This window comes from Ranitomeya imitator, chromosome 2, assembly GCF_032444005.1.
Source record: "Ranitomeya imitator isolate aRanImi1 chromosome 2, aRanImi1.pri, whole genome shotgun sequence".
In the NCBI taxonomy this organism is placed as follows: domain Eukaryota; kingdom Metazoa; phylum Chordata; class Amphibia; order Anura; family Dendrobatidae; genus Ranitomeya; species Ranitomeya imitator.
The window spans coordinates 266,421,120-266,565,298 of NC_091283.1; the positions used below are offsets into that span (position 1 = coordinate 266,421,120).

Consider the following 144,179-nt stretch of genomic DNA (forward strand, 5'->3'; position numbering starts at 1 on the left):
GGCCTGGATCTTAACAGGGTCCATCTCGATAGTAGAAGGGGAAAAAATGAACCCCAAAAATGAAACCTTCTGAACACCAAAGAGACACTTTGATCCCTTCACAAACAAAGAATTAGCACGCAGGACCTGGAACACCATTCTGACCTGCTTCACATGAGACTCCCAATCATCCGAGAAGACCAAGATATCATCCAAGTATACAATCAGGAATTTATCCAGGTACTCTCGGAAGATGTCATGCATAAAGGACTGAAACACCGATGGAGCATTGGCAAGTCCGAAAGGCATAACTAGGTACTCAAAATGGCCCTCGGGCGTATTAAATGCAGTTTTCCATTCATCGCCCCGCTTAATACGCACAAGATTATATGCACCATGAAGATCTATCTTGGTGAACCAACTAGCCCCCTTGATCCGAGCAAACAAATCAGATAGCAGCGGCAAGGGGTACTGAAATTTGACCATGATCTTATTTAGAAGGCGGTAATCTATACAAGGTCTCAGCGAACCATCCTTCTTGGCCACAAAAATGAACCCCGCTCCCAATGGCGACGATGACGGGCGAATATGACCCTTCTCCAAGGACTCCTTCACGTAACTCTGCATAGCGGCGTGCTCAGGTATAGATAAATTAAACAGTCGACCTTTAGGAAACTTACTACCAGGAATCAAATCGATAGCACAATCACAATCCCTATGCGGAGGTAGGGCATTGGACTTGGGCTCATCAAATACATCCCGGTAATCAGGCAAGAACTCTGGGATCTCAGAAGGGGTGGATGACGAAATAGACAGAAATGGGACATCACCATGTACCCCCTGACAACCCCAGCTGGACACAGACATTGATTTCCAATCTAATACTGGGTTATGGACTTGTAGCCATGGCAACCCCAACACGACCACATCATGCAGATTATGCAACACCAAAAAGCAAATATCCTCCTGATGTGCAGGAGCCATGCACATGGTCAGCTGGGTCCAGTATTGAGGCTTATTCTTGGCCAAAGGCGTAGCATCAATTCCTCTCAATGGAATAGGACACTGCAAGGGCTCCAAGAAAAACCCACAACGCCTAGCATACTCCAAGTCCATCAAATTCAGAGCAGCGCCTGAATCCACAAATGCCATGACAGAATAAGATGACAAAGAGCAGATCAAAGTAACGGACAAAAGAAATTTTGACTGTACCGTACCAATGGTGGCAGACCTAGCGAACCGCTTAGTGCGCTTAGGACAATCGGAGATAGCATGAGTGGAATCCCCACAGTAGAAACACAGCCCATTCTGACGTCTGTATTCTTGACGTTCAACTCTGGTCAAAGTCCTATCGCACTGCATAGGCTCAGGTTTATGCTCGGATAATACCGCCAAATGGTGCACAGATCCTTAAGGGCTTCAGAGAGACCCTTTCTGAAAATAGCTGCCAGCGCACCTTCATTCCATTGAGTGAGCACGGACCACTTTCTAAACTTCTGACAATAAATCTCTATCTCATCCTGACCCTGACACAGAGCCAGCAAATTTTTCTCTGCCTGATCCACCGAATTAGGTTCATCGTACAGCAATCCGAGCGCCAGGAAAAACGCATCAATATTACATAATGCAGGATCTCCTGGCGCAAGGGAAAATGCCCAGTCTTGAGGGTCGCCACGTAATAAAGAAATAATGATCCTAACTTGTTGAACTGGGTCACCAGAGGAGCGAGGTTTCAAAGCCAGAAACAGTTTACAATTATTTTTGAAACTCAGAAATTTAGCTCTATCTCCAGAAAACAAATCAGGAATAGGAATTCTTGGTTCTAACATAGAATTCTGAACCACAAAGTCTTGAATATTTTGTACTCTTGCAGTGAGATGATCCACACATGAAGACAGACCTTTAATGTCCATCACTACACCTGTGTCCTGAACCACCCAAATGTCTAGAGGGAAAAAAAAATGGTCTCAGAACTTCTTTTTTCCCTCTATTGAGAAGCATTAGTACTTTGGGCCTCCAGTACTGTTATGAATAGGTAATTCAGAACCACATTGGACCTTGAGGTTCAGAGCACACACAGTGACCTGACAATAACCAAAAAACATAGGACGAGCTCTGAGACGTGGAAACTCTGCTGACCGCAATCCCTAATCCTATCCAACCACACTAGAGGCAGCCGTGGATTGCGCCTAACGCTCCCTATGCAACTCGGCACAGCCTGAGAAACTAGCTAGGCCTAAGATAGAAAAATAAGCCTACCTTGCCTCAGAGAAATACCCCAAAGGAAAAGGCAGCCCCCCCACATATAATGACTGTGAGTAGAGATGAAATTACAAACGCAGAGATGAAATAGATTTAGCAAAGTGAGGCCCAACTTACTGAACAGACCGAAGATAGGAAAGATTGCTTTGCGGTCAACACAAAACCCTACAAACAACCACGCAGAGGGGCAAAAAGACCCTCCGCACCGACTAACGGTACGGAGGTGCTCCCTCTGCGTCCCAGAGCTTCCAGCAAGCAAGAAAAACCAATATATCAAGCTGGACAGAAAAAATAGCAAACAAAAATAACACAAGCAAAACTTAGCTTATGCAGGAAGACAGGCCACAGGAACGATCCAGGAGGAAGCAAGACCAATACTAGAACATTGACTGGAGGCCAGGAGCAAAGCACTACGTGGAGTTAAATAGAGCAGCACCTAACGACTTCACCACATCACCTGAGGAAGGAAACTCAGAAGCCGCAGTACCACTCACATCCACCAACGGAAGCTCATAGACAGAATCAGCCGAAGTACCACTTGTGACCACAGGAGGGAGCTCTGCCACAGAATTCACAACACAAGCCCTCCCCCCTAGCAGTATATATTAGCTCACACATACACATAATAGACAGGTCATGTGACTGACAGCTGCCGTATTTCCTATATGGTACATTTGTTGCTCTTGTAGTTTGTGTGATTATTAATCAGATTTTTATTTTTCAAGGATAATACCAGACTTGTGTGTGTTTTAGGGCGAGTTTCATGTGTCAAGTTGTGTGTGTTGAGTTGCATGTGGCGACATGCATGTAGCAACTTTTGTGAGATGAGTTTTGTGTGGCGACATGCGTGTAGCAACTTTTTGTGTGTCGAGCTGCATGTGACAGTTTAGTGTAGCAAGTTGTGTGCAGCAAGTTTTGCGCATGGCGAGTTTTGCGTGTGACGAGTTTTATGTGTGGTGCGTTTTGAGTATGTGCAAGTTTTGTGTGAGGCAACTTTTGCATGTGTTGCAACTTTTGTGCATGTGGCAATTTTTCCGCGTGTGCAAGTTTTGCGTGTGGCGAGTTTTCCATGAGGTGAGTTTTGCACGTGTGGCGAGTTTTGCGTGAGCCTAGTTTTGCATGTGGCGAGTTTTGCGCGTGGCGAGTTTTGAGCGGTGACTTTTGTGTTTCGACTTTTATGTGGCGAGGTTGGTGTATGTGTGGTGAAATGTGTGCTGAGGGTGGTATATGTGTTCAAGCACGTGGTAGTGTGTGGTGCATTTTGTGTGTGTGTTCATATCCCCATGTGTGGCGAGTATCCCATGTCGGGGCCACACCTTAGCAACTGTACGGTATATATTCTTTGGCGCCATCGCTCTAACTCTTTAAGTCCCCCTTGTTCACATCTGGTAGCTGTCAATTTGCCTCCAACACTTGTCTTTTCATTTTTCCCCCATTATGTAGATAGGGGCAAAATTGTTTGGTGAATTGGAAAGTGCTGGGTTAAAATTTCACCTCACAACATAGCCTATGACGCTCTCGGGGTCCAGACGTGTGACTGCAAAATTTTGTGGCTGTAGCTGCGACGCCTCCAACACTTTTCCTTTCACTTTTTCCCCATTATGTAGATAGGGGCAAAATTGTTTGGTGAATTGGAACGCGCGGGATTAAAATTTCGCCTCACAACATAGCCTATGATGCTCTCGGGGTCCAGACGTGTGACTGTGCAAAATTTTGTGGCTGTAGCTGCGACGGTGCAGATGCCAATCCCGGACATACACACACACATACACACACACACATTCAGCTTTATACTGTATATTAGATATATGTCAGTGAGACACATATGTATATACAGTGGGGCAAAAAAGTATTTAGTCAGTCAGCAATAGTGCAAGTTCCACCACTTAAAAAGATGAGAGGCGTCTGTAATTTACATCATAGGTAGACCTCAACTATGGGAGACAAACTGAGAAAAAAAAATCCAGAAAATCACATTGTCTGTTTTTTTTAACAATTTATTTGCATATTATGGTGGAAAATAAGTATTTGGTCAGAAACAATCAATCAAGATTTCTGGCTCTCACAGACCTGTAACTTCTTCTTTAAGAGTCTCCTCTTTCCTCCACTTATTACCTGTAGTAATGGCACCTGTTTAAACTTGTTATCAGTATAAAAAGACACCTGTGCACACCCTCAAACAGTCTGACTCCAAACTCCACTATGGTGAAGACCAAAGAGCTGTCAAAGGACACCAGAAACAAAATTGTAGCCCTGCACCAGGCTGGGAAGACTGAATCTGCAATAGCCAACCAGCTTGGAGTGAAGAAATCAACAGTGGGAGCAAAAATTAGAAAATGGAAGACATACAAGACCACTGATAATCTCCCTCGATCTGGGGCTCCACGCAAAATCCCACCCCGTGGGGTCAGAATGATCACAAGAACGGTGACCAAAAATCCCAGAACCACGCGGGGGGACCTAGTGAATGAACTGCAGAGAGCTGGGACCAATGTAACAAGGCCTACCATAAGTAACACACTACGCCACCATGGACTCAGATCCTGCAGTGCCAGACGTGTCCCACTGCTTAAGCCAGTACATGTCCGGGCCCGTCTGAAGTTTGCTAGAGAGCATTTGGATGATCCAGAGGAGTTTTGGGAGAATGTCCTATGGTCTGATGAAACCAAACTGGAACTGTTTGGTAGAAACACAACTTGTCGTGTTTGGAGGAAAAAGAATACTGAGTTGCATCCATCAAACACCATACCTACTGTAAAGCATGGTGGTGGAAACATCATGCTTTGGGGCTGTTTCTCTGCAAAGGGGCCAGGACAACTGATCCGGGTACATGAAAGAATGAATGGGGCCATGTATCGTGAGATTTTGAGTGCAAACCTCCTTCCATCAGCAAGGGCATTGAAGATGAAACGTGGCTGGGTCTTTCAACATGACAATGATCCAAAGCACACCGCCAGGGCAACGAAGGAGTGGCTTCGTAAGAAGCATTTCAAGGTCCTGGAGTGGCCTAGGCAGTCTCCAGATCTCAACCCTATAGAAAACCTTTGGAGGGAGTTGAAAGTCCGTGTTGCCAAGCGAAAAGCCAAAAACATCACTGCTCTAGAGGAGATCTGCATGGAGGAATGGGCCAACATACCAACAACAGTGTGTGGCAACCTTGTGAAGACTTACAGAAAACGTTTGACCTCTGTCATTGCCAACAAAGGATATATTACAAAGTATTGAGATGAAATTTTGTTTCTGACCAAATACTTATTTTCCACCATAATATGCAAATAAAATGTTAAAAAAAACAGACAATGTGATTTTCTGGATTTTTTTTTCTCAGTTTGTCTCCCATAGTTGAGGTCTACCTATGATGTAAATTACAGACGCCTCTCATCTTTTTAAGTGGTGGAACTTGCACTATCGCTGACTGACTAAATACTTTTTTGCCCCACTGTATATTAATATATCATACAGCGCTAGATTATTATTATAATTATTTATTGCTATAGCGCCATTCATTCCATGGCGCTTTACATGTGAGGAGGGGTATACATAATAAAAACAAGTACAATAATCTTGAACAAGTCATAACTAGTACAAGGGGAGAGGACCCTGCCCGCGAAGGCTCACAATCTACAAGGGATGGGTGAGAATACAGTAGGTGAGGATAGAGCTGGTCGTGCAGCGGTTTGGTCGATCGGTGGTTACTGCAGGTTGTAGGCTTGTCGGAAGAGGTAGGTCTTCAGGTTCTTTTTGAAGGTTTCGATGGTAGGCGAGAGTCTGATGTGTTGTGGTAGAGGGTTCCAGAGTAGGGGTGATACGCGAGAGAAATCTTGTATACGATTGTGGGAAGAGGAGATAAGAGGGGAATATAGAAGGAGATCTTGTGAGGATCGGAGGTTGCGTGTAGGTAAGGTAAGCTAGATAGCTTAAAAGCCGGTAATTCAATTGCCGGCTTTTGCTATCTCCTTCTCAAACCCGACATGATATGAGACATAGTTTACATACGGTAAACCATCTCATATCCCTTTTTTTTTTTTGCATATTCCACACTACTAATCTTAGTAGTGTGTATGTGCAAAATTTGGGTGCTCTAGCTATTAACTTAAAGGGTTAAATCGCGGAAAAAATTGGCGTGGGCTCCCGCGCAATTTTCTCCGCCAGAATGGTAAAGCCAGTGACTGAGGGCAGATATTAATAGCCTGGCGAGGGTCCATGGTTATTGGCCCCCCCTGGCTAAAAACATCTGCCCCCAGCCACCCCAGAAAAGGCACATCTGGAAGATGCGCCTATTCTGGCACTTGGCCACTCTCTTCCCATTCCCGTGTAGCCGTGGGATATGGGGTAATGAAGGGTTAATGTCACCTTACTATTGTAAGGTGACATTAAGCCAGATTAGTAATGGAGAGGTGTCAATTATGACACCTATCCATTATTAATCCAATAGTATGAAATGGTTAAAAAACACACACACATTATTGCAAAGTATTTTAATGAAATAAATACACAGGTTTTTGTAATATTTTATTAGACTGGTAATCCACCTGAAGACCCTCGTTCTGTAAAAAAGGTAAAATAAAAAAACAACAATATCCCATACCTTCTGTCGTTCTGTCACGTCTAATTATGTAAATCCATCTGAAGGGGTTAACTAATTTTACAAGCAGGAGCCTGCTAATGCAGCTGTGCTCCTGCCAGTAAAACCCCAGGGAATTAATGGAATGTAGGTCAATGACCTGTAGTTACCTTTGGTCGCGGAGATGCGCCCTCTGCTGGATGTCCTCATATGAACTCGAGCGTGGGAAAATATTCTGAAAAGTTCCCAGGCTCGAGTTCATATGAGGACATCCAGCAGAGGGCGCATCACCGCGACTGAAGGTAACTACAGGTCATTGACCTACATTCCATTTATTCGCTGGGGTATGTGCCTTTTCTGGGGTGGCTGGGGGCAGATGTTTTTAGACGGGGGGGCAATAAGCATGGACCCTCTCCAGGCTATTAATATCTGCTCTCAGTCACTGGCTTTACCATTCTGGCGGAGAAAATTGCGCGGGAGCCCACGCCAATTTTTTCCGCGATTTAACCCTTTAATAGCTAGAGCGCCCATATTTTGCAAATACACACTACTAACATTAGTAGTGTGGAATATGCAAAAAAAAAAAAAAAATGGATATGAGATGGTTTACTGTATGTAAACCATGTCTCATATCATGTTGGGTTTGGAAAGGAGATAGCAAAGCCGGCAATTGAATTACCGGCTTTTAAGCTATCTAGCGCTGTATGAAATCCATAATATAACACTGGGAGCGTCACTCTGTCCGAAGCCTTTATAGACTGCGCAGGTGCGACGCTCCTAGCGTTACATTATAGAGTGTCAGGAAAAAAAATGGCGCCGGAAGGCGCGGACTGCCGGGAGCAGGGGTCGGGAGCAGGGGGTCGGGAGCAGGGGGACACCGTGCACATATTTGAGCCCTGATTATGCTGTGGCATGAAGTATGTGTCTTCAAGAAAATGGCGCCGGAAAGCGCGGACTGCGCAGGCGCCGATTCCGGCAGCAGGAGGACGAAGAAAATGGACGGAAAGGAATGGCGTAAGTAACAAATTGCTGCGGCATGAAGCTGTGGCACTTCATGCCACAGCAATTTGTTACTTACGCCACCTAATTCCTTTCCGCCGCCATTTTCTTGATCCTGCTGCCGGAATCGGCACCTGCGCAGTCCGCGCTTTCCGGCGCCATTTTCTTGAAGACACACTGCAGTGTGTCTTCAAGAAAATGGCGCCCGAAAGCGCGGACTGCGCAGGCACCGATTCCGCCAGCAGGAGGACCAAGAAAATGGCGGCGGAAAGGAATCAGGTGGCGCAAGTAACAAATTGCTGTGGCATGAGGCTGTGGCACTTCATGCCACAGCTATTTGTTACTTACGCCACCTGATACGGGACATATATTAGCAGCGTATGGGGCATATGGATGGGAGCAGCAAATTAAAGCACGGTGGCGCAGGATGGGAGCAGCACATGACAGAATAGGGCAGCACATGACAGAACGGGGGTGCAGGATGGCAGCAGCACATGACAGAACGGGGGTGCAAGATGGAAGCAGCACATGACAGAACGGGGGCGCAGGATGGGAGCAGCACATGACAGAACGGGGGCGCAGGATGGGAGCAGCACATCACAGAATCGGTGCGCAGGATGGGAGCAGCACATGACAGGATGGAGGCGCAGGATGGGAGCAGTACATGACAGAAAGGGGGCGCAGGATGGGAACAGCACATGACAGAATGGGGGCGCAGGATGGAGCAGCACATGACAGAACGGGGGTGCAGGATGACAGCAGCACATGACAGAACGGGGGTGCAAGATGGAAGCAGCACATGACAGAACGGGGGTGCAGGATGGCAGCAGCACATGACAGAACGGGGGTGCAGGATGGAAGCAGCACATGACAGAACGGGGGCGCAGGATGGGAGCAGCACATGACAGAACGGGGGCGCAGGATGGGAACAGCACATGACAGAATGGGGGTGCAGGATGGAGCAGCACATGACAGAAAGGGGGTGCAGGATGACAGCAGCACATGACAGAACGGGGGCGCAGCATGGAAGCAGCACATGACAGAAGGGGGGCGCAGGATGGGAGCAGCACATGACAGAACGGTGGCGCAGGATGGGAGCAGCACATGACAGAACCAGGGCGCAGGATGGGAGCAGCACATGACAGGATGGGAGCAGCAAATGACAGAACCGGGGCGCAGGATGGGAGCAGCACATGACAGGATGGGAGCAGCAAATGACAGAATGGAGGCGCACGATGGGAACAGCACATGACAGAATGGGGGCGCAGGATGGAGCAGCACATGTCAGAATGGGGGCGCAGGATGGGAACAGCACATGACAGAACGGGGGCGCAGGATGGGAACAGCACATGACAGAATGGGGGCGCAGGATGGAGCAGCACATGTCAGAATGGGGGCGCAGGATGGCAGCAGCACATGACAGGATGGGGACGCAGGATGGAGCAGCACATACCAGGATGGAGACCATATACCAATATAAATGCTCGCCACCCGGGCGTAGAACGGGTTCAATAGCTAGTAGTAATATATATATACATATATGTGTCTCACTGATATATATATATATATATATATATATATATATATATACCTATTCTATGTGTACACATTTATTCTACCTATTCTATTGTAAGCTGTCAGTGTGATTTTACTGTACACCTCACTGAATTACCGGCTTTTCTATAGAACACCGTTGCGTATTTCTCGCAAGTCACACTGCTGGTCCATGTGTAATCCGTATTTTTCTCGCCCCCATAGACTTTCATTGGCGTATTTTTTGCGCAATACGGTGACAAATGCAGCATGCTGAGATTTTCTATGGCCGTACAAGACCGTATAATACGGATCAGTAAAATACGGCTGATAGGAGCTGGGTCATAGAGAATCATTGTACAGTATGCAATCCGTATTTTCAGCACCTCTCTTACGTCCGTAAAACACGGTAGTGTGACGGCAGCCTAAGTCTGTAAAACCATTTATCTACAGGTAATTGGCTAAACAGGTCAGGTGTAAGGGGTAAAGGATCGGGAAGGTGAGCTGTGATTTTATTAATCTCTCTGAAGTCCAAGCATGGACGCCGCCCTCCATCCTATTAACAAAACCCCACAGCGACTGGAGAGGAGCATGGCCGTATATGACCCTTAGGGCTTGTTTCCATTTGCGAGATATACGTCCGTGTCTCGCATGTGGAAATGAAGCTCTGGTGTTGGCACTTGGGAGCGGAGCGTGCAGCCGCATAGCAACACATGGAGCCGCACGCTCCGCTGCGGAGTGCCGGCACCAGAGCTTCATTTCCAAATGCGAGACACGGACGTATATCTCGCAAATGGAAACAAGCCCTTAGCCGGACACTGGAGGGGTTAAATAAGCGAGATTTCGGCATTTTAGCTCCTGGTGTGGAGGCGATAGCACAGTCATATGCCGCCATATACTAGACGTCCGGTAACCGGTAATAATTCCCTCATGTGTGGGGTCTATTTGTCTCCAGAGAAATCACACGTTACATTCCACACAGAACATTGTGTAGAAAAGGCGGCGCGAGGTAATTGTGCCAGTAGTGAGGGCGAATAATGGCGGAAATGTCACTGACTGAGGAGAAGTCTCCATGTAGCGTCTTCACTGCAGATCACGTGACCCCTGACTCCTCCCCCCTGTGACCTCATCACAGGTCCTGTGCGCACAGAGCAGCCATATATGTGGAGTGCGGCTCTGCAGGTGGAGGTATGTGGAGATTCCCCATTACTGAGCGCGGGGACTCTTTATAAGAATCATAACGTTGTTGTTCTGTTTCCTGTAATAGATACATACGAGCCAACTATGGAGGACAGGAAGTGAGGGAGCGGATTGTTCTCCTAGTACAGGCCCCTTTCTTGGCCCCACACAGTGTAATGCCCCCATTATGCCCTGTAAGCAGGTTCTGCCCCACACCCAGCTGCCTCGGGCACTTTACCATGAGCTGGTACCTCAGATTCTTCCCCGCACCCCTTTCCTTTGCTTGGCGCCAAATCTGTTCTGCCTTTGGGGCTCCGGCCTTTATAATATCAGTAACTGCGTCATCAAGGTCTCCTGACCAGGTGCACCCTCTAGACTCTTCCCTCCGGAAACCCTCCCTCTTCCCATTGATGTCACATGGTCCCGTCTGGACAGCAGATAGCAGTCTGTACAAATGCAGCACAGCCCTGAGGAGTCTTTTTTATGATTCTCCTTATTACACCCCTTATGTAATATATATGATGGTGCTCACACAGTATAATGTTTCCACAGTACTGGCATCTCTCGTAAAAAAGGTATTTTCACACTACCGCCATACCCCCCCCCACACAGTATAATGTTCTCATAGTACCGCCATACCCCCACACACAATATAATGTTCTCATACTACCACCATACCCCCACACACAGTATAATGTTACTACAGTACCGCCATACCACCACACACAGTATAATGTTCTCATAGTACCGCCATACCCCCACACACAGTATAATGTTCTCATAGTACCGCTATACCCCCCCACACACAGTATAATGTTCTCATAGTACCGCCATACCCCCCACACAGTATAATGTTAATACAGTACCGCCATACCCCCCCACACACAGTATAATGTTCCTACAGTACCTCATCCCACCACACAGTATAATCTTGTCATAGTACCGCCTTACCCCCACACCCAGTATAATGTTCCTACAGTACCATCATCCACCACTCACAGTATTTTGTTCCCACAATAGTGGCTTCCCACAGACACAGGATAATGTTTTCCACAGGACTGGCATCCACCTCACACACAGTATAATGTCCTCACCTCAATAAACGAGAGTGTCAAGAGCAAAGAGTCATGCCGGCTCGGACGTTGCTTGGATTAACAAGGTCTCCGATGATACACTACAGTAGTACAGGGCATCATCACTGCCTGTCAGTGTAATACTACTGGCCCCATACCATAGCTCCCAACCATCCCAGATCCAGCGGGGCAGTCCCGACTTTGACAGTCTACCCCGCTGTCACAGGCGGGATATCACTTTTCCCGCACTGCAATGTGAGCCTCATCCCTCCACCCACAGAGCAGAACACCACATATATGGCTGCTCTGTGCGCACAGGACCTGTGATGAAGTCACAGGAGGGGAGGAGTCAGTGGCCACATCATTGAGGAATCCGTGTATGCATGCAGTACTCTGCTGGGTGTCATGGTGCTGGATGAGGGCAAGTTTCTGTGTGGGGTCAGGAGGTGTTTACAGTTTGGACCTAGCAGAGCCGTGTGTGTACAGAGCAGAGTCGTGTGTGTACAAGGTGGAAGTAGTGGAGCCGCATGTGAATGGCGCAGAGCAGTGGTGTCCGGAGGTGGAGCCATGTGTGTATGAAGTGTACGGAGCGGAGCCACGTGTGCAAAGTATATGGAGCGGAGATGTTTGTGTGTACGGAGCAGAGCCGCGTGTGTATGAGGTGTACGGAGCGGAGCCACGTGTGTACGAGGTGTACGGAGCGGAGCCGCATGTGTGCGAGGTGTACGGAGCGGAGTCACGTGTGTGCGAGGTGTACGGAGCGGAGTCGTGTATACGAAGCAGAGCTGCGTGTGTATGAGGTGTACGCAGCGGACGTTAGCTGTGTCGGAGCAGATATTGCTCCTCGCTTTGACACTGACTGGCACAGGAGACACGGAGAGGTCTTTATCAGTGGCATATCGGAGATTCAGCGACGTGAGCAGTCAGTGGTGCGGCGTGGCTGGATGATATCATTTAGCGCAGCGGGAGTGGAAGCTGCCAGCTGCTGCTAGGGAGCGCGTTGAAAGGTGTGTGTGTAGTGATGGACAAGGCAATTATGAGGGTGAGGTAACCATGTGTGGCTATCATACTGTACGCATTATCATGTGGGTCCATTATACTGTACCCAGCATCATGTGGGGCCATTATACAGTATGGAGCATCATGTGGGGCCATTATACAGTATGGAGCATCATGTGTGGCCATTATAATATACACAGCATCATGTGTGGCCATTATACAGTATGGATCACTGTGTGGCCATTGTACAGTATGGAGCACTATGTGGGGCCATTATACAGAATAGAGCATCATGTGGGGCTATTATACAGTATGGAGCATCATGTGGGTCCATTATATAGTATGGAGCACTGTGTGGCCATTATACAGTATGGAGCACTGTGTGGCCATATTTTTTTTTGTTTATAATTATTGTTTATGAAACAGTGTGATCAGCAGTGATAAATGGGTGTGTTGAGGCGTGGATAGGGGTGTGACTAGTTGTGAAATGGGTGTGGTTAGAGGCATGGCCTAAAATTTGCTGCTGCGCGTGCCGCAAACTTTGTCCCTCTTTTATACATTATATAGTCGCTGAAACTCCCAAAATCAGTGATTTCATGTAACTTTAGTCTAATGTGTGTGGGGGCGATGAAAGGTAACTTATTAGCCACCGCCTCTGACCCGGCCTAATAGATCTTCATACATTGCAGGCCCAGACCCCATTATTAGGCATGTAAGTATCCTAATAACTAGGCCGCCCCCATACTATCGAGTACTTGGGGGCGGGGGGCATTCAGCCAAACTCTGTCACCTTCTTAGATGCCATGTTTGCTTTTCACAGCAGCAAGTGGATAAACTGCCAGGGTTTTTGTTGAAGCCTCATCTGTGCCGTCCCTGCGGTGCACATCTATGTTCTGGGGCACAAAAAGATTAATTTCTTTTTAATAAATGTTTAACATGTTAAAAATTATAAATTGTGTCTTCTGCTTTTTCCATGTTTTTTTTTCTTTTTACAAGATTTGTTGGAGCCAATTTTCTTTAGAAACATTTTAATATCTGCTTTTTTCTGGTGTTTTTCCTGTAATATAGGAAAGCCTAAGGCTAGAAATAAACCCCATAAATCACTGTACATGGAGACTTTGGGATCAGATAATTTCTGTCCGCGTTGATTGTGGAAACAAAAAATCTTTTCTCTAGTCACCTTCCACGACAGCCACTTCGGAGGATGTCTTCCCCGCCCTAATAGGGGACAGGAACACAAGAGGTTAAATACCCCTCCCCTTCCTGCACCGCCAGTGTTTTCCTGTCCCCTATGGGGCATGAAGAGATTCTGAAGGGGCTGCCGTGGCCGGCGACGGAGCTCCACTTACCGAAAAGCCGGGCGGCATAGAGGTCGGGCTTCCCTCCTCTGGTATTGCTGCTCCCGTCTCCTCTCTTCGGAGGGACTCGGGACCTTCCCGCCCCTCCGGCGCTCCCTTTGGGAGTAATGCGGGGCGGTGATGTGCTTGCCGGGGGCCTCCTGCAGCCCCCCGGTTCCCTGCTCCCATGGCTGCAGCGCTGGAGGTGGCGTGCGTCCCGGGTTGTGGCTGGAGTCCCGGCCGGCAATGGCGTCCAGGCAGCGAAAACACGCCATACAGCAGCGTTTCGGGGGCGTTCCAGGCTACCCGAATCGGGCTACATGTGGGGGGAGGAGCACTACACGCTGGGACCACCGATCCTTATAAAAAGATCCGGGTAGCAAGGTAAGCTGTCTGACTGTTACAAACTGACGGACATGGACGGTGACAGACCCCCTTGCTCTGCATCTGCAGATGCCAGCGTTCCCCCTCCTACCAAAGTAAGTAGCAGGTGTCGGGCCCAGCTATCCCTTATATACGTATGTGCATTCATGTATATACGTATATATAGCTATATACCCCTATGTGGCTTAGCAAACCCTCTCTCTCTCTCTCTTAGGGAGAAAAGGTTTCTGATCCTAAAAAGTCAAGCCGCAAATGTAAAGTGTGTATGGCCAAACTCCCATCAACATACGGGAAAAAGCTCTGCCAATCCTGTACGGATGAGGTCCTATGCGCTGAACAACCCTCGCTGCTGGATAGCATTAGATCTCTCATTAAAGATGAGGTCCATTCTTCTATGGCTACCTTCTCTCAGATGTCGGTGCCTCAGCCACCCCCTCAAAAAAAGAGGAAAAAAGCCCCAGTAGAATCCGACCCGGACTCGGGAGAGATCCAGTCCTCAGGTTCAGAAGATAACTGGGAAAACGAAGGCTCCACTTCTACCCCCACCTGTAAATCAGAAAGCAAAAAATATTATTTTAGTTCTGAGGACATGAGTGACCTAATTGGTTTAGTAAGAGGCACCATGGGGGTAGAGGATGAAGAAGTTACACTCACAGTACATGATGAGATGTTTGAGGGTCTAAAACCCAAAGATCAAAAAGGGTTTCCAGTACATAAGAATTTACGAGATCTAATTCTGCATGAATGGGACCTCCCTGAAAAAGGTCTGACTGTACCATCGGAACTAAAAAACCGGTACCCATTGGATGGGGATAACTCCTTATGGGAGACCCCGAAAGTGGATGTACAGGTGTCCAGGGTAACTAAAAAAACTGCCCTTCCTTTTGAGGACTCTTCGCAACTCAAAGATCCGATGGATCGTAAAATAGAGAGTTTATAAAAAAAAAGTCCTGGGACACCTCCACAAATCTGCTAAAGTCTAATATAGCCTCCACTTGCGTGGCCAGATCTCTATTTATCTGGTTACGCAAACTTGAGGATCACTTGACTCAAGGCACCCCAAGAGAGGAGATTTTAGACTCCCTACCCTTGCTACAAAAAGCAACGGGGTTCCTAGCCGATGCTTCTGCTGAATCGGTTCGAGTAGCCGCGAAAGCTGCCGTTCTCTCTAACTCGTCCAGGAGAGCACTTTGGATAAAATCCTGGGGAGGCGATTTTGTCTCCAAGTCCAAATTATGTAGCATACCCTTTCAGGGTCATAATGTATTTGGACCCGTCCTGGACGATATTTTGGATAAGGCGGCAGATAAAAAGAAATCTCTCCCTGAGCAGAAGATCCCCAAAAAACGCTTTTTTCGTCCCTCCCGTGACCAATCTTCGCAGAGAGGAAAAGGCAAAACGGGAAGGTGGAGTTATCCTAAGGGAGGCAGGGGCAAAAATATCCTGGCCCCTCAGGCCCAGCAAACCCCAGATAAGCAATGACTGTGCTCCGGTCGGGGGTCGACTCACACGATTTTTCACCGAGTGGCAAACCATCTCCACAAATCAGTGGGTCCTTCGTACCATTCAAGAGGGATTAAAGATAGAATTCGTGAGACCACCCCCACAATGCTTAAAGATAACCTCCCTTCAAAAACCAAGATCTCCAAAACTCCTTGTTACAAGATCTACAAAAACTAATGCAATCAAATGTGATTTCTCAGGTGCCGAAGTTAGAGGAAGGACGTGGTCATTATTCACGCCTTTTTCTAATAACCAAGCCGTCGGGGAAAAACAGAATTATCATAAATTTGAAACCCTTAAACGAATCAGTCCGATACAGGAGATTCAAAATGAAGACAGTTAAATCAGTAATCCCCCTCATCGGTCAAAATTGGATGATGGCGACTGTGGACCTGAGGGATGCGTATTACCATGTGCCAATCCATCCAGAGCACAGGAAATTCCTCAGGTTCGCAGTCTCCAAGGGTCACCAAATCAAACATTTTCAGTTCAATGTTCTCCCCTTCGGCATATCTTCGGCCCCACGGGTTTTCACAAAGATTATGGCGGAAGCGATAATCTTCATCCGTCAACAGGGAATATGCATAGTCCCGTATCTAGACGACCTGCTTATCATGGCTCCATCTGCCTCCCGTCTGGAAACAGACGTATCAAAGTCCCTAGAGATATTACAAACCCTGGGTTGGATCCCAAATCTGGAGAAATCGGAGGTCCATCCCTCCACAAGAAGGAAATTTCTGGGGGTGCTACTGGACTCTGATGTAAGAACATCTTTTCTACCCAAAGATCATCAAATCAACCTTGTCCGCAAGGTAACCAAGTTCAGAGGCCAGCATGCACCGACCCTCAGAGAATCGATGTCTGTACTAGGGTCCCTGACTGCATGTATACAATCGGTGTCCTGAGCCCAGGCTCATACACGAACTCTCCAAATTTATGTTCTCCTACAATCCAGGAGATGACAGACTCCATTGAGTCAGAAGATACTTCTCCCTGGCCATGTGAAATCAGCTCAAATCATGACTCAAATTTGGCCAATCACCGCTGGATCAAGCGATTTATGACAGCCGCATCCAGAATTCGTCCTACACTCCATAATAGGGTACCCTCCTGGGACCTCAATACTGTACTTAACGCACTAACCCAGGATCCATTTGAACCCCTGGATGCTATAACCATAAAAAACTTAACTTTGAAAACAGTCTTTCTAGTCGCAATCACTACGGCTAGACGTATTGGTGAATTACAGGCCCTGTCAATACAGGAACCCTATTTAACGGTCACTGCGGATAGCATTGTACTAAAACTAGACCGGTCCTTTTTACCCAAGGTGGTCTCGAATTTCCACAGAGATCAGGACATTCTACTACCTTCATTTTGCCCAAACCCCTCCAACCCTAAAGAACGGACCTTCCACACCTTGGATGTTCGCAGGGTGGTCTTATTTTACTTACAACAAACTGAAACCTGGCGAATTGATCAAAATTTATTCATTCAGTTCTCGGGACGAAACAAGGGAAAGAAGGCGGCAAAAAACACCATCGCAAACTGGATCAAACAGTCTATTTGCTTGGCTTATTCATCGCAGGGACTGGATCCACCTGCCTCTCTGAAAGCACACTCTACCCGAGCAATGGCAACATCGTGGGCAGAGAGGGGGAATGCCTCATCAGAGCAGATATGCAGAGCCGCCACCTGGTCGTCCATCCATACGTTCACCAGACATTACCGGCTAAATTTCAATAGGGATTTAACGTTTGGCAGACGTGTTCTGCAGGCTGTAGTCCCTCCCTAGAGAAATTAGCTGTTGGTACTACTCCGAAGTGGCTGTCGTGGAAGGTGACTAGAGAAAATAGAATTATTCTTACCGTTAATTCGGTTTCTAGGAACCTTCCACGACAGCACTAATTTCCCTCCCTACCTGATATTCTTATTGGATGATTCCTGCACTTTTGTAGTAACCATACATACTACTGTGTCCAGGAAAACACTGGCGGTGCAGGAAGGGGAGGGGTATTTAACCTCTTGTGTTCCTGTCCCCTATTAGGGCGGGGAAGACATCCTCCGAAGTGGCTGTCGTGGAAGGTTCCTAGAAACCGAATTAACGGTAAGAATAATTCTATTTTCTGATAGCCTCAAACTTGTGTGTGTGAATCAGAGCTGAGATCTAACGTGATAGAAGATTACAGTGCGGGGAAGATGGGAAACCTTCATATAGAGGCCGGTGGTGATGGAGTCAGTGACCGACTCTGGCCTAATATGTCTCTAGAGCCGTAGTAGAAGATGAAGATGTCGTCCTCATCATGAAGTAGTTATTTCTCATGTCGCGTGTAATGAATATCTCCTGCAGTATTGCTAATGCCGATTCCAGGGTCGGTAAATGAGACGAGAAATAGCGTTATGGAAGATGAGTCTATGAGAAACGTATTCAGCTGCCGACTCCGAGGAAGAAACTGCTTGTTGTCTGTGGCCTAAATATATAGGTTTTATTAGTAGATGTAAAGAAGGAAACTAAATTCTGTAAAATAATAAATCTCCTCATATGTTTCCCTTATTATCTCCAGTAATTGTATTATTACAGGATTCTTATGGTGTTACATCGGCTCATCTTCTCATTCAGGTCTCTACAATATCGGATCCTCTCAGTGAAGATCTACAAAAGAACATTGTCCTGATTTACCCATCAAAGATGGATATGGGCAGAGACAAGATGGCGGAGAGGATATTACACCTCACCCTAGAGATCCTATTCCGGCTTACTGGAGAGGTGAGAGATTCTGATGACGTTACATTACATCATTCTTATCTATGGGAATAACAGATGGACAGAACTGGAGAGGTGAGGACTCTGGAAATGTCTGTAGTGAGATTTATTAATGTGTCTCTCCATTACCAGGATTACACAGTGGTGAAGAAGACCTCTAGTGATCGCTGTCAGGACCCTGTGTCTGAGGGATGGGGAAGACCCCTGTGCCCAATCACAGGGCTTCCACCTCACCCCCTGATGCATGAGGACATCAATGACCAGAAGATCCTAGAACTCATCTACAAGATGATTGAGCTGCTGACTGGAGAGGTGACAGTGCTGGGAATGCTGGGACATTATACAGTAACACTATGAAGGGATCGGGGGATGACGGTATCATTGTATGTGTCAGGTTCCTATAAGGTGTCAGGATGTCGCCGTCTATTTCTCCATGGAGGAGTGGGAGTATTTAGAAGGACACAGAGATCTGTACAAGAACGTCATAATGGAGGTTCCCCAGCCCCTCACATCTCCAGGTACTAGACAGGACTAAATACACATAATATAATTATCTGTATGTAAAGAATGAATTCAGTCCCTGTATGTGTTTCCTCCAGATCTATCCAGTAAGAGGACAACACCAGAGAGATGTCCCCATCCTCTTCTTCCACAGGACTGCAAGCAAGAAGACCCCAATGCTCCTCAGGATCATCAGGTAGATGGAGAGAAGGTGTCAGGAGATCTCCCCTATGATGTGTAGACGCCGGTGAAGGTCTTGTGCTCAGTCTTGTTTTACCCACCAGTATTATATGTTTTATACTTGTGTAATGAGAATGGTGGAGATGGCAGGATTAGAGCTGATCATAGATGTGACTTCTCCATCTGTCGGTGACTTTTACAATATTTGTTTCAGGGTGAAGATTTGACCCATATTAATACTACAGAGACATATGTGAGAGATGAGCGGTGTAAAGAGGAGATTCATACATATGGCTACCCAGGTGAGTAGTGACCACTAAATGCGGAGAGGTCACAGATTCTTCTCATATCCGGCGGTGGCTCTTTTATAGGTGGTGTAATCCGGCCGTATTACCATGATTGCTATGGATTCTGGCTGATGAATTGGGACACACAAATTTGTCTGTAGGACAATATGCTCTAGCACGGTATCCGTCAAACAAATTAAAAAAAGTTGATTGGTCCAAAATTTTCCACCTCCACATTTATACCAGGAATAGCAATAAAATTAGGGATGAATGGAGTAGCCGAATCCGAATCCTCCCATCTGGGAAATGCTACATCGAGAGGCAAAGCCCCTTGGACATTGGTGTGCGCCAATTCACGAGCACTAGGGACAGCGCTAGTACTGGGCATTGTTCCCTGAGTTGCAGACATTTCTCCAGAAGCGCTATTTGTCCGTGTTGTACTGGTCCTTCTGTGTGAGGATGGACCAGAAAAACTGCTCATTTCTGAGCTATTACTGTCGCTGCTCCTAAAGTCCTCGAAATCCACATCCCCATCCGGCACTGCGCTATCCTCGCTGTCAGAACATAAAAGTGCATAAGCCTCCCCTGCACTATAATATTGACGGGCCATTTTATTTGTTTATTTATTTTTTCGGAAATAGAAAACACTGACGTGACCAAATTATTAGGGAGACAATTGAGAAAAGCTTAATTCTTTAGCCTAACCCTAACTTAAGAATTAACCCTAACTTTAGCCCCAACACTAACCCTAACTATAGCACTAACCCTAACCTGCCTTATCTGTTTTTTTACTTTATAACCATATCACTGACTGACACAGCTATTACCAGCAGCACTTGTAACACTGTTTCTCCTCTAATCTCTTACTGAATGGACATCTGAGGAGAAACAGCGTTTTTATGAGGCAGATCGCCCGGGAAAGTTAATTGCTACAACAAACATTCTTAGTGATTTGTCTCATTGGCTGGTGTGACGCTGACGTCATCACGACCTGAACCAATCAAGTCTCAATGAGGTCGGGGGTCACAGTAAGTGTTGTGCGCCAGAATCCCCGCGTTATAAGGTACGTGGGGGTCCTGATGAGCACAAAACCGCCGACCGTAGACAAATGGTAGATAAACGTCGGCGCAAGCAGGACTTTTTGCAGCTCTGACCTTTATTTACCGTTAGCAGTCATGAAGCGGTTAAGTTAAGGGTATCATCATTTCTGTCCAGGCCTATTTCCTGAGTTTTTTTTTTTTTTGTTTTTTTTAATTCTGTGGAAGCATGGTTGAAAAGCAATGTCTGACTTTTATTTGTTCATTTTCATAGATTTTTGATTTATTACTTTTGTCAGATTCAAGTTATTTCTGTGACCATTGTGGGGTTTTCTGTAATTAAATGAGGGGTACCAACAATTTTGACCACGTGTGTAGGAGGAATAAATATTTTGAATCCACATCCACTTTCTGGATGTCAAAATTACACATTTGCCATTTTATTACCCAGCACATAGTGCCCAGATTGTGCTCCAGGAGACACACTCCGCAGAGTAAGTGGATTCTTCTCACTATAATATTGCTAAATACAGGGATCCTAAATGTTCTTGAAGCACACTGCAAGATTCAGAAGTGAGAGCGGATTTTGCTGGATTGGATTATAGAAACTCTGTTGCTTTTCAACAGCCTTTGAGCCACTAAGGCTGGAGTCACACTCAGCGTAAGACAATACGGTCCGTATATTACGGCCGTAATGCGCTGAAAAGTCCCCAAAATAGTGGTCCGTAGCTCCTCCGTAGGAAGGGTGCTTCAGCGTTTTTTGCGCATGGCATCCTCCGTATGTAATCCGTATGGCATCCGTACTGCGTGTTTTTCTCGCAGGCTTGCAAAACCGACATACGGCTATACAAGGGATCCATGTGTAAAAAAACAAACATATATGTGTATATATATATATATATATATATATATATATATATATATATATATATATATATATATATAATCAGTAGACACATATATGTATGTATATTATTACTTCATCCAGCGCTAGATAGCTTTAAAGCCGGTAATTCAATTGCCGGCTTTTGCTATCTCCTTCCTAAACCCGACATGATATGACACATGGTTACATACAGTAAACCATGTCATATCACCATTTTTTTTTGCATATTCCACACTACTAATGTTAGTAGTGTGTATATGCAAAATTTGGTCGTTCTAGCTATTAAATTAACCCCTTCATGACCCAGCCTATTTTGACCTTAAAGACCTTGCCGTTTTTTGCAATTCTGACCAGTGTCCCTTTATGAGGTAATAACTCAGGAACGCTTCAACGGATCCTAGCGGTTCTGAGATTGTTTTTTCGTGACATATTGGGCTTCATGTTAGTGGTAAATTTAGGTCAATAAATTATGCGTTTATTTGTGATAAAAACGGAAATTTGGCGAAAATTTTGAAAATTTCGCAATTTTCACATTTTGAATTTTTATTCTGTTAAACCAGAGAGTTATGTGACACAAAATAGTTAATAAATAACATTTCCCACATGTTTACTTTACATCAGCACAATTTTGGAAACAAAATTTTTTTTTGCTAGGAAGTTATAAGGGTTAAAATTTGACCAGCGATTTCTCATTTTTACAACGAAATTTACAAAACCATTTTTTTAGGGACCACCTCACATTTGAAGTCAGTTTGAGGGGTCTATATGGCTGAAAATACCCAAAAGTGACACCATTCTAAAAACTGCACCCCTCAAGGTACTCAAAACCACATTCCAGAAGTTTATTAACCCTTCAGGTGCTTCACAGCAGCAGAAGCAACATGGAAGGAAAAAATGAACATTTAACTTATTAATCACAAAAATTATTTTTTAGCAACAATTTTTTTATTTTCCCAATGGTAAAAGGAGAAACTGAACCACGTAAGTTGTTGTCCAATTTGTCCTGAGTACGCTGATACCTCATATGTGGGGGTAAACCACTGTTTGGGCGCACGGCAGGGCTTGGAAGGGAAGGAGCGCCATTTGACTTTTTGAATCAAAAATTGGCTCCACTCTTTAGCGGGCACCATGTCACGTTTGGAGAGCCCCCATGTGCCTAAAAATTGGAGCTCCCCCACAAGTGACCCCATTTTGGAAACTAGACGCCCCAGGGAACTTCTCTAGATGCATAGTGACCACTTTGAACCCCCAGGTGCTTCACAAATTGATCCGTAAAAATGAAAAAGTACTTTTTTTTCACACAAAAATTCTTTTAGCCTCAATTTTTTCATTTTCACATGGGCAACAGGATAAAAAGGATCCTAAAATTTGTTGGGCAATTTCTCCTGAGTACACTGATACCTCATGTGTGGGGGTAAACCACTGTTTGGGCACATGGTAAGGCTCTGAAGGGAAGGAGCGCCATTTGACTTTTTGAATGAAAAATTATCTCCATCGTTAGCGGACACCATGTCGCGTTTGGAAAGCTCCTGTGTGCCTAAACATTGGCGCTCCCCCACAAGTGACCCCATTTTGGAAACTAGACCCCCCAAGGAACTTATCTAGATGCATATTGAGCACTTTAAACCCCCAGGTGCTTCACAGAAGTTTATAACGCAGAGCCATGAAAATAAAAAAATAATTTTTCTTTCCTCAAAAATGATTTTTTAGCCTGGAATTTCCTATTTTGCCAAGGGTAATAGGAGAAATTGGACCCCAAATGTTGTTGTCCAGTTTGTCCTGAGTACGCTGATACCCCATATGTGGGGGTAAACCACTGTTTGGGCGCACGGCAGGGCTCGGAAGGGAAGGCACGCCATTTGGCTTTTTAAATGGAAAATTAGCTCCAATCATTAGCGGACACCATGTCACGTTTGGAGAGCCCCTGTGTGCCTAAACATTGGAGATCCCCCAGAAATGACCCCATTTTGGAAACTAGTCCACCAAAGGAACTAATCTAGATGTGTGGTGAGGACTTTGAACCCCCAAGTGCTTCACAGAAGTTTATAATGCAGAGCCATGAAAATAAAAAAAAAAAAATTATTTTCTCAAAAATGATCTTTTAGCCTGCAATTTTTTATTTTCCCAAGGGTATCAGGAGAAATTTGACCCCAAAATTTGTTGTCCAGTTTCTCCTGAGTACGCTGATACCCCATATGTGGGGGTAAACCACTGTTTGGGCACATGCCGGGGCTCGGAAGTGAAGTAGTGACGTTTTGAAATGCAGACTTTGATGGAATGCTCTGTGGGCGTCACGTTGCGTTTGCAGAGCCCCTGATGTGGCTTAACAGTAGAAACCCCCCACAAGTGACCCCATTTTGGAAACTAGACCCCGAAAGGAACTTATCTAGATGTGTGGTGAGCACTTTGAACCCCCAAGTGCTTCACAGATGTTTATAATGCAGAGCCGTGAAAATAATAAATACGTTTTCTTTCCTCAAAAATAATTATTTAGCCCAGAATTTTTTATTTTCCCAAGGGTTACAGGAGAAATTGGACCCCAAAAGTTGTTGTTCAGTTTCTCCTGAGTACGCTGATACCCCATGTGTGGAGGTAAACCACTGTTTGGACACACGTCGGGGCTCAGAAGTGAAGTAGTGACTTTTGAAATGCAGACTTTGATGGAATGGTCTGCGGGCGTCACGTTGCGTTTGCAGAGCCCCTGGTGTGCCTAAACAGTAGAAACCCCCCACAAGTGACCCCATTTTAGAAACTAGACCCCCCAAGGAACTTATCTAGATATGTGGTGAGCACTTTGAACCCCCAAGTGCTTCACAGACGTTTACAACGTAGAGCCGTGAAAATAATAAATAATTTTTCTTTCCTCAAAAATGATGTTTTAGCAAGCATTTTTTTATTTTCACAAGGGTAACAGGATAAATTGGACCCCAGTAATTGTTGCGCAGTTTATCCTGAGTATGCTGGTACCCCATATGTGGGGGTAAACCACTGTTTGGGCACACGTCAGGGCTCGGAATTGAGGGAGCACCATTTGACTTTTTGAATACGAGATTGGCTGGAATCAATGTTGGTGCCATGTTGCGTTTGGAGACCCCTGATGTGCCTAAACAGTGGTAACCCCTCAATTCTACCTCCAACACTAACCCCAACACACCCCTAACCCTAATCCCAACTGTAGCCATAACCCTAATCACAACCCTAACCCCAACACACCCCTAACCCTAACCACAACCCTAATTCCAACCCTAACCCTAACCCTAATTCCAACTGTAGCCATAACCCTAATCACAGCCCTAACCCTAACCCCAACACACCCCTAACCCTAATCCCAACTGTAGCCATAACCCTAATCACAACCCTAACCACAACACACCCCTAACCACAACCCTAATTCCAACCCTAGCCCTAAGGTTATGTGCCCACGTTGCGGATTCGTGTGAGATTTTTCAGCATCATTTTTTAAAAATCCGCAGGTAAAAGGCACTGCGTTTTACCTGCGGATTTTCCGCGGATTTCCAGTGTTTTTTGTGCGGATTTCACCTGCGGATTCCTATTGAGGAACAGGTGTAAAACGCTGTGGAATCCGCACAAAGAATTGACATGCTGCGGAAAATACAACGCAGCGTTTCCGCGCGGTATTTTCCGCACCATGGGCACAGCGGATTTGGTTTCCATATGTTTACATGGTACTGTACACCTGATGGAACACTGCTGCGAATCCGCAGCGGACAATCCGCTGCGGATCCGCAGCCAAATCCGCACCGTGTGCACATAGCCTAATTCTAAAGGTATGTGCACACGCTGCGGAAAACGCTGCGGATCCGCAGCAGTTTCCCATGAGTTTACAGTTCAATGTAAACCTATGGGAAACAAAAATCGCTGTACACACGCTGCGGAAAAACTGCACGGAAACGCAGCGGTTTACATTCCGCAGCATGTCACTTCTTTGTGCGGATTCCGCAGCGGTTTTACAACTGCTCAAATAGAAAATCGCAGTTGTAAAACCGCAGTGAAATGCGCAGAAAAAACGCGTTAAATCCGCCATAAATCCGCCGCGGTTTAGCACTGCGGATTTATCAAATCCGCAGCGGAAAAATCCGCAGAGGACCAGAATACGTGTGCACATACCGAAACCCTAACCCTAGCCCTAACCCTAGCCCTAACCCTAGCCCTAACCCTAGCCCTAACCCTACCCCTAACCCTAGCCCTAACCCTAACCCTACCCCTAACCCTACCCCTAACCCTAACCCTATTCTAACATTAGTGGAAAAAAAAAAATTCTTTATTTTTTTTATTGTCCCTACCTATGGGGGTGACAAGGGGGGGGGGTCATTTATTATTTTTTTTATTTTGATCACTGAGAGAGATTATATCTCAGTGATCAAAATGCACTTTGGAACGAATCTGCCAGCCGGCAGATTCGGCGGGCGCACTGCGTATGCGCCCGCCATTTTGGAAGATGGCGGCGCCCGGGGAGAAGACGGACGGACCCCGGCAGGATCGGTAAGTATGATAGGGTGGGGGGGGGAAGCACGGGGGGGGGGAAATCGGAGCATGGGGGGGTGAATCGGAGCGCGGGAGGGGTGGAACGGAGCACCGGGGGGGTGGAACGGAGCACGGAGGGGGTGGAACGGAGAACGGGGGGGTGGAACGGAGCACGGAGGGGGTGGAACGGAGAACGGGGGGGTGGAACGGAGCACGGAGGGGGGTGGATCGGAGTGCAGGGGGAATGATCAGAGCACGGGGGGGTGATTGAAGCACGGGGGGAGCAGACAAGAGCACGGGGGGGAGCGGAGCACAGGACAGAGGGGAGCCGGAGCAGTGTACCGGCCAGATCGGAGGGCTGGGGGGGGCGATCGGTGGGGTGGGCTGGGGGCACATTAGTATTTCCAGCCATGGCCGATGATATTGCAGCATCGGCCATGGCTGGATTGTAATATTTCACCCGTTATAATAGGTGAAATATTACAAATCGCTCTGATTGGCAGTTTCACTTTCAACAGCCAATCAGAGCGATCGTAGCCACGAGGGGGTGAAGCCACCCCCCCCTGGGCTAAACTTCCACTCCCCCTGTCCCTGCAGATCGGGTGAAATGGGAGTTAACCCTTTCACCCGATCTGCAGGGACGCGATCTTTCCATGACGCCACATAGGCGTCATGGGTCGGATTGGCACCGACTTTCATGACGCCTACGTGGCGTCAAAGGTCAGGAAGGGGTTAAAGGGTTAAATGGCGGAAAAAGTTGGCGTGGGCTCCCGCGCAATTTTCTCCGCCAGAGTAGTAAAGCCAGTGACTGGAGGCAGATATTAATAGCCTGGAGAGGGTCCATGGTTATTGGCCCCCCCTGGCTAAAAACATCTGCCCCCAGCCACCCCAGAAAAGGCACATCTGTAAGATGCGCCTATTCTGGCACTTCTCCACTCTCTTCCCACTCCCGTGTAGTGGTGGGGTATGGGGTAATGAAGGGTTAATGTCACCTTGCTATTGGAAGGTGACATTAAGCCAGATTAATAATGGAGAGGCTTCAATTATGACACCTATCCATTATTAATCCAAAACTAGTAAAGGGTTAAAAAAACACATTATTAAAAATTATTTTAATGAAATAAAAACAAAGGTTGTTGTAATAATTTATTCTTCGCTCAATCCTTCTGAAGACCCTCGCTCTGTAACAAAGTAAAAATAATAAACCAACAATATACATACCTTCCAAAGATCTGTAAGGTCCCACGATGTAAATCCATCTGAAGGGGTTAAAATATTTTGCAGCCAGGAGCTTTGCTAATGCATCGCTGCTCCTTGCTGCAAAACCCCGGAGAATGAAGGTAAAGTAGGTCAATGACCTATATTTACCTTCATTCGCGGTGAGGCGCCCTCTGCTGGCTGTTCCTGGAGCGTGGGAACTTTCCTAGAAAGCTCCCAGGCTCGAGTTCATATGAGGGCGCCTTCTGCTGGTTGTCCTCATATGAACTCGAGCCTGGGAGCTTTCTAGGAAAGTTCCCACGCTCCAGGAACAGCCAGCAGAGGGCGCCTCACCGCAAATGAAGGTAAATATAGGTCATTGACCTACTTTACCTTCATTCTCCGGGGTTTTGCAGCTAGGAGCAGCGCTGCATTAGCAGAGCTCCTGGCTGCAAAATGTTTTAAAGGGACTCTGTCACCTGAATTTGGCGGGACTGGTTTTGGGTCATATGGGCAGAGTTTTCGGGTGTTTGATTCACCCTTTCCTTACCTGCTGGCTGCATGCTGGCTGCAATATTGGATTGAAGTTCATTCTCTGTCCTCCGTAGTACACGCCTGCGCAAGGCAAGATTGCTTTGCGCAGGCGTGTACTATGGAGGACAGAGAATGAACTTCAATCCAATATTGCAGCCAGCATGCAGCCAGCAGGTAAGGAAAGGGTGAATCAAACACCCGTGAACTCCACCCATATGACCCAAAACCAGTCCGCCAAATTCAGGTGACAGGTTCCCTTTAACCCCTTCAGATGGAATTACATCGTGGGACCTTACAGATCTTCGGAAGGTATGTATATTGTTAGTTTATTATTTTTACTTTGTTACAGAGCGAGGGTCTTCAGAAGGATTGAGCGAAGAATAAATTATTACAACAACCTTTGTTTTTATTTCATTAAAATAATTTTTAATAATGTGTGTTTTTTTTTAACCCTTTACTAGTTTTGGATTAATAATGGATAGGTGTCATAATTGACGCCTCTCCATTATTAATTTGGCTTAATGTCACCTTACAATAGCAAGGTGACATTGACCCTTCATTACCCCATATCCCACCACTACACGGGAATGGGAAGAGAGTGGCCAAGTGCCAGAATAGGCGCATCTTCCAGATGTGCCTTTTCTGGGGTGGCTGGAGGCAGGTGTTTTTAGCCGGGGGGGGGGCAATAACCATGGACCCTCTCCAGGCTATTAATATCTGCCCTCAGTCACTGGCTTTACTACTCTGGCGGAGAAAATTGCGCGGGAGCCCACGCCAATTTTTTCCGCCATTTAACCCTTTAATAGCTAGAACGATCAAATTTTGCATATACACACTACTAACATTAGTAGTGTGGAATATGCAAAAAAAATGGTGATATGAGATGGTTTACTGTATGTAAACCAGGTTTCATATCATGTCGGGTTTAGGAAGGAGATAGCAAAAGCCGGTAATTGAATTACCGGCTTTTAAGCTATCTAGCGCTATATGAAGTAATAATATATATACATATATGTGTCTCACCGACGTGTGTGTGTGTATGTATATATATATATATATATATATATATATATCTATCTATACTATGTGTACACATTTATTCTACCTATTCTATTGTAAGCTGGCAGTGTGATTTTACTGTACACCACACTGAATTGCCGGCTTTTCTCTCTAACAGCGCTGCGTATTTCTCGCAAGTCACACTGCTGGTCCGTGTGTAATCCGTATTTTTGGGGCTTCCATAGACTTTCATTGGCTTTTTTTTGCGCAATACGGTGACAAACGCAGCATGCTGCAATTTTCTACGGCCGTAGAAAGCCGTATAATACTGATCAGTAAAATACGGCAGATAGGAGCAGGGGCATAGAGAATAATTGGGACGTTTGTTAGGCGAGTTTTACGGACGTATTTTATGCGCTCATACGTCCGTAAAACTCGCTAGTGTGACGCCGGCCTAATAGTGTGGGAACCTGTTTTTCAAAGCTAGCAAAAGTGTGAGATGGGTCACACCTATACAATACCTTCAGGCATATCAGTAGAATATAGCACGAAGAGTCTCCCAATAATTAAAACGTAACTTTTAATCACTAAGATAAAATGGACAAACTAACATGACACAATTAACCCATGTGAATAAGATGCTCGTGCAAGCCAGTGCTCAAGATAAAAATTGGTTTGATCTCACCAATGGGAACAGACAAATGTCCACAGCAGATTCCTCCTGTTGCCTTCTTTAGATAAACGCTCTGTCGTGCCCCTTGTATCTCGCGTATGTGTGATCCCGGCCTTAGACTAAACAGTTATTGTTTGGTAAATAATTAAAGCTGCTTGCCATTTTTATGGATGGTTTAAGTTGAAATGTTCAAAAATATAAAACTCAAGGATATTTTATTAAAAAAAAGTTTTTTTTTTTATCTTAGCAGATGACTGTACCAGGAGATCAGAGGGACAGTTGACCTCTTCAGTTTTTAAATCTGATGATCTTGAGATCCTACAAGATACAACTGAAGGGAATGCCGTTACTCCAGATATAGCATCATCAATTCACAGCAAAGATCTGTCTTCTGGTCCTATGAAACAGGTCTCATCTTCTGATTCATTGGTAACTAAGGAAAATCAAAGTCATAAACGAGGCATTAAAAGACAAACTGCTTCTAAAGCAAATAAGTCATTTTCCTGTTCAGAATGTGGGAAATGTTTTAACCAGAAATGGCATCTTGTTAGTCACCAGAGAAATCACACAGGAGAGAAGCCTTTTTCCTGTTCAGAATGTGGGAAATGTTTTATCCATAAATCTGGTTTGATTAGGCACTATATAACTCACACAGGGGAGAAGCCTTTTTCCTGCTCAGAATGTGGGAAATGTTTTAACCAGAAAGGGAATCTTGCTGAACACAAAAGAACTCACACAGGGGAGAAGCCATATTCATGTTCAGAATGTGGGAAATATTTTGCATTTAAAACAACTCGTGATAGCCATCAAAGAACCCACACAGGGGAGAAGCCTTTTTCCTGTTCAGACTGTGGGAAATGTTTTACACGTAAATCACTACTTGTTACTCACCATAGAACTCACACAGGGGAGAAGCCTTTTTCCTGTTCAGAATGTGGGAAATGTTTTAACCAGAAATCAGATTTGGTTAGGCACCATAGAACTCACACAGGGGAAAAGCCTTTTTCCTGTTCAGAATGTGGGAAATGTTTTAACCTGAAATCAGATTTGGTTAGGCACCATAGAACGCACACAAGGGAGAAATCTTTCCTGTTCAGAATGTGGGAAATGTTTTAACCTGAAATCAGAATTGGTTTTTCACCATAGAACTCACACAGGAGAGAAGCCTTTTTCCTGTTCAGAATGTGGGATATGTTTTAACAGGAAAGCGCTTCTTGTTAGGCATCAGAGCAGTCACACAGAGAAGCCTTTTTCATTTTCCTAATGTGGGAAATACTTTACTTGGAAATCAACTGTTAATAAACATCAGAGACATCACATAGGGGAGAAGCCTTTATGTTCATAATGTTAGCATAGTTTTTACCAAAATTGAATCTTCTTAAATGGGTTGTCTCTTGTCATTCCTCATGTTTGTTGACAAAAAGGATAAAACTGAACTTTATTAATTCCAAATGTAAAACTATACCCATAATTTACCCCCTGAAGGTTAGTCAGTAGGTGACTAATGGAAAAAACATGTACCCCACATTTCATTATATAGAGTGAGGTGACGTATACACACTCGCTCACCAAGCCTCTCATTTCTACGGGCTTCAGCGTGTTAGGGGTCGAGTTCCCGCCTCTGCACAGTTGGAATCTCGGACCGTCTCTGCTGCGTTCTCCCATTCTTCTCCTGCCGCAGTGGAGTCTGCTCAACGGAGACGTCGGTCCCAGCGTCTTGCTCAGTTCCACTTTGTACAAAGAGTTACTGCTGCTTTTCCTGCTTCTGCCATTGAAGCCAGTGTTGGGCAGCGGCGAGCAGATGCTTTTGGGACTAAGTCCTGCTTTTCTCTTTCTGAGCATGCCCAGGGCAAGATCTCCCATTGGAGATCGAGGGTCGCATGCTCAGGTACTGCAGCAAATCCCATTGGTCCTCCAGGAAGGTCCTGAAAGTGCAAAACTTCGGTAGCAGCTTCCCACTGGTCCTTTATTGGAAGGTCCTGAACGTGCTGCAACTATATAAGCTGCGCATGACCGCACGGCCATGGGCTAGTATTGACTTGTTACAATCTGTGTGTGTAGATGGATGTATGTCAATGGATGAAAGCTCCTAAATCATTCCCATTCCTAGTGTTGTTGACTGTTCGCGAATGATGGTAGCTATCTAGCGCCCGACTAAGCCATCAGCATGAAACATACATTACAGCGTCTAGTTGCTGTGACCGCCAGTGCGGCACCGTGCACTTTCTCAGCACCGCAGCGGCACCGCACGCACTCAAGTGCATGTTTAATACATTTATTTCTGTCACTCTGACACCCCAGTAGCGGTGTCGAGCGCATGAGGTTTTTATGAACTCTATTCCTGTGTCTTGGGATTGAGTTCTGAGACTCCTTGCTTGTGCTCTTGGTGTGGTACCGCGGCCCTGTGACGCAACAGGGTTCGCTTCCTTGACACAGGGTGAAGTAAACCCGTGTGTGTATTCACATTCTACCGCCATATCGTCCGTCATCACTAGCAGCAGGTTTTCACCTGCACGGTGGACCCCGGACTGCGAACGCACCTGATATTATTCCATCTTAAACTTGGTGCGTTCCGCCAGTCCTAACAAAGCATCCTCACCAAAGGCGACTCATCAGGAGACTATTTAATATTGACCTATATTTAAGGAATGCTAGACAAAATACTAAAACCATGTATCATGTTATCCGAAACAGTCAGAAAACCAGCCACATATTGGCAGATCCCAGACCTCAAACTATATACTTCATAAGTTTATAATTATAAGCCACTCCAGTGTCAGGAATAGATAGTATGTGGAAAATACAGTATAATTCTTGTGTTTTTCTCCTATAGTGACTGCCCTAGTTTGGTATTGTAACAGCTGTTAATTAGTAGTGCAAAGTGTCCTAGGCTAAACTCCGTTTTCAGATGGCCCAATATGTACCACTCAGGGAAATCTTACCTGCTCCAAAGATCAATAGCAGCTTCTAATGGCCATGCTGCGTGTTATGGCTGGCAATCAGGCAACACAGCGTGCAGTAATCAGCGCACATACAGAGATCTGGCAATAACCCAAAACAATAGGACGAGCTCTGAGACGTGGAATCTCTGTAGACTGCAGTACCTGATCTATCCTCACACAACTGGAAGCAGCAGTGGATTGCGCCTATCAACTACCTATGCAACTCGGCACTGCCTGAGGAGCTGACTAGCCTGAAGATAGAAATACAAGCCTGACTTACCTCAGAGAAATACCCCAAAGGAATAGGCAGCCCCCACATATAATGACTGTTAGCAAGATGAAAAGACAAACGTAGGAATGAAATAGATTCAGCAAAGTGAGGCCCGATATTCTAGACAGAGCGAGGATAGCAAAGAGAACTATGCAGTCTACAAAAAACCCTAAAACGAAAACCACGCAAAGGGGCAAAAAGACCCACCGTGCCGAACTAACAGCACGGCGGTGCACCCCTTGCTTCTCAGAGCTTCCAGCAAAAGATAATAACAAGCTGGACAGAAAAAACAGAAAATAAACTAGAAGCACTTATCTAGCAGAGCAGCAGGCCCAAGGAAAGATGCAGTAGCTCAGATCCAACACTGGAACATTGACAAGGAGCAAGGAAGACAGACTCAGGTGGAGCTAAATAGCAAGGCAGCCAACGAGCTCACCAAAACACCTGAGGGAGGAAGCCCAGAGACTGCAATACCACTTGTGACCACAGAAGTGAACTCAGCCACAGAATTCACAACAGTACCCCCCCCTTGAGGAGGGGTCACCGAACCCTCACCAGAACCCCCAGGCCGACCAGGATGAGCCACATGAAAGGCACGAACAAGATCTGGGGCATGGACATCAGAGGCAAAAACCCAGGAATTATCTTCCTGAGCATAACCCTTCCATTTGACCAGATACTGGAGTTTCCGTCTAGAGACACGAGAATCCAAAATCTTCTCCACAATATACTCCAATTCCCCCTCCACCAAAACAGGGGCAGGAGGCTCCACAGATGGAACCATAGGTGCCACGTATCTCCTCAACAACGACCTATGGAATACATTATGTATGGAAAAGGAGTCTGGGAGGGTCAGACGAAAAGACACCGGATTGAGAATCTCAGAAATCCTATACGGACCAATAAAACGAGGTTTAAATTTAGGAGAGGAAACCTTCATAGGTATATGACGAGAAGATAACCAAACCAGATCCCCAACACGAAGTCGGGGTCCCACACGGCGTCTGCGATTAGCGAAAAGCTGAGCCTTCTCCTGGGACAAGGTCAAATTGTCCACTACCTGAGTCCAGATCTGCTGCAACCTGTCCACCACATAATCCACACCAGGACAGTCCGAAGACTCAACCTGTCCTGAAGAGAAACGAGGATGGAACCCAGAATTGCAGAAAAATGGAGAGACCAAGGTAGCCGAGCTGGCCCGATTATTAAGGGCGAACTCAGCCAACGGCAAAAATGACACCCAATCATCCTGGTCAGCGGAAACAAAACATCTCAGATATGTTTCCAAGGTCTGATTGGTTCGTTCGGTCTGGCCATTAGTCTGAGGATGGAAGGCCGAGGAAAAAGATAGGTCAATGCCCATCCTACCACAAAAGGCTCGCCAGAACCTCGAGACAAACTGGGAACCTCTGTCAGAAACAATATTCTCAGGAATGCCATGTAAACGAACCACATGCTGGAAGAACAAAGGCACCAAATCAGAGGAGGAAGGCAATTTAACCAAGGGCACCAGATGGACCATTTTAGAAAAGCGATCACAGACCACCCAAATGACAGACATCTTTTGAGAAACGGGAAGGTCAGAAATGAAATCCATCGAAATATGTGTCCAAGGCCTCTTCGGGACCGGCAAGGGCAAAAGCAACCCACTGGCACGTGAACAGCAGGGCTTAGCCCTAGCACAAATTCCACAGGACTGCACAAAAGCACGCACATCCCGTGACAGAGATGGCCACCAGAAGGATCTAGCAACCAACTCCCTGGTACCAAAGATTCCTGGATGACCGGCCAGCACCGAACAATGAAGTTCAGAGATAACTTTACTAGTCCACCTATCAGGGACGAACAGTTTCTCGGCCGGACAACGATCAGGTTTATTAGCCTGAAATTTCTGCAACACTCTCCGCAAATCAGGGGAGATGGCAGACACAATGACTCCTTCCTTGAGGATACTCGCCGGCTCAGATAACCCCGGAGAGTCGGGCACAAAACTCCTAGACAGAGCATCCGCCTTCACATTTTTAGAGCCCGGAAGGTATGAAATCACAAAATCAAAACGAGCAAAAAATAACGACCAACGGGCCTGTCTAGGATTCAAGCGCTTGGCAGACTCAAGATAAGTAAGGTTCTTATGATCAGTCAAAACCACCACGCGATGCTTAGCACCCTCAAGCCAATGACGCCACTCCTCGAATGCCCACTTCATGGCCAGCAACTCTCGGTTGCCCACATCATAATTACGCTCAGCAGCAGAAAATTTCCTGGAAAAGAAAGCACATGGTTTGAACACTGAGCAACCAGAACCTCTCTGTGACAAAAGCGCCCCTGCACCAATCTCAGAAGCATCAACCTCGACCTGGAACGGAAGATAAACATCAGGTTGACACAACACAGGGGCACAGCAAAAACGACGCTTCAACTCCTGAAAAGCTTCCACGGCAGCAGAAGACAAATTAACCAAATCAGCACCCTTCTTGGTCAAATCGGTCAATGGTCTGGCAATGCTAGAAAAATTACAGATGAAGCGACGATAAAAATTAGCAAAGCCCAGGAATTTCTGCAAACTTTTTAGAGATGTCGGCTGAGTCCAATCCTGGATGGCCTGAACCTTAACCGGATCCATCTCGATAGTAGAAGGGGAAAAGATGAACCCCAAAAATGAAACTTTCTGCACACCGAAGAGACACTTTGATCCCTTCACGAACAAGGAATTAGCACGCAGTACCTGGAAAACCATTCTGACTTGCTTCACATGAGACTCCCAATCATCTGAGAAGATCAAAATGTCATCCAAGTAAACAATCAAGAATTTATCCAGATACTCACGGAAAATGTCATGCATAAAAGACTGAAAAACAGATGGAGCATTGGCAAGTCCGAACGGCATCACCAGATACTCAAAATGACCCTCGGGCGTATTAAATGCCGTTTTCCATTCATCTCCCTGCCTGATTCTCACCAGATTATACGCACCACGAAGATCAATCTTAGTAAACCAACTAGCCCCCTTAATCCGAGCAAACAAGTCAGAAATCAATGGCAAGGGATACTGAAACTTAACAGTGATCTTATTAAGAAGGCGGTAATCAATACACGGTCTTAACGAACCATCCTTCTTGGCTACAAAAAAGAACCCTGCTCCCAATGGTGACGACGATGGGCGAATATGTCCCTTCTCCAGGGACTCCTTCACATAACTGCGCATAGCGGTGTGTTCAGGTACGGACAAATTAAATAAACGACCCTTAGGGAATTTACTACCAGGAATCAAATCGATAGCACAATCACAATTCCTATGCGGAGGAAGGGCATCAGACTTGGACTCTTCAAATACATCCTGAAAGTCCGACAAGAACTCTGGGATGTCAGAAGGAATGGATGACGAAATAGACAAAAATGGAACATCACCATGTACTCCCTGACAACCCCAGCTGGTTACCGACATAGAGTTCCAATCCAATACTGGATTATGGGTTTGTAGCCATGGCAACCCCAACACGACCACATCATGCAAATTATGCAGTACCAAAAAGCGAATAACTTCCTGATGTGCAGGAGCCATGCACATGGTCAGCTGGGCCCAGTACTGAGGCTTATTCTTGGCCAGAGGTGTAGCATCAATTCCTCTCAACGGAATAGGACACCGCAAAGGCTCCAAGAAAAATCCACAACGTTTAGCATAATCCAAATCCATCAGATTCAGGGCAGCGCCTGAATCCACAAACGCCATGACAGAATATGATGACAAAGAGCACATTAAGGTAATGGACAAAAGGAATTTGGACTGTACAGTACCAATAACGGCAGAGCTATCGAACCGCCTAGTGCGTTTAGGACAATTAGAAATAGCATGAGTAGAATCACCACAATAGAAACACAGTCTGTTCAGACGTCTGTGTTCGTGCCGTTCTACTTTAGTCATAGTCCTGTCGCACTGCATAGGCTCAGGCTTACTCTCAGACAATACCGCCAGATGGTGCACAGATTTACGCTCGCGCAAGCGACGACCGATCTGAATGGCCAAGGACATAGACTCATTCAAACCAGCAGGCATAGGAAATCCCACCATTACATCCTTAAGAGCTTCAGAGAGACCCTTTCTGAACAAAGCCGCTAGTGCAGATTCATTCCACAGAGTGAGTACTGACCATTTTCTAAATTTCTGACAATATACTTCTACATCATCCTGACCCTGGCATAAAGCCAGCAGATTTTTCTCAGCTTGATCCACTGAATTAGGCTCATCGTAAAGCAATCCCAGCGCCTGGAAAAATGCATCAACATTACTCAATGCAGAATCTCCTGGTGCAAGAGAAAACGCCCAGTCCTGTGGGTCGCCGCGCAAAAAAGAAATAATAATCAAAACCTGTTGAATAGGATTACCAGAAGAATGAGGTTTCAAGGCCAAAAATAGCTTACAATTATTTCTGAAGCTCAGGAACTTAGTTCTGTCACCAAAAAACAAATCAGGAATCGGAATTCTTGGTTCTAGCATCGATTTCTGATCAATAGTATCTTGAATCTTTTGTACATTTACAACGAGATTATCCATTGAGGAGCACAGAGCCTGAATATCCATGTCCACAGCTGTGTCCTGAAGCACTCTAATGTCTAGGGGAAAAAAAAGACTGAAGACAGAGCTAAGAAAAAAAAATGCTGTCAGGATTTCTTTTTTCCCTCTATTGGAAATCATTGAATGGCTCCTTGTACTGTTATGGCTGGCAATCAGGCAACACAGCGTGCAGTAATCAGCGCACATACAGAGATCTGGCAATAACCCAAAACAATAGGACGAGCTCTGAGACGTGGAATCTCTGTAGACTGCAGTACCTGATCTATCCTCACACAACTGGAAGCAGCAGTGGATTGCGCCTATCAACTACCTATGCAACTCGGCACTGCCTGAGGAGCTGACTAGCCTGAAGATAGAAATACAAGCCTGACTTACCTCAGAGAAATACCCCAAAGGAATAGGCAGCCCCCACATATAATGACTGTTAGCAAGATGAAAAGACAAACGTAGGAATGAAATAGATTCAGCAAAGTGAGGCCCGATATTCTAGACAGAGCGAGGATAGCAAAGAGAACTATGCAGTCTACAAAAAACCCTAAAACGAAAACCACGCAAAGGGGCAAAAAGACCCACCGTGCCGAACTAACAGCACGGCGGTGCACCCCTTGCTTCTCAGAGCTTCCAGCAAAAGATAATAACAAGCTGGACAGAAAAAACAGAAAATAAACTAGAAGCACTTATCTAGCAGAGCAGCAGGCCCAAGGAAAGATGCAGTAGCTCAGATCCAACACTGGAACATTGACAAGGAGCAAGGAAGACAGACTCAGGTGGAGCTAAATAGCAAGGCAGCCAACGAGCTCACCAAAACACCTGAGGGAGGAAGCCCAGAGACTGCAATACCACTTGTGACCACAGAAGTGAACTCAGCCACAGAATTCACAACAGCTGCGGATGTCAAGGAATGAGTGCAATATTCTTATAAAGACTACGGATATGTGCAACCATAATGTATGGATGATCTGCAGGGCCGCCATCAGGGCATTACAGACGTGACTGGCGTAAGGGGCCCGGTGAGCAGAGGGGGCCCGCATCGGGCCCCCTCTTACCTGCTCACCGGGCTCCTACCGGCAGCCGCAGGCTGAACCGGGCCCTTAGCGGCGGCCGGCGCTGCAGCTGTACGCTATTGACATGCGGGCCCGCACGTCAATAGTTAACAGCCGCCAGCCGCAGCGTGCAGGTCGCCGGCGTCTGACGTCATTGTCAGTCGCCGGCGAGTGCACAGTGCAGCTGCGTGGAGAGATCAGCAGCGCGGCAGGTAAGTAGAACTTTTTTTTTTTCTATTAAGAGCGGCGATCGGGGGGGGGAGGTTTGGGCAGAAGGCAGCTGGACACAGAGGGGGCAGAAGGCAGCTGGACACAGAGGGGGCAGAAGGCAGCTGGACACAGAGGGGGCAGAAGGCAGCTGGACACAGAGGGGGCAGAAGGCAGCTGGACACAGGGGGGCAGAAGGCAGCTGGACACAGGGGGGCAGAAGGCAGCTGGACACAGAGGGGGCAGAAGGCAGCTGGACACAGGGGGGCAGTAAAGCTGGACACAGAGGGGGCAGAAGGCAGCTGGACACAGAGGGGGCAGAAGGCAGCTGGACACGGGGGCAGAAGGCAGCTGGACACAGGGGGGCAGAAGGCAGCTGGACACGGGGGCAGAAGGCAGCTGGACACAGAGGGGGCAGAAGGCAGCTGGACACAGGGGGGCAGTAAAGCTGGACACAGAGGGGGCAGAAGGCAGCTGGACACAGGGGGGCAGTAAAGCTGGACACAGAGGGGGCAGAAGGCAGCTGGACACAGGGGGGCAGAAGGCAGCTGGACACAGAGGGGGCAGAAGGCAGCTGGACACAGAGGGGGCAGAAGGCAGCTGGACACAGGGGGGCAGAAGGCAGCTGGACACAGGGGGGCAGAAGGCAGCTGGACACAGAGGGGGCAGAAGGCAGCTGGACACAGGGGGGCAGAAGGCAGCTGGACACAGAGGGGGCAGAAGGCAGCTGGACACAGGGGGGCAGAAGGCAGCTGGACACAGAGGGGGCAGAAGGCAGCTGGACACGGGGGGCAGAAGGCTGGACACGGGGGCAGTAAAGCTGGACACAGGGGGGCAGAAGGCAGCTGGACACAGAGGGGGCAGAAGGCAGCTGGACACAGAGGGGGCAGAAGGCAGCTGGACACAGAGGGGGCAGAAGGCAGCTGGACACGGGGGCAGAAGGCAGCTGGACACAGAGGGGGCAGAAGGCAGCTGGACACAGGGGGGCAGAAGGCAGCTGGACACGGGGGCAGAAGGCAGCTGGACACGGGGGGCAGAAGGCTGGACACAGGGGGGCAGTAAAGCTGGACACGGGGGGCAGAAGGCTGGACACAGAGGGGGCAGTAAAGCTGGACACGGGGCAGTAAAGCTGGACACAGAGGGGGCAGTAAATCTGGACACAGAGGGGGCAGTAAATCTGGACACAGAGGGGGCAGTAAATCTGGACACAGAGGGGGCAGTAAATCTGGACACAGAGGGGGCAGTAAATCTGGACACAGAGGGGGCAGTAAATCTGGACACAGAGGGGGCAGTAAAGCTGGACACGGGGGGGGGGGGCAGAAAGCTGGACACGGGGGGGGGCAGAAAGCTGGACACGGGGGGGGGGCAGAAAGCTGGACGGGGGGGCGGGGCAGAAAGCTGGACATGGGGGGGGCAGAGAGCTGGACACATGGGGGGCAGAAAGCTGGACACATGGGGGGCAGAAAGCTGGACAGAGATGGGGCAGAGTGCTGGACAGAGATGGGGCAGAGTGCTGGACAGAGATGGGGCAGAGTGCTGGACAGAGATGGGGCAGAGTGCTGGACAGAGATGGGGCAGAGTGCTGGGCAGAGTGCTGGACAGAGATGGGGCAGAGTGCTGGACAGAGATGGGGCAGAGTGCTGGACAGAGATGGGGCAGAGTGCTGGACAGAGATGGGGCAGAGTGCTGGACAGAGATGGGGCAGAGTGCTGGACAGAGATGGGGCAGAGTGCTGGACAGAGATGGTGCAGGATTGGAAACAGATGGGGCAGGATGGATACGATGGAGACAGATGGGGCAGGATGGGGAGATCATATGGGGTAGAATGGATACTCATGAGGGCAGGATGAGAGAACATATGGCTGGAGCCTGAAATGAGACACACGGTGGCCAGGATGGCGAATATTACCATAGGGGCTAATTAAGGGATATTATTATTGCAGTGATGTATTTATTTTATTTTTTGAGTATACTGTTTTAAATGGGGGGGCGGTCCTGTTACTGTAGAGTGATACTATGTTGCCTTCTTCATGTGGTGTAATGTAGAAGTTGGGAAAATTAAGTAATGTGTTCTACAAGCGGAACTCGAGATAACTGTTTTATTTCCTGCAGAGACGAGTCCTGGCTGGATAAAGTGATGGCGGTCTGTGCTGGATGAAAGATGAAGGACTTCACCTAGAGACGTCACTGGTGAGTCAGTGTTACCTATACACTTACACTATACACTGTATACTATATACAGAGGTCCTGTGTACAATGTCACCAGTGATCACTGTATTATCTATACATTATATACAGAGCTCCTGTGTGTAATGTCACCAGTGATCACTGTATTACCTGTACACAGACACTGCTTACTAATTACAGATCTCCTGTGCATAATGGCACTGATGGTGATAGTATTGTGGGGTTTTTTTGTATTACTGATCAGTATTGTAGTATTCAGTCATTGTTGGTAATATGTGGTCTGGTCATGATGTGGAGGTAATATGTGGTCTGGTCATGGTGTAGCGGTATTTGTTCCTTGTATTTTATATTATTCGATCACTGTGGTGGTAATATGTCATCTGGTCATAGTGCTGTGGTATTTGTTCCTTGTATGTAGTATTATAGGTCATTTTAAAAATTGAAAAATAAATAAAAATATACCTAAATTGTATTGCATATTTTAACAAATATTTAGTAGGTTACAGTAGAGTAGGGCCCGGCCAAAAGTGTCTACCTTGTTGTGGTGGCGGCTTAAAAAATCTTTTGGCCAAAACAAAAGCTGCCGGCTATATGTGTGATCTGGTGATGGGAACTGTTAATGTGTGATAGGTGAGAAGTGGAGATTTTCCAAGAGAGAGTGGTGGGACTGTGGACAGTTCGTGGGGTGGAGCCTGGAGGCGGGGCTGGGGTGGAGCCTGGGCGGAGTTTCAAGGGGGCCCCGAAAATTTTGCCAGTATGGGGCCCCGAAATTTCTAGTGGCAGCCCTGATGATCTGTGCCATTATTTAGTATGAAAATGTCACGAAGTGACTGGCCCAGTGTGACACGACCCAGCAACATACAGCATTGTATCTTAATTAACCAGAAAACTATTTTTAGCAAATTAAAAATAGTAGAATGTTATCTGTATTTTTGTTTTCAAATTTAAGTGTTGATTTCTGGTTGGTCAAGAAAACAGACTTTTGTTAGTGTAAGCCTGGAATATTGACTTTTATTGTGGCTTATCCTTGATCACTAGTGATGTTTGCTGTTATGCTAATTATGCATTTTTTTATTGAGCCAGTTTGTTGGCTTCTAAAGCAGAGAGGGAAAAGCTTTTGCAGATAGTTTAAATAATCAATTAATGCTATTTGATCTCGTCTGCATTCTTACCCTTTATGTAAATACTGAATGAGGGCCACTTGTTAAGTCTAAAAATAGGTTAGATGCCTCTGTATAAGGATACTGAGAGAAACAGCCAGAGAGATTCTGCCAAGACATCCATATATCTCAAAAAGACCAGAGAAAGAACAGCAGCCATTTTACATCATGGCTCAATTACGAGGGACAAGGAGCTATCATTCTATAGGTAACAACCTAGGGGTTTTCAGCCTTAGTTGGAAGAATACAGATCTGTTCCATAGACCATCACTGAACCATGTATACGTTTGGAGAAGCCAGGTCGTGATCCTCAGATCAACTGGCCTTGTACCTTGTGTGGACTCGGTGGACTGTCATCTTCCTACACTTGTTGTTACCTCCTCTCTGTGTGTGTGCCACAGGTGGAGTAACCGACCATGGAATATGAAGCCAGGTTGTGATCCTCAGATCCACTGGCCTTGTAGCTTATATGGACTCAGTGGACTGTCCTCTTCCTACGCTTGTAGTTACCTCCTCTCTGTGCATGCCACAGGGTACTGTTTTTACAGAGACAGAAGTTGTAATCAATCATGTATACATACATATATGTATGTGTGTATGAAGCCCCGCCCATTCCACATAGCCCCGCCCACTCCACATAGCCACACTCACTCCATACGCAAAGCCCCGTATAATATCTAATATAACTATTTCAGAGGCACATCTTCTTGACCACAATAGCTTACACTGCCTGTGTTGCCCATAGCAACCAATCACTAAGCATCTTTCATTTCACCAGAGCCGTCTAGAAGATGAAAGCTGAGCTGTGATTGGCTGCTATGAGCAACAGTTTTCCTTGTAGACAGTTGTGGTAACTGACGCCTATTATTCTTCTCATTTCTATGGTGTTATCGTCCTTCTGTAAAGCTGGAAATAACACAATTTATGACCGTGCCGACACAGAGCCCCCTCTGCCACAGACTGCATGGGGCCCAGAATCAGGAACTTCTTTGTTTGGCATGAAGCATCTCATTAACTTCAACCACAGATTAAAGAAAGAAACACAAGACGGATTTCCCCAACCCATGAACCATTTTACTTGGTGTAACAACGTCACCCTGACAATGCCGGGTTCACTGTATACCTATTTATACAGCTACAACTAATGCCGCTCTAAATGACTCCTTCTATACAATATCTTAACTAAATGGTATTACTAAAATGCTCTGTGCTGCGGGGACACTGCGCCTCCACCGTGTACAGACAGGGGCAACCTCGAGACGACACACAGGTATATACTGTATACAGGGGAGAGGACACAGATATATACTATATACAAGGGAGATGACACAAAGGTGTATACTATATACAGGAGGAGATGACACACAGGTACAGTACAGACCAAAAGTTTGGACACACCTCATTTAAAGATTTTTCTGTATTTTCATTACTATGAAAATTGTACATTCACACTGAAGGCATCAAAACTATGAATTAACATATGTGGAATTATATACTTAACAAAAAAGTGTGAAACAACTGAAAACATGTCTTATATTCTAGGTTCTTCAAAGTAGCCACCTTTTGTTTTGATGACTGCTTTGCACACTCTTGGCATTCTCTTGATGAGCTTCAAGAGGTAGTCACCGGGAATGGTCTTCCAACAATCTTGAAGGAGTTCCCAGAGATGCTTAGCACTTGTTGGCCCTTTTGCCTTCACTCTGCGGTCCAGCTCACCCCAAACCATCTCGATTGGGTTCAGGTCTGGTGACTGTTGAGGCCAGGTCATCTGGCGTAGCACCTCATCACTCCCCTTCTTGGTCAAAAAGCCCTTACACAGCCTGTAGGTGTGTTTGGGGTCATTGTCCTGTTGAAAAATAAATGATGGTCCAACTAATCGCAAACCGGATGGAATAGCATGCCGCTGCAAGATGCTGTGGTAGCCATGCTTGTTCAGTATGCCTTCAATTTTGAATAAATCACCAACAGTGTCACCAGCAAAGCACCCCCACACCATCACACCTCCTCCTCCATGCATCACGGTGGGAACCAGGCATGTAGAGTCCATCCATTCACCTTTTCTGCGTCAAAGACACAGTGGTTGAAACCAAAGATCTCAAATTTGGACTCATCAGACCAAAGCACAAATTTCCACTGGTCTAATGTCCATTCCTTGTGTTCTTTAACCCAAACAAGTCTCTCCTGCTTGTTGCCTGTTCTTAGCAGTGGTTTCCTAGCAGCTGTAATACCATGAAGGCCTGCTACACAAAGTCTCCTCTTTACAGTTGTAGAGATGTGTCTGCTGCTAGAACTCTGTGTGGCATTGATCTGGTCTCTAATCTGAGCTGCTGTTAACCTGCGATTTCTGAGGCTGGTGACTCAGATAAACTTATTCTCAGAAGCAGAGGTGACTCTTGGTCTTCCTTTCCTGGGGCAGTCCTAGTGTGAGCCAGTTTCTTTGTAGCGCTTGATGGTTTTTGCCACTGCACTTGGGGACACTTTCAAAGTTTTCCCAATTTTTCGGACTGACTGACCTTCTTCATTTCTTATAGTAATGATGGCCACTCGTTTTACTTTACTTAGCTGCTTTTTTCTTGCCATAATACAAATTCTAAGAGTCTATTCGGTAGGACTATCAGCTCTGTATCCACCAATCACTGTAATGCCACAACCAACAAGGTTACGACATTAGGCTATGTGCACACTTTTCGGATTGAGGTGTACAATTTTCTGCACAAAATCCGCATCACCTGGCAGAAAACGCATATGCGGATTTGACGCTTTTTTTATGTGGATTTTGTGCGTTTTTGTTGCGGATTTTCTGCGTTTTTTACCTCTGCGGATTTCTATAATGGAAGGGTTCAGAAACGCTGCAGTTCCACACAAAAGAAGTGACATGCTACTTCTTTTGATCCGCAGCGGTTTTCATGATTATTTTTCCTCACCATAAGCACAGCATTTTTTTTCAATTGATTTACATTGTACTGTAAATCACTTTGCGGAACTGCAGCGTTTCTGCGTGGAAAAAAACGCGGCGGATCCACACTAATTCCGCATCCTGTGCACAAAGCCTTACAGTGGCAGACAATCCCTGCATGTTTATTGGCTCTCTAAAGAGCACCAAACATGCAGCGCGGGGACCCGAACTCCCGCCAAGCAAACCCGGAAATGCTCGGTGCTCACAGAGTACAGCGATGCTCTGGCCAGTAATGAGCATTACCGAGTATGCTCGCTCATCACTAGTGTAGTTCGTTCCCCCAGTTTTTTCGTTGTCTCTGGCATCCAGAGTGCTCATCCAATGGATCCTCCATTCTGTAGCCTGAGTGATCAGCTGAGGCTCTTTGTATCGCATTATTCACCTCATCAACAACACCTCCCTCATTTTCCCTTACTCCCATTCACTACACATTCTATCAGCTTCCACCATAGTAGCTTGACCCCGATACATGCTCACTAGGTTAATGCCTCCTGTTAACCAAAACAGCCACGATCAGGAACCAACACGAGCTCTACATTATACCCGGATCAGCTATTCTGCTGGGTCTTTGGACCCGTGTCCTGCAGCAGCTGATTTATGCATTGAATATGTTGGTAACTATCAGGTGAGTGTAATACTCCTCTATTTTCATTAGATCTTGTTATCAGATAAGACCCTATTTTTCGCTTGTTTGTTCCTCAGTATCTCGACTACAAGAAATCTCTGTAACGCTTTCAGCTTACTTGGTTAGAAGCATTCAAGGACTGCTTGGACCTTAACGGGGTCCATCTGAAAGCCTAATGCAGAAGCCAAATGTCCTGAGAACTGGACCTGCTGTACCACAAATTGCCATTTCTCCAGGTTAGCAAATAAATAGTTGTCACGTAGAACCTGGAGAACCTGCCTGACATGCTCACCATGCTCCACCAGAGTACGTGAGGAACTCAATATATCATCCAGGAAAATTACTACAAATCTACCAATCAGTGAGAAAAAATATAATTAATGACATTTTCAAAGACTGCCGGAGCATTGGTTACCCCGAATGACCGCATCAAATGTTCAGTCTGCCCCTCAGGTGTATTGTGTGCGATCTTCCATCTGTCACCATGGCAATACGTATAAGGTTATACGCCCCTCTCACATTATGGCCGGCGTCACACTCAGCGTATAAAAATACGGTCCGTAATTTACGGCCGTAATACGCAGAAAAGTCCCCAAAATAGTGATCCGTATCTCCTCCGTAGGCAGGGTGTGGCAGCGTATTTTGTGCATGGCATCCTCCATATGTAATCCGTATGGCATCCGTACTGCGAGACTTTCTCGCAGGCTTGCAAAACCGACATACGGATATACAAGGGATCCATGTGCTTAAAAAATAATAAAAACATATGTACTGTATATATATATATATATATATATATATATTAGTGAGACATATATATATATATATATTAATATTTCATCCAGCGCGAGATAGCTTAAAAGCCGGTAATTCAATTGCCGGCTTTTGCTATCTCCTTCCAAAACCCGACATGATATGAGACATGGTTTACATACAGTAAACCATGTCATATTCCCATTTTTTTTGCATATTCCACACTACTAATGTTAGTAGTGTGTATGTGCAAAATTTGGGCATTTTAGCTATTAAATTAAAGGGTTAAATGGCGGAAAAAATTGGCGTGGGCTCCCGAGCAATTTTCTCCGCCAGAGTAGTAAAGCCAGTGACTGAGGGCAGATATTAATAGCCTGGAGAGGGTCCACGTTTATTGGCCCCCCCCGGCTTAAAACATCTGCCCCCAGCCACCCCAGAAAAGGCACATCTGGAAGATGCGCCTATTCTGGCACTTGGCCACTCTCTTCCCATTCCCGTGTAGCGGTGGGATATGGGGTAATGAAGGGTCAATGTCACCTTGCTATTGTAAGGTGACATTAAGCCAGATTAATAATGGAGAGGCGTCAATTATGACACCTATCCATTATTAATCCAATAGTCTGAAATGGTTAAAAAAAACAAACACATTATTAAAAAGTCTTTTAATGAAATAAAAACATGTTGTTTTAATATTTTATTATTCTGGTAATCCACCTGAAGACCCTCGCTCTGTGACAAAGAAAAAATAATAAACCAACAATATCCATACCTTCCGAGGATCTGTCACGTCCCACGATGTAAATCCATCTGAAGGGGTTAATTTTTTTTACAGCCAGGAGCTCTGCTATAATGCAGCTATGCTCCTGACTGTAAAACCCCAGCGAATGAATGGAAACTAGGTCAATGACCTGTAGTTACCTTCATTCGCGGTGAGGCACCCTCTGCTGGATGTCCTTCGAGCGTGGGAAAAAATCAGAAAAGTTCCCAGGCTCGAGTTCATATGAGGACAACCAGCAGAGGGCGCATCACCGCGAATGAAGGTAACTACAGGTCATTGACCTAGTTTCCATTCATTCGCTGGGGTTTTACAGTCAGGAGCATAGCTGCATTATCATATATCCATCAGGTATTCCCCTTTCGCAGTCCTCTTTCACTGCACCCTTTTTTGCGGGCTCATCCCGGCAGCGACAGAGGGCTTCGGATAGGTCTCTCATGCCCGAGTTTTTGCACTTGAGCTCGGTTTTACACGAAGCAATCAAGACTTTAGGTGACAGAATGGATGTGTCTCATAACCTCTTAAATTGCCGGATCCAGGATGTCCCCAAAAGCCTTGATCAAGTTAAAGCCGACCTCCAGAGGCCAGCTCATCATTTTTTTAACCAAATAGAGCAGGGCATGTCGGAACACCTTAGCCCTGATCTCCAGCTCAGTGTGACGCAGGCCTGCAATGCTGCTTTTGTGCAGGCTATGCAGCAGAGTCGCAATGTACAGCAGACAGTGGTGGCATATCCAACTGTGCCGTCACTGTCACGATTAACCTCCATTCCTACCTCTGCTGCATACCACTCCACGGCCACCTCTATTCCATCCACAGGTGTACTCCACTACTTCGCCAACACAATGAGTGCTGTTGGACATCCCACCGCCACCACCGTGACAACCGCTGCTCCGGCTTGGACCTCCCCCACTGACACCACGATGCCGCAGGACCCTGGCGTGGCTTTTCGGCCCGGCCCCCTCCCGATGCAGCAGGACCCAGGCATGGCGTATCGGACCGCCCCCTCCCTCCCCCCCCGATGCAGCAGGACCTAGGCATGGCTTTCCGGGCAGGACACCCCCCGATGCAGCGGGACCCAGGCATGGCTTTCCAGGCAGGACCCACCCCGATGCAGCAGGACCTAGGCATGGCTTTCCGGGCAGGACCCACCCCGATGCAGCAGGACCCAGGCATGGCTTTCCGGGCAGGACCCACCCCAAGGCAGCAGGACCCAGGCATGGCTTTCCGGGCAGGACCCACCCCAATGCAGCAGGACCCAGGCATGGCTTTCCGGGCAGGCCCCCCCCCGATGCAGCAGGACCCTGGCAGGGCTTTATGTTCCCCCCCCCCCCCAGTAATGCAGCAGGACCCTGGGAGGGGTTTATGTTCCCCCCTCAACGATGCACCAGGACCCTGGCAGGGCTTTGTTTCCCCCCCACTATGATGCAGTTGGACTCTAGCGTGGCCGAGCGATCCACAATCAAAATGGACTGTGAGATAGTAGAGCTGGACCCTGACATGTCTCCCGCCACCACGCAACAACATATGAGCCCACCAAGACGTCCCCCTACCAGGCAAACACAAACGAAAACTCAGAAAACCAAAAAATACAAAAAACTCTTAGTATTCCTCCCCCATCACCTACCGATGTGTCTGTATTGTCAGTTTTGTCTCACCCTTCCAGTGCGTCTCAAGCCTCTCATGTGTTAAGCCCCATCCCCGAACTTCCAGACCCTTCCAGTTTCATTGCCCCTTCTCCTGCCACCTCTGCCTCCTCCACGGTGAGCCAGGCTTCAGTTCTTAACACCCCCCGTTTACATCACTCTACCCCAAGCCGTCGCGGTACAACCCGTCGCGGTACAAAAAAATAAGTTTTTAAATTTGTTTGTGAACTAAATAAAAAAATGTTAATTTGCCACAATTATGTTTGGTTTATTGTGTCTATCGCCGCCGTCAATACACACCAATAAACTTCGCCACACACTTATTCTTTGGACCAAAACATATCTCCAGTAGTTTAAAATACAAGACTACATCTATATGTGTGTCTTTAGTATACAGATATGAGGTGGCCCAAAAAATATAACAGTTATTTCCATACTCTGTTTTTGTACCTAGTGTGACAGTACAAAGAGAAAATGGTGGAAATCAAGTTCAGTACTCTACTGAACAGGTCAGGTGTCCAAAAACTCATAAGTTAAGATACCTGACCTATTGAGTTGATAACTGTTTTGTATATTCACCATATTCTCTTCTTTATACCTAATCTATTACACAACAAATGAGGTGACAATGGTTTTCACACGCTGCATATCTATGCTCACCTGGCCAGGTGTAAGAAATTGTGAATTCATGAGCATGTATATGTTTATCATGAATTTATTATTTCTGACACTTGACTTGATGGGTATAGATAGCGTGACAGTGATTGTCTAAAGGTACCTTCACACATAACGATATCGTTAACAATATCGTTGCTTTTTGTGACGTAGCAACGATATCGTTAAGGATATCGTTCTGTGTGACAGCGACCAACGATCAGGCCCCTGCTGGGAGATCGTTGGTCGCTGAACAAAGTCCAGAACTTTATTTCGTCGCTGGATCTCCCGTGGACATCGCTGGATCGGCGTGTGTGACACCGATCCAGCGATGTCTTCACTGGTAACAAGGGTAAACATCGGGTAACTAAGCGCAGGGCCGCGCTTAGTAACCCGATGTTTACCCTGGTTACCAGCGTAAAAGTAAAAAAAAAAAACACTACATACTTACCTACCGCTGTCTGTCCCCGGCGCTGTGCTCTGCACTCCTCCTGTACTGACTGTGAGCGTCGGTCAGCCGGAAAGCAGAGCGGTGACGTCACCGCTCTGCTTTCCAGCCGCTGTGCTCACAGCCAGTACAGGAGGAGTGCAGAGAAGCAGAGCGCCGGGGACAGACAGCGTTAGGTAAGCATGTAGTGTTTGTTTTTTTTTACTTTTACGCTGGTAACCAGGGTAAACATCGGGTTATTAAGCGCTGCCCTGCGCTTAGTAACCCGATGTTTACCCTGGTTACCCGGGGACTTCGGGATCGTTGGTCGCTGGAGAGCTGTCTGTGTGACAGCTCTCTAAGTCTTGACGCAATGACGTCAACAAGATTACCAATAAATCAACATGGTTACCAATAAATCAACATGGTTGCCATTATTAGAAGTATGCGGCCAGTGTTTTATATCATTATTTGTAAACCAAAATTGGGAGTGCAACAATATAAGAGGTCAATTATGATATTGAAATAATAACTATTACCTCATCATCTATCACCCACTCCTGGTTTTGGATTACAAAATATATACATACATATATCTACTGCCCGTCTTTGGTCAACCTTTGTTTAGAGAGGAAAAAGATAGGAGACACGGTCAACACAACCAACACTCAAGTTTATTAATTTGAAATATTTTTATCAGTATATAATAATTTGTAAAGATAAAGATACAACAGGACATTTACACAACATTGTCCTGCCATGACACCCGTCCAATATCGGAAACAAAATAGGCCGCAAATTGGTCCCGCATGAGACCAACGGCTGCAGTTGACCGCATCGGGTGGTGCTGAAAATCAGGCAGTGGGTGTGCAACTGGTTCATCCAGTTCAATGTGGAGTCGCTCCTTAGCAATTATGTAATTGTGGAGAACCACACAGGCTTTGACCACCTCGTCCACTGTTTCCACTTTTAGATTTATGGCTGTTGCAAGAATGCGCCATTTAGCAACCAGAATGCCAAAGGTGCACTCTACTGTTCTTCGGGCCCTGGTCAGTCTGTAGTTGAAGATCCTTCTAGTGTGGTCCAAGTCCCGACTAGAATATGGCTTCAGTAGATTTTCACACATCTGGAAGGCCTCATCCCCAACCATAACAAATGGCAGCGGTGGGCCTTGAGTGTTGGGGAGAGGCTGTGGATGGAGAAAATTAAAATTGTTGCCATACACCCGACGGCCCATATCCGAGCTCTTGAAAGTCTGGGAATCATTGCCACGGCCAAAAGCTCCAATGTCCACGGCGATGAAGCGACACTCCGCATCCGCTATTGCCATGAGCACTACAGAAAAATATTTTTTGTAGTTGAAAAACTCCGATCCGGTTCTGGCAGGTTTGATAATGCGGATGTGCTTTCCATCCACCTCCCCTAAACAGTTTGGGGAAATCACACACATTCAAAAATTTATCGGAAATTTCACGCCACATGTCCATGGTGGGTACTGGTATAAACTCCTCACGGAGTACATTCCATAACGCACGACAGGTGTCCACAACTATTCCGGACAGGGTTGATACCCCCTGCAGACTGTGAGCCCTCGCGGGCAGGGTCCTCCCTCCTTATGTACTCGTGTGCCTTGTTATCTGCTCATGTTTAATGTATTTGTCTATATTTGCCCCGTATTCACATGTAAAGCGCCATGGAATAAATGGCGCTATAAAAATGTATAATAATAATAATAATAATATTCCAAGGCGGTGTTGGAAGTGGAGGGAAGATAAACTCTCCCCTGTGGCAAGAAATCTACAAGAAAAACACACTAAAAAACAACAACATTAAAATCTACGCTTTTTATGGTTGTTTAAAAAGAAAAAGAAAAATACACATAAAATACATGTCATAATAACCAAAATTTGGACTGTCATTGGTTTAGATTTTGAACGTACCTTAATGTCACTAGCAGACGTTCCTCGGGTGGAATCGCTCTACGGAGCCGTGTCCTGTCGCCGTATGGCTCCTTGGACACGCGACAGCAAATCCCGGAACAATTCTTGCGACATTCTCGTGTACTCCTGGAATTTGTCCGGGTTGGCATTCAGCTCGGCATAGAGCGTGTGATAGGCTCCACGGCTCTCACGCTCTTCAATGATGGGGTGCCTCAAAAAACGCCTACGTTGTCTCCTCCATCTTTGGCGGTTTCGGTCTTGCTCCCAAGCAAAAGCACAGGCCAGAAAAATCTTGAAGCTGAAATCCAGGTTGAAATAAAAGCTCTCCATGGAAAGATCCATCATGACAAAGGAAACAGTAGCAAGCTGTTAAAATTTCTGTACCCCTAGGGTCAATATATAGAGAGCCCATCATATACGCCCTCTCTATTCCCATTGGTGGTGTCAGGTTATCTTTTTTTGGCTCCTTGAATTTTTTGTGAAATGTGCACAAAAAACGCAAATGCATTCAAACGCGTGTAAACGCTGCGTTTTTTTGTCGCATGCATTTAACGCATGCGTCAAAAAACGCAGCGTTGACATGCTTTTACATGCGTTTTTGCATGCGTTTTTGCATGTGTTTTAAACGCGTTAAAAACGCTGCAGATAAAAACGCAAGTGTGAAACCAGCCTTACCCCATATCCCATCTGGAGAATGCGCCTATTCTGGCACTTGGCCACTCTCTTCCCATTCCCGTGTAGCGGTGGGATATGGGGTAATGAAGGGTTAATGCCACCTTGCTATTGTAAGGTGACATTAAGCCAAATTAATAATGGAGAGGCGTCAATTATGACACCTATCCATTATTAATCCAAAACTAGTAAAGGGTTAAAAAAAACACAAACACATTAAAAATTATTTTAATGAAATAAAAACAAAGGTTGTTGTAATAATGTATTCTACGCTCAATCCTTCTGAAGACCCTCGCTCTGTAACAAAAAATAATAAACCAACAATATACATACTGTAACGTCCCACGATGTAAATCCATCTGAAGGGATTAAAATATTTTGCAGCCAGGAGCTTTGTTAATGCAGCGGTGCTCCTGGCTGCAAAACCCCGGGGAATGAAGGTAAAGTATTTACCTTCATTCGCGGTGATGCGCCCTCTGCTGGTTGTCCTCATATGAACTCGAGCCTGGGAGCTTTCTAGGAAAGTTCCCACGCTCCAGGAACAACCAGCAGAGGGCGCCTCACCGCAAATGAAGGTAAATATAGGTCATTGACCTACTTTACCTTCATTCTCCGGGTTTTTGCAGCAAGGAGCAGCGCTGCATTAGCAGAGCTCCTGGCTGCAAAATATTTTAACCCCTTCAGATGGATTTACATCGTGGGACGTTACAGATCTTCGGAAGGTATGTATATTGTTGGTTTATTATTTTTTATTTGTTACAGAGCAAGGGTCTTCAGAAGGATTGAGCGTAGAATAAATTATTACAACAACCTTTGTTTTTATTTCATTAAAATAATTTTTAATAATGTGTTTGTGTTTTTTTTTAACCCTTTACTAGTTTTGGATTAATAATGGATAGGTGTCATAATTGACGCCTCTCCATTATTAATTTGACTTAATGTCACCTTACAATAGCAAGGTGGTATTAACCCTTCATTACCCCATATCCCACCGCTACACGGGAATGGGAAGAGAGTGGCCAAGTGCCAGAATAGGCGCATCTTCCAGATGTGCCTTTTCTGGGGTGGCTGGGGGCAGATGTTTTTAGCCGGGGGGGGGGCAATAACCATGGACCCTCTCCAGGCTATTAATATCTGCCCCCAGTCACTGGCTTTACTACTCTGGCGGAGAAAATTGCGCGGGAGCCCACGCCAATTTTTTCCGCCATTTAACCCTTTAATTTAATAGCTAGAACGGCCAAATTTTGCATATACACACTACTAACATTAGTAGTGTGGAATATGCAAAAAAAATGGTGATATGAGATGGTTTACTGTATGTAACCATGTCTCATATCATGTCGGGTTTAGGAATGAGATAGCAAAAGCCGGCAATTGAATTACCGGCTTTAAAGCTATCTAGCGCTGGATGAAGTAATAATATATATACATATATGTGTCTTACTGACATATATATGTATATATACCTATTCTATGTGTACACATTTATTCTACCTATTCTATTGTAAGCTGTCAGTGTGATTTTACTGTACACCGCACTGAATTGCCGGCTTTTCTCTCTAACACCGCTGCGTATTTCTCGCAAGTCACACTGCTGGTCCGTGTGTAATCCGTATTTTTCTGGCTTCCATAGACTTTCATTGGCGATTTTTTTGTGCAATACTGTGACAAACGCAGCATGCTGTGATTTTCTACGGCCGTAGAAAGCCGTATAATACTGATCAGTAAAATACGGCAGATAGGAGCAGGGGCATAGAGAATAATTGGGCCGTGTGTAATGCGTGTTTTACGGACGTATTTTATGCGCTCATACGTCCGTAAAACTCGCTAGTGTGACGCCGGCCTAAGTCTGTAAAACCATTTATCTCCAGGTAAAGTGGCTAAACAGGTCAGGTGTAAGGGGTAAAGGATCGGGAAGGTGAGCTGTGATTTTATTACTCTCTCTGAAGTCCAAGCATGGACGCCGCCCTCCATCCTATTAACAAAACCCCCACAGTGACTGGAGAGGAGCATGGCCGTATATGACCCTTAGCCGGACACTGGAAAGGGTAAATAAGCGAGATTTCGGCATTTTAGCTCCTGGTGTGGAGGCGATAGCAAAATCATATGCCGCCATATACAAGACGTCCGGTAACCGGTAATAATTCCCTCATGTGTGGGGTCTATTTGTCTCCAGAGAAATCACACGTTACATTCCACACAGAACATTGTGTAGAAAAGGCGGCGCGAGGTAATTGTGCCAGTAGTGAGGGCGAATAATGGCGGAAATGTCACTGACTGAGAAGTTTCCATGTAGCGTCTTCACTGCGGATCACGTGACCCCTGACTCCTCCCCCCTGTGACCTCATCACAGGTCCTGTGCGCACAGAGCAGCCATATATGTGGAGTGCGGCTCTGCAGGTGGAGGTATGTGGAGATTCCCCATTACTGAGCGGGGGGGGGGGGGGGACGGGGACATTAACCCCTTCTGCACTACGACTCTTGGGGATTTTGTTGCCACTTTATAAGAATCATAACGTTGTTGTTCTGTTTCCTGTAATAGATACATACGAGCCAACTATGGAGGACAGGAAGTGAGGGAGCGGATTGTTCTCCTAGTACAGGGGCCCTTTCTTGGCCCCACACAGTGTAATGCCCCCATTATGCCCTGTAAGCAGGGTTCTGCCCCACACCCAGCTGCCTCGGGCACTTTACCATGAGCTGGTACCTCAGATTCTTCAAACTATTAACAACTTGTATATGAATGTCAGAGGGATTATTCGTATTAGGCTCACAGATATCCACCCTTTATTTTAAAATTTTAAACCTTTATTAAACCTTAATAAAAAATCTTATATAAACTTGACATCACACCAATACCACAAGAAAGAAAAACAACCAGGGGGGTTACCTGCCCCTAAACTGGCCTAAACTCAACCTACCTACTTGCGGAGGTTGGCACCCTAAACCTGCGCAGTGGCGCCCCCGCTCCTCGACGGCTCGCCCTGCTGGGCCCTATAGTGGCAGGGAGTGAGGAAGATGGTGAACAGGCAGGTGAGAAAGAGAAGAGGTATGTGTGCAGTATTGTTCCTGTATAGGCAGCTAGGGTAATTGTTCTTGATCTGTTGGAGCTAATGTGGGCTAAAATTTGGACTGCCCTCAATAGATAATATCGATAGCTATCTGAATAAGATGTATCTATAGCAGAAAATCTCTTCAGCTCAATGACATAGTATAATTAGGGTTATCTTATAGATTATACCTAGAGAAGAGATACCTATCTGCACCCTCACAACTCTTGGTCTAAACCAGGGGTCCCCAACTCCAGGCCTCCAGGGCCGCCAACAGTGCAGGTTTTCAGGATTTCTTTAGTATTGCATCGGTGGTAATGTGATCATCTGCACAGGTGATGATTCCAACCCCTGTGCAATACTAAGGTACAGTGTTCATTTTAGGACATGGTCACAAATCAAAGTCAAACATCAGAAATACTCTGTCTGATACCTCATTCTGATACTTGACTCTGATACCTAACTCTGATACCTGAGTCTGATACCTAACTCTGATACCTGAGTCTGATACCTAACTCTGATACTTGACTTTGATACCTAACTCTGATACCTGAGTCTGATACCTAACTCTGATACCTAACTCTGATACCTGACTCTGATACCTAACTCTGATACTTGACTTTGATATCTAACTCTGATACCTGACTCTGATACCTAACTCTGATACTTGACTCTGATACCTAACTCTGATACTTGACTCTGAAACCTAACTCTGATACTTGACTCTGATACCTAACTCTTACTAAGGAGATCCTGAAAACCTGCACTGTTGGCGGCCCTCGAGGCCTGGAGTTGGGGACCACTGGTCTAAACAGTGTATATAGGATTCATTTTGAGGAAAGATATACTGCACGCTCTCCTACTATCTGCACCCTCACAAATCTTGGTCTAAACAGTGTATATAGGATCCATTTTGAGGAAGGATATACTGCACGCTCTCCTACATCCTCTATGTGCAAAAAATGCAAAAGTTATAATCCCTATCAGTCTAGATAAATGAACATGAGCAAGATATATCTCAGTTTCTATCGATATTGCACATATATTGGCCAGAAGAAAATAAAAAAACAAAACCAAAACACCAACACCCTAAAAACAGTGCAACATGTCATGGGTCAAATGGCAATTTAGGATTCATGTAGCCATTATGCCCTGAATCACATTTGGTTCAATTATTTGAGTCAGATATCGACTCCCAAGGCATGTCGCCCATAGATTCATGTACCAAGTAAAGATAAAACACTTAACGCGTTTCCCCTCTGCTGAGGTTCATCAGGAGGAGGATGTAAACAAGGTACTTATCTTATTGCTACAGGTATGAGCTTGAAGTGAATGGATTAGATGAAGTGGTAGGGACAATCCCCCATTTCGATATGATGCCAAGGAGCCGGATTCTTCCCCGCACCCCTTTCCTGTGCTTGGCTCCAATTATGTTCTGCCTTTGGGATTCTGGCCTTTATAATATCAGTAACCTGCATCATCAAGGTCTCCTGACCAGGTGTACCATCTAGCAGTGGCGTAACTACAAAGTTTTGGGCCCCGGTGCGAACTTTCAAATGGGGCCCCCCACCATGCCAAAATATTTTCCACCCAAATTCATATTTTCCCTATTAATTTTGCACACTATAGCTTTATTGCAAAGTTGTATAGTGTGACCTCAGTTGCATAACTATCCAGTGCCCCATCCTGGCATATATTTGTCCCCCGTACTGCCATTGTTATGTAATGTATAAAAGAAAATAAACCATTGTACTCATCAGGGGCTAACATAGAAGTCATGGGGATCCATATAAGAAGTATAATGCACCCCCATAGTCCTCCTTATAGTATAATACACTCCCCATAGTCCCCCATATAGTATTGTACACTCCTCAGTCCTCCATATAGTATAATGCACTCCTCCATATATTAAAATACACTCCTCATAGTGCTCCATATAGCATAATACACTCTTCGTAGTGCTCCATATAGTATAATACATTGCTCAGTTCTCCATATAGCGTAATACGCCCCTCATAGTCCTCCATATAGTATAATACACTCCTCAGTCCTCCATATAGTATAATACACCCCTCATAGTCCTCCATATAGTATAATACACTCCTCAGTCCTCCATTTAGTATTATACACTCCACATAGTCCTCCATATATTAAAATACACTGCTTAGTCCTCCATATAGTATAATATACTCCTCATAGTGCTCCATATAGTATAATGCACCATCGTCATCCATGTCGTACAATTCACTCATAGTATGATGCACCCTAGTTCTTCATATAGTATAATATATTCCCCATAGTCCTCGATTCAGTATAATGCAGCCCACATAATGTATAATACAGCCACCTCACAGAGTATACTGCAGCCCTGCCATACAATACAATGTAACCCCCATAGAATATAATGCAGCCCCCGTCATAGTGTAATGCAGCCCCTCCATACAGGGGCAGTGAGAAAGACACAAGCAAATGGTGCCTAGGGGGCAGGGGAGAAGGACACAAGGGGGCTAGAGGAGACAGGCACAAGGGTAACATAGGGGGGCTAGAGAGCAAGGAAGACAGGCACATGGGGACACATGGGGGCTAGGAGGCAGGTGAGAAGGTTACAAGGGGACTAGTGGGCAAGGGAGACTGACACAAGGGGACAAGGGAGACTGGCACAAGGGGACACACAGTGACTAGTTGGCCAGGGACACTGACAAGGGGACACACGGGGACTAGTGGACAAGGCAGACTGACACAAGGGGCACACGGGGACTAGTTGGCCAGGGAGACTGACAAGGGGACACACAGGGACTAATGGGCAAGGGAGACTGACACACGGGGACAAGGGACACAAGCATAAGGGGACAAGGGAGGCAGGCACAAGGGGACACTGACACAAGGCTACACACGGGGACAAGGAATACAAGCACAAGGGGACTCATAGAGACTAGGAGGAAGGGGAGAAGGGCACAATGGGACACACGGTGACTAGGGGGCAAGGGGGACAGGCACAAGGGGACTCCGAGGGCAGAATGGATAGGGACGCAAGGGCTGCAAGGGGACAGGGGAAGATGGGGGGGGGGGGGGGAGACTTGGGAGGAGGGAAGAAGGGGCACAGGGATTACAAGGACAGGGTAGATGGAGAACACATGGTGAGAAAGGGGACAGGGGAGACTTGAGAGCAGGGCAGACGAGTCACACGGCGACAAGGGGCAGGGAATGCATGGGGGGTGCAGGAGAACTCAGGGCATGGGAGATGGGCACCATTGGGGGACCAGGGGAGGAGGAACAAGGTGTGTACGGGGGGCCCGGAGAAGCACAATGACCTGAACCTGGGGACCTACTAGCACATGGGGCATGGGAGAGCAGGGAGGAAGCGGGGCTGGTGTCACAGGGGGCCAGGGACGCTGGGGGCCGAGACGGCGACACATGGGCAGCAGACACACCTCACTTCCGCCGGTCCCGTACACCTCCATGTTCATCCCCGGATCCTCCACATGGCTGAGCCACTGCGGCATCCCCCTCCTGGGCGGCTCGGTCCACGTGCCCCCCACTAACTCTGGAGCCGCCTGTTCCCGGTCCCAGCAGCCGCCACAGGCTTTGCCAATATGACAGCCACCATCACCTGTGCAGATGCTGCACTGCCTGGGCCCCGCACACACAGCGGGTGCGCGATGAAGTGATGTCATCACGCACCCGTAGTGTCAGAGGCAGAGGAGAATAATGGGAGAGGGAGCATCAGCTGACGCTCTCTCCTCCATCATTGCTTTGAACTGTACCGGCATCATAGACGCCGGTATAGTTTACTGCGGCGGCTGCGACGGGGGAGTCGTGTGCCTCTGACCTGTCAGGCCATTGACTTGCCAGACCCGGTTGCAGCGGCAACCGCTGCGACCGTGGTAGTTACGCCCCTGCCACACACACACTACAGATATCACACATACACACACACTACAGATCACACACACACACTACAGATGTCACACACACACACACACACTACAGATATCACACACACACACTACAGATATCACACACACACACTACAGATATCACACACACACACACTACAGATATCACACACATACTATAGATATCACACACACACACACGATACCAGCTCATACACACATCTCACACTCTCCTCTCTGGTACAGGGGAGGCTGATATAAACGTGCAGCTCCTCAGCTTCTCCTGCTTACAGCCGCTCTGTCCCGCACCTCCCCACTGCTTTCGCTTTCTGTCCCGGGGCTGCAGAGCAGGAGACGCTGTCTCACCGTGCTGACTGGAGCTGCTTCCTATCTCTCATATACCCCGGCTGCCCCCTCCCCCTAGATAGGCCTCAGACTGTTGCCGTGCAGGAGGGATCTCCTGCACTGCAACATGGTGTTGGGTGCCTCTGACCTGCCGGGCCCCTGACCTGCCGGGCCTGGTCGCAGTGGTGACCGCTGTGACCATGGTAGTTACACCACTGCCATCTAGACTCTTCCTTCATGAAACCCTCCCTCTTCCCATTGATGTCACATGGTCCCGTCTGGACGGCAGACAGAAGTCTTTTTGTGCAAATGCAGCACAGCCCTGAGGAGTCTTTTTTATGACTTTCCTTTTTACACCCTTTATGCAATATATATGATGCCGCTCACATAGTATAATGTTTCCACAGTATTGGCATCTCTCGTAAAAAAGGTATTTTCACACTACCGCCATACCCCCACACACAGTATAATGTTCTCACTACCGCCATACCCCCACACACAGTATAATGTTCTCATAGTACCGCCATACCCCCACACACAGTATAATGTTCTCACGGTACCTCCATCCCACCACACACAGTATAATCTTCTCATAGTACTGCCATACCCCTACACACAGTATAATCTTCTCATAGTACCGCTATACCTCCCACACAGTATAATGTTCCTACAGTACCGCCATACCCCCCACACAGTATAATGTTTCTACAGTACCGCCATACCCCCACACACAGTATAATGTTCCTACAGTACCGCCATACCCCCACACACAGTATAATGTTCCTACAGTACCGCCATACCCCCCACACAGTATAATGTTCCTACAGTACCGTCATACCCCCACACACAGTATAATGTTCCTACAGTACCGCCATACCCCCCACACAGTATAATGTTCCTACAGTACTGCCATACCCCCACACACAGTATAATGTTCCTACAGTACCGCCATACCCCCACACACAGTATAATGTTCCTACAGTACCGCCATACCCCCACACACAGTATAATGTTCTCACAGTACCTCCATCCCACCACACGCAGAATAATGTTCCTACAGTACCTCCATCCCACCACACACACTATAATCTTCTCATAGTACCACCATACCCCCACACACAGTATAATGTTCCTACAGTACCGCCATACCCCCACACACAGTATAATGTTCCTACAGTACCGCCATACCCCCACACACAGTATAATGTTCCTACAGTACCGCCATACCCCCACACACAGTATAATGTTCTCACAGTACCTCCATCCCACCACATGCAGAATAATGTTCCCACAGTACCATCATCCCACCACACACAGTATTTTGTTCCCACAATAGTGGCATCCCGCAGACACAGGATAATGTTTCCACAGGACTGGCATCCCCCTCATACACAGTATAATGTCTCCACAGTACTGCAATCCCCCCACTTTTTAATGTTCCCACAGTACTGCCCCCTACATGCACAATATGGTACCATCCACCCAGGGGAGCACCTATCATGATGCAACTTGAGTCTGCTGCCTCAGGCTGTGCCACCTGCTGATAAGAAGGGGGTCGGCATCTGCGGGGGTCCATAACACTGTGCTGCCTACCTCAATAAATGAGAGTGTCAATAGCAAAGAGAATCAAGCCGGCTCGGACGTTGCCTGGATTAACAAGGTCCGCGTCCGATGTTGAGGAACCAGGACAATCTGATGATAAAAGGGCTACTGGACCAAACCATACATGGACAAGGCAAGATAACCTGGATCTGATTAAATGCTACAGTAACAGCAGATGAAATGGGAGAGGATATATGAAGCATATGCGGAAACTCTGGATGGATACAAGACCTGCATGTCCACTAACTGAAAAACGACTAGTCACCCAACATTTCAATATCATAAAGAGAAAGCTATTATCACAACTTGAGATGGATCAACTGCACTGCAGATCCACCCCACATGAAGACCTGGAAGAACAACATGTGCAACCCCCTGAAGATCCTGATCCAACCCTGCAACTAGAGTGCACTGCAGCTGGTCTGAAACAGAAGATCTTAGATAAACTAAATACCATCAATATCATCGATTGACTGCCAAGGCTCAGCAAAGAAACACCACCATACAGTATGCTTGATGATGCCAATAGAACAGCTCTTGCATCAATACCTACCACCACCAACACTCAAACTAATAATCTGATTTATGTTACTGCTTCAGCAATCATGGAAATGCTTGGCTATACAACCAGCAAGAACAACAGAAGTATGTGCTCCCCTTGGAAAAGAAGACTGTTGACAAAGATCAAGGTGCCACAAAGGGAAGTCAGCCAACTATCAGAAATACAGTAGTGTGTAAAGATCAAGAATAAGACCAAGCTGGACAAGTACAAAGCCTGACCCCAACTCAAGAGACTGCTAAACAAAGGCTCGCAAAACTTGCTGCAAGACTAGGGAGATACATTGGAGAAGCTGAGGCCAAGAAGATAAATGCCCTGTTCTCCAAAGAACCATCCAAAGTGTAAAAAAACACAACACTAGTGCAATGTGGCTGCAATATCTGAGAATGAAAAACAGCAACCACCTAGAGCAGGAAGCAGTCACCATTACAGTAGCAGACATCCAACAACGGACATGAAGAGCTGGAAAGCACAGACATGATCCTCATCTACTAGTTAAATAAATTCACAGCGGTACATGAATGCAATGCAATGCAGATTAACCAACTGTTGGAAGCAGGCCACCACCCAGCTTGGCTAACACAAGGAAGAACAGTGCTGAACATGAAGGATTCTCACAAAGGAACAGTTCCATCCAACTACTGCCCAATAACCTGCCTTACAACAACATGGAAACTTCTGTCAGGCATCATAGCCACCAAGCTACAGAACCATATGAACCAGTACATGAATCCAGCTCAGAAAGGCATTGGGACTGACACCAGAGGCTCTAAGCACCAGCTCCTAGTAGATAGAGCAGTCGCTCAAGACTCAAGATCCAGACAGACCAATCTCAGCACAGCCTGGATTGACTACAGGATAGCCTATGACTCAATTATTATGATTATTATTTATTGTTATAGCGCCATTTATTCCATGTCGCTTTACATGTGAGGAGGGGTATACATAATAAAAACAAGTACAATGATCTTAAATAATACAAGTCATAACTGGTACAGGAGGAGTGAGGACCCTGCCCGCGAAGGCTCACAATCTACAAGGGATGGGTGAGAATACAGTAGATGAGGATAGAGCTGGTCATGCAGCGGTTTGGTCGATCGGTGGTTACTGCAGGTTGTAGGCTTGTCGGAAGAGGTAGGTCTTCAGGTTCTTTTTGAAGGTTTCGATGGTAGGCGAGAGTCTGATGTGTTGTGGTAGAGGGTTCCAGAGTAGGGGTGATAAGCAAGAGAAATCTTGTATACGATTGTGGGAAGAGGAGATAAGAGGGGAGTAGAGAAGGAGATATTGTGAGGATCGGAGGTTGCGTGTAGGTAAGTACCGGGAGACGAGGTCACATGTATGGAGGAGACAGGTTGTGGATGGCTTTGTACGTCATGTTTAGGGTTTTGTACTGGAGTCTCTGGGCAATGGGGAGCCAGTGAAGGGATTGACAGAGGGGAGAGGCCGGGGAATAGCGGGGGGACAGGTGGATTAGTCGGGCAGCAGAGTTTAGAATAGATTGGAAGGGTGCGAGAGTGTTAGAGGGGAGGCCACAGAGCAGGAGGTTGCAGTAGTCAAGGCGAGAGATGATGAGGGCATGGACTAGAGTTTTTGCACATTCTTAGTTGAGGAATGAACGGATTTGTGAAATATTTTTGAGTTGAAGTCAGCAGGAAGTGGAAAGGGCTTGGATATGTGGTTTGAAGGAGAGATCAGCGTCAAGGATTACCCTGAGGCAGCAAGCTTGTGGGACTGGGGAGAGTGGGCAGCCATTTACTGTAATGGATAGGTTCGTTGGGGGGGTTGCGTGAGATGGGGGAAAGATGATGAATTCTGTTTTGTCCATGTTAAGTTTGAGAAATTTAGCGGAGAAGAAGGCTGAAATAGTGGACAGACATTCAGGGATTCTGGTTAGTAGGGAGGTGATATCTGGTCCAGAGATGTAGATCTGTGTGTCATCAGCATAGAGATGATACTGAAAGTCATGAGATTCTATGAGCTGTCCCAGGCAAAAGGTGTAAATGGAGAAGGGCAGGGGCCCAAGGACTGAGCCTCGTGGGACTCCGACAGATAGGGGGCGAGGTGAGGAGGTGGTGTGTGAGTGGGAGACCCTGAATGTCCGGTCTGTTAGGTATGATGAGATCCAGGATAGGGCCAAGTCTGTGATGCCAAGGGATGAGAGGGTCTGTAATAATAGGGAATGGTCCACTGTGTCAAAGGCAGCCGACAGGTCGAGGAGGAGGAGGACAGAGTAGTGTCGCTTGCTCTTGGCGGATAATAGGTCATTGATGACCTTAGGGCAGTTTCAGTGGAATGTTGTAACCGGAAGCCAGATTGTAAGCGGTCAAAGAGGGAGCAAGAAGAGAGATGGGAGGACAGTTCAAGGTAAACGTGTTGTTCCAGTAGTTTGGAGGCATAAGGGAGAAGTGATATAGGGCAATAGCTAGATACAGAGGATGGGTCAAGAGAGGGCTTTTTGAGGATAGGTGTGATGGAGGCATGTTTAAAGCTTGAGGGGAAAACACCAGTTGTTAGTGATAGGTTGAAGAGATGGGTTATGGCTGGGATGAAGACTGTGGTAAGGTTTGGGATGAGGTGGGATGGGAGCGGGTCAAGTGCACAGGTGGTGAGATGTGATCTTGAGAGTAGAGTGGAGAGTTGATCTTCTGTAATGGTGGAGAAGTTTGTTTTGGAGGTGGAGGGCTGGGAAGTCGGGAGGAAGGGCTCTGGGGGTTGTTGACCAAAACTGTCTCTGATGCTATCAATCTTCTGCTTGAAAAATGAGGGAAAGTCTTCAGCAAAGATAAGTGGGGAGGGAGGAGGTGCTGGGGGACGGAGGAGAGAATTGAAGTTGTTGAATAACTGTTTAGGGTTGTGAGACAGAGAGGATATGAGAGATGAGAAGTAGGTTTGTTTAGCTGTGGTGAGTGTGGTCTTGAAAGTAGTGAGGGACTGTTTGAATGCAATGAAGTGCTCGTTGGAGTGGGATCTTTTCCATCTGCACTCAGCAGCCCTGGAAGCTCGCCTCAGTTCTTTGGTCAGGCTGGTGTGCCTGGGCTGTCTGTTGATTTTGCGAGCTTTGGTATGTGTAAGTGGGACAGCAGATTCCAAAGCTACAGCTATTGTGGTGTTATATAGAGCGTCATCCGCATTGTGTATGGAACTTATGTCTGTGAGAGGGAGGAGGGATTCAGAGAATGAATGTAGGTCAAGATGTTTAAGATTTCTGCGAGGGTGTGAAAGTTTGTGGGGTGGGGATTGAAGACATGGAGTGGAGAGAGATGAGGATGTGAGAAGGTTGTGGTCAGAGAGTGGAAGAGGTGAGTTAGAGAGGTTAGATAGGGAGCAGAGGCGGGTGAAGATGAGGTCCAGTGTGTGACCATCTTTGTGAGGGGCTGCAGAAGACCATTGAGTGAGGCCGAAGGAGGAAGTGAGATAGAGAAGTTTAGTGGCAGCTGAGAGGGAAGTGTCAATGGGGATCTGGAAGTCGCCCATGATAATAGAGGGGATGTCCGCAGAAAGGAAATGAAGTAGCCAGGTGGTGAAGTGGTCAATGCCACACACATGGATTTGTGAATGCTTGACTCTGTACAATGTCAACAGGAAATTTAGAACCTTCCTCAGAAACTCAATGGGGCTATGGAGAACAACATTGGAAGTCAACTCAAGACAACTAGCACAAGTGACTATCAAATATAGCATATACCAAGGTGATGCACTGTCCCCATTGCTGTTCTGCATAGGCTTGAACCCCCTCAGTCAGATAATTACAGAGTCTGGCTCTGGATACAAGTTCAAGAGTGGAAGCACCACCAGCCACCTCCTCTACATGGATCAAGCTGTATGCAAAAAACGAACGAGACATCAATTCACTGATCCATCTGACAAGGATCTACAGTGAAGACATCGGGACGTTCTTCAGACTGCCGAAGTGCGGCTGGTTGTTAATAAAGAGAGGCAACGTAGTCAAGACTAATTGAGTAGAATTACCAGCAGGGCAGATAGCAGATGTACAGACATACTACAAGTACCTTGGCATCCCACAGGGATACGGTAACCATGATGAGCAGGCAAGGAAAGCAGCAACATCCAAATACACACACACACACACACACATTCAGCTTTATATACAACCCCTGGCAAAAATTATGGAATCACCGGCCTTGGAGGATGTTCATTCAGGTGTTTGATTTTGTAGAAAAAAAGCAGATCACAACATGGCACAAAACTAAAGTCATTTCAAATGGCAACTTTCTGGTTTTAAGGAACACTAAAAGAAATCAAGAACAAAAAATGTTGTAGTCGGTAATGTTTATTTTTTTAACCAAGCATAGGGGAAAAATTATGGAGTCACTCAATTCTGAGGAAAAAATTATGGAATCATGAAAAACAAATAAAAAAAACCTTCCAACACATCACTAGTATTTTCTTACACTACCTCTGGCTTTTATTACAGCTTGCAGTCTCTGAGGCATGGACTTAATGAGTGTCACACAGGACTCTTCATCAATCTGGCTCCAACTTTCTCTGATTGCTGTTGCCAGATCAGCTTTGCAGGTTGGATTCTTGTCATGGACCATTTTCTTCAACTTCTTCCAAAGATTTTCAATTGGATTGAGATCCGGACTATTTGCAGGCCATGACATTGACCTTATGTGTCTTTTTTTCAAGGAATGTTTTCACAGTTTTTGCTCTATGGCAGGATGCATTATCATCTTGAAAAATGATTTCATCATCCCCAAACATCCTTTCAATTGATGGGATAAGAAAAGTGTCCAAAATATCAACATAAACTTGTGCATTTACTGAAGACTAGATGGTGGCCCGATTCTAATGCATCGGGTATTCTAGAATATGTATGTAGTTTATTTATTAAGTTTTCAGAATAATGCAATTTATACACAGCATTCGGCCGGCCGGGCGCGACCAATTAGCGAAGCGTGGTTCAAATTCCGCTCCAATTCGCGGCCGGACTGCGCCTGTGGCTGATTAGTCACGCTCGGCCGGCTGCAAATCAGTGAAGCCAGGGCCAGCTCCAGGTTTTTGAGGGCCCAGGGCGAAAGAGTCTCAGTGAGCCCCCCCTCTTTAACACATACCATGATTCATGATGCACAGATACAGCAGAGAAATATACCCAAACCAAGCAGCATATAACATAGCCCATGTAGCAAACAACAGAGCCCACGTAGCATATAGAACAGCCATGTAGCATATAGCACAGGCCACGTAGCATATAGCACAGGCCACGTAGTATATATCACAGCCCACGTAGTAAATGGCACAGCCCACGTAGCATATAGCACAGACACGTAGTATATAGCACAGGCCACGTAGCATATAGCACAGCCACTTAGTATATAGCACAGCCCATGTAGTATATAGCACAGCCCATGTAGTATATAGCACAGCCCACGTAGTGTATAGCACAGCCCACGCAGTGTATAACACAGCCCATGTAGTATATAGCACTGCCCACGCAGTGTATAACACAGCCCACGTAGTGTATAGCACAGCCCATGTAGTATATAACACAGCCCACGCAGTGTATAACAGCCCACGTAGTATATAGGACAGCCCAGGCAGTTTATAACACAGCCCACGCAGTATATAGCACAGCCCACGTAGTATAACTGTGATGTCGGACGCTGTTCAAACTAGGGCATCCGACAGACAGAGGTAATTCCACATTTGTCCACTATATGCTCAGTGGCGCCGGCTAGATTTTATCCTTTGTTATATTTCTCCTTCCTATATTTGTGTTATTTTTGCCCTGTGCACATTATAGTGTTTTCTTGTGTGTCTGAGGCGTGGTGCGTTTGTCAACCCAAATGGCATCACCAAATTTTCAAAATGACCCTCAGGAGTATTAAAAGCCGTCTTCCACTCATCACCTTGACGGACTCTTATGAGGTTGTATGCCCCCCTAAGGTCAAGCTTGGAAAACCACTTAGCACCAGCCACCTGGTTGAACAAATCAGGTATCAGTGGCATAGGGTATGGATCACGAACCGTAATCTGGTTTAACTCCCTAAAATCCAGACACGGGCGTAGTCCGCCATCTTTCTTCTTAACGAAGAAGAACCCCGCTGCCACCGGCGAGGACGAAGGCCTGTGGATAAAATCTAGCTGGTGACACTGAGCGTATAGTGGACAAATGTGGAATTACCGCTGTCTGTCGGACGCCCTAGTGTGAACAGCGTCCGACATGACAATAACACAGCCCACGTAGTATATAACACAGGCCACATAGTATATAACACAGCCCACATAGTATATAACACAGCCACATAGTATATTGCCCAGCCATGTATATTGCACAGCCCATGTAGTATATAACACAGCCATGTAGTATATAGCACAGCTCACGTAGTATATAGCACAGCTCACGTAGTATATAACACAGCCACGTAGTATATAGCACAGCTCACATAGTATATAGCACAGCTCACGTAGTATATAGCACAGCTCATTCAGTATATAGCACAGCCACGTAACATACTGCCCTGCCATGTAATATATTGCACAGCCCACGTAGTATATAACACATAGACGCAGTATATAACACAGCTCACGCAGTATATAACACAGCCCATGTATTATATAGCACAGCGATGTAGTATAGCACAGCCCACATAGTATATAGCACAGAGACGAAGTATATAGCACAGCCCACGCAGTATATAACACAGCCTATGTAGTATATAACACAGCCTATGTAGTATATAGCAATGTGGGCACCATATACCTGTTAAAAAAAATAAAATAAAAAACAGTTATATACTCCCCTTCCGGCAGCCCACGGATCCAGGCAAGGCGTTTAGCGATGCTCCTCGCGACACTCCGGTCCCAAGAATGCATTGCCGCTACGTTATCTTCTCGCGAGACCGCAATGCATGGCCCGGAGCGTCGCGAGGAGCGGGAAAGGCGCCGGAAGGTGAGTATCTAATGATTTTTTATTTTTTTAATTATTTTTAACATTAGATCTTTTTACTATTGATGCTGCTTAGGCAGCATCAATAGTAAAAAGTTGGTCACACAGGGTTAATAGTAGCGTTAACGGACTGCGTTACACCGTGGCATAATGCGGTGTAACGCTGCCATTAACCCTGTGTGAGCGCTGACTGGAGGGGAGTATGGAGGGGGCACTGACAGAGAGTAGGAAGGGGCGAATTCGCGGCCGGACTGTGCCCGTCGCTGATTGGTCGCTGCCAGCAATTAGCGACGTGGGATTTCCATGACAAACAAATAGACAAACAGACGGAAGTGCCCCTTAGATGATTATATATATAGATGTAATGACAGCCATCTCCCCAGTGCCTTTACCTGACATGCAGCCCCATATCATCAATGACCCTGGACATTTTTATGTTTTCTTCAGGCAGTCATCTTTATAAATCTCATTGGAACGGCACCAAACAAAAGTTCCAGCATCATCACCTTGCCCAATGCAGATTTGTGATTCATCACTGAATATGACTTTCATCCAGTCATCCACAGTCCACGATTGCTTTTCCTTAGCCCATTGTAACCTTGTTTTTTTCTGTTTAGGTGTTAATGATGGCTTTCGTTTAGCTTTTCTCTATGTAAATCCCATTTCCTTTAGGCGGTTTCTTACAGTTCGGTCACAGACGTTGACTCCAGTTTCCACCCATTCGCTCCTTATTTGTTTTGCTGTGCATTTCCTGTTTTGGAGATGATTTACCCTCTTTTAAGAGTTTGATAATCCTTTCCTTTGCTTCAATTGACATCTCTTGTGTTGGAGCAATGATTCATGTCAGTCCTCTTGGTGTAACAGCTCTCCAAGGTGTGATCGGTCCTTTTTAGATGCAGACTAATGAGCAGATCTAATTTGATGCAGGTGTTGTTTTTGGTTATGAAAATTTACAGGGTGGTTCCATAATTTTTTCCTCAGAATTGAGTGACTCCATAATTTTTCCCCTATGCTTGGTTAAAAAAGTAACCATTACTGACTACCACATTTTTTGTTCTTGATTTCTTTTAGTGTTTCTTAAAGCCAGAAAGTTGCCATTTGAAATGACTTTAGTTTTGTGTCATGTCTGTGATCTGCTTTTTTTCTACCAAATTAAACTGAAAGAACATCCTCCAAGGCCGGAGATTCCATAATTTTTGCCAGGGGTAGGTAGGTAGGCAGGTAGGTAGATAGATAGATAGATAGATAGATAGATAGATAGATAGATAGAGAGAATAGATAGATTTTTTTCTTTACGTTGGAGGGCCAATTCCAGCTATTGCTGTTGGACCTGTGATTTCTATCTCCTTCACTGTGTACAGGATAATAGAGTATAATAAAGTAGTTATGGACGAGACTTAACTAACATTGTGCAGTGACTCTGCTTTCCATATAGTGACAGATATTTCTTCTTGTTAAAACTATGATGTTTTTCACTTTAACCCTTTGTTAAACACCTCTGATCAGTGCGATCATACAACATACGAGCCTCTGATGGCTCCGGTGATGCCCTGTACTACTGTAGTGCCATGTAATTACTAAAAAACTAAAAGGCAGGCAGTGGATGGCGCTAAAGTGTATACTTTTACAACAGATCTTGGACTTAGCAACATTTGACAATCAGGTGTACACGTAAGCTTAGGGTATATCGTGCTCTGCATAAATAGCTGAAAAAGCTGTATAGTCCACCACAACAAGAAGAAAAATATATGCGGCACTCACCCCGAAGAAGCTGTTATAACGTGCTCTTTATTGGAAACGAAATGTGCATACATCCATTAGGACATCAGGTGTATTGGAGGGTGCGGTGATGGAGGCTGGACGACGGCCGTTTCGCACTACATGTGCTTCTACGGGTCCATAAACTTGATTGCTCACGTCATATCCTTCTAAAGGTCTCTGACATGCGTAGTATCGCTACTACTGTGTGAATATAATTACTCAAAATTTCAAACATATTTATACCAGTGAATGTGCAAAGCAAAAATAACCAATTTACCAATTTACAGATTGTAACAGAATATTATTTTAAACCTATAGCATTTATATAGCTCTTATTTCCCTATAGAAACACCGACATATCTAGTTTGTCATTCAATCCAATCGGACCTTGCGCGTTAGTGTTCAATATCCAACTAGCTTCTCTTTGTAAAAGTAATCTATTTTGATAACCTCCTAGCAATGGGAACTTTACAATTTCTAAGCCAGCGAAATTTAATAAATTTGGGTTTGCGCTATGAACTTCTCTCATATGCTGAATTAACCTCTGACAGCCTTTACCCGTTGAAATTGAATTATAATGTTCTTTAAACCTTACTATTAGTGGTCTTATCGTTTTACCGATATAAAAATATCGGCACGGGCAATAAAGGACATACACGACAAATTTACTTTTACAGAAAATAAAATCTTTGATATTATGAGTGACTGGACCTATTTGAATGGGATTTTGTATGATATGATGGTGACAAAACCGGCAATTACCGCATCTGTGATTTCCTATGGGTGCGTTATTAGTTAACCAAGAAATTCTAGGTGCTAACATTCTATTATGAACTATCAGATCTGATCAATTATGAGCGCGCCTATAAGCAAATTTAGGAGAACTAAAGTGTATTGAAGCAAGATCTTTGTCGGATTGTAACACATGCCAATTTTTACGAATGGAAGTATGTATCATATTGTCCATATTACTGTGTTTAAAACAGAAATTAAATCTGTCTATATCTCTTTCTTTTTTATCCGACAATTCTTTAATTTTTCTGTTTCTTCTCAAAAAATCATTTTGTGAGCACTTTTTAATGCGATTTTCAGCTTCTCTTAAAATATTTTGCGGATAGCCTCTTTTAATAAAGCGCGTTTTTAATTCGCTGATCTGTTCAGAGAAAATTATATTATTATTGTTTATTTTTCGTAGTCTAGCCATTTGACTGAAAGGTAGGCCTCTTTTAGTATGATTCGGATGGCTACTATCAAAGTGTAGCAAGTTATTAGTAGCAGTTTCTTTTCGAAAAACCTTTGTTATTATTTCACCTTCATCGATTTCTATTTTTACATCTAAATATTCAAGATTATTAACTCCAAAACAGGACGTGAATATATTTTCTGTGTTAGACACATTCAAATATTCTACAAACGCATTGAATTCGTCTTCATTTCCATCCCAAATCAGCATAACATCGTCCACGAATCTCGTGAAAAAACGAATATGTTTCAAAAACGGGTTTTGGATATTATTAATATACGTGTCTTCAAAGACTGCCAAAAACAGATTTGCATACGTGCAAGAAATGGGCGTACCCATGGCTGTACCAACTTGTTGATTATACCACCTGTCCATAAATTTAAAGGAATTATTAGAAATGATAAAATCCAGACCATCAATAATAAAATAAATTATATCAGCATCTAAATTTCTGTTAGACAGAATCTTTTTAATTGCTTGTATACCTTTTTCTTTTGGAATTCGGGTATATAGATTTACCACATGAATAGATGTTAGAGAAAATGTGGGTTGCCAATCTACCTCCTTGAGAGCTAGTATTAAGTCACCTGAGTCCTTAATGTATGAAGGAATAGAAAATAACAGCGGTTTCAATAACCAATCTATATACTGAGATAGTGGTTCTGTGACTGAATTTATACCGGAAATTATAGGACGTCCCGAAGGTTCCTTCATACATTTATGGACTTTAGGTATACTGTACCAATATGGGAACTGCGGATATTCTGGAAACAAACTTTCAGCACGTCTTTATGGTAGCACACCTTTCTCAACATATTGTCTAAGCAATGTTCTCAATTTGGTCTTGTAATTTTGTGTGGGATTACTAGATAACTGACAATACGTGATTTTATCATTTAATTGCGAGAGCGCTTCTTTTACATAATAATCACGATCCAATATCACGATATTGCCACCTTTGTCCGCTCTCCTGATAACGATGTCATCTCATTTTTGTAAATCCCTCAATGCAATGGATTCACTGTTACTTAAATTTTTATCAGGGGTTTGGTATATGATGGCCTCTATGTCCTTAATTACAAGATCTTGAAAGAGATCGACAGCGCTACCAGGAGAGACGGGGGGCATAAAACGTGATTGGATACCTCCCTTAAAAGGTTTTATCTGAAGATTCGATGTGCTAGATCGTTGTATAACAGAGGGATCATTTAGGCTTAACAGCAATCTAGATTCCTCTGAATCATCGCTGTCTTGGACAAAATTTGTCATAAACCCCAATGGGCCTATTTTAGTATGTGGCACAGTGGAAACGTCTTGTTCTGCACCAGAAACCTTGAGATTTAATTTTTTATCTTTTCGAAAGAACTTATGAAGGTGCAGTTTTCTCACACCTTTAAATAGGTCAATCTTAAAGTCTGTTAAATCAAAAGTCTCTGGGAGACAGTAATTTAATCCTTTCGATAGTAGAGAAATATGATCAGCATTAAGAGTTCTCTTTGACAGGTTCAGAATTTGCAAATTGTCTTTTTCAGTTCTTATTTCTTCCAAGAAACCTGCTTGCGTTTTTTCCTGCTGCTTGCGTTTTCTTCTCCCTCGTCTAGTTTTCTTTCTAAAGGGATTGTAGAGGCAGTTCTTTCTGGAGTAGAAAAACTAGCTTCACCTGAATCCTCAGCTGCGCTTGATTCCGAATCCGTGATCCAACCATCTTGCTTCTTTTTCTTATAATTCTTGTTGCTCTTATAATTGCGGTTTTTATTAAAAGATGTAAATTGCCTTTTATTTTTATTTTTATTCCAAGTAAAAATTTGTTTCATATCAAAATCATTCTTATCCCTCAAGAACTTTTCTTTCTTTTGTTGTTTAATTTCTATTTGTAATAAGGTTAATTTTCTTTCCAATTTATTCATAAAAATCTTGTTTTGATTTTCTGATAATCTCGTGGAGAGTTCCGTTTTAGCTTTCTCCAAATCTTGACATAGCAGAGAATATTCTTTTTCATTCTGTGCGGTCACTAGCAATAATAGGCTGTGGGAACATTGTAAATGTATTCTTTCCCACTCTTCCTGAAAGGAAATATCATGCTGAAATTGGGAAATTTCTTTGAATACCCGTAAGCCTCTAGGAACTCTTTCACAGTCTATGTATGATTTGAGAGATTTAATCGTCCAAAACAAACGCATCTCCTTTTCGGCAAGCGTATGGATTTTAGTTTCTAGGGTCTTAGTACTTATTATTTGGAGTTCATCCTTAAGGTTACAATCTGCAAAAAACTCCACCGCACCCTCACGACCTGCTAATATTCCTTGTTGTTCCAATCCTGTATTGTCCGTTGCGTCAATTTTTTCATCCATTAAATCAAGGAGAAAATAAATCCAGGGATATGTCTCTGTTTTCTATTATCACTTTGTGCTCAATCCAAAAGTATTTATAGACAAATCGCAAAAACTAAAAGGCAGGCAGTGGATGGCTCTAAAGTGTATACTTTTACAACAGATCTTGGACTTAGCAACATTTGACAATCAGGTGTACACGTAAGCTTAGGGTATATGGTGCACTGCATAAATAGCTGAAAAAGCTGTATAGTCCACCACAACAAGAAGAAAAATATATGCGGCACTCACCCCGAAGAAGCTGTTATAACGTGCTATTTATTGGAAACAAAATGTGCATACATTTATTAGGACATCAGGTGTATTGGAAGGAGTGGTGATGGAGGCTGGACGACGACCGTTTCGCACTACATGTGCTTCTACGGGTCCATAAACTTGATTGCTCACATCATATCCTTATAAAGGTCTCTGACATGCGTAGTATCGCTACTACTGTGTGAATATAATGACTCAAAATTTCAAACATATTTATAACAGTGAATGTGCAAAGCAAAAATAACCAATTTACAGATTGTAACAGAATATTATTTTAAACCTATAGCATTTATATAGCTCTTATTTCCCTATAGAAACACCAACATATCTAGTTTGTCATTCAATCCAATCGGACCTTGCGCGTTAGTGTTCAATATCCATCTAGCTTCTCTTTGTAAAAGTAATCTATTTTGATCACCTCCTAGCAATGGGAACTTTACAATTTCTAAGCCAGCGAAATTTAATAAATCCACTGCCTGCCTTTTAGTTTTTGCGATTTGTCTATAAATACTTTTGGATTGAGCACAACATGATAATAATAAACAGAGACATATCCCTGGATTTCTTTTCTCCTTGATTTAATGGATGAAAAAATGGACGCAACGGACAATACAGGATTGGAACAACAAGGAATATTAGCAGGTCGTGAGGGTGCGGTGGAGTTTTTTGCAGATTGTAACCTTAAGGATGAACTCCAAATAATAAGTACTAAGACCCTAGAAACTAAAATCCATACGCTTGCCGAAAAGGAGATGCGTTTGTTTTGGACGATTAAGTCTCTCAAATCATACATAGACTGTGAAAGAGTTCCTAGAGGCTTACGGGTATTCAAAGAAATTTCCCAATTTCAGCATGATATTTCCTTTCAGGAAGAGTGGGAAAGAATACATTTACAATGTTCCCACAGCCTATTATTGCTAGTGACCGCACAGAATGAAAAAGAATATTCTCTGCTATGTCAAGATTTGGAGAAAGCTAAAACGGAACTCTCCACGAGATTATCAGAAAATCAAAACAAGATTTTTATGAATAAATTGGAAAGAAAATTAACCTTATTACAAATAGAAATTAAACAACAAAAGAAAGAAAAGTTCTTGAGGGATAAGAATGATTTTGATATGAAACAAATTTTTACTTGGAATAAAAATAAAAATAAAAGGCAATTTACATCTTTTAATAAAAACCGCAATTATAAGAGCAACAAGAATTATAAGAAAAAGAAGCAAGATGGTTGGATCACGGATTCGGAATCAAGCGCAGCTGAGGATTCAGGTGAAGCTAGTTTTTCTACTCCAGAAAGAACTGCCTCTACAATCCCTTTAGAAAGAAAACTAGACGAGGGAGAAGAAAACACAAGCAGCAGGAAAAAACGCAAGCAGGTTTCTTGGAAGAAATAAGAACTGAAAAAGACAATTTGCAAATTCTGAACCTGTCAAAGAGAACTCTTAATGCTCATCATATTTCTCTACTATCGAAAGGATTAAATTACTGTCTCCCAGAGACTTTTTATTTAACAGACTTTAACATTGACCTATTTAAAAGTGTGAGAAAACTGCACCTTCATAAGTTCTTTCGAAAAGATAAAAAATTAAATCTCGAGGTTTCTAGTGCAGAACAAGACGTTTCCACTGTGCCACATACTAAAATAGGCCCATTGGGGTTTATGACAAATTTTGTCCAAGACAGCGATGATTCAGAGGAATCTAGATTGCTGTTAAGCCTAAATGATCCCTCTGTTATACAACGATCTAGCACATCGAATCTTCAGATAAAACCTTTTAAGGGAGGTATCCAATCACGTTTTATGCCCCCCGTCTCTCCTGGTAGCGCTGTTGATCTCTTTCAAGATCTTGTAATTAAGGACATAGAGGCCATCATATACCAAACCCCTGATAAAAATTTAAGTAACAGTGAATCCATTGCATTGAGGGATTTACAAAAATGGGATGACATCGTTATCAGGAGAGCGGACAAAGGTGGCAATATCGTGATATTGGATCGTGATTATTATGTAAAAGAAGCGCTCTCGCAATTAAATGATAAAATCACGTATTGTCAGTTATCTAGTAATCCCACACAAAATTACAAGACCAAATTGAGAACATTGCTTAGACAATATGTTGAGAAAGGTGTGCTACCAAAAAGACGTGCTGAAAGTTTGCTTCCAGAATATCCGCAGTTCCCATATTGGTACAGTATACCTAAAGTCCATAAATGTATGAAGGAACCTCCGGGACGTCCTATAAATTTCCGGTATAAATTCAGTCACAGAACCACTATCTCAGTATATAGATTGGTTATTGAAACCGCTGTTATTTTCTAATCCTTCATACATTAAGGACTCAGGTGACTTAATACTAGCTCTCAAGGAGGTAGATTGGCAACCCACATTTTCTCTAACATCTATTGATGTGGTAAATCTATATACCCGAATTCCAAAAGAAAAAGGTATACAAGCAATTAAAAAGATTCTGTCTAACAGAAATTTAGATGCTGATATAATTTATTTTATTATTGATGGTCTGGATTTTATCCTTTCTAATAATTCCTTTAAATTTATGGACAGGTGGTATAATCAACGAGTTGGTAAAGCCATGGGTATGCCCATTTCTTGCACGTATGCAAATCTGTTTTTGGCACAGAGGCGTAGCTAGAGCTTTTGCCGCCCGGGGCTGTTCCCGAGCTTGGCGCCCCCCCCCCCCCAGCAGGAATAAGACCTCAGATGTAGAACTTTAATTGTTTCGCCGGTGAATGTTACCATCACATGATCGGGACTGCAAAAAAAAAAACAAGTTCTGCTTACCTGACCGCGCTCCTGCTCTCTCCACGCAGCTGAAGCGAGCACTCGCCGGCGACTGACAATGATGTCGCCGGCGACATGCACACTGGGACTGACGTCAGCTGCCAGCCTCAGATTGGCTGGCGGCTGTTAACTATTAACGTGCGGGCCCGCACGTCAATAGCGTTAAACAGCTGCAGCGCCGGCCGCGGCCCGGTGACCCACCCCCAGGGCTGGCTCCAAGTTTTTGAGGGCCCCGGGCAAAAGAGTCTCAGTGGGTCCCCCCTTTAACACATACCACGATTTATGATGCCCAGATACGGCAGAGAAATCTAGGTATAGTACAGTGCCATAATTCACTTCTTACATGAGTGATAGCTATTGTAAATTCTACAGTGTATATATACAGGATAGGAGAGGTACTGTGCAGTGTATATACAGTGGGGCAAAAAAGTATTTAGTCAGTCAGCAATAGTGCAAGTTCCACCACTTAAAAAGATGAGAGGCGTCTGTAATTTACATCATAGGTAGACCTCAATTATGGGAGACAAACTGAGAAAAAAAATCCAGAAAATCACATTGTCTGTTTTTTTATCATTTTATTTGCATATTATGGTGGAAAATAAGTATTTGGTCAGAAACAAACAATCAAGATTTCTGGCTCTCACAGACCTGTAACTTCTTCTTTAAGAGTCTCCTCTTTCCTCCACTCATTACCTGTAGTAATGGCACCTGTTTAAACGTGTTATCAGTATAAAAAGACACCTGTGCACACCCTCAAACAGTCTGACTCCAAACTCCACTATGGTGAAGACCAAAGAGCTGTCAAAGGACACCAGAAACAAAATTGTAGCCCTGCACCAGGCTGGGAAGACTGAATCTGCAATAGCCAACCAGCTTGGAGTGAAGAAATCAACAGTGGGAGCAATAATTAGAAAATGGAAGACATACAAGACCACTGATAATCTCCCTCGATCTGGGGCTCCACGCAAAATCCCACCCCGTGGGGTCAGAATGATCACAAGAACGGTGAGCAAAAATCCCAGAACCACGCGGGGGGACCTAGTGAATGAACTGCAGAGAGCTGGGACCAATGTAACAAGGCCTACCATAAGTAACACACTACGCCACCATGGACTCAGATCCTGCAGTGCCAGACGTGTCCCACTGCTTAAGCCAGTACATGTCCGGGCCCATCTGAAGTTTGCTAGAGAGCATTTGGATGATCCAGAAGAGTTTTGGGAGAATGTCCTATGGTCTGATGAAACCAAACTGGAACTGTTTGGTAGAAACACAACTTGTCATGTTTGGAGGAAAAAGAATACTGAGTTGCATCCATCAAACACCATACCTACTGTAAAGCATGGTGGTGGAAACATCATGCTTTGGGGCTGTTTCTCTGCAAAGGGGCCAGGACGACTGATCCGGGTACATGAAAGAATGAATGGGGCCATGCATCGTGAGATTTTGAGTGCAAACCTCCTTCCATCTGCAAGGGCATTGAAGATGAAACGTGGCTGGGTCTTTCAACATGACAATGATCCAAAGCACACCGCCAGGGTAACGAAGGAGTGGCTTCGTAAGAAGCATTTCAAGGTCCTGGAGTGGCCTAGCCAGTCTCCAGATCTCAACCCTGTAGAAAACCTTTGGAGGGAGTTGAAAGTCCGTGTTGCCAAGCGAAAAGCCAAAAACATCACTGCTCTAGAGGAGATCTGCATGGAGGAATGGGCCAACATACCAACAACAGTGTGTGGCTACCTTGTGAAGACTTACAGAAAACGTTTGACCTCTGTCATTGCCAACAAAGGATATATTACAAAGTATTGAGATGAAATTTTGTTTCTGACCAAATACTTATTTTCCACCATAATATGCAAATAAAATGTTAAAAAAACAGACAATGTGATTTTCTGGATTTTTTTTTCTCAGTTTGTCTCCCATAGTTGAGGTCTACCTATGATGTAAATGACAGACGCCTCTCATCTTTTTAAGTGGTGGAACTTGCACTATTGCTGACTGACTAAATACTTTTTTGCCCCACTGTATACAGGATAGGAGGAGTGGTACTGTGCAATGTATATATACAGGGGAGTGATGGTACTGTGCAGTGTATATATACAGGATAGGAGGAGAGGCACTGTGCAGTGTATAGATACAGGGGAGTGATGGTACTGTGCAGTGTGTATATACAGGGGAGAGGTACTGTGCAGTGTATATATACAGGATAGGAGGAGAGGTACTGTGCAGTGTATATATACAGGGCAGTGGTACAGTGCAGTGTATATATACAGGGCAGTGGTACTGTGCAGTGTGTGTATACAGGGCAGTGGTACTGTGCAGTGTATATATACAGGGCAGTGGTACTATGCAGTGTATATATACAGGGCAGTGGTACTGTGCAGTGTATATATACAGGGCAGTGGTCCTGTGCAGTGTATATATACAGGGCAGTGGTCCTGTGCAGTGTATATATACAGGGCAGTGGTACTGTGCAGTGTATATATACAGGGCAGTGGTCCTGTGCAGTGTATATATACAGGGCAGTGGTCCTGTGCAGTGTATATATACAGGGCAGTGGTACTGTGCAGTGTATATATACAGGGCAGTGGTCCTGTGCAGTGTATATATACAGTGCAGTGGTACTGTGCAGTGTATATATACAGGGCAGTGGTCCTGTGCAGTGTATATATACAGGGGAGTGATACTGTGCAGTGTATATATACAGGGGAGTGATGGTACTGTGCAGTGTATATATACAGGGCAGTGGTCCTGTGCAGTGTATATATACCGGGGAGTGATACTGTGCAGTGTATATATACAGGGCAGTGGTACAGTGCAGTGTATATATACAGGAGGAGTGGTACTGTGCAGTGTATATATACAGGGCAGTGGTCCTGTGCAGTGTATATATACAGGGCAGTGGTCCTGTGCAGTGTATATATACAGGGTAGTGGTACTGTGCAGTGTATATATACAGGGGAGTGATGGTACTGTGCAGTGTATATATACAGGGCAGTGGTCCTGTGCAGTGTATATATACAGGGGAGTGATACTGTGCAGTGTATATATACAGGGGAGTGATACTGTGCAGTGTATATATACAGGGGAGTGATACTGTGCAGTGTATATATACAGGGGAGTGGTACTGTGCAGTGTATATATACAGGGGAGTGATACTGTGCAGTGTATATATACAGGGGAGTGATACTGTGCAGTGTATATATACAGGGGAGTGATACTGTGCAGTGTATATATACAGGGGAGTGGTACTGTGCAGTGTATATATACAGGGGAGTGGTACTGTGCAGTGTATATATACAGGGGAGTGATACTGTGCAGTGTATATATACAGGGGAGTGGTACTGTGCAGTGTATATATACAGGGGAGTGATACTGTGCAGTGTACATATACAGGGCAGTGATACTGTGCAGTGTATATATACAGGGGAGTGATACTGTGCAGTGTATATATACAGGGGAGTGATACTGTGCAGTGTATATATACAGGGGAGTGGTACTGTGCAGTGTATATATACAGGGGAGTGGTACTGTGCAGTGTATATATACAGGGGAGTGGTACTGTGCAGTGTATATATACAGGGCAGTGGTACTATGCAGTGTATATATACAGGGCAGTGGTACTGTGCAGTGTATATATACAGGGCAGTGGTCCTGTGCAGTGTATATATACAGGGCAGTGGTCCTGTGCAGTGTATATATACAGGGCAGTGGTCCTGTGCAGTGTATATATACAGGGGAGTGATACTGTGCAGTGTATATATACAGGGCAGTGGTCCTGTGCAGTGTACAGTGGGGCAAAAAAGTATTTAGTCAGTCAGCAATAGGGCAAGTTCCACCACTTAAAAAGATGAGAGGCGTCTGTAATTTACATCATAGGTAGACCTCAACTATGGGAGACAAACTGAGAAAAAAAAATCCAGAAAATCACATTGTCTGTTTTTTTATCATTTTTTTTGCATTTTATGGTGGAAAATAAGTATTTGGTCAGAAACAAACAATCAAGATTTCTGGCTCTCACAGACCTGTAACTTCTTCTTTAAGAGTCTCCTCTTTCCTCCACTCATTACCTGTAGTAATGGCACCTGTTTAAACTTGTTATCAGTATAAAAAGACACCTGTGCACACCCTCAAACAGTCTGACTCCAAATTCCACTATGGTGAAGACCAAAGAGCTGTCAAAGGACACCAGAAACAAAATTGTAGCCCTGCACCAGGCTGGGAAGACTGAATCTGCAATAGCCAACCAGCTTGGAGTGAAGAAATCAACAGTGGGAGCAATAATTAGAAAATGGAAGACATACAAGACCACTGATAATCTCCCTCGATCTGGGGCTCCACGCAAAATCCCACCCCGTGGGGTCAGAATGATCACAAGAACGGTGAGCAAAAATCCCAGAACCACGCAGGGGGACCTAGTGAATGAACTGCAGAGAGCTGGGACCAATGTAACAAGGCCTACCATGAGTAACACACTACGCCACCATGGACTCAGATCCTGCAGTGCCAGACGTGTCCCACTGCTTAAGCCAGTACATGTCCGGTCCCGTCTGAAGTTTGCTAGAGAGCATTTGGATGATCCAGAGGAGTTTTGGGAGAATGTCCTATGGTCTGATGAAACCAAACTGGAACTGTTTGGTAGAAACACAACTTGTCGTGTTTGGAGGAAAAAGAATACTGAGTTGCATCCATCAAACACCATACCTACTGTAAAGCATGGTGGTGGAAACATCATGCTTTGGGGCTGTTTCTCTGCAAAGGGGCCAGGACGACTGATCCGGGTACATGAAAGAATGAATGGGGCCATGTATCGTGAGATTTTGAGTGCAAACCTCCTTCCATCAGCAAGGGCATTGAAGATGAAACGTGGCTGGGTCTTTCAACATCACAATGATCCAAAGCACACCGCCAGGGCAACGAAGGAGTGGCTTCATAAGAAGCATTTCAAGGTCCTGGAGTGGCCTAGCCAGTCTCCAGATCTCAACCCTATAGAAAACCTTTGGAGGGAGTTGAAAGTCCGTGTTGCCAAGCGAAAAGCCAAAAACATCACTGCTCTAGAGGAGATCTGCAGGGAGGAATGGGCCAACATACCAACAACAGTGTGTGGCAACCTTGTGAAGACTTACGGAAAACGTTTGACCTCTGTCATTGCCAACAAAGGATATATTACAAAGTATTGAGATGAAATTTTGTTTCTGACCAAATACTTATTTTCCACCATAATATGCAAATAAAATGTTAAAAAAACAGACAATGTGATTTTCTGGATTTTTTTTTCTCAGTTTGTCTCAAATAGTTGAGGTGTACCTATGATGTAAATTACAGACGCCTCTCATCTTTTTAAGTGGTGGAACTTGCACTATTGCTGACTGACTAAATACTTTTTTGCCCCACTGTATATATACAGTGCAGTGGTCCTGTGCAGTGTATATATACAGGGGAGTGATACTGTGCAGTGTATATATACAGGGGAGTGATGGTACTGTGCAGTGTATATATACAGGGCAGTGGTCCTGTGCAGTGTATATATACAGGGGAGTGATACTGTGCAGTGTATATATACAGGGGAGTGATACTGTGCAGTGTATATATACAGGGGAGTGATGGTACTGTGCAGTGTATATATACAGGGCAGTGGTCCTGTGCAGTGTATATATAGAGGGCAGTGGTCCTGTGCAGTGTATATATACAGGGGAGTGATACTGTGCAGTGTATATATACAGGGCAGTGGTACAGTGCAGTGTATATATACAGGAGGAGTGGTACTGTGCAGTGTATATATACAGGGCAGTGGTCCTGTGCAGTGTATATATACAGGGCAGTGGTCCTGTGCAGTGTATATATACAGGGTAGTGGTACTGTGCAGTGTATATATACAGGGCAGTGGTCCTGTGCAGTGTATATATACAGGGGAGTGATACTGTGCAGTGTATATATACAGGGGAGTGATGGTACTGTGCAGTGTATATATACAGGGCAGTGGTCCTGTGCAGTGTATATATACAGGGGAGTGATACTGTGCAGTGTATATATACAGGGGAGTGATACTGTGCAGTGTATATATACAGGGGAGTGATACTGTGCAGTGTATATATACAGGGGAGTGGTACTGTGCAGTGTATATATACAGGGGAGTGATACTGTGCAGTGTATATATACAGGGGAGTGATACTGTGCAGTGTATATATACAGGGGAGTGATACTGTGCAGTGTATATATACAGGGGAGTGGTACTGTGCAGTGTATATATACAGGGGAGTGGTACTGTGCAGTGTATATATACAGGGGAGTGATACTGTGCAGTGTATATATACAGGGGAGTGGTACTGTGCAGTGTATATATACAGGGGAGTGATACTGTGCAGTGTACATATACAGGGCAGTGATACTGTGCAGTGTATATATACAGGGGAGTGATACTGTGCAGTGTATATATACAGGGGAGTGATACTGTGCAGTGTATATATACAGGGGAGTGGTACTGTGCAGTGTATATATACAGGGGAGTGGTACTGTGCAGTGTATATATACAGGGGAGTGGTACTGTGCAGTGTATATATACAGGGGAGTGGTAATGTGCAGTGTATATATACAGGGGAGTGATACTGTGCAGTGTATATATACAGGGGAGTGATACTGTGCAGTGTATATATACAGGGGAGTGGTACTGTGCAGTGTATATATACAGGGGAGTGGTACTGTGCAGTGTATATATACAGGGGAGTGGTACTGTGCAGTGTATATATACAGGGGAGTGATACTGTGCAGTGTATACTGTATATATAGGGGAGTGGTACTGTGCAGTGTATATACAGGGGAGTGATACTGTGCAGTGTACATATACAGGGCAGTGATACTGTGCAGTGTATATATACAGGGGAGTGATACTGTGCAGTGTATATATACAGGGGAGTGGTACTGTGCAGTGTATATATACAGGGGAGTGGTACTGTGCAGTGTATATATACAGGGGAGTGATACTGTGCAGTGTATATATACAGGGGAGTGGTACTGTGCAGTGTATATATACAGGGGAGTGATACTCTGCAGTGTACATATACAGGGCAGTGATACTGTGCAGTGTACATATACAGGGGAGTGATACTGTGCAGTGTATATATACAGGGAAGTGATACTGTGCAGTGTATATATACAGGGGAGTGGTACTGTGCAGTGTATATATACAGGGGCGTGGTACTGTGCAGTGTATATATACAGGGGAGTGATACTGTGCAGTATATATACAGGGGAGTGGTACTGTGCAGTGTATATATATACAGGGGAGTGATACTGTGCAGTGTACATATACAAGGCAGTGATACTGTGCAGTGTATATATACAGGGGAGTGATACTGTGCAGTGTATATATACAGGGGAGTGGTACTGTGCAGTGTATATATCCAGGGGAGTGGTACTGTGCAGTGTATATATACAGGGGAGTGGTACTGTGCAGTGTATATATACAGGGGAGTGGTACTGTGCAGTGTATATATACAGGGGAGTGATACTGTGCAGTGTATATATACAGGGGAGTGGTACTGTGCAGTGTATATATACAGGGGAGTGGTACTGTGCAGTGTATATACAGTGGGGCAAAAAAGTATTTAGTCAGTCAGCAATAGTGCAAGTTCCACCACTTAAAAAGATGAGAGGCGTCTGTAATTTACATCATAGGTAGACCTCAACTATGGGAGACAAACTGAGAAAAAAAAATCCAGAAAATCACATTGTCTGTTTTTTTATCATTTTATTTGCATATTATGGTGGAAAATAAGTATTTGGTCAGAAACAAACAAGATTTCTGGCTCTCACAGACCTGTAACTTCTTCTTTAAGAGTCTCCTCTTTCCTCCACTCATTACCTGTAGTAATGGCACCTGTTTAAACTTGTTATCAGTATAAAAAGACACCTGTGCACACCCTCAAACAGTCTGACTCCAAACTCCACTATGGTGAAGACCAAAGAGCTGTCAAAGGACACCAGAAACAAAATTGTAGCCCTGCACCAGGCTGGGAAGACTGAATCTGCAATAGCCAACCAGCTTGGAGTGAAGAAATCAACAGTGGGAGCAATAATTAGAAAATGGAAGACATACAAGACCACTGATAATCTCCCTCGATCTGGGGCTCCACGCAAAATCCCACCCCATGGGGTCAGAATGATCACAAGAACGGTGAGCAAAAATCCCAGAACCACGCGGGGGGACCTAGTGAATGAACTGCAGAGAGCTGGGACCAATGTAACAAGCCCTACCATAAGTAACACACTACGCCACCATGGACTCAGATCCTGCAGTGCCAGACGTGTCCCACTGCTTAAGCCAGTACATGTCCGGGCCCGTCTGAAGTTTGCTAGAGAGCATTTGGATGATCCAGAGGAGTTTTGGGAGAATGTCCTATGGTCTGATGAAACCAAACTGGAACTGTTTGGTAGAAACACAACTTGTCGTGTTTGGAGGAAAAAGAATACTGAGTTGCATCCATCAAACACCATACCTACTGTAAAGCATGGTGGTGGAAACATCATGCTTTGGGGCTGTTTCTCTGCAAAGGGGCCAGGACGACTGATCCAGGTACATGAAAGAATGAATGGGGCCATGTATCGTGAGATTTTGAGTGCAAACCTCCTTCCATCAGCAAGGGCATTGAAGATGAAACGTGGCTGGGTCTTTCAACATGACAATGATCCAAAGCACACCGCCAGGGCAACGAAGGAGTGGCTTCGTAAGAAGCATTTCAAGGTCCTGGAGTGGCCTAGCCAGTCTCCAGATCTCAACCCTATAGAAAACCTTTGGAGGGAGTTAAAAGTCCGTGTTGCCAAGCGAAAAGCCAAAAACATCACTGCTCTAGAGGAGATCTGCATGGAGGAATGGGCCAACATACCAACAACAGTGTGTGGCAACCTTGTGAAGACTTACAGAAAACGTTTGACCTCTGTCATTGCCAACAAAGGATATATTACAAAGTATTGAGATGAAATTTTGTTTCTGACCAAATACTTATTTTCCACCATAATATGCAAATAATATGATAAAAAAAACAGACAATGTGATTTTCTGGATTTTTTTTTCTCAGTTTGTCTCCCATAGTTGAGGTCTACCTATGATGTAAATTACAGACGCCTCTCATCTTTTTAAGTGGTGGAACTTGCACTATTGCTGACTGACTAAATACTTTTTAGCCCCACTGTATACAGGGGAGTGGTACTGTGCAGTGTATATATACAGGGGAGTGATGGTACTGTGCAGTGTATATATTTCAGCAGCTGCCCAGGCCCCCAGCACCTGTCCTGTATATATATTATATATACTGTCATACAGGCTGTACAGATACAGTATATACATATACAGGACAGGTGCTGGGGGCCTGGGCGGCTGCTGAAGTATATAATATACAGTATATCAGCTGTGGCCGCCCCAGCTCACCCGGACTGTCAGAATACAGCGATACATCGCACTCACTCAGGGCGGCAAGGCTTGCCAAGGAGCTCCTCCAGAATCTGCCTGTCCTGTAAGTTCAGCAGCCAGCGAGGGGCGGGCGGGAGAGCAGAGCAGGAGAACTCTCCGCCCACAAACAATGTCACACTGGCTGCGTTCTTAACCCCGATGTGCCTGCACTGCCTGGCCCTGCACTGACTGAAAAGATGCTTGTGCCAGCAGGGCTAGATGCCCGCCCCCCGCATTGTGCCGCCCGGGGCGGCCCGCCCCCCCCCCCCCCGCACCCCCGTTCCTACGCCACTGTTTTGGCAGTCTTTGAAGACACGTATATTAATAATATCCAAAACCCGTTTTTGAAACATATTCGTTTTTTCACGAGATTTGTGGACGATATTATGCTGATTTGGGATGGAAATGAAGACGAATTCAATGCGTTTGTAGAATATTTGAATGTGTCTAACACAGAAAATATGATGTTCACGTCCTGTTTTGGAGTTAATAATCTTGAATATTTAGATGTAAAAATAGAAATCGATGAAGGTGAAATAATAACAAAGGTTTTTCGAAAAGAAACTGCTACTAATAACTTGCTACACTTTGATAGTAGCCATCCGAATCATACTAAAAGAGGCCTACCTTTTAGTCAAATGGTTAGACTACGAAAAATAAACAATAATAATATAATTTTCTCTGAACAGATCAGTGAATTAAAAACGCGCTTTATTAAAAGAGGCTATCCGCAAAATATTTTAAGAGAAGCTGAAAATCGCATTAAAAAGTGCTCACAAAATGATTTTTTGAGAAGAAACAGAAAAATTAAAGAATTGTCGGATAAAAAAGAAAGAGATATAGACAGATTTAATTTCTGTTTTAAACACAGTAATATGGACAATATGATACATACTTCCATTCGTAAAAATTGGCATGTGTTACAATCCGACAAAGATCTTGCTTCAATACACTTTAGTTCTCCTAAATTTGCTTATAGGCGCGCTCATAATTGATCAGATCTGATAGTTCATAATAGAATGTTAGCACCTAGAATTTCTTGGTTAACTAATAACGCACCCATAGGAAATCACAGATGCGGTAATTGCCGGTTTTGTCACCTTCATATCATACAAAATCCCATTCAAATAGGTCCAGTCACTCATAATATCAAAGATTTTATTTTCTGTAAAAGTAAATTTGTCGTGTATGTCCTTTATTGCCCATGCTGATATTTTTATATCGGTAAAACGATAAGACCACTAATAGTAAGGTTTAAAGAACATTATAATTCAATTTCAACGGGAAAAGGCTGTCAGAGGTTAATTCAGCATATGAGAGAAGTTCATAGCGCAAACCCAAATTTATTAAATTTCGCTGGCTTAGAAATTGTAAAGTTCCCATTGCTAGGAGGTGATCAAAATAGATTACTTTTACAAAGAGAAGCTAGATGGATATTGAATACTAACGCGCAAGGTCCGATTGGATTGAATGACAAACTAGATATGTTGGTGTTTCTATAGGGAAATAAGAGCTATATAAATGCTATAGGTTTAAAATAATATTCTGTTACAATCTGTAAATTGGTAAATTGGTTATTTTTGCTTTGCACATTCACTGTTATAAATATGTTTGAAAGTTTGAGTCATTATATTCACACAGTAGTAGCGATACTACGCATGTCAGAGACCTTTATAAGGATATGACGTGAGCAATCAAGTTTATGGACCCGTAGAAGCACATGTAGTGCGAAACGGCCGTCGTCCAGCCTCCATCACCGCACCCTCCAATACACCTAATGTCCTAATGGATGTATGCACATTTTGTTTCCAATAAAGAGCACGTTATAACAGCTTCTTCGGGGTGAGTGCCGCATATATTTTTCTTCTTGTTGTGGTGGGCCATGTAATTACTGCCTGTCAGTGTAATACTAATGGCCCCATACCATACCCCCCCAACCGTCCCAGATACAGTGGGGCAGTCCCGATTTTGACAGTCTACCCCGCTGTCACAGGCGGGATCTCACTTTTCCCGCACTGCAATGTGAGCCTCAGCCTCATCCCTCCACCCGCAGAGCAGCACACCACATACATGGCTGCTCTGTGCGCACAGGACCTGTGATGAGGTCACAGGAGGGGAGGAGTCAGGGGTCACATGATTGAGGCCTCCGTGTATGCATGCAGTACTCTGCTGGGTGTCATGGTGCTGGATGAGGGTAAGTTTCTGTGTAGGGTCAGGTGTTTACAGTGTGGATGTAGCAGAGCCATGTGTGTACAAGGTGTATGTAGCGGAGCCGCATGTGAACGGCACAGAGCAGTGGTGTCCGGAGGTGGAGCCATGTGTGCGTGAAGTGTACGGAACGGAGCCACGTATGCAAGGTATATGGAGCGGAGACGTTTGTGTGTACAGAGCGAAGCCGCATGTGTACGAGGTGTACGAAGCGGAGCTGCATGTGTACGAGGTGTACGTAGCGGAGTCGCGTGTGTATGAGGTGTACGGAGCAGAGCCGCATGTGTGCGAGGTGTTCGGAGCGGAGTCACGTGTGTGCGAGGTGTGTGTGAGGTGTACAGAGCGGAGTCGTGTGTGTGTGTGAAGCAGAGCTACGTGTGTACGAGTTGTACGCAGCGGACGCTAGCTGTGTCGGATCGGAGCAGATATTGCTCCTCGCTCTGACACTGACTGGCACAGGAAAGACTGAGAGGTCTTTATCAGTGGCGTACCAGAGCTGCAGCGACGTGAGCAGTCAGCGGTGCGGTGTGGCTGGATAATATCATTCAGCAACGCAGGAGTGGAAGCTGTCGGCTGCTGCTAGGGAGCGCATTGAAAGGTGTGTGTGTGTGTGTAGTGATGGAGAAGGCAATAATGAGGGTGGGGTAACCATGTGTGGCCATCATACTGTACGTAGTATCATGTCGGGCCATTATACTGTACCCAGCATCATGTGGGCCCATTATACTGTATGGAGCATCATGTGAAGCCATTATACAGTATGGAGCATCATGTGTGGCCATTATAATGTACACATCATGTGTGGCCATTATACAGTATGGAGCATAATGTGTGGCCATTATACAGTATGGCGCATCATGTGTGGCCATTATACAGTATGGAGCACTGTGTGGCCATTATACAATATGGATCACTGTGTGGCCATTATACAGTATGGAGCACTGTGTGGCCATTATACAGTGTGGAGCACTGTGTGGCCATTATACAGTATGGAGCACTGTGTGGCCATTATACAGTATGGAGCACTATGTGGGGCCATTATACAGTATGGAGCACTATGTGGGGCCATTATACAGTATGGAGCATCATGTGGGCCATTATACTGTTCCCAGCATCATGTGTAGCCATTTTACAGTATGGAACACTGTGTGGCCATTTTACAGTATGGAGCACTGTGTGGCCATATTTTTTTTTTGCTTATAATTATTGTTTATGAAACAGTGTGATCAGCAGTGATAAATGGGTATGTTGGGGTGTGGATATGGGTGTGACTAGTTGTGAAATGGGTGTGGTCAGAGGCGTGGCCTAAAATTAGCAGCTGCGCGTCCTCAAACTTTGTCCCTCTTTTCTTTCTTCAAAAGTTGAGAGGTATGCCATACACATGAAATAAGAGTTGGCTGAAAGGTCATTTGGCAGACGGTCATCTCTCCCGACTCCCCCATACACACAAATTATTATTATTATACATTTATTCCATGGCGCTTTACATGTGAATACGGGGCAAATATAGACAAATACATTAAACATGAGCAAATAACAAGGCACACGGGTACATAAGGAGAGAGGACCCTGCCCACGAGGGCTCACAGTCTGCAGGGGATGGGTGTTGTGAATTCTGTGGCAGAGCTCCCTCCTGTGGTCACAAGTGGTACTTCGGCTGATTCTCTCTGGGAGCTTCCGTTTGTGGAGGAAAGTGGTACTGCGGCTTCTGAGTTTCCTCCCTCAGGTGATCTGGTGAGGTCGTTAGGTGCTTCTCTACTTAACTCCACCTAATGCTTTGATCCATGCTTCCTGTCAATGTTCCAGTGCTGGACTTGTTTTTCCCTGGATCATTCCTGTGGCCTGCTGCTCTGCATAGCTAAGTTCTTCTTTGCTATTTGTTTGCTATTTTTTCTGTCCAGCTTGTCTAATTGTTTTGCTGGAAGCTCTGGGACGCAAAGGGTGTACCTCCGTGCCGTTAGTTCGGTACGGAGGGTCTTTTTGCCCCCTTTGCGTGGTTTTCTTTAGGGTTTTGTGTAGACCGCAAAGTTATCTTTCCTATCCTCGCTCTGTTAAGAAAGTCGGGCGTCACTTTGCTGAATCTATTTCATCCCTACGTTTGTCTTTTCATCTTAACTCACAGTCATTATATGTGGGGGGCTGCCTTTTCCTTTGGGGTATTTCTCTGAGGCAAGGTAGGCTTATTTTCTATCTTCAGGCTAGTTAGTTTCTCAGGCTGTGCCGAGTTGCATAGGCAGAGTTAGGCGCAATCCACGGCTGCCTCTAGTGTTGTTTGGAGAGGATTAGGGATTGCGGTCTGCAGAGTTCCCACGTCTCAGAGCTCGTTCTATTATTTTGGGTTATTGTCAGATCACTGTATTTGCTCTGACCGCTATGTCCATTGTGATACTGAATTGCCTATCACAACAGTACAGGAAGCCAAAAGTGCTAATGATTCTCAATAGAGGGAAAAAAGAAGTTCTGAGAACATTTTTTTTTCTTTGCACTGTGTTTTGCCTTTTTTTTCCCTTAGACATTTGGGTGGTTCAGGACACAGGTGTAGCAATGGACATTAAAGGTCTGTCTTCATGTGTGGATCAGCTCACGGCAAGAGTTCAAAATATTCAAGATTTTGTGGTTCAGAATTCTTTGTTAGAACCGAGAATTCCTATTCCAGATTTGTTTTTTGGAGATAGAACTAAATTTCTGAGTTTCAAAAATAATTGTAAACTATTTCTGGCATTGAAACCTCGCTCCTCTGGTGACCCAGTTCAACAGGTTAGGATCATCATTTCTTTTTTGCGTGGCGACCCTCAGGACTGGGCATTTTCTCTTGCGTCAGGAGATCCTGCATTAAGTAATATCGATGCGTTTTTCCTGGCGCTTGGATTGCTGTACGATGAGCCTAATTCAGTGGATCAGGCAGAAAAAAATTTGCTGGCTCTTTGTCAGGCTCAGGATGAGATAGAGGTATATTGCCAGAAATTTATGGAATGAAGGTGCGCTCGCAGCTATATTCAGAAAGGGTCTCTCTGAAGCCCTTAAGGATGTCATGGTGGGATTTCCTATGCCTGCTGGTTTCAATGAGTCTATGTCTTTGGCCATTCAGATCGGTCGACGCTTGCGTGAGCGTAAATCTGTGCACCATTTGGCGGTATTACCTGAAATTAAACCTGAGCCTATGCAGTGCGATAGGACTATGACCAGAGTTGAACGGCAAGAACACAGACGTCTGAATGGGCTGTGTTTCTACTGTGGTGATTCCACTCATGCTATCTCTGATTGTCCTAAGCGCACTAAGCGGTTCGCCAGGTCTGCCAACATTGGTACAGTACAGTCAAAATTTCTTCTGTCCGTTACCTTGATCTGCTCTTTGTCATCGTATTCTGTCATGGCGTTTGTGGATTCAGGCGCTGCCCTGAATTTGATGGACTTGGAATATGCTAAGCGTTGTGGGTTTTTCTTGGAGCCCTTGCAGTGTCCTATTCCATTGAGAGGAATTGATGCTACGCCTTTGGCCAAGAATAAGCCTCAATACTGGACCCAGCTGACCATGTGCATGGCTCCTGCACATCAGGAGGTTATTCGCTTTCTGGTGTTGCATAATTTGCATGATGTGGTCGTGTTGGGGTTGCCATGGCTACAAGCCCATAATCCAGTATTGGATTGGAAATCCATGTCGGTGTCCAGCTGGGGTTGTCAGGGGGTACATGGTGATGTTCCATTTCTGTCAATTTCGTCATCCACCCCTTCTGAGGTTCCAGAGTTCTTGTCTGATTACCGGGATGTATTTGATGAGCCCAAGTCCGATGCCCTACCTCCGCATAGGGATTGTGATTGTGCTATCAATTTGATTCCTGGTAGTAAATTCCCAAAAGGTCGACTGTTTAATTTATCCATGCCTGAGCACACCGCTATGCGCAGTTATGTGAAGGAATCCCTGGAGAAGGGGCATATTCGCCCGTCATCGTCGCCATTAGGAGCAGGGTTCTTTTTTGTAGCCAAGAAGGATGGTTCGCTGAGACCTTGTATTGATTACCGCCTTCTTAATAAGATCACTGTTAAATTTCAGTACCCCTTGCCATTGTTATCTGATTTGTTTGCTCGGATTAAGGGGGCTAGTTGGTTCACCAAGATAGATCTTCGTGGTGCGTATAATCTGGTGCGAATCAGGCGAGGCGATGAATGGAAAACTGCATTTAATACGCCCGAGGGTCATTTTGAGTATCTAGTGATGCTATTCGGACTTGCCAATGCTCCATCAGTGTTTCAGTCCTTTATGCATGACATCTTCCGAGAGTACCTGGATAAATTACTGATTGTGTAGTTGGATGACATTTTGATCTTCTCGGATGATTGGGAGTCTCATGTGAAGCAGGTCAGAACGGTTTTTCAGGTCCTGCGTGCTAATTCTTTGTTTGTGAAGGGATCAAAGTGTCTCTTTGGTGTTCAGAAGGTTTCATTTTTGGGGTTCATCTTTTCCCCTTCTACTATCGAGATGGATCCTGTTAAGGTCCAAGCCATCCATGATTGGACTCAGCCGACATCTCTGAAAAGTCTGCAAAAGTTCCTGGGCTTTGCTAATTTTTATCGTCGCTTCATCTGCAATTTTTCTAGTATTGCCAAACCATTGACCGATTTGACCAAGAAGGGTGCTGATTTGGTCAATTGGTCTTCTGCTGCTGTGGAAGCTTTTCAAGAGTTGAAGCGTCGTTTTTCTTCTGCCCCTGTGTTGTGTCAACCAGATGTTTCTCTTCTGTTCCAGGTCGAGGTTGATGCTTCTGAGATTGGAGCAGGGGCTGTTTTGTCGCAGAGAGGTTCTGATTGCTCAGTGATGAAACCATGCGCTTTTTTTTCCAGGAAGTTTTCGCCTGCTGAGCGAAATTATGATGTGGGCAACCGAGAGTTGCTGGCCATGAAGTGCGCATTCGAGGAGTGGCGTCATTGGCTTGAAGGAGCTAAGCATCGCGTGGTGGTATTGACTGATCATAAGAACTTGACTTATCTCGAGTCTGCTAAGCGTTTGAATCCTAGACAGGCTCGTTGGTCGCTGTTTTTTGCCCGTTTTGACTTTGTGATTTCGTACCTTCCGGGCTCTAAAAATGTGAAGGCAGATGCTCTGTCTAGGAGTTTTGTGCCCGACTCTCCGGGTTTATCTGAGCCGGCGGGTATCCTCAAGGAAGGAGTAATTGTGTCTGCCATCTCCCCTGATTTGCGGCGGGTGCTGCAAAAATTTCAGGCTAATAAACCTGATCGTTGTCCAGCGGAGAAACTGTTTGTCCCTGATAGGTGGACGAATAAAGTTATCTCTGAGGTTCATTGTTCGGTGTTGGCTGGTCATCCTGGAATCTTTGGTACCAGAGAGTTAGTGGCTAGATCCTTTTGGTGGCCATCTCTGTCGCGGGATGTGCGTACTTTTGTGCAGTCCTGTGGGATTTGTGCTCGGGCTAAGCCCTGCTGTTCTCGTGCCAGTGGGTTGCTTTTGCCCTTGCCGGTCCCGAAGAGGCCTTGGACACATATCTCTATGGATTTTATTTCAGATCTTCCCGTTTCTCAAAAGATGTCAGTCATTTGGGTGGTCTGTGATCGCTTTTCTAAGATGGTCCATCTGGTACCCTTGTCTAAATTGCCTTCCTCCTCTGATTTGGTGCCATTGTTCTTCCAGCATGTGGTTCGTTTGCATGGCATTCCAGAGAATATCGTTTCTGACAGAGGTTCCCAGTTTGTTTCGAGGTTTTGGCGAGCCTTTTGTGGTAGGATGGGCATTGACTTGTCTTTTTCCTCGGCTTTCCATCCTCAGACTAATGGCCAGACCGAACGAACCAATCAGACCTTGGAAACCTATCTGAGATGCTTTGTTTCTGCCGATCAGGATGACTGGGTGTCCTTTTTGCCTTTGGCTGAGTTCGCCCTTAATAATCGGGCCAGCTCGGCTACCTTGGTTTCGCCATTTTTCTGCAATTCTGGGTTCCATCCTCGTTTCTCTTCAGGACAGGTTGAGTCTTCGGACTGTCCTGGTGTGGATACTGTGGTGGACAGGTTGCAGCAGATTTGGACTCATGTAGTGGACAATTTGACCTTGTCCCAGGAGAAGGCTCAACGTTTTGCTAATCGCAGACGCCGTGTGGGTCCCCGACTTCGTGTTGGGGATCTGGTTTGGTTATCTTCTCGTCATATTCCTATGAAGGTTTCCTCTCCTAAGTTTAAACCTCGTTTCATTGGTCCGTATAGGATTTCTGAGGTTCTTAATCCTGTGTCTTTTCGTCTGACCCTCCCAGATTCTTTTTTCATACATAACGTATTCCATAGGTCATTGTTGCGGAGATACGTGGCACCTATGGTTCCATCTGTTGACCCTCCTGCCCCGGTTTTGGTGGAGGGGGAATTGGAGTATATTGTGGAGAAGATTTTGGATTCTCGTGTTTCAAGACGGAAACTCCAGTATCTGGTTAAATGGAAGGGTTATGCTCAGGAAGATAATTCCTGGGTTTTTGCCTCTGATGTCCATGCTCCCGATCTTGTTCGTGCCTTTCATGTGGCTCATCCTGGTCGGCCTGGGGGCTCTGGTGAGGGTTCGGTGACCCCTCCTCAAGGGGGGGGTACTGTTGTGAATTCTGTGGCAGAGCTCCCTCCTGTGGTCACAAGTGGTACTTCGGCTGATTCTCTCTGGGAGCTTCCGTTTGTGGAGGAAAGTGGTACTGCGGCTTCTGAGTTTCCTCCCTCAGGTGATCTGGTGAGGTCGTTAGGTGCTTCTCTACTTAACTCCACCTAATGCTTTGATCCATGCTTCCTGTCAATGTTCCAGTGTTGGACTTGTTTTTCCCTGGATCATTCCTGTGGCCTGCTGCTCTGCATAGCTAAGTTCTTCTTTGCTATTTGTTTGCTAGTTTTTTCTGTCCAGCTTGTCTAATTGTTTTGCTGGAAGCTCTGGGACGCAAAGGGTGTACCTCCGTGCCGTTAGTTCGGTACGGAGGGTCTTTTTGCCCCCTTTGCGTGGTTTTCTTTAGGGTTTTGTGTAGACCGCAAAGTTATCTTTCCTATCCTCGCTCTGTTAAGAAAGTCGGGCCTCATTTTGCTGAATCTATTTCATCCCCACGTTTGTCTTTTCATCTTAACTCACAGTCATTATATGTGGGGGGCTGCCTTTTCCTTTGGGGTATTTCTCTGAGGCAAGGTAGGCTTATTTTCTATCTTCAGGCTAGTTAGTTTCTCAGGCTGTGCCGAGTTGCATAGGCAGAGTTAGGCGCAATCCACGGCTGCCTCTAGTGTTGTTTGGAGAGGATTAGGGATTGCGGTCTGCAGAGTTCCCACGTCTCAGAGCTCGTTCTATTATTTTGGGTTATTGTCAGATCACTGTATTTGCTCTGACCGCTATGTCCATTGTGATACTGAATTGCCTATCACAACAGATGGGTGATGAAACACTAGGAGAGGGTAGGGCAGGTTGTGCGGCGGTTCAGTAAGTTCAGGATCACTGCAGACTGTAGGCTTGTCGGAAGAGGTGAGTCTTAAAGGGGTTGTCCACTACTTTCATGTAACCCCCCCAATGTATCCCCCCTGGGCACCAAATGAATTGTGTAAATACCTTCTGTTGCCGTTTTTGCCTGTGAGCGGCGCTATGGCAGCGGCTGAGTCCGGGTCACGTGACCCCCAGGCTGCAGCCACCGCTAATTTTCGCTGACGTCACGTCAATTTCCAGACTCTGGAAATTGACGTGACGTCAGCAACAGGCGTGACCAGCCCCAACAGTCAGCAGTCACTCAAGAGTGACTGGGCTGTGGGCGTGGCTGTGTGCTGCCTGCGGGGCTGTGTGTGCTGGGGGGCGGGTGGGGCTGTGTGTGCTGGGGGCGGGCGGGGCTGTGTGTGCTGGGGTCGGGCGGGGCTGTGCTAGGATCTGCTGCCGTCGTCGGCGTCCGGTGCGGCTGGTACAGTGGCCGTTGCGTCGGCGGCCGGTGCCGTGGTGGCGGCCGGTGCATCGGTGGCCTGTGCCGTGGCGGCGGCCGGTGCGAAGGTGGCCGGTGCGGCGACGGCCGGTGCGTCATCGTCGGTGGCCGGTGCCGTGGCGGCGACCGGTGCAGTGGTGGCCGGTGCGGCGGCGGCCGGTGCGTCATCGGCGGCGGCCAGTGCCGTGGCGGCGGCCAGTGCAACGGCAGGGGTCTGTGCCGAAGGTGCTGGAGTGTGCGGTGGCGGCGGCATCTCTGTGTGCCCATCGGGCTCTGCCTGCTACAGTGACAGCGAGTAACACATTAGCCAATGATGGGACAGTAGTAGTCCCATCATCCGGCTAATGTGTTGAATGTAAAAAAAAAACAGTACATTCATACAACACACACCATGTGACGTAACATGTGACAACATTCAACACATGCGACATGCGGCACCATGCGACAACATGCACCATGTGACGACATGCACAATGCGACAACATGCACCATGCGGCGACATGCACCATGCGACGACATGCGTCGACATGCGCCATGCACCATGTGACGCCATGCGCCGACATGTGACATGCACCATGCGACGACATGCACCATGCGACGACATGCTACATGCACCATGCGACAACATGCACCATGCGACGACATGCGCCATGCCACGACATGCGCCATGCGACACATGCGCCGACATGCACCATGCGAAGACATGCACCATGCGCCGACATGCAACATGCGCCGACATGCAACATGCACCATGCGGCGACATGCATCATGCGACACCATGCGCCGACATGCACCATGCGACGACATGCTACATGCACCATGCGATGACATGCAACATGCACCATGCGACGGCATGCACCATGCGACGACATGCACCATGCGCCGACATGCACCATGCGCCAACATGCACCATGCGACGACATGCACCATGCGACGACATGCACCATGCGACGACATGCTACATGCACCATGTGACGACATTCGACATCATGCTGCATGCACCATGCGACAACATGCACCATGCGACGACATGCGCCATGCTACGACATGTGCCATGTGACGAAATGCGCCACCATGTGATATGCTACATGCGCCGACATGCACCATGCGCCGACATGCAACACCATGCGCCGACATGCACCATGCGACGACATGCGACATGCATCATGCGACATGCTAGATGCACCATGCGACGACATGCACCATGCACAGTACATACATACATACAGACATACAACATACATACAGTACATATAACATAGAGTACATACTCACCATCACTTGTCACTTTGTTCCCCGAAGCAATTGTCACCTGTAAAAAATATTAAAATAATAAACAAACAATATACTCCCTGTCCGCAGAAATCCAATTAAAACGAGTGTCCCACGACGATCTCCCAGTGGAGAGCAGGAGCATCAGCTGATGCGACCACTCTCCAGGGGCTCCAGGAACACAATGATGGAAGGTATCCTCCATCATGTATTCCTCACAAGGTATTCCTACGCCCCTGTGAGAAAATAGTCCCTAGTCTCACTTATGGCATTGCTGGGTGAGACATTTTCCCACGCAGCAAATGCCATAAAGTGAGACCAGTGAACTAGAGTAACCTCAGTGATGCACTGCACGAGCCATTGTCTCCTGTCAGTGTGTCACTGAGGGTCCTATAGAGCAGTGACATCATCCGATGTCACTGTTCTATAGGGGAGATCGTCGTGGGACACTCGTTATTAATTGGACTACGGCGGACAGGTAGTATACGGTTTATTATTTTAATTTTTTTGCAGGCGCTGAAGTATGGTAAGTATGGTTAAATGAAGAATATTAAAATACTTTTTTCCAAATGTATGCGTGTTTTATTAACCCTTTCTTACTATTGGATTAATAATGGATAGGCGTCTTATTGACGCCTCTCTGTTATTAACCCGGCTTAATGTCACCTTACAATAGCAAGGTGACATTAACCCCTTATTACCCCATATCCCACCGCTACTCGGGAGTGGGAAGAGAGGGGCTAAGTGCCGGAATTGACGCATCTTACAGATGCGCCATTTCTGGGGCGGCTGCGGACTGGTATTTGTAGCCGGGTGGGGGGGGGGGCAATATCCATGGCCCCTCTCTAGGCTATGAATATCAGCCCGCAGCTGTCTGCGTAGCCTTTCTGGCTATAAAATAGCCCCACGTCATTTTTTTGGGGGTGTCCCCCTATTTTAATAGCCAGTAAAGGCTACGCAGACAACTGCGGGCTGGTATTCATAGCAGGCTACAAATATTGGCCCCCGGCTGTCGGCTTTCCCCCTCTGGCGCAGAAAATTGCGCGGAAGCCCACACCGTTTTTTTCCGCTTTTTTTTTTTTAAAATTCAACACTCATTAAGGCCTCTTTCACCGACGCACATTGTGAAATTTGCGTATGACGTGGGCAGCGGATGCAGTTTTTCAACGCATCCGCTGCCCATTCTGAAGTGCGGGGAGGAGGGGGCGGAGTTTCTGCCGCACATGCGCAGTAGAAAATGGCGGGTGCGACGGCCAAAAAAACTTTCACTTGAACGTTTATTCGTGCTGACGGTCCGCCAAAACACGACGGATCCGTTGCACGACGGAGGCGACGTCTGGCCATCCGTCACGATCTGTCGCTAATATAAGTCTATGGGTAAAACGCATCCTGCGAGCACATTTGCAGGATCCGTTTTTTTGCACCAGATCGTTTTTTTCCGCCAGATCCATTTTTTTCAACCGGATCCAATTTTTTCCACTGGATTGTTTTTTTTTTCCACCAGATCTGTTTTTTCTCATAGAGTTGTATTAGCGCCGGATTGCGCCTGATGGACACACGTTTAATCCGTTTTTTGCAGGATCCGTCAAAAAAGCTGTTTCCGCCAGACGGAAAACACATACAGAGGAACGGTTTTTCGGTACATCGAAAAAATGCACAGCGACGGATCTAGCAAAAAACGGATGAAACGTGTGGCCATCAGGCGCACTCCGGCGCTAATACAACTCTATGAGAAAAAAACGGATCTGGCGGAAAAAAACGATAAGGTGGAAAAAAAAGGATACGGCGAAAAAAAAAGATCCGGCGAAAAAAAACGGATCCTGCAAATGTGCTCGCAGGATGCGTTTTGTACCTATAGACTTGTATTAGCGACGGATCGCGACGGCTGGCCACATGTCGCATCCGTCGTGCAATGGATCCGTCGTGTTTTGGCGGACGCGACGCACAAAAAAAGTTCAATGTAACTTTTTTTGTGCGACGTGTCTGCCATTTCCGACTGCGCATGCGTGGCTGGAACTCCGCCCCCTCCTCCATGCTCATCACAATGGGCAGTGGATGCGTTGTAAAACTGAATCCGCTGCCCACGTTGTGCTAAATTTAGCATAACGTCCGTCGGTACGTCTGGCCGACGATTTGCGACGGCCTCATACCGACGCAAGTGTGAAAGTAGCCTTACATCTGAATTTGCTGACTGTAATGCAGCCACCCCAGAGTATAATGTAACCCCCCAAAGAATATAATGCAGCCCCCCCATAGAGTATGATGCAATCACCCCTCATAGAATATAAATATAATACAGCCCCCCATAGAATATAATGTAGCCCCGAATAGAATAGAATGCAGCCCACCTCCCCATAGAATATAATGCAGCCCCATCAAAAAGTATGATGCAATCATCTCTCATAAAATCTAATACAGCCCCCCATAGAATATAATGCAGCCCACCTCCCCATAATATATAATGTAGCCCCCATAGAATATAATGCAGCCTCCCATAGTATATAAGACAGCCTCCCTCATAGAATATAATATACCCCCATAGTATATAAGACAGCCTCCCCCATAGAATAGAATATACCCCCCGCAATAGTATATAACACAGCCACATAGTATATAACACGGCCTCCCCCATAGAATATAATATACCTCCCATAGTATATATCAAAGCTTGCATATGATATAGCACAACCTGCATAGTATATAGCACAGCCTGCATAATATAGCACAGCCCGCCTAGTAGTATACAGCACAGCCCATGTAGTAGTATACAGCACAACCCGGGTCGTAGTATATACAGCACAGCCCGCGTAGTAGTATATACAGCACAGCCCGCGTAGTAGTATACACAGCACAGCCCACACAGTGGTATATACATAGCACAGCCCACACAGTGGTATATACACAGCACAGCCCACACAGTGGTATATACACAGCACAGCCCACACAGTGGTATATACACAGCACAGCCCACACAGTGGTATATACACAGCACAGTCCACACAGTGGTATATACAGCACAACCCACATCTCATCCCCCCGATAATGGCTCCACAGTCCAGTAAAAAAAAAAAAAACACTCTCCTCACCTTTCCTCTTGCTCCTGTCTCGGTGGCTGCAGTCTGCCCGGGACACAGCAGGTGTGTGATGATATGACGTCATCGCGCACCCACAGTGTCAGAGGCAGAGCGGGGAATGATGGGAGAGGGAGCGATCAGCGGACGCTCTCTCCTCCATCATTGCATTGAACTATACCGGCGTGATAGACGCCGGTATAGTTGAATGCGGCGGCGGCACTGGCGGGAGGAGGGGGGAAAGAGTGCAGCGGCCCACTACTGTCACCGGCCCTTCTGGCATTTGCCAGAAGTGCCCGATGGCCAGTCTGGCCCTGGTCACCGCCCACACACTTCCCTCCTCCTGAACTGCAGCGTTTCTCGGACCCACATCCGCAACAAAACTGCAGATATTTGTTACATCTCAATGAAAGTGTAAGGCCGGAGTCACACTACAGCGAGATATGGCCGAGTCTCGCAGGTTAAATACAAGCTCTGGCACCGGCACTCCGGAGCGGAGCGTGCGGATCCATGTATTGCTGTGCGGCCGCACGCTCCGCTCTGGAGTGCCGGTGCCAGAGCTGGATTTTAACCTGCGAGACTCGGCCGTATCTCGCTGTGTGTGACTCCGGCCTAAGGGTGCAGAAACGCTGCAGTTTGGCACAAAAGAAGTGACATGCTGCGGAGAAAAAAAAAAGCTGCGTTTCGGTGCGGCCTTTTCCGCAGCATGTGCACAACAAGTCTGCGGCTCCCATAGACTTACATTGGTTGTGGATTTAATGCAATTCCGTACGGCAAAAAACGCTGCGGATCTGCAATCAAATCCGCAACCTGTGCACAGAGTCTTAGCATTTAGTGAACCTAGCAAAAAGCCAAGCAAAAAACAAGTGTGGGATTGCACTTTTTTGCAATTTCATCGCACTTTGAATTTTTTTCACATTTTCTGTTACACGACATGGTAAAACCAATGGTGTCGTTCAAAAGTAGAACTTGTCCCGCAAAAGATAAGCCCTCACATGGCCATATTGATGGAAACATTATGGCTCTGGAAAGAAGGGGAGCGATAAACGAAAACAGCTCCAGGGGTGAAGGGGTTTAGAAACATGGATATGGACATATCTATGGAAATAGATATATAAATATATCTGTATGTATCCATCTATCCCATATCTATCTAATTCTATCTATCTGTCTGTGTCTATCTATCTATCTATTATCTATCTATTTATCTATCTAATTTCTATGTATCTAATATCTATCTATCTAATATCTATCTATCTATCTATCTATCTAATATCTATCTATCTATATCTATCTATCTAATATCTATCTATCTATCTATTTATCTATCTATGTGTAATGGAGTGTGGGTTGGACAAATGTAAAAGACGAGTTGGACAGAAATTACATCACAAATCTTTTTGAAGAGAGAGGAGGGAGAGGAGGGAGGGGTTTGGGTGTGTTTTTGGAGTGGGTGTGCTAGGTTCGGGCTTAGTGGCAGTGCAAAGCATCATGGAACTTGTAGTATTAGAGCACAATAACTCAGGAGAAAGGAAGTTGTCGATTAACCCCATGAGAGTTGAATCCAGCACTGAAGATGTGCTGCTACAGCATTATAACAGCTAATATTGCTAAAATAAACACAGTAGATGTTTTCAGTGGCACATAATAGCAAGATTTATGAAAAAACAACAACTTTATAGTAGTGGACAACTTATTTAAGGTTCTTTTTGAAGGTTTCTATGGTAGGCGAGAGTCTTATGTGTTGGGGTAGAGAGTTCCAGAGTATCGGGGAAGCACGGGAGAAGTCTTGGATGCGGTTGGGGGAAGAAGAGATGAGAAGGGAGTAGAGAAGGAGGTGTTGAGAGGATCGGAGGTTGCGTGTAGGTAGGTACCGGGAGACCATGTCACAGATGTATGGAGGAGACAGGTTGTGGATGGCTTTGTATGTCATTGTGAGGGTTTTGAACTGGAGTCTCTGGGCGATAGGAAGCCAGTGGAGGGCTTGACCTAGGGAAGAGGTTGGGGAATAGCGGGGAGACAGGTAGATTAGTCGGGCAGCAGAGTGTAGGATGGATTGGTGTGGTGCCAGAGTGCTAGAGGGGAGTCCAGAGAGTAGGAGGTTGCAGTAGTCGAGGCGGGAGATAAGGGCATGCAATAGCGTTTTTGTGGTGTCGCGATCCTTTGTCAGGATCCTTCATGATCAGCACTGTTCTTCCTTGTGTTAGCCAAGCTGGGTGGTGACCTGCTATTAGCAGTTGGTTCATCTACTTTGCCATGCGTTCATGTACCGCTGTGAATTTCTTTAGCTAGTAGGTGAGGATCATGTATGTGCCAGGTGCTATCCAGCTCTTCATGTTCTTGACCCGCTGTTGGATGTCTGCTTCTGTAATGGTGTCTGGTTCTAAAACTAGGTGGTTGCTTTGTTTCATTCTCAAATATTGCAGCCACATTGCACTGGTGTTGTGTTTTTTTCCTTCTCCCATATGTTCCTCCAGTATTGCTCAGTCACTGCTATTGGTAGAGTTGCTGCCTTTGTGCTGTTGGGAGTACACTTTGGATGGTTCTTTGGAGAACAGGGCATTTATCTTCTTGACCTCAGCTTCTCTAGTGTAACTCCCTAGTTTTGCAGCGACTGCTGTGAGCCTTTGTTTAGCAGTCCCTTCAGTTGGGTTCAGGCCTTTGTACTTGTCCAGCTTGGTCATATTCTTGATATTTACACCCTTCTGTATTTCTGATAGTTGGCTGACTTCCCTTCGTGGCACCTTGATCTTTGTCTACAGTCTTCTTTTCCAAGGGGGGCAAGTACTTCTGTTGTTCTTCCTGGTTGCATAACCAAGCATTTCCATGATTGCTGAGGCAGTAGCATAGATCAGGTTATTAGTTTAAGTTATGGTGGTGGTAGGTATTGATGCAAGTGCTCTATTGGCATCCTCTAGCATACAGTTTGGTGGTCTTTCTTTGCTGAGCGTTGGCCGTTGATCTCTGGTATTGATGGCATTTAGGTTATCTAAAATCTTCTGATTCAGACAAGCTGCAGTGCTCTCTAGGTGCAAGGTTGGATTAGGATCTTCTGGGGGTTGCACATGTTATTCTTCCAGGTCTTCAAGTGGGGTGGATCTACAGTGCAGTTGATCCATCTCAAGTTGTAACAATAGCTTTCTCTTTATGATATTGAAACGTTGGGTGACTAGTTGCTTCTCAGTTAGTGGACATGCAGGTCTTGTATTCATCCAGAGTTTCCTCATACGCTTCATATATCCTCTCTCAATTGGTCTGCTGTTATAATATCCAGGTTCTCTTGCCTTGTCCAAGTATGGTTTCGTCCAGTAGCCCATGTATCATCAGATTGTCCTGGTTCCTCGACATCTGACGTGCACCTTGTTTATCCAGACAATGACTGAGCCGGCATGACTCTCTTTATTCGTGACACTCTCATGTTTATTGAGGTAGGCACCATTGTGTTATGGACCACTACTGGTATATTATGTCCAACAGTGCAGAACCAAAATTTGAACCCGTCTCCCACATTGGTGGCTGTGATTTTACTAAACGCGGCACATGTATTGCCGGCTTCTATTATGTCTTTTACCAAGTGTTACCGACTTTTTTTGATCTTAAGAAAAATGCTCGTGCTACCGATCATGAATCCGAATGTACCATATTCGTGCCAAATTTATGTTTGACGATCGTTTTCCGAACATATTCGCTCGTCTCTAATTATGGCCACTACAACCTGCTACACAAAATAAAAACCCCACTCAGTATGGAGGCATTTACAGTCCACCACAACCCCAATATAATGGCCCCTAACAGCCACACATTCAGTATGAGAGTCCCAACGGCTCTTCTCTTAATAAGATGCACCCACAATTCCTGATATTTGAAAAAAAAAACAAAAAAAAAACACACTACTCAGCCAACCCGGTCCTGAGATGCGCTGCTCTGGTCTGTGCGGTGTGAGTACTGAGGCTCCTATTCCAGCTTTCCTTTGGTCTGTATGAGAGAGTCGCCTCCAGACTCCTCTAGCGGAGTATTATCTACAGGAAGAACAAAAGGATTATCCTCTGAAACTCAGGATGTCAGATCCTTCTCTGCCCTGACATCATCTGTCGGGAGGCCCCCAATACATTATATAGTCGCCCAAACCCCCGAAATCAGTGATTTCATGTAACTTTAGTCTAATGTGTATGGGAGCGTTAAAAGGTAACTTATTGGACGCTGCCTCTGACCCGGCCTAATAGACCTTCATACATTGCAGCCCAGACCCCATTATTAGGCATGTAAGTCTCGTAATAACTAGGCCGCCCCCATACTATCCAGTACTTGGGGACGGGGGGCATTCAGCCAAACTCTGTCACCTTCTTAGATGCCATGTTTGCTTTTCACAGCAGCAAGTGGTTAAACTGCCAGGGTTTTTGTTGAAGCCTCATCTGTTCCGTCCCTGCGGTGCACATCTATGTTCTGGGGCACAAAAAGATTAATTTATTTTTAATAAATGTTTAACATGTTAAAAATTATAAAATGTGTCTTCTGCTTTTTCCACGTTTTTTTTCTTTTTACAAGAATTGTTGGAGCCAATTTTCTTTAGAAACATTTTAATATCTGGTTTTTTTTCTTGTAATATCGGAAAGCCTAAGGCCAGAAATAAACCCCATAAATCACTGTACATGGAGACTTTGGGATCAGATCATTTCTGTCCGCGTTGATTGTGGAAACAAAAAATCTTTTCTAAAAGCCTCAAACTTCTGTGTGTGAATCAGAGCTGAGATCTAACGTGATAGAAGATTACAGTGCGGGGAAGACGGAAAACCTTCATATAGAGGCCGGTGGTGATGGAGTCAGTGACCGACTCTGGCCAAATCTGTCTCTAGAGCCGTAGTAGAAGATGAAGATGTCGTCCTCATCATGAAGTAGTTATTTCTCATGTCGCGTGTAATGAATATCTCCTGCAGTATTGCTAATGGCAATTCCAGGGTCGGTAAATGAGACGAGAATTAGCGTTATGGAAGATGAGTCTATGAGAAACGTATTCAGCTGCCGACTCCAAGGAGGAAACTGCTTGTTGTCTGTGGCCTAAATATATAGGATTTATTAGTAGATGTAAAGAAGGAAACTAAATACTGTAAAATAATAAATCTCCTCATATGTTTCCATTATTATCTCCAGTAATTGTATTATTACACAGGATTCTTATGATCTTACATCGGCTCATCTTCTCATTCAGGTCTCTACAATATCGGATCCTCTCAGTGAAGATCTTCTACAAAAGAAAATTGTCCTGATTTACCCATCAAAGATGGATATGGTCAGAGACAAGATGGCGGAGAGGATATTACACCTCACCCTAGAGATCCTCTTTCGGGTTACTGGAGAGGTGAGAGATTCTGATGACGTCACATTACATCATTCTTATCTATGGGAATAACAGATGGACAGAACTGGAGAGGTGAGAACTCTGGAAATGTCTGTAGTGAGATTTATTAATGTGTCTCTCCATTACCAGGATTACACAGTGGTGAAGAAGACCTCTAGTGATCGCTGTCAGGATCCTGTGTCTGAGGGATGGGGAAGACCCCTGAGCCCAATCACGGGGCCTCCACCTCACCCCCTGATCCATGAGGACATCAATGACCAGAAGATCCTAGAACTCACCTACAAGATGATTGAGCTGCTGACTGGAGAGGTGACACTGCTGGGACATTATACAGTAACACTATGAAGGGATTGGGGGATGACGGTATCATTGTATGTGTCAGGTTCCTATAAGGTGTCAGGATGTCGCCGTCTATTTCTCCATGGAGGAGTGGGAGTATTTAGAAGGACACAGAGATCTGTACAAGAACGTCATAATGGAGGTTCCCCAGCACCTCACATCTCCAGGTACTAGACAGGACTAAATACACATGGCCTATAATTATCTGTATGTAAAGAATGAATTCACTCCCTGTATGTGTTTCCTCCAGATCTATACAGTAAGAGGACAACACCAGAGAGATGTCCCCGTCCTCTTCTTCCACAGGACTGCAAGCAAGAAGATCCCAGTGCTCCTCAGGATGATCAGGTAGATGGAGAGAAGGTGTCAGGAGATCTCCCCTATGATGTGTAGACGCCGGTGAAGGTCTTGTGCTCAGTCTTGTTTTATCCGCCAGTATTATATGTTTTATACTTGACTTGTGTAATGAGAACGGTGGAGATGGCAGGATTAGAGCTGATCATAGTTGTGACTTCTCCATCTGTCGGTGACTTTTACAATAATTGTTTCAGGGTGAAGATCTGACCCATATTAATACTACAGAGACATATGTGAGGGGGGATGATTGGTGTAAAGAGGAGATTCCCACATATGACTACCCAGGTGAGTAGTGACCACTAAATGTAGAGAAGTCACAGATTCTCCTCAGTCACCGGCTGTGGCTGCTTTATCGGTGGCCTTACCATGATTGCCATGGATTCTGGCTCATGAATTGGGACACACATGAATTTGTAGGATAATATGCTCTAGCAAGCTATCTGTCAAACAAATTATAAAAAATTGATTGGTCCAAAATTTTCCACCTCCACATTTATACCAGGAATGGCATTAAAGTTAGGGATGAATGGAGTAGCCGAATCCTCCCATCTGGGAAATGCGACATCAAGAGGCAAAGCCCCTTGGACACTGGTGTGTGCCAATTCACGAGCACTAGGGACAGCGCTAGTACTGGGCATTGTTCCCTGAGTTGCAGACATTTCTGCAGAAGCACTATTCTTCCTTCTTGTTGTACTGGTCCTTGTGTGTAAGGATGGAACAGAATCACTGCTCATTTCTGAGCTATCACTGTCACTGCACTTTCTTCGCTGTCAGAACATAAAAGTGCATAAGCCTCCTCTACACTATAATACTGACGGGCCATTTTATTTTTTTAATTTTTTTCGGAAATCGACAACACTGACGTGACCAAATTATTGGGGAGACAATTGAGAAAAGCTTAATTCTTAAGCCTAACCTTAACCCCTTTACCCCCAAGGGTGGTTTGCACGTTATGGACCGGGCCAATTTTTACAATTCTGACCACTGTCCCTTTATGAGGTTATAACTCTGGAACGCTTCAATGGATCCCGGTGATTCTGACATTGTTTTCTCGAGACATATTGTACTTCATGATAGTGGTAAAATTTCTTTGATATTACCTGCGTTTATTTGTGAAAAAAACGGAAATTTGGCGAAAATTTTGAAAATTTTGCCATTTTCCAACTTTTAATTTTTATGCAATTAAATCACAGAGATATGTCACACAAAATACTTAATAAGTAACATTTTCCACATGTCTACTTTTCATCAGCACAATTTTGGAACCAAAAATTTTTTTTGTTAGGGAGTTATAAGGGTTAAAACTTGACCAGCAATTTTTCATTTTTACAACACCATTTTTTTTTATTGACCACATCTCATTTGAAGTCATTTTGAGGGGTCTATATGATAGAAAATACCCAAGTCTGACACCATTCTAAAAACTGCACACCTCAAGGTGCTCAAAACCACATTCAAGAAGTTTATTAACCCTTCAGGTGTTTCACAGGAATTTTTGGAATGTTTAAATAAAAATGAACATTTAACTTTTTTTCACAAAAAATTTACTTCAGCTCCAATTTGTTTTATTTTACCAAGGGTAACAGGAGAAAATGGACCCCAAACGTTGTTGTATACTTTGTCCTGAGTACGCTGATACCCGACATGTGGGGGTAAACCACTGTTTGGGCGCATGACAGAGCTCGGAAGCGAAGGAGCGCCATTTGACTTTTCAATGCAAAATTGACTGGAATTGAGATGGGACGCCATGTTGTGTTTGGAGAGCCACTGATGTGCCAAAACATTGAAACCCCTAACAAGTAACACCATTTTGGAAAGTAGACCCCCTAAGGAACGTATCTAGATGTGTGGTGAGCACTTTGACCCACCAAGGGCTTCACAGAAGTTTATAATGCAGAACCGTAAAAATAAAAAATCATTTTTTTCACAAAAATTATCTTTTCGCCCCCAATTTTTTATTTTCCCAAGGGTAAGAGAAGAAATTGGACCCCAAAAGTTGTTGTACAATTTGTCCTGAGTACGCCGATACCACATATGTGGGAGTAAACCATTGTTTGGGTGCATGGTGAGCACTTTGACCAACCAAGGGCTTCACAGAAGTTTATAATGCAGAGCGGTAAAAATAAAACAAACATTTTTTCCCACAAAAATCTTTTTTTAGGCCCCAGTTTTGTATTTTCCCGAGGGTAACAGGAGAAATTGGACCCCAAAAGTTGTTGTCCAATTTGTCCTGAGTGCGCTGATACCCCATATGTGGGGGGGGGGACCACCGTTTGGGCACATGGGAGGGCTCGGAAGGGAAGGAGCATCATTTGGAATGCAGACTTAGATGGAATGGTCTGCAGGCGTCACATTGCGTTTGTAGAGCACCATATGTACCTAAACAGTAGAAACCCCCCACAAGTGACCCCATATTGGAAACTAGACCCCCCAAGGAACTTATCTAGATGTGTTGTGAGAACTTTGAACCTCCAAGTGTTTCACTACAGTTTATATCCCAGAGCTGTGAAAATAAAAAATCCTTTTTTTTCCCACAAAAATTATTTTTTAGCCCCTAGTTTTGTATTTTCCCAAGGGTAACAGGAGAAATTGGACCCCAAAAGTTGTTGTACTATTTGTCCTGAGTACGCTGATACCCCATATGTTGAGGTAAACCCCAGTTTGGGCACACGGGAGAGCTCGGAAGGGAAGGAGCACTGTTTTACTTTTTCAACGCAGAATTGGCTGGAATTGAGATTGGACGCCATGTCGCGTTTGGAGAGCCCCTGATGTGCCTAAACAGCGGAAACCCCCCAATTATAACTGAAACCCTAATCCAAACACATCCCTAACCCTAATCCCAACAGTAACCCTAACCACACCTCTAACCCAGACACACCCCTAACCCTAATCCCAACCCTATTCCCAACCGTAAATGTAATCCAAACCCTAACCCTAACTTTAGCCCCAACCCTAACTATAGCCTTAACCCTAGCCCTAACACTATCCCCAACCCTAACCCTAGCCCTAGCCCTTACCCTAGCCCTAACCCTAACCCTAGCCCCAACCCTAACACTAGCCCTAATCCTAGCCCTAACCCTATCCCTAACCGTAGCCCTAACCCTAATGGGAGAATGGAAATAAATACATTTTTTAAATTTTTTAATTTTTCCCTAACTAAGGGGGTGATGAAGGGGGGTTTGATTTACTTTTATAGCGGGTTTTTTAGCGGATTTTTATGATTGGCAGCCGTCACACACTGAAAAACGCTTTTTATTGCAAAAAATATTTTTGCGTTACCACATTTTGAGAGCTATAATTTTTCCATATTTGAGTCCACATAGTCATGTGAGGTCTTGTTTTTTGCAGGATGAGTTGACGTTTTTATTGGTAACATTTTCGGGCACGTGACATTTTTGATTTGATCGCTTTTTATTCGATTTTTGTGAGGCAGAATGACCAAAAACCAGCTATTCATGAATTTCTTTTGGGGGAGGCGTTTATACCGTTCCGCGTTTGGTAAAATGGATAAAACAGTTTTATTCTTCGGGTCAGTACGATTACAGCGATACCTCATTTATATCATTTTTTTATGTTTTGGCGCTTTTATACGATAAAAACTATTTTATAGAAAAAATAATTATTTTTGCATCGCTTTATTCTGAGGACTATACCTTTTTTATTTTTTTGCTGATGATGCTGTATGGCGGCTCGTTTTTTGCGGGACAGGATGACGCTTTCAGTGGTACCATGGTTATTTATATCTGTCTTTTTGATCGCTCGTTATTCCACTTTTTGTTCGGTGGTATGATAATAAAGCGTTGTTTTTTGCCTCGTTTTTTTTTTTCTTACGGTGTTTACTGAAGGGGTTAAGTAGTGATATAGTTTTATAGGTGTGGTCGTTACGGACGTGGCGATACTAAATATGTGTACTTTTGTTGTTTTTTTTTTTATTTAGATAAAGAAATGAATTTATGGGAATAATATATATATTTTTTTTCATTATTTAGGAAATTTTTTTATTTATTTTTTTTTAACACGTGTGGAAATTTTTTGAAAATTTTTTTCACTTGGTCGCAGGTGGGGACATCACAGATCGGGGATCTGACAGTGTGCACAGCAATCTGTCAGATCACCGATCTGACTTACAGCGCTGCAGGCTTCACAATGCCTGCTTTGAGCAGGCTCTGTGAAGCCACCTCCCTCCCTGCAGGACCCGGATGCCGCAGCCATCTTGGATCCAGGCCTGGAGCAGGGAGGGAGGTAGGAGATCCTCGCAGCAATGCGATCACATCGCGTTGCTGCGGGGGTCTCAGGGAAGCCCGCAGGGAGCCCCCTCCCTGCGCGATGCTTCCCTGTACCGCCGGCACACCGCGATCATGTTTGATCGTGGTGTGCCGGGGGTTAATGTACCGGGGGCGGTCCATGACCACTCCTGGCACATAGTTCCGGATGTTAGCTGCAATATGCAGCTGACACCCGGCCGCGATCGGCCGCGCTCCCCCTGTGAGCGCGGCCGATCGGCTGGACGTACTATTCCGTCCTTGGGAAGTAGGGCCCACCCCACATGGACGGAATAGTACGCCCATTGGCAGAAAGGGGTTAACATTGGAATAAACCCTAACTTTAGCCCCAACACTAACCCTAACTATAGCACTAACCTTAACCTGCCTTATCTGTTTTTTTTTACTTTATAACAAGATCGCTGACTGACACAGCTGTTGCCAGCAGCACTTGTAACACTGTTTCTCCTCTAATCTCTCACTGAATGGACACCTGAGGAGAAACAGCGTTTTTATGAGGCAGATCGCTCGGGAAAGTTAATTGCTACAACACACTTTCTTAGTGATTTGTCTCATTGGCTGGTGTGACGCTGACGTCATCACGACCTGAACCAATCAAGTCTCAATGAGGTTGCGGATCACAGAAAGTGCTGTGAGCCAGAATCCTCTCGTTATAAGGTACGTGGGGGTCCTGATGAGCACAAAACTGCCGACCATAGACAAACGGTAGATAAACCTCGGCGCTAGCAGGGCTTTGTGCAGCGCTGACGTTTATCTACTGTTGGCGGTCACAAAGTGGTTAAGTTAAGAGTATCATCATTTCTGTCCAGGCCTTTTTCCTGAGTTTTATTTTTTTTTAAATTCTGTGGAAGCATGGTTGGAAAGCAATGTCGGACATTTATTTGTTCATTTTCATAGATTTTTGATTTATTACTTTTGTCAGATTCAAGTTATTTCTGTCACCATTGTAGGGTTTTCTGTCATTAAATGAGGGGTACCAACAATTTTGACCACGTGTGTAGGAGGAATAAATATTTTGAATCCACATCCACTTTCTGGATGTCAAAATTAAGCATTTGCCATTTTATTACCCAGCACATAGTGCCCAGATTGTGCTTCAGGAGACACACACCGCAGAGTAAGTGAATTCTTCTCACTATAATTTTGCTAAATACAGGGATCCTAAATGTTGTTTGGGCACACTGCAAGACTCAGAAGTGAGAGCGGATTTTGCTGGATTGATTTATAGAAACTTTCAACAGCCTTTGAGCCACTAATAGTGTGGGAACCTGTTTTTCAAAGCTAGCAAAAGTGTGAGATGGGTCACACCTATACAATACCCTCAGGCATATCAGTAGAATATAGCACGGAGAGTCTCCCAATAACTAAAATGTAACTTTTAATCACTAAGATAAAATGGACAAACTAACATGACAAAATTAACACATATGAATAAGGTGCTCGTGCAAACCAGTGCTCAAGATAAAAATTGGTTTGATCTCACCAATGGGAACAGACAAATGTCCACAGCAGATTCCTCCATGTGTTAATTTTGTCATGCTAGCTTGTCCATTTTATCTTAGTGATTAAAAGTTACGTTTTAATTATTGGGAGACTCTCCGTGCTATATTCTATCCTCTGTTTATCCATTGACAGATGATGGACCTGAGTGGGGACTTGTTTTTTTGTGAGATGAGAATTGGTATTATTTTTGCCTACATAACATTGATTGATTCTTTTTATTCAATATTTGGGAGGCAGAATGAACAAACAGTTGAACACCACACACTACTGGTTCATCCAACAAGGTTTTCTTTTTTCTATTCTACTTTTCTAACCCAGCTCTTGCGCCGGCACTCCAGAGCGGAGCGTACGGCTCCATGTGTTGCTGTGTGGCTGCACGCTCCACTCCGGAGTGCCGGCGCCAGAGCTGGGTTTTCACCTGCGAGACTCGGACGTATCTCGCGTATGTGTGATCCCGGCCTTAGACTGTGAACAGTTATTGTTTGGTAAATAATTAAAGTTGCTTGCCATTTTTATGGATGGTTTAAGTTGAAATGTTCAAAAATATAAAACTCAAGGATATTTTATTAAAAAAATGTTTTTTTTTTTATCTTAGCAGATGACTGTACCAGGAGATCAGAGGGACAGTTGACATCTTCAATTTTTAAATCTGATAATCTTGAGATCCTGCAAGATACAACTGAAGGGAATGCCATTACTCCAGATATATCGTCATCCATTCACAGCAAAGATCTGTCATCTGGTCCTATGAAACAGGTCCCATCTTCTGATTCATTGCTAACTACTAAGGAAAATCAAAGTCATAAACGCGGCGGCATTAAAAGACAATCTGCTTCTACAGCAAATAAGTTATTTTCCTGTTCAGAATGTGGGAAATGTTTTATCCATAAATCAGGTTTGGTTAGGCACCATATAACTCACACAGGGGAGAAGCCTTTTTCCTGCTCAGAATGTGGGAAATATTTTAACCAGAAAGGGAATCTTGCTGAACACAAAAGAACTCACACAGGGGAGAAGCCATATTCATGTTCAGAATGTGGGAAATATTTTGCATTTAAAACAACTCGTGATAGCCATCAAAGAACCCACACAGGGGAGAAGCCTTTTTCCTGTTCAGACTGTGGGAAATGTTTTACACGTAAATCACTACTTTTTACTCACCATAGAACTCACACAGGGGAGAAGCCTTTTTCCTGTTCAGAATGTGGGAAATGTTTTAACCAGAAATGTCATGTTGTTAGTCACCAGAGAACTCACACAGGGGAGAAGCCTTTTTCCTGTTCAGAATGTGAGAAATGTTTTAACCTGAAATCAGATTTGGTTAGGCACCATAGAACGCACACAAGGGAGAAACCTTTTTCCTGTTCAGAATGTGGGAAATGTTTTAACCTGAAATCAGATTTGGTTAGGCACCATAGAACTCACACAGGGGAGAAGCCTTTTTCCTGTTCAGAATGTGGGAAATGTTTTAACCTGAAATCAGATTTGGTTATTCACCATAGAACTCACACAGGGGAGAAGCCTTTTTCCTGTTCAGAATGTGGGATATGTTTTAACAGGAATGCACTTCTTGTTAGGCATCAGAGCAGTCACACAGAGAAGCCTTTTTCATTTTCTTAATGTGGGAAATACTTTACTTGGAAATCAACTGTTAATAAACATCAGAGACATCACATAGGGGAGAAGCCTTTTTTATGTTCATAATGTTGGCATAGTTTTAACCAAAATTGAATCTTCTTAAATGGGTTGTCTCTTGTCATTCCTCATGTTTGCTGACAAAAGGATAAAACTACACTTTTTTAATTCCAAATGTAAAACTATACCCATAATTTACCCACTAAAGGTTAGTCAGTAGGTGACTAATAGAAAAAACATGTACCCCACATTTCATTATATAGGGTGAGGTGACGTATACACACTGACTCTTCAAGCCTCTCATTTCTACGGGTTTCAGCGTCCTCACCAAAGGCGACACATCAGGAGACTATTTAATATTGACCTATATTTAAGGAATACTAGATAAAAAACCATGTATCATGTTATCCGAAACAGTCAGAAAACCAGCCACATATTGGCAGATCCCAGACCTCAAACTATATACTTCATAAGTTTATAATTATAAGCCACTCCAGTGTCAGGAATAGATAGTATGTGGAAAATACAGTATAATTCTTGTGTTTTTCTCCTATAGTGACTGCCCTAGTTTGGTATTGTAACGGCTGTTAATTAGTAGTGCAGACAAAGTGTCCTAGGCTAAACTCCGTTTTCAGATGGCCCAATATGTACCACTCAGGGAAAACTTGCCTGCTCCAAAGATCAATAGCAGCTTCTAATGGTCATGCTGTCAAGGAATGAGTGCAATATGGTTATAAAGACTAGGGATATGTGCAACCATAATGTATGGAGGATCTGTGCCATTATTTAGTATGAAAATGTCATGGAGTGGCTGGCCCAGTGTGACACGACCCAGCAACATACAGCATTGTATCTTAATTAACCAGAAAACTATTTTTAGCAAATGAAGAATAATAGAATGCTATCTGTATGTTGGTTTTCAAATTTAAGTGTTGATTTCTGGTTGGTCAATAAAACAGACTTTTGTTAGTGTAAGCCTGGAATATTGACTTTTATTGTGGCTTATCCTTGATCACTAGTGATGTTTGCTGTTAAGGTACCGTCACACTAGACGATATCGCTAGCGATCCGTGACGTTGCAGCGTCCTGGCTAGCGAGATCGTCCAGTGTGACAGGCAGCAGCGATCAGAATCCTGCTGTGATATCGCTGGTCGGGGAAGAAAGTCCAGAACTTTGTTTCGTCGCTGTATCTCCCGCTGACATTGCTGAATCGGCGTGTGTGACGCCGATTCAGCGATGTCTTCGCTGGTAACCAGGGTAAACATCGGGTTACTAAGCGCAGGGCCGCGCTTAGTAACCCGATGTTTACCCTGGTTACTATCGTTAAAGTAAAAAAACCAAACGCTTCATACTTACTTTCCGCTGTCTGTCCTTGGCGCTGTGCTTCTCTGCTCTGGCTGTGAGCGCCGGGCAGCCGGAAAGCAGAGCGGTGACGTCACCGCTGTGCTTTCCGGCCGCTGTTCTTACACAGGGCAGAGAAGCAGAGCGCCGAGGACAGACAGCGGTAGGTAAGTATGTAGTGGTTTTTTTTTTACTTTTAGGATGGTAACCAGGGTAAACATTGGATTACTAAGCACGGCCCTGCGCTTAGTAACACGATGTTTACCCTGGTTACCGGCATCGTTGGTCGCTGGAGAGCGGTCTGTGTGACAGCTCTCCAGCGACCAAACAGCGACGCTGCAGCGATCCGGATCGTTGTCGGTATCGCTGCAGCGTCGCTTAGTGTGACGGTACCTTTATGTTAATTATGCATTGTTTTATTGAGCCAGTTTGTTGACTTCTAAAGCAGAGAGGGAAAAGCTAAACAGAGAGGTTAAATAATCAAGTAATGCTATTTGATCTTGTCTGCTTTCTTACCCTTTATGTAAATACTGAATGAGGGCCACTTGTTAAGTCTAAAAATAGGTTACATGCCTCTGTATAAAGATACTGAGAGAAACAGCCAGAGAGATACTGCCAAGACATCCATATATCTCAAAAGGACCAGAGAAAGGACAGCAGCCATTTTACATCATGGCTCCATTACGAGGGACACGGAACTATCATTCTATAGGTAACAACCTATGGGTTTTCAGCCTCAGTTGGAAGAATACAGATCTGTTCCATAGACCATCACTGAACCATGGATACATTTGGAGAAGCCAGGTTGTGATCCTCAGATCAACTGGCCTTGTACATTGTATGGACTTGGTGGACTGTCATTTTCCTACACTTGTTGTTACCTCCTCTGTGTGCGTGCTGTTGTGAATTCTGCTCTTGGGTTCCCTCCAGTGGTTGTAGGTGGGAATGCAGTTGTCTCTGAGTCGCAGTCCTGGACAGGTGTATCTGCTGATTACAATTCTGACTGAGATATTTAAGTGTGCAGGATTCATTAGCCCTTGCCAGTTGTCAATGTTCCTTGTGAAGTGTTGGATCACTTTCTGGCTTCTCCTGCTTAGCTGCCAAATTCAGCAAAGATAAGTGTTTGTTTTTTTGTATTTGTGGCACACTGCTGTGTGCTTGTTTTTGTTTGTATTCCTGCTCTGATTATAGGATTCACTGGAGTTGCAGATATACGCTCCTACATCTTTAGTTAGATGTAGGAAGTTTTTGTATATTCTGCTGTGGATATTTTTGAAGGGTTTTAACCCCTTAGTGACGGAGCCAAATTTTTAAAATCTGACCAGTGTCACTTTATGTGGTAATGACTCTGGAACGCTTCAACAAATCCCAGTGATTTTGAGAAAGTTTTTTCGTGACACATTATACTTTATGATAATGGTAAATTTAGGTCGATATGTTTTGTGTTTATTTATAAAAAAATATCAAACATTTGAGAAAAATGTTAAAAAATTTGCAATTTTCAAACTTTGAATGAATATGCCTTTAATCCAGATGGCCATACCACAGCAAACCATTAATAAATAATATTTCCCTCATGTCTGCTTTACATCAGCACCACTTGTAAAATGTTATTTTATTTTGTTAGCATTTTAGGAGGATTAAAAATGTAGCAGCGATTTTTAATTTTTTCAAGAAAATTTACAAAATGTATTTTTTTAGGGACTTATCCATGTTTGAAGTGCCCTTAGGGGTCTCATATATTGGGAAACCCCCAAACGTGATACCATTTTAAAAACAGCACCCCCAGACATATTGAAAACTGCAGTCAGGTAGTTTATTAACCCTTCAGGTGCTTTTCAGGAATTAATGCAAAGTGGTATGACAAAAATGAAAATGTGTATTTTTACCACCTAAATGTCTCTAACTTCTGAGCAGATTAGGTCATGAATTGCCATGGCAAACATTAGGACCACACAATCATGATCGGAGGGCACCAATTTGGTTAAATAGGAAGCCCCCACACTCTGTTAACCATTTACAATGATGTAGTCACTATTGACAGCAGCATCTAAGGGGTTAAACAGAGTTGGATGGGGCAAACAGTGATCATGGCTGATACAGAAAGCTGTCAGCTATAGTGGACAGCTGACAGCTACTGGATTGTCACCTGTATGGGGAGGCTATTCTCTTATATCTCAGGTCAGTTAAAAGACGTATTGGCTGTCATTAAGGGGTTAATACTGACCGCACAGAACTCTGTCCTATCCTGTCCTATCTAGCTAGAGTGGCCTCCTGTGCTAAATCCTGTTTTTCTGCCTGTGTATGTTTTTTCCTCTCTTTGTGGGTGGCTGTCTATCCTTTGGGGATCTGCTCTGAGGTAAGATAGTATTCCTATTTCCATCTTTATGGGTATTTAGTCCTCCGGCTGTGACAAGGTGTCTAGGATTGTTAGGTACACTCCACGGCTACTTCTAGTTGCGGTGTTAAGTTCAGGATTGCGGTCAGTATAGTGACCACCTACTCCAGTGAAAGTTCTCATGCTGCTCTAAGGTCACCGGATCATAACAGCGTGCCACAGGTGGAGTATCCGACCCTGGAATATGAAGCCAGGTTGTGATCCTCAGATCCACTGGCCTTGTAGCTTGTATGGACTCAGTGGACTCTCATCTTCCTACACTTGTAGTTGCCTCCTCTCTGTGCATGCCACAGGTGGGGTAGCAACCCTGGAAGATCTGTAGTCACAGCTGCTATTATCCCGGCGAGTCAGCGGAAGGGCGAGACTCTAATGTGCACCATCTTGGGATGTTTGCTGGGACTGTTCTATGTGTTATCTGCCTGTTTTGTGGTACAATAAAGCATTGCCACACTGTTTTACCCTCACCCTGTGTTGCCTGAGTAGCGTTTTGACCATGTTAAAAGGAGAGCGGGTGTTCGGCGAGATGATCCCTGGTGCATGGGTTTTCAGCTAGCGGGCGGAGCTCATAGCAATCCGGCAGTGACAACCATAGACTTCTGCTGGAGACCTCTGGTTGTCATGCCAACCCATTGGTGAGCCGCGATCATGTGACGGGATCACTGATGAGCGGGATTTCTGGCGCGCTTGCTTACATGTGCCAGAAAAGATGTGGCTCAGCGCTGGAGCCCACATCAAAGGGAGGGAGGTTCTGTAGAAGGACGTGATTCTGGGGATTTATTATGATGGAATATAGGCTGAACTGGATGGACAAATGTCTTTTTTCAGCCTTATTAACTATGTTACTATGAGTCTGACATCGGCGTACATTTACGGCTGGTGTCGTATAGGGGTTAAAGGGGATTGTTTTTACAGAGACAGAAGTTGTAATCAATCATGAAAACATACATATATGTATGTGTGTATGAAGCCCCGCCCATTCCACATAGCCCCACACACTCCACACTCACTCCACACGCAAAGCCCCGTATAATATCTAATATATCTATTTCATAGGCACATCTTCTTGTCCACAATATCTTACACTGCCTGTGTTGCCCATAGCAACCAAGCAATCAATCACTAAGCATCTTTCATTTCACCAGAGCTGTTTAGAAGATGAAAGCTGAGCTGTGATTGGCTGCTATGAGCAACAGTTTTCCTTGTAGACAGTTGTGGTAACTGAGGCCTATTATTCTTCTCATTTCTATGGTGTTATCTTCCTTCTGTAAAGCTGGAAATAACACAATTTATTACCGTGCCGACACAGACCCCCCTCTGCCACAGACCGCAGGGGGCCCAGAATCAGGAACTTTTTTGTCTGGCATGAAGCATCTCATTAACTTCAACCACAGATTAAAGAAAGAAACACAAGACGGATTTCTCTAACCCAGGAACCATTTTCCTCGGTGTAACAGCGCCAACCTGACAATGCCGGGTTCACGTTATACCTATTTATACAGCTACAACTAATGCCGCTCTAAATGACTCCATCTATACAATTTCTAACTAAATGGTATTACTGAAATGCTCTTTGCTGCGGGTACACTCGCCTCCACCGTGTACAGACGGGCAACCTCGAGACGACACACAGGTATATACTGTATACAGGGGAGAGGACACACAGATATATACTATATACATGAAGAGATGACACACAGGTACAGTACAGACCAAAAGTTTGGACACACCTCATTTAAAGATTTTTCTGTATTTTCATTAACATGAAAATTGTACATTCACACTGAAGGCATCAAAACTATGAATTAACATATGTGGAATTATATACTTAACAAAAAAGTGTGAAACAACTGAAAATATGTCTTATATTCTAGGTTCTTCAAAGTAGCCACCTTTTGCTTTGATGATGGCTTTGCACACACTTGGCATTCTCTTGATGAGCTTCAAGAGGTAGTCTCCGGGAATGGTCTTCCAACAATCTTGAAGGAGTTCTGTTATGATCTGGTGGTTTACGAACAACATGAGACAAGCTCTGAAGGAGGTGGTATCTGTACTGACCGCAAACCCTGAACCTAGCAGCGCAACTAAAAATAGCCGTGGGGGGTACCTGACGCTCCCTAGACCCCTCGGCACAGCCTAAGATCTAACTTCCCCTAAAGATGGAAACAGGAAACCTATCTTGCCTCAGAGAAAATCCCCAAAGGAAAGATAGCCCCCCACAAATATTGACGGTGAGAGGAGGGGAAAATAACATACGCAGAAATGAAATCAGATTTTAGCATAGGAGGCCAGTCTAGCTTGATAGATAGGACAGGAATGGATACTGTGCGGTCAGTATAAAAACTACAAAACAATCCACACAGAGTTTACAAAAATCTCCACACCTGACTAAAGGTGTGGAGGGTAAATCTGCTTCCCAGAGCTTCCAGCTAACAGAAATAATCCATACTGACAAGCTGGACAAATATAGAATGCACAGAACAATAAGTCCACAACAAGTGGACTGAAATGAGCAAAGCCAGAACTTATCTTTGCTGAACTGGTCAGGAAGCCAGGAAAATCCAAGCAGAGATGTGAATCCAGCCAGGAAACATTGACAAGTGGGACTGGCTGAAGGAAAGAGCCAGGCATAAATAGCCGAGCAGAAAGACAGTTAGTGGAAGCAGCTGCAGACTGCTAAATCCAAGGAGCAGCCATTCCACTCAAAACCACCGGAGGGAGCCCAAGAGCAGAACTCACAAAAGTGCCACTTACAACCCCCGGAGGGAGCCCAAGAGCGGAATTCACAACAGAGTTCCCAGAGACGCTTAGCACTTGTTGGCCCTTTTGCCTTCACTCTGCGGTCCAGCTCACCCCAAACCATCTCGATTGGGTTCAGGTCTGGTGTCTGTGGAGGCCAGGTCATCTGGCGTAGCATGTCATCACTCTCCTTCTTGGTCAAATAGCCCTTACACAGCCTGGAGGTGTGTTTCGGGTCATTGTCCTGTTGAAAAATAAATGATGATGCAATTAAACGCAAACCGGATGGAATAGCATGCCGCTGCAAGATGCTGTGGTAGCCATGCTGGTTCAGTATGCCTTCAATTTTGAATAAATCACCAACAGTGTCACCAGCAAAGCACCCCTGCACTATCACACCTCCTCCTCCATGCTTCACGGTGGGAACCAGGCATGTAGAGTCCATCCGATCTCCTTTTCTGCGTCAAAGACACGGTGGTTGAAACCAAAAATCTCAAATTTGGACTCATCAGACCAAAGCACAGATTTCCACTGGTCTAATGCCCATTTCTTGTGTTCTTTAGCCCAAACAAGTCTCTCCTGCTTGTTACTTGTCCTTAGCAGTGGTTACCTAGCAGCTGTTTTACCATAAAGGCATGCTGCACAAAGTCTCTTAACAGTTGTAGAGATGTGTCTGCTGCTAGAACTCTGTGTGGCATTGATCTGGTCTCTAATCTGAGCTGCTGTTAACCTGCGATTTCTGAGGCTAGTGACTCGGATAAACTTATCCTCAGAAGCAGAGGTGACTCTTGGTCTTCCTTTCCTGGGGCGGTCCTAGTGTGAGCCAGTTTCTTTGTAGCGCTTGATGGTTTTTGCCACTGCACTTGGGGACACTTTCAAAGTTTTCCCAATTTTTCGGACTGACTGACCTTCATTTCTTATAGTAATGATGGCCACTCGTTTTTCTTTACTTAGGTGCTTTTTTCATGCCATTATACAAATTCTAACAGTCTATTTGGTAGGACTATCAGCTGTGTATCCGCCAATCACTGTAATGCCACAACCAACATGGCTACGGCATTAGGCTATGTGCACACGCTGCGGATTGGGGTGCAGAATTTTCTCCACAAAATCCGCATCTCCTGGCAGAAAACGCAGATGCGGATTTGACGCTTTTTTATGCCGATTTTGTGTGTTTTTGTTGCGGATTTTGTGCGGATTTTCTGAGTTTTTTACCTCTGCGGATTTCTATAATGGAAGGGTTCAGAAACGCTGCAGTTCCACACAAAAGAAGTGACATGCTACTTCTTTTGATCCACAGCGTTTTTCATGCGGATTTTTCCGCACCATTAGCATAGCATTTTTTCTCAATTGATTTACATTGTACTGTATATCACTTAGCGGAACTGCAGCGTTTCTGCACGAAAAAAAACGCTGCGGATCCGCACTAAATCCGCATCGTGTGCACACAGCCTTACAGTGCGTGGCAGACAATCCCTGCATGTTTATTGGCTCTCTAAAGAGCGCCAAGCATGCAGCGCGGGGACCAGAACTCCCGCCGAGCAAACACGGAAATGCTCGATGCTCACCGAGTACAGCGATGCTCGGGCCAGTAACGACCATTACCAAGTATGCTCGCTCATCACTAGTGTAGTTCGTTCCCCCAGTTTTTTCGTTGTCTCTGGCATCCAGAGTGCTCATCCAATGGATCCTCCATTCTGTAGCCTGAGTGATCAGCCGACCCTCTTTGTATCGCATTATTCACCTCATCAACACCTCCCTCATTTTCCCTTACTCCCATTCACTACACATTCTATCTGCTTCCACCATAGTAGCTTGACCCCGATACATGCTCACTAGGTTTATGTCTCCTGTCACCAGAACAGCCGCGATCAGGAACCAACACGCGCTCTTCGAATAGACAGCCGTCACATACAAGATTCAATCACATTCTTGTTTTGTCAGCACTTCCATTTCTTACTATGTAACACCCCAGGCTGACGTTCATTCTTATTACTTACTAGATGGTGGCCCGATTCTAACGTATCGGGTATTCTAGAATATGTAGGTAGTATATAGCACAGGCTACGTACTATATTGCACAGTGACGTGGTATATAACACAACCGACGTTGTGCTGCTCAGTTTATTCTGATAGACTTTCAGTCATACATGGACATTTATGTAATGCTAATATACCTAGTTCTATCATTTATTGTATTTGTTATACTTTGCTGCCATCTACTGGCCGTTGCTATATCACACTGTAATATTTTGTGTTAAGGAACTTCCCACACCTTTCTGTCTTTAGCTCCTCCTATCTTTTTCCTTCTTTTCCTGTTTTGTACTCCGTGCCATCTTGGATCACACATGTGCTGCAGAGCTGGAGAAAGGATTCTCTTGTTACCTCTAATCTGAAGCTTCTATTATCTCTATCTGGTGATTCTGTAACAGCTGTAACCTACAGTCCTCACTCTCACCAAGGTACTGTAAATAAACCTGTTGAATGTATCACTGCATCATCCTTCCGGATCACCACGTGCGTCTGATAGAGACTGGTGGCACAGGTTGGCGAGTAACGCTACATGCCATTGTTTATATAGCGATTTGTGATCACATCACTCTGACACATCTCAGCCACGTATATCGGTGGCAGAATAGTAACAAGAGACCTAAGTCTACAGTGTCTGTGTGCAAATGCATTGTCTGCTAGCAAGTCTTAACCGTCCGCCATCTTAGCTAAAACATGTCCACAAAGGGCACCGTGGACCCATCTGCAAGTGAAGCACATCAGATTCCCGACACCATAGATGCTGCAGGAGCAGAGTCCACACTTACTGCAGAGCAGGACGTATGACCCAAACGTGTAACTAAGCCGACACAAAAGGCCAGAAAGAACTTTGAGACTACTAGAGACAAGTTCCAAGATAACCTAGCGATACATATATGCTAGCCACCTTAGGGAGAGACCCAAGTTGGGCTAAATGTAGCGGGACGAAAGAGACCGAAAAGCCCTCTACTTAAGGTCTCTCCCTAAGGTGGCTAGCATATATGTATCGCTTGCTCACCGAGCCCCACTCCATACAGCCAACCAATTCCAGCCCTGTGCTGATGAGGGCCTAAAGCCCGAAACACGTGTCCACAGGTAGGAATTGGTTGGCTGTGTAAATTTAGAAACTAATCCGCAGCATTGCACGCTTGGCGGTTCCAAGCGCTGTGGATTAGACCGGGGTGGAAAGAGATGATTTGCATAGCTCCGCCTACTGCAAAGGATTCTGGGTAAACCTGCTATTCTTTGTATTATGCTGCTTGCAAATACTTTCCGTTTCAGGAAATCATCCACTAAAGATAACCTAGAACATTTATGGGGCAGAGTTGATCACTATTTAGCAGCTCTTCCACGCTATCACAGTGACGCTGCAGGTTTAACCGCCACATTGAAGAGTTTATCTGCCGCCTATGATCGCTACCAGAGACTGTCTGCAAAGTACATCACATTTCTGAGTAACTGTGACATGGAAGATGCCCCAGCAGAAGTAACTGAAAGGGAAACTCTTCTCCAAGAAAATACCTCTTTAGTATGAGATGCCCAGGATAAAGCAGAACTCCGCATTGCTCACGTCCAAGAGGTTAGGTCACATCGCACAACATCGACCAAAATCACAGCTCGGTCTTCCAGATCATCTCACTCCACGAAGTCAACATTGTCCGACAAGCTACTGGAGATCCGTGCAGCTGCAGAGGAAGCTAGAGTAAAAAGCTCCTTGGCTAAAAGGGAGGCTGAAGTGGAAGTGGAAGCTCAAAGAAACAAAGTGGAAGCTCAAAGAAATGAGATGGAAGCTCAAAGGAAATTAAAAATACTCCAAGCAGAAAGGGAAGAAGCAACAGCCCTTGTTAAACTGAAGGTCCTTGAACAAGCATTGGGACAAGAAGACAACTCGGACTGTCTTATTCCAGAAGAAATGGAGGACTCAGCTGATCGCACCTCTGACTACGTGCTAAGACATCTAACATCTGCACCAGCACCACCTCCAGTTTCTAACACGGATGTGCCCACAAGTCAAGAAATGTCGCCACCTACTGCCGACAAGGTAACTTCCAGCACTAACTCACTATTTAGGCCACAGCCAGCGGACCCTATAGAGACTAAACCGCAGTTTAACCCTTATGCCGCATCATTTCATCCTGATTTGTCGCAGTCATATAAGCCAGAGAACTTACATTCCCTACGGATACCACAAGTTCATCCTGCAACAATGACCGGGAGATCGGACATGTCTGACTTTGCCAGATACATGATTCGCCGGGAGTTAATAAACATTAGTCTCTCAAAGTTTAATGATCGTGCTGAGAATTATAGAGCCTGGAAATCCACCTTTCAAGCAGTGATCCAAGACCTTAATGGCAAGGAACAACTGGATTTGCTTGTTAACTGGTTAGGCCCTGAATCAGCAGAGCGCATAAAGACAATAAGGGCAGTTCATGTGGACTATTCAGATGCAGGTCTTTTTGCAGCCTGGGAGAGACTGGAACAAACCTACGGCAGCTCAGAAGCTATAGAATGTGCCTTATTTAAAAGACTGCAAACCTTCCCAAAGATAACTAACAAGGACAATAGAAAACTTCAAGATCTGAGCGACCTGCTAAAGGAAATAGAATTGACAAAATTAGACCCACGTCTCTCAGGACTGAGCTACCTAGATATTGCTCATGGCGTTAATCCAATAGTGTCCAAGTTGCCACACGGCATGCAGGATAAATGGGCAGACCAAGGCTCACGGTATAAAAGGCAGCATGATGTGTCCTTTCCCCCCTTTTCATATTTTTCCAGGTTCATCAGTGACCAAGCTCGGAAGAAGAATGATCCCAGCTTCGACTTCAGTGAGCCTACTCCCCCAGCATCATCATCATCTATAAGGTATGATAACATTGCCAAACGTAGAGATTCAAGGAACACAGTATCTGTGAGAAAGACGGACGTTCCACTTACTACACCTGCCTTCACTAAGACAAATAATGTTGCTCCTAAAGTCATGGACAGTAACCGTATGTGCCCTATCCACAAAAGGCCTCACCCACTTAAAGAATGCCGTGGATTCAGAGCAAGGAATTTGCAGGAGCGTAAAGATACCCTCAAGGAGCTTGGGATATGTTATGTGTTGCACCTCCTCAGACCACCTCGCTAAGGACTGTAAGGCAGCCATTAAGTGCACTGAATGCAGCAGTGATAAACACATCACAGCCATGCATCCCACGCCAGCTCCACACAACTCACAACCTTCTGCAGTATCTAATCCTGCTCAAAAGCATGGCGGGGAGCCACAGGTCCCCGACCCAACTGCAACCGCTGTTTCCTCCTCATGTACTGAGGTACGTGGAGAAGGGACTGATCCTAAATGCTGTGCCAAGGTATGTCTGATTAAGGTCTATCCAGAAGGACAACCCGACAAGGCCTCCAAAATGTATGCCATAATAGATGAGCAAAGTAACCGATCTCTAGCAAGGCCCAAATTCTTTGAGATCTTCAACATAAAGGGACAAACGACTCCATACACCCTCAACACCTGCTCTGGTCGTATTGAGACTTCTGGCAGGAGAGCCTCTGGGTACATAGTCTCTTCAATCAAGGGAAACGTGCATATACCCTTGCCAACCCTAATTGAATGTGACCAGATACCTGATAACAGGGAGGAGATTCCCACTCCGGAAGCCGCACTTCATCATCGCCACTTGAGGCACCTGACTAATGAAATTCCTCCTCTGGACATGAATGCTGATATTCTAATCCTACTCGGAAGGGACATTCTGAAGGTCCACAAGGTACGCCAACAATGCAACGGCCCAGATGATGCTCCATACGCCCAAAGACTCGACCTAGGCTGGGTAATCGTGGGCGATGTATGTCTGGATAGGAGTCACAAGGCATCCGAAGTCAGCGCCTGTAAAACGTATGTGCTCCAAAATGGTCGCGCAACTCACTTTAAGCCATGCCTTCATCACTACGAAGTGAAAGAGAGGTTCTCTGATTGCATCCAGGAGCCTGACATCATTCCCACTCCCTACGGTGATGACTTAGGGAGAACAGTGTTTCACACAACAAAAGATGTCAACAAAGTCGCCTTATCCATAGAAGATAAGGAGTTTCTTAAAATTATGGACAGTGGATTCTTCAAAAATGAATCGGACCGCTGGGTTGCTCCCTTACCATTCAAGGCTTCAAGGACCAGGCTTCCTAACAAGAGAGAACAGGCCTTATCTAGATTCATCTCACTGCAGAGAACATTAAGGAACAAGCCTGAAATGAAGGAACATTTCATAGCCTTTATGGACAAGATATTTCGCAATGATCATGCAGAGCCAGCTCCACCATTGCAAGCTGATGAAGAATGCTGGTATCTACCTTCCTTTGGAGTGTATCATCCATGAAAGCCGAAACAAATCAGAGTGGTGTTCGATTCAAGCGCCAAACATGACGGCGTATCTCTGAATGACGTTCTCCTCACTGGTCCGAACTTGACTAACAACCTGGTGGGAGTGCTCATGAGATTCAGAAAGGAACCGGTCGCCATTACCGTTGACATCGAACAAATGTTCCATTGTTTCATCGTGCAACAAGATCACAGAAATTATCTCCGTTTTCTATGGCACGAGACAATGACAGCAACAAGGAAATGATCGAATACCGCATGAAGGTGCACGTTTTTGGAAACAGTCCTTCTCCTGCAGTCGCTACATACGGCCTACGTAGGACCGCCTCCAATGGTGCTGCGGAGTTCGGGAAGGATGCCCAACAGTTCGTTGAAAAGGACTTCTACGTGGACGACGGTCTTAAATCCCTTCCTACAGTGGAGGAAGCCATAGATCTGCTCCAACGGACACAAGGTATGCTTTCTAAAGCTCATTTAAGATTGCATAAAATTGCCTCCAATAGTGCTGTTGTCATGAAGGCCTTTCACCCTAATGATCATGCCGCAGAATTTAGGGACTTGAACCTAGGCTCAGACAATCCACCAGTACAGAGAAGTCTAGGCCTGAGGTGGAACTTGCTAAATGACTCCTTCAGCTTTCAGGTTAGTGGTGCAGAAAAACCATTTACTAAGCGTGGGGTTCTGTCAGTGGTGAACAGTCTATATGATCCACTTGGGTTTGTCGCACCCCTGACTATACAAGGCAAGCTCCTGCTGTGACAACTCTCAGAGTACATTAAGGACTGGGATATACCACTCCCTGCAGACAAACAACTAAAGTGGAAGTCATGGAGAGAATCTCTTTGCGCCTTGGATAAGATCCACATACCACGTTGTTACACTCCGGCATCCCTAACTACAAGTCAAAGGAAGGAGATTCATGTATTCGCTGATGCCTCCACTGAAGCTATTGCCGCTGTCGCTTACTTGAAGGTTGTAGACTCTAATAATGAAGCCCATGTTGGATTTCTATTTGGAAAGGCTAAACTGGCTCCTAAACCCGAGCACACCATACCCAGACTCGAGCTCTGTGGGGATGTACTAGCCATAGAGATGGCAGACTTCATACAGAGCGAACTAGCTATTCACGTGGATGACACAAAATTCTACACAGACAGTAAGGTAGTTCTGGGCTACATATACAACCAGACGAAACGCTTCTACGTCTATGTCAGTAACCGAGTGGAAAGGATCAGGAAATCCTCCAAACCCCAGCAATGGCAGCACATCCCATCCCATCTTAACCCTGCGGACCTTGCTACTAGACCAGTGTCTATTGGTGCCTTCGCAAGCTCTTCTTGGTTGACAGGATCGGAGTTCCTTCACGAACAGTGCAAAGAGACTGCCGTTGAAGACAGCTTCAGCCTTGAGGATCCAGATGTCGACCCAGAGATCCATCCTGATGTCAGTACCTTCATCACCAAATTCAAGGAGAAGGTTGGCTTGGACTGTCAGCGTTTTGATCGCTTCTCAAGATGGACGAGGCTGGTTCGTGCCATTGCAAGAAACTTGGAACTGTTCCTAACCCGCCTGAAGACTCTGTGTCCGGTAACAAATATCAGAGACGGTGGAAATATGTGCAACATCTGGATAATTGTTTCTGGAATAGATGGAAGAGGGAGTACCTGACACTTCTCCAAAAATGAAGAAAATGGCAACAAGTAAAGCCAAATTTACAAGTAGGAGATATTATCCTCATGAAAGACCAGAAGGAGGAAAGAAGCACATGGCCTATGGGACTTATATCTAAAACTTTTCCAAGTGACGATAGCAAGGTACGCAAGGTAGAAGTGACAGTTACTAAGCAAGGTGACCCCAAATCTTTCATTAAGCCTATATCAGAGATGATCTTACTCATACCGGTTGAGGATTGATTATCCATCCAATCAGTAGGAACTCTTTCAAGGAACTTCAACCTTTGGATTACAAATGGGTTGGAGACAGTTTGGCCTAGCGCGGCTTCTCCAATCCGAAGATGGGTTATCCGTTGGATTACTTCAGGAACTCGTTCTAGACATTCGTCTATCTTGTTATTCAATATGTTATTGTTGCATTGCATGCATTGTTTTTATCTTACAGGTTGAGGTATCCCTCCATGCACTTCAGGTAAACACTTCCAATTTGAGACTGTTTCATATAGTGAAATCCGAGGATTTCAGACGGGGAGTGTGCTGCTCAGTTTATTCTGATAGACTTTCAGTCATACATGGACATTTATGTAATGCTAATATACCTAATTCTATCATTTATTGTATTTGTTATACTTTGCTGCCATCTACTGGCCGTTGCTATATCACACTGTAATATTTTGTGTTAAGGAACTTCCCACAACACCTTTCTGTCTTTAGCTCCTCCTATCTTTTTCCTTCTTTTCCTGTTTTGTACTCCGTGCCATCTTGGATCACACATGTGCTGCAGAGCTGGAGAAAGGATTCTCTTGTTACCTCTAATCTGGAGCTTCTATTATCTCTATCTGGTGATTCTGTAACAGCTGTAACCTACAGTCCTCGCTCTCACCAAGGTACTGTAAATAAACCTGTTGAATGTATCACTGCATCATCCTTCCGGATCACCACACGCGTCTGATAGAGACTGGTGGCACAGGTTGGCGAGTAACGCTACCTGCCATTGTTTATATAGCGATTTGTGATCACATCCCTCAGACACATCTCATCCACGTATATCGGTGGCAGAATAGACGTAGTATATAACAGAGTTACGTAGTATGTAACACAGCGTACGTAGTATATAGCAGAGCTAGGTAGTATATAACACAGCCACGTAGTATATAACATAGCCACGTAGTGTATTGTACAGGTACATAGTATATTGGTCAGCCATGTAGTATATAGCAGAACCACGTAGTATATAACATAGCCACATAGTATATTGCACAGCTATGTAGTATATTGGCCAGCGACGTAGTATACAGCAGAGCCACATAACATAGCCACATAGTATTTTGTAGAGGCACGTAGTATATTGCACAGTCGACGTAGTATATAACAGGACCGACACAGCCACATAGTATATTGCACAGCTACGTAGTATATTGCCCAGCTACATAGTATATAGCACAGAGATGTAGTATATAACAGAGCCCATGCAGTATGTAATACAGCCCAGGTAGTATACAGCAAAAAAGCAAAAAAGACTTAAAATAAAAAATAAACATATACTCACCTTCCGAAGGCCCCTTGAAGTCCTGGCGCCTGTGTGCGGTGCACGCGGCAGCTTCCTGTCCCAGGGTTGGTATGAGCGCAGGACCTGAGATGACGTCGCGGTCACATGACTGTGAGGTCATGGCAGGTCCTTCTCGCATAGCATTCTTGGCACCGGAACCTGCTGCTTGCACTGCTGAGGAGGGTGAGAATAACCTTTTTTTTCTCTTTATTATTATTTGTAACATAAGATGTTTTTACTGTTGATGCTGCATATGCAGCATCAATAGTAAAAAGTTGGTCACACAGGGTTAATAGCTGCGTTACACTGCGGTCCGTTAACGCTGGCATTAACCCTGTGTGAGCGCTCAGCGCTGACTGCAGGGCAGTAAAGCAGCGGCCATTTCGCTGCCAGACTATGGCCGTCGCTGATTGGTCGTGGCAATGGTCATGGGCGTTTTGCCACGACCAATCAGCGACTTGGATTTCCATGACAGACAGAGGCCGCGACCAATGAATATCCATGGCAGACAGAAAGACAGACAGACAGAAAGACGGAAGTGACCCTTAGACAATTATATAGCAGATTAACCATTGGGTTACGTATTTGTCTTCTGCTTCGGTGGATTCTTTTCCAATAATCCTATTTCTTCAGTCCAATGCTGATCCATCAAGTTCACTAGTGGTGCCCAGCTTTACACCACTATACCTGTGACTTCAGAACCTTCCAGAACACCAGGTCACATCTCATATAGGAAACTACTGACACAACTCAATAACACCATTTATAAATGATTTATTTAATGGCAAGAACTTTCTCATTCACATCACATACATATTTATTCATTCTTTTAGGTGACCTCACTTAATTCATAAGTACTTTTTAATATAATTAATGTATGCAAATGTTTCTAGTTTTTTCATGAACCATAATTTATCTTTGATGGACTTTATCATGAACCCTGACATATCGTACTTTGTTTGGCTTTTTCTTTTTTTCAAAAACACTGCATATAAAAGTTCTAAGCTTAACATGTTCATCCGCTATCAGGTTTTGTCGTGAGGAAGAGTGTTGTGAATTCTGTGGCAGAGCTCCCTCCTGTGGTCACAAGTGGTACTTCGGCTGATTCTCTCTATGAGCTTCCGTTGGTGGAGGAAAGTGGTACTGTGGCTTCTGAGTTTCCTTCCTCAGGTGATGTGGTGAAGTCGTTAGGTGCTGCTCTATTTAACTCCACCTAGTGCTTTGATCCTGGCCTCCAGTCAATGTTCTAGTATTGGACTTGCTTCCTCCTGCATCGTTCCTGTGGCCTGCTGCTCTGCATAGCTAAGTTTCGCTTGTGTTATTTTTGTTATCTGTTTTTTCTGTCCAGCTTGCTTTTTTGGTTTTTCTTGCCTGCTGGAAGCTCTGGGACGCAGAGGGTGTACCTCCGTGCCGTTAGTCGGTACGTTGGATCTTTTTGCCCCCTTTGCGTGGTTGTTTGTAGGGTTTTGTGTAGACCGCAAAGTTACCTTTCCTATCCTCGCTCTGTTTAGAAAGTCGGGCCTCACTTTGCTAAATCTATTTCATCTCTACGTTTGTCTTTTCATCTTAACTCACAGTCATTATATGTGGGGGGCTGCCTTTTCCTTTGGGGTATTTCTCTGAGGCAAGGTAGGCTTATTTTCTATCTTCAGGCTAGCTAGTTTCTCAGGCTGTGCCGAGTTGCATAGGGAGCGTTAGGCGCAATCCTCGGCTGCCTCTAGTGTGGTTGGAGAGGATTAGGGATTGCGGTCAGCAGAGTTCCCACATCTCAGAGCTCGTTCTATGTTTTTGGGTTTTGTCAGGTCACTGTATGTGCTCTGACTTCTATGTCCATTGCGGTACTGAATTACCTAATCACAACAGTACTGGAGGCCCAAAGTACTAATGATTCTCAATAGAGGGAAAAAAGAAGTTCTGAGACCATTTTTTTTTCTCTGCACTGTGTTTTGCCATTTTTTTTCCCCTAGACATTTGGGTGGTTCAGGACACAGGTGTAGCGATGGACATTAAAGGTCTGTCTTCATGTGTGGATCAGCTCACGGCAAGAGTACAAAATATTCAAGACTTTGTGGTTCAGAATTCTATGTTAGAACCAAGAATTCCTATTCCTGATTTGTTTTTTGGAGATAGAACTAAATTTCTGAGTTTCAAAAATAATTGTAAACTATTCCTGGCTTTGAAACCTCGCTCCTCTGGTTACCCAGTTCAACAAGTTAGGATCATTATTTCTTTTTTACGTGGCGACCCTCAGGACTGGGCATTTTCTCTGGCACCAGGAGATCCTGCATTATGTAATATTGATGCGTTTTTCCTGGCGCTCGGATTGCTGTACGATGAACCTAATTCGGTGGATCAGGCAGAAAAAAAATTAACTTACTCTGTGTCAGGGTCAGGATGAGATAGAGGTATATTGTCAGAAATTTAGAAAGTGGTCCGTGCTCACTCAGTGGAATGAAGGTGCGCTCGCAGCTATCTTCAGAAAGGGTCTCTCTGAAGCCCTTAAGGATGTCATGGTGGGATTTCCTATGCCTGCTGGTCTGAATGAGTCTATGTCTTTGGCCAATCAGATCGGTCGACGCTTGCGTGAGCATAAATCTGTGCACCATTTGGCGGTATTATCTGAGCATAAACCTGAGCCTATGCAGTGCGATAGGACTTTGACCTGAGTTGAACGGCAAGAACACAGACGTCAGAATGGGCTGTGTTTCTACTGTGGTGATTCCACTCATGCTATCTCTGATTGTCCTAAGCGCACTAAGCGGTTCGCTAGGTCTGCCACCATTGGTACGGTACAGTCAAAATTTCTTTTGTCCGTTACCTTGATCTGCTCTTTGTCATCTTATTCTGTCATGGCATTTGTGGATTCAGGCGCTGCCCTGAATTTGATGGACTTGGAGTATGCTAGGCGTTGTGGGTTTTTCTTGGAGCCCTTGCAGTGTCCTATTCCATTGAGAGGAATTGATGCTACGCCTTTGGCCAAGAATAAGCCTCAGCATTGGACCCAGCTGACCATGTGCATGGCTCCTGCACATCAGGAGGTTATTCGCTTTCTGGTGTTGCATAATCTGCATGATGTGGTCGTGTTGGGGTTGCCATGGCTACAAGTCCATAATCCAGTATTAGATTGGAAATCCATGTCTGTGTCCAGCTGGGGTTGTCAGGGGGTACATGGTGATGTCCCATTTCTGTCTATTTCGTCATCCACCCCTTCTGAGGTCCCAGAGTTCTTGTCTGATTACCAGGATGTATTTGATGAGCCCAAGTCCGATACCCTACCTCCGCATAGGGATTGTGATTGTGCTATCGATTTGATTCCTGGTAGTAAATTCCCAAAAGGTCGACTGTTTAATTTATCTGTGCCTGAGCACGCCGCTATGCGGAGTTACGTGAAGGAGTCCTTGGAGAAGGGGCATATTCGCCCGTCATCGTCGCCATTGGGAGCGGGGTTCTTTTTTGTGGCCAAGAAGGATGGTTCGCTGAGACCTTGTATAGATTACCGCCTTCTAAATAAGATCACGGTTAAATTTCAGTACCCCTTGCCGCTGTTATCTGATTTGTTTGCTCGGATTAAGGGGGCTAGTTGGTTCACCAAGATAGATCTTCGTGGTGCATATAATCTTGTGCGTATTAAGCGAGGCGATGAATGGAAAACTGCATTTAATACGCCCGAGGGCCATTTTGAGTACCTAGTAATGCCATTCGGATTTGCCAATGCTCCATCAGTGTTTCAGTCCTTTATGCATGACATCTTCCGAGAGTACCTGGATAAATTCTTGATTGTATACTTGGATGATATTTTGGTCTTCTCGGATGATTGGGAGTCTCATGTGAAGCAAGTCAGAACTGTGTTTCAGGTCCTGCGTGCTAATTCTTTGTTTGTGAAGGGATCAAAGTGGCTCTTTGGTGTTCAGAAGGTTTCATTTTTGGGGTTCATTTTTTCCCCTTCTACTATCGAGATGGACCCTGTTAAGGTCCAGGCCATCCATGATTGGACTCAGCCGACATCTCTGAAAAGTCTGCAAAAGTTCCTGGGCTTTGCTAATTTTCATCGTCGCTTCATCTGCAATTTTTCTAGTATTGCTAAACCATTGACCGATTTGACCAAGAAGGGTGCTGATGTGGTCAATTGGTCTTCTGCTGCTGTGGAAGCTTTTCAAGAGTTGAAGCGTCGTTTTTCTTCTGCCCCTGTGTTGTGTCAACCAGATGTTTCGCTTCCGTTCCAGGTCGAGGTTGATGCTTCTGAGATTGGAGCCGGGGCTGTTTTGTCACAGAGAGGTTCTGATTGCTCGGTGATGAAACCATGCGCCTTCTTTTCCAGGAAGTTTTCGCCTGCTGAGCGAAATTATGATGTTGGCAATCGAGAGTTGCTGGCCATGAAGTGGGCATTCGAGGAGTGGCGTCATTGGCTTGAGGGAGCTAAGCATCGCGTGGTGGTCTTGACTGATCATAAGAACTTGACTTATCTCGAGTCTGCCAAGCGGTTGAATCCTAGACAGGCTCGTTGGTCGCTGTTTTTCGCCCGTTTTGACTTTGTGATTTCGTACCTTCCGGGCTCTAAAAATGTGAAGGCGGATGCTCTGTCTAGGAGTTTTGTGCCCGACTCTCTGGGTTTATCTGAGCCGGCGGGTATCCTCAAGGAAGGAGTAATTGTGTCTGCTATCTCCCCTGATTTGCGGCGGGTGCTGCAAAAATTTCAGGCTAATAAATCTGATCGTTGTCCAGCGGAGAAACTGTTTGTCCCGGATAGGTGGACAAATAAAGTGATCTCTGAGGTTCATTGTTCGGTGTTGGCTGGTCATCCTGGAATCTTTGGTACCAGAGAGTTAGTGGCTAGATCCTTTTGGTGGCCGTCTCTGTCGCGGGATGTGCGTTCTTTTGTGCAGTCCTGTGGGATTTGTGCTCGGGCTAAGCCCTGCTGTTCTCGTGCCAGTGGGTTGCTTTTGCCCTTGCCGGTCCCGAAGAGACCTTGGACACATATCTCTATGGATTTTATTTCAGATCTTCCCGTCTCTCAAAAGATGTCAGTCATTTGGGTGGTCTGTGATCGCTTTTCTAAGATGGTCCATCTGGTACCCTTGTCCAAGTTGCCTTCCTCCTCTGATTTGGTGCCATTGTTCTTCCAGCATGTGGTTCGTTTGCATGGCATTCCAGAGAATATCGTTTCTGACAGAGGTTCCCAGTTTGTTTCGAGGTTTTGGCGAGCCTTTTGTGGTAGGATGGGCATTGACTTGTCTTTTTCCTCGGCTTTTCATCCTCAGACTAATGGCCAGACCGAACGAACCAATCAGACCTTGGAAACCTATCTGAGATGCTTTGTTTCTGCCGATCAGGATGACTGGGTGTCCTTTTTGCCTTTGGCTGAGTTCGCCCTTAATAATCGGGCCAGCTCGGCTACCTTGGTTTCGCCATTTTTCTGCAATTCTGGGTTCCATCCTCGTTTCTCTTCAGGACAGGTTGAGTCTTCGGACTGTCCTGGTGTGGATACTGTGGTAGACAGGTTGCAGCAGATTTGGACTCATGTAGTGGACAATTTGACCTTGTCCCAGGAGAAGGCTCAACGTTTCGCTAATCGCAGACGCCGTGTGGGTCCCCGACTTCATGTTGGGGATCTGGTTTGGTTATCTTCTCGTCATATTCCTATGAAGGTTTCCTCTCCGAAGTTTAAACCTCGTTTCATTGGTCCTTATAGAATTTCTGAGGTTATTAATCCTGTGTCTTTTCGTCTGACCCTCCCAGATTCTTTTTTCATACATAACGTCTTCCATAGGTCATTGTTGCGGAGATACGTGGCACCTATGGTTCCATCTGTTGACCCTCCTGCCCCGGTTTTGGTGGAGGGGGAATTGGAGTATATTGTGGAGAAGATTTTGGATTCTCGTGTTTCAAGACGGAAACTCCAGTATCTGGTTAGTGGAAGGGTTATGCTCAGGAAGATAATTCCTGGGTCTTTGCCTCTGATGTCCATGCTCCCGATCTTGTTCGTGCCTTTCATATGGCTCATCCTGGTCGTCCTGGGGGCTCTGGTGAGGGTTCGGTGACCCCTCCTCAAGGGGGGGTACTGTTGTGAATTCTGTGGCAGAGCTCCCTCCTGTGGTCACAAGTGGTACTTCGGCTGATTCTCTCTATGAACTTCCGTTGGTGGAGGAAAGTGGTACTTCGGCTTCTGAGTTTCCTTCCTCAGGTGCCCACATCATAATTCCGCTCAGCAGGCGAAAACTTCCTGGAAAAAAAAGCGCACGGTTTCATCACTGAACAATCAGAACCTCTCTGCGACAAAACAGCCCCTGCTCCAATCTCAGAAGCATCAACCTCGACCTGGAACGGAAGAGAAACATCAGGTTGACACAACACAAGGGCAGAAGAAAAACGACGCTTCAACTCTTGAAAAGCTTCCACAGCAGCAGAAGACCAATTGACCAAATCAGCACCCTTCTTGGTCAAATCGGTCAATGGTTTGGCAATACTAGAAAAATTGCAGATGAAGCGACGATAAAAATTAGCAAAGCCCAGGAACTTTTGCAGACTTTTCAGAGATGTCGGCTGAGTCCAATCATGGATGGCATGGACCTTAACAGGATCCATCTCGATAGTAGAAGGGGAAAAGATGAACCCCAAAAATGAAACCTTCTGCACACCAAAGAGACACTTTGATCCCTTCACAAACAAAGAGTTAGCACGCAGGACCTGAAAAACCGTTCTGACCTGTTTCACATGAGACTCCCAATCATCCGAGAAGATCAAAATGTCATCCAAGTACACAGTCAGGAATTTATCCAGGTACTCTCGGAAGATGTCATGCATAAAGGACTGAAACACTGATGGAGCATTGGCAAGTCCGAATGGCATCACTAGATACTCAAAATGACCCTCGGGCGTATTAAATGCAGTTTTCCATTCATCGCCTCGCCTGATACGCACCAGATTATACGCACCACGAAGATCTATCTTGGTGAACCAACTAGCCCCCTTAATCCGAGCAAACAAATCAGATAACAAAGGCAAGGGGTACTGAAATTTAACAGTGATCTTATTAAGAAGGCGATAATCTATACAAGGTCTCAGCGAACCATCCTTTTTGGCTACAAAAAAGAACCCTGCTCCTAATGGCGACGATGACGGGCGAATATGGCCCTTCTCCAGGGATTCCTTCACATAACTGCGCATAGCGGTGTGCTCAGGCACGGATAAATTAAACAGTCGACCTTTTGGGAATTTACCACCAGGAATCAAATTGATAGCACAATCACAATCCCTATGCGGAGGTAGGGCATCGGACTTGGGCTCATCAAATACATCCCGGTAATCAGACAAGAACTCTGGAACCTCAGAAGGGGTGGATGACGAAATTGACCAAAATGGAACATCACCATGTACCCCGTGACAACCCCAGCTGGACACCGACATGGATTTCCAATCCAATACTGGATTATGGGCTTGTAGCCATGGCAACCCCAACACGACCACATCATGCAGATTATGCAACACCAGAAAGCGAATATCCTCCTCATGTGCAGGAGCCATGCACATGGTCAGCTGGGTCCAGTATTGAGGCTTATTCTTGGCCAAAGGCGTAGCATCAATACCTCTCAATGGAATAGGACACTGCAAGGGCTCCAAGAAAAACCCACAACGCTTAGCATATTCCAAGTCCATCAAATTCAGAGCAGCGCCTGAATCCACAAACGCCATGACAGAATATGATGACAAAGAGCAGATCAAGGTAACGGACAGAAGAAATTTTGACTGTACCGTACCAATGGTGGCAGACCTAGTGAACCGCTTAGTGCGCTTAGGACAATCAGAGATAGCATGAGTGGAATCACCACAGTAGAAACACAGCCCATTCAGACGTCTGTGTTCTTGCCGTTCAACTCTGGTCAAAGTCCTATCGCACTGCATAGGCTCAGGTTTAAGCTCAGGTAATACCGCCAAATGGTGCACAGATTTACGCTCACGCAAGCGTCGACCGATCTGAATAGCCAAAGACATAGACTCATTCAAACCAGCAGGCATAGGAAATCCCACCATGACATCCTTAAGGGCTTCAGAGAGACCCTTTCTGAACATAGCTGCCAGCGCAGATTCATTCCATTGAGTGAGCACTGACCATTTTCTAAATTTCTGGCAATATACCTCTATCTCATCCTGACCCTGACAAAGAGCCAGCAAATTCTTTTCTGCCTGATCCACTGAATTAGGCTCATCGTACAGCAATCTGAGCGCCAGGAAAAACGCATTGATATTACTAAATGCAGGATCTCCTGGCGCAAGAGAAAATGCCCAGTCCTGAGGGTCGCCGCGCAAAAAAGAAATAATAATCAAAACCTGTTGAACTGGATCACCAGAGGAACGAGGTTTCAAGGCCAGAAATAACTTACAATTATTTTTGAAACTCAGAAACTTAGTTCTATCTCCAAAAAACAAATCAGGAATAGGAATTCTTGGTTCTAACATAGATTTCTGATCAATAGTGTCTTGAATCTTTTGTACTCTTGCCGAGAGCTGATCCACAAATGAAGACAGACTTCTAATGTCCATCGCTACACCTGTGTCCTGAACCACCCAAATGTCTAGGGGAAAAAAAAGACAAAACACAAAGCCAAGAAAAAAAAAATGATCTCAGAACTTCTTTTTTCCCTCTATTGAGAATCATTAGTACTTTGGGCTTCCTGTACTGTTATGAAAGGCAATTCAGTATCACAATGGACATGGAGGTCAGAGCACATACAGTGGTCTGACAATAACCCAAAATAATAGAACGAGCTCTGAGACGTGGGAACTCTGCAGACCGCAATCCCTGATCCTCTCCAAACACAACTAGAGGCAGCCGTGGATTGCGCCTAACGCTACCTATGCAACTCGGCACAGCCTGAGAAACTAACTAGCCTGAAGATAGAAAAAATAAGCCTACCTTGCCTCAGAGAAATACCCCAAACGAAAAGGCAGCCCCCCACATATAATGACTGTGAGTAAGATGAAAAGACAAATGTAGGGATGAAATAGATTCAGCAAAGTGAGGCCCGATATTCTAGACAGAACGAGGATAGGAAAGATAACTTTGCGGTCTACACAAAACCCTAAAGAAAACCACGCAAAGGGGCAAAAAGACCCTCCGTACCGAACTAACGGCACGGAGGTACACCCTTTGCGTCCCAGAGCTTCCAGCAAAACAAATAGACAAGCTGGACAGAAAAAATAGCAACAAATAGCAAAGAAGCACTTAGCTATGCAGAGCAGCAGGCCACAGGAATGATCCAGAGAAACACAAGTCCAACACTGGAACATTGACAGGAAGCATGAATCAAAGCATTAGGTGGGGTTAAGTAGAGAAGCACCTAACGACCTCACCAGATCACCTGAGGGAGGAAACTCAGAAGCAGCAGTACCAGTTTCCTCCACAAACGGAAGCTCCCAGAGAGAATCAGCCGAAGTACCACTTGTGACCACAGGAGTGAGCTCTGCCACAGAATTCACAACAAAAGTTACCTTTCCTATCCTCGCTCTGTTTAGAAAGTCGGGCCTCACTTTGCTAAATCTATTTCATCTCTACGTTTGTCTTTTCATCTTAATTCACAGTCATTATATGTGGGGGGCTGCCTTTTCCTTTGGGGTATTTCTCTGAGGCAAGGTAGGCTTATTTTCTATCTTCAGGCTAGCTAGTTTCTCAGGCTGTGCCGAGTTGCATAGGGAGCGTTAGGCGCAATCCTCGGCTGCCTCTAGTGTGGTTGGAGAGGATTAGGGATTGCGGTCAGCAGAGTTCCCACGTCTCAGAGCTCGTTCTATGTTTTTGGGTTTTGTCAGGTCACTGTATGTGCTCTGACTTCTATGTCCATTGTGGTACTGAATTACCTAATCACAACAGAAGAGGTCCTGCATGACTGTAAAACACGTTGACTTTGAAAACCTATTTGAATAAACGTTTTTAAGGAAATCTCCATATCTGTTAGTCTTCATCAGCAGTGCAGGTACAGACACATGATACCCGGATCATCTATTCTGCTCGGTCTTTGGCCCCGTGTCCGGCAGCAGCTGATTTATGCATTGAACATGTTGCTGAGGTGCCGCTCTATCAGGTGAGTGTAATACTCCTCTATTCTCATTATATCTTGTTATCAGATAAGACCCTATTTTTCGCTTGTTTGTTCCTCAGTATCTCGACTACAAGAAATCTCTGTAACGCTTTCAGGTTACTTGGTTGAAAGCAATCAAGGACTGCTTGGACCTTAACGGGGTCCATCTGAACCCCCAATGCAGAAGCCAAAAGTCCTGATAACTGGACCTGCTGTACCACAAATTGCCATTTCTCAAGGTTAGCAAATAGTTGTCACGTAGAACTAGGAAAACCTGTCTGACATGCTCACCATGCTCCTCCAGACCCAAGACCCCAGAGTTTTATAAAAAAAAAAAAAAAAAAACCTAGCAGCGCAAATCCAGTTACCGTATATACTCGAGTATAAGCCGACCTGAGTATAAGCCGACCCCACTAATTTTGCCACAAAAAACTGGGAAAACTTAATGACTCGAGTATAAGCCTAGGGTGGAAAATGCAGCAGCTACCGGTAAATTTCAAAAGTAAAAATAGATACCAATAAAAGTAAAATTAATTGAGACATCAGTAGGTTAAGTGTTTTTGAATATCCATATTGAATCAGGAGCCTCATATAATGCTCCATAAAGTTTGATGGGCCCCATTAGAAGCTCCATATTAAAATATGCCCCATATAATCCTGCATAAAGGGTAATAAGGGCCCCATAAGATACTCCATAGAGATATTTGCCCTATATAATGCTGCACAAGTGTTATGGTCCCATAAGATGCTCCGCACAGTCACTTGCCCCTTATAATGCTGCACAAGTGTTATGGCCCCATAAGATTCTCCGCACAGCCACTTGCCCCTTATAGTGCTGCACAAATGTTATGGCCCCATAACATGCTCCTTATAGTCACTTGCCCCATATAATGCTGCACAAATGTTATGGCCCCATAAGATGCTCCGCACAGCCACTTGCCCCTTATAGTGCTGCACAAGAGTTATGGCCCCATAAGATGCTCCGTATAGTCACTTGCCCCATATAATGCTGCACAAGTGTTATGGCCCCATAAGATGCTCCGTACAGCCACTTGCCCCTTATAGTGCTGCACAAATGTTATGGCCCCATAAGATGCTCCGTATAGTCACTTGCCCCATTTGCTTTTGCTGCGATAAAAAAAAAAAATCACATACTCACCTCTCTTCGCTCAGGACCCCGGCACTGGAAATATTTACCTGCTCCTCGTGCGGCTCCGTCTTCGGCACTGACGTTCAGCAGAGGGCGCGCACTGACTGCGTCACCACGCCCTCTGACCTGAGCGTCACTGCCAGAGGACGCTGAAGACAGAGCCGCACTGGAACGAGGAGCAGGTAAATATCGCGCAGCGCTGCGCTCCCCCTCCCCGTATACTCACCTACTGCTGTCGCTGCATCCCTGCTTCTTCCAGTGCTGCATCTTCTATGATACTACGTAACTGGGCAATATACTACTTGGCTGCGCAATATAGTAACATAGTAACATAGTAAGGCCGAAAAAAGACATTTGTCCATCCAGTTCAGCCTATATTCCATCATAATAAATCCCCAGATCTACGTCCTTCTACAGAACCTAATAATTGTATGATACAATATTGTTCTGCTCCAGGAAGACATCCAGGCCTCTCTTGAACCCCTCGACTGAGTTCGCCATCACCACCTCCTCAGGCAAGCAATTCCAGATTCTCACTGCCCTAACAGTAAAGAATCCTCTTCTATGTTGGAGGAAAAACCTTCTTTCCTACAGACGCAAAGAATGCCCCCTTGTGCCCGTCACCTTCCTTGGTATAAACAGATCCTCAGCGAGATATTTGTATTGTCCCCTTATATACTTATACATGGTTATTAGATCGCCCCTCAGTCGTCTTTTTTCTAGACTAAATAATCCTAATTTCGCTAATCTATCTGGGTATTGTAGTTCTCCCATCCCCTTTATTAATTTTGTTGCCCTCCTTTGTACTCTCTCTAGTTCCATTATATCCTTCCTGAGCACCGGTGCCCAAAACTGGACACAGTACTCCATGTGCGGTCTAACTAGGGATTTGTACAGAGGCAGTATAATGCTCTTATCATGTGTATCCAGACCTCTTTTAATGCACCCCATGATCCTGTTTGCCTTGGCAGCTGCTGCCTGGCACTGGCTGCTCCAGGTAAGTTTATCATTAACTAGGATCCCCAAGTCCTTCTCCCTGTCAGATTTACCCAGTGTTTTCCCGTTCAGTGTGTAATGGTGATATTGATTCCTTCTTCCCATGTGTATAACCTTACATTTATCATTTTTAAACCTCATCTGCCACCTTTCAGCCCAAGTTTCCAACTTATCCAGATCCATCTGTAGCAGAATACTATCTTCTCTTGTATTAACTGCTTTACATAGTTTTGTATCATCTGCAAATATCGATATTTTACTATGTAAACCTTCTACCAGATCATTAATGAATATGTTGAAGAGAACAGGTCCCAATAGCGACCCCTGCGGTACCCCACTGGTCACAGCGACCCAGTTAGAGACTATACCATTTATAACCACCCTCTGCTTTCTATCACTAAGCCAGTTACTAACCCATTTACACACATTTTCCCCCAGACCAAGCATTCTCATTTTGTGTACCAACCTCTTGTGCGGCACGGTATGAAACGCTTTGGAAAAATCGAGATATACCACGTCCAATGACTCACCGTGGTCCAGCCTATAGCTTACCTCTTCATAAAAACTGACTAGATTGGTTTGACAGGAGCGATTTCTCATAAACCCATGCTGATATGGAGTTAAACAGTTATTCTCATTGAGATAATCCAGAATAACATCCCTCAGAAACCCTTCAAATATTTTACCAACAATAGAGGTTAGACTTACTGGCCTATAATTTCCAGGTTCACTTTTAGAGCCCTTTTTGAATATTGGCACCACATTTGCTATGCGCCAGTCCTGCGGAACAGACCCCGTCGCTATAGAGTCCCTAAAAATAAGAAATAATGGTTTATCTATTACATTACTTAGTTCTCTTAGTACTCGTGGGTGTATGCCTCCGGACCCGGAGAGTTATCCATTTTAATCTTATTTAGCCGGTTTCGCACCTCTTCTTGGGTTAGATTGGTGACCCTTAATATAGGGTTTTCATTGTTTCTTGGGATTTCACCTAGCATTTCATTTTCCACCGTGAATACCATGGAGAAGAAGGTGTTTAATATGTTAGCTTTTTCCTCGTCATCTACAACCATTCTTTCTTCACTATTTTTTAAGGGGCCTACATTTTCAGTTTTTATTCTTTTACTATTGATATAGTTGAAGAACAGTTTTGGATTAGTTTTACTCTCCTTAGCAATGTGCTTCTCTGTTTCCTTTTTGGCAGCTTTAATTAGTTTTTTGGATAAAGTATTTTTCTCCCTATAGTTTTTTAGAGCTTCAATGGTGCCATCCTGCTTTAGTAGTGCAAATGTTTTCTTTTTACTGTTAATTGCCTGTCTTACTTCTTTGTTTAGCCACATTGGGTTTTTCCTATTTCTAGTCCTTTTATTCCCACAAGGTATAAACCGCTTACAGTGCCTATTTAGGATGTTCTTAAACATTTTCCATTTATTATCTGTATTCTTATTTCTGAGGATATTGTCCCAGTCTACCAG

At 45.1% G+C, this 144,179-nt stretch overlaps 2 protein-coding genes across 4 annotated transcripts; both read left to right on the forward strand.

Annotated features, from left to right (window-relative positions):
- The first annotated feature begins 18,272 nt into the window (after positions 1-18,272).
- Positions 18,273-30,671, forward strand: LOC138663047 (zinc finger protein 773-like). Of its 2 annotated transcripts, none has more exons than XM_069749106.1 (6): positions 18,273-18,579; positions 18,709-18,888; positions 18,971-19,094; positions 19,176-19,273; positions 19,472-19,559; positions 29,606-30,598. In XM_069749106.1, exons 1-6 carry the CDS (start codon positions 18,355-18,357, stop codon positions 30,469-30,471), a joined length of 1,581 nt encoding a protein of 526 aa, XP_069605207.1. In that variant the 5' UTR covers positions 18,273-18,354; the 3' UTR covers positions 30,472-30,598. The 2 variants fall into 2 exon arrangements, with proteins under 2 accessions (XP_069605207.1, XP_069605206.1); XM_069749105.1 differs by having other exon boundaries at positions 18,274-18,579; positions 29,603-30,671.
- Positions 30,672-54,547: 23,876 nt separating this feature from the next.
- Positions 54,548-115,358, forward strand: LOC138663046 (oocyte zinc finger protein XlCOF22-like). Of its 2 annotated transcripts, XM_069749103.1 has the most exons (7): positions 54,548-54,592; positions 106,119-106,268; positions 106,398-106,577; positions 106,651-106,774; positions 106,858-106,955; positions 107,159-107,249; positions 113,346-115,358. In XM_069749103.1, the coding sequence occupies exons 1-7, from the start codon at positions 54,566-54,568 to the stop codon at positions 114,368-114,370; spliced, it is 1,695 nt and encodes a 564-aa protein (XP_069605204.1). In that variant the 5' UTR covers positions 54,548-54,565; the 3' UTR covers positions 114,371-115,358. The 2 variants fall into 2 exon arrangements, with proteins under 2 accessions (XP_069605204.1, XP_069605205.1); XM_069749104.1 differs by lacking the exon at positions 54,548-54,592 and having other exon boundaries at positions 106,127-106,268; positions 113,349-114,497.
- Positions 115,359-144,179: the final 28,821 nt, after the last annotated feature.

What these genes read in the sequence shown, in the direction of transcription:
- LOC138663046 (XM_069749103.1), top strand. Translation starts at nt 54,566, where the DNA reads ATGTGGAGTGCGGCTCTGCAGGTGGAG. An exon ending in TCTTTCGGGTTACTGGAGAG is followed by an intron (nt 106,269 to 106,397) that starts GTGAGAGATTCT and finishes CTCCATTACCAG; the next exon opens with GATTACACAGTGGTGAAGAA. An exon ending in GTGCTCCTCAGGATGATCAG is followed by an intron (nt 106,956 to 107,158) that starts GTAGATGGAGAG and finishes TAATTGTTTCAG; the next exon opens with GGTGAAGATCTGACCCATAT.
- LOC138663047 (XM_069749105.1), top strand. Translation starts at nt 18,355, where the DNA reads ATGTTTCCCTTATTATCTCCAGTAATTGTATTATTACAGGATTCTTAT. An exon ending in CCAGCCCCTCACATCTCCAG is followed by an intron (nt 19,095 to 19,175) that starts GTACTAGACAGG and finishes TGTTTCCTCCAG; the next exon opens with ATCTATCCAGTAAGAGGACA. An exon ending in ATGCTCCTCAGGATCATCAG is followed by an intron (nt 19,274 to 19,471) that starts GTAGATGGAGAG and finishes TATTTGTTTCAG; the next exon opens with GGTGAAGATTTGACCCATAT.